The sequence below is a fragment of the Myripristis murdjan genome, chromosome 23 (assembly GCF_902150065.1).
Source record: "Myripristis murdjan chromosome 23, fMyrMur1.1, whole genome shotgun sequence".
In the NCBI taxonomy this organism is placed as follows: domain Eukaryota; kingdom Metazoa; phylum Chordata; class Actinopteri; order Holocentriformes; family Holocentridae; genus Myripristis; species Myripristis murdjan.
Genome location: NC_044002.1, coordinates 20,775,019 through 20,896,914, shown reverse-complemented (window position 1 = coordinate 20,896,914; position 121,896 = coordinate 20,775,019). Strand labels below are relative to the sequence as shown.

The 121,896-nt window shown below is 41.8% G+C and overlaps 9 protein-coding genes and 1 non-coding gene across 14 annotated transcripts; 9 read left to right on the top strand and 1 right to left on the bottom strand.

The window, feature by feature from the left end:
- Positions 1-3,427: 3,427 nt before the first annotated feature.
- Positions 3,428-27,840, bottom strand: glt8d2 (glycosyltransferase 8 domain containing 2). Of its 2 annotated transcripts, none has more exons than XM_030045667.1 (10): positions 27,824-27,840; positions 12,624-12,667; positions 9,463-9,555; positions 8,105-8,300; positions 7,781-7,898; positions 7,606-7,690; positions 7,284-7,396; positions 5,876-6,042; positions 5,638-5,750; positions 3,428-5,236 (listed from the first exon to the last, which is right to left on the bottom strand). In XM_030045667.1, the coding sequence occupies exons 2-10, from the start codon at positions 12,640-12,642 to the stop codon at positions 5,058-5,060; spliced, it is 1,083 nt and encodes a 360-aa protein (XP_029901527.1). In that variant the 5' UTR covers positions 12,643-12,667; positions 27,824-27,840; the 3' UTR covers positions 3,428-5,057. The 2 variants fall into 2 exon arrangements, with proteins under 2 accessions (XP_029901527.1, XP_029901526.1); XM_030045666.1 differs by lacking the exon at positions 27,824-27,840 and adding an exon at positions 15,370-15,420.
- Positions 16,121-18,114, top strand: LOC115355035 (E3 ubiquitin-protein ligase TRIM21-like). Of its 2 annotated transcripts, none has more exons than XM_030045663.1 (2): positions 16,121-16,224; positions 16,450-18,114. In XM_030045663.1, exon 2 carries the CDS (start codon positions 16,459-16,461, stop codon positions 18,097-18,099), a length of 1,641 nt encoding a protein of 546 aa, XP_029901523.1. In that variant the 5' UTR covers positions 16,121-16,224; positions 16,450-16,458; the 3' UTR covers positions 18,100-18,114. The 2 variants fall into 2 exon arrangements, with proteins under 2 accessions (XP_029901523.1, XP_029901522.1); XM_030045662.1 differs by having other exon boundaries at positions 16,179-16,224; positions 16,457-18,114.
- On the top strand, positions 16,169-36,003 carry LOC115355594 (E3 ubiquitin-protein ligase TRIM21-like). Its single transcript, XM_030046451.1, has 2 exons — positions 16,169-16,224; positions 34,339-36,003. The coding sequence occupies exon 2, from the start codon at positions 34,348-34,350 to the stop codon at positions 36,001-36,003; it is 1,656 nt and encodes a 551-aa protein (XP_029902311.1). The 5' UTR covers positions 16,169-16,224; positions 34,339-34,347.
- LOC115355595 (E3 ubiquitin-protein ligase TRIM21-like) lies at positions 19,831-23,939 on the top strand. Its single transcript, XM_030046452.1, has 3 exons — positions 19,831-19,909; positions 22,840-23,092; positions 23,225-23,939. Exons 1-3 carry the CDS (start codon positions 19,831-19,833, stop codon positions 23,937-23,939), a joined length of 1,047 nt encoding a protein of 348 aa, XP_029902312.1.
- On the top strand, positions 27,373-31,839 carry LOC115355034 (E3 ubiquitin-protein ligase TRIM21-like). The gene is made up of 4 exons (XM_030045661.1): positions 27,373-27,450; positions 27,861-27,927; positions 28,158-28,551; positions 29,182-31,839. Exon 4 carries the CDS (start codon positions 30,084-30,086, stop codon positions 31,725-31,727), a length of 1,644 nt encoding a protein of 547 aa, XP_029901521.1. The 5' UTR covers positions 27,373-27,450; positions 27,861-27,927; positions 28,158-28,551; positions 29,182-30,083; the 3' UTR covers positions 31,728-31,839.
- Positions 36,004-37,672: 1,669 nt separating the features above from the next.
- Positions 37,673-44,535, top strand: ankrd16 (ankyrin repeat domain 16). The gene is made up of 7 exons (XM_030045665.1): positions 37,673-38,184; positions 40,289-40,509; positions 41,463-41,505; positions 42,041-42,149; positions 42,293-42,454; positions 43,728-43,806; positions 44,144-44,535. The coding sequence occupies exons 1-7, from the start codon at positions 37,808-37,810 to the stop codon at positions 44,305-44,307; spliced, it is 1,155 nt and encodes a 384-aa protein (XP_029901525.1). The 5' UTR covers positions 37,673-37,807; the 3' UTR covers positions 44,308-44,535.
- trnay-gua (transfer RNA tyrosine (anticodon GUA)) lies at positions 38,295-38,382 on the top strand. The gene is given in 2 exon segments: positions 38,295-38,331; positions 38,347-38,382. It is a non-coding gene; the product is annotated as a tRNA-Tyr (tRNA).
- Positions 44,536-45,669: 1,134 nt separating the features above from the next.
- Positions 45,670-61,746, top strand: gdi2 (GDP dissociation inhibitor 2). Its single transcript, XM_030045664.1, has 10 exons — positions 45,670-45,843; positions 53,682-53,789; positions 54,914-55,013; positions 55,750-55,884; positions 56,053-56,251; positions 56,648-56,779; positions 57,514-57,613; positions 57,814-57,985; positions 58,818-59,017; positions 60,461-61,746. Exons 1-10 carry the CDS (start codon positions 45,799-45,801, stop codon positions 60,611-60,613), a joined length of 1,344 nt encoding a protein of 447 aa, XP_029901524.1. The 5' UTR covers positions 45,670-45,798; the 3' UTR covers positions 60,614-61,746.
- A 757-nt stretch (positions 61,747-62,503) lies between these two features.
- On the top strand, positions 62,504-65,576 carry asb13a.1 (ankyrin repeat and SOCS box containing 13a, tandem duplicate 1). The gene is made up of 6 exons (XM_030045669.1): positions 62,504-62,660; positions 63,488-63,675; positions 64,005-64,161; positions 64,286-64,420; positions 64,685-64,876; positions 65,157-65,576. Exons 1-6 carry the CDS (start codon positions 62,618-62,620, stop codon positions 65,312-65,314), a joined length of 873 nt encoding a protein of 290 aa, XP_029901529.1. The 5' UTR covers positions 62,504-62,617; the 3' UTR covers positions 65,315-65,576.
- A 620-nt stretch (positions 65,577-66,196) lies between these two features.
- LOC115355040 (ankyrin repeat and SOCS box protein 13-like) lies at positions 66,197-76,561 on the top strand. Of its 3 annotated transcripts, none has more exons than XR_003927838.1 (7): positions 66,197-66,307; positions 66,946-67,133; positions 68,230-68,386; positions 68,982-69,116; positions 69,863-70,054; positions 70,996-72,985; positions 73,171-76,561. XR_003927838.1 is itself a non-coding variant. In XM_030045670.1 (6 exons), the coding sequence occupies exons 1-6, from the start codon at positions 66,265-66,267 to the stop codon at positions 71,121-71,123; spliced, it is 843 nt and encodes a 280-aa protein (XP_029901530.1). In that variant the 5' UTR covers positions 66,197-66,264; the 3' UTR covers positions 71,124-76,561. The 3 variants fall into 3 exon arrangements, 1 of the variants encoding a protein (XP_029901530.1); XR_003927839.1 differs by having other exon boundaries at positions 70,996-74,854; positions 74,919-76,561; XM_030045670.1 differs by having other exon boundaries at positions 70,996-76,561.
- Positions 76,562-121,896: the final 45,335 nt, after the last annotated feature.

Genomic DNA, 121,896 nt, shown 5'->3' with positions numbered 1-121,896 from the left:
ACACAGAGCTCACCCCGTTTAAATAACAGTATTCCAGTATAATTCCAGTATAATAACAGTATAATTGAACTAACACAGACTATAAGCACAATCTTACTCCTCTACTCCTCTATTTCCTTCTCAAAATGTTCATATATGTTGTGTAGATCGATGCACCTGCAAGCCAAAGTGCTGCATAGACACAGAACAAATCCTTTTTTTCTTGTTTTTCTGTTTCCACCTCACAAAATTTGCACCCACGGACTGTTCTCTGCCAAACCTGGAGACCAAAACGCTGAAATAAATCCCAGGCTGAGATTTTAGAGAGTCCGTAATCTGTGACATCAGCGACGGAGAATTTCTGGAGGTGACAGAGAACGAAAGGATGCGTCTCCACACGGAGACTCCCACCCAAAAGGAACATTATTCCCCGCTAATACTAACAGAGCTCGCCCACTAAATACACCCGCGCACCAGCAAACCTGATTATGTAAACCCCCGCCAGGCCTGGAGGCGCTCCAGCGGCCCTCGTTACGTTTGTGAGCACGAATCGCCGTCACAGAAACCAAAGCGCCACCATCCCAGCCGGGGAAACCTGATGATGAATGAGAGGCTGATCTTGTGGACTGACAGATTGGTGTGTTTTATCTTCTACAACTGAAAGCACAGTCTCTTACAGGAGCACCGCCTATTTTAAACACAGAAATGCTCTCATATATACACGAAAAATCCTCAGTTTTCTCTGTCAGTCTTGGTTAAAGGAGCTACAAACAAAAGTATCAGGCAGTGAAATTACGTTTGATGATGTTTGCACGTCCAGAATGAGCTGCCAAAGTCAAAATGGGAAAATAAGTGATTTTATGTGACTTTTGGCCCTGACATTCATTTAAAGGACAGTTTTCATTGACTGGCATCTTTTCATTTAGTGTGAATGTAATGTCGCATCGTCATTCCCGTTCTGAATCCAGACAGCCTGGCATCAAAACAACTGAATGTTCTACTTAAATAAAACAGTGAAAACAGACTTAATGTTTTCTGGATTCATTTGCAGACTAGTTTTAAACTTCACATGCTTCACAGCTCTACACGCATCTACAGTTTTTTTCTAGCGCCTCCCAGTGGTTTGCCGCTGCTGGTGCACATAATCCTGTCGTGCTGCATCTCCTCATGCAGTGGTTTTCAAAGTGGGGTCCCGGGACCCACTGGGGTCTTTTAAGGTAGAGGGTGACTGACATGGGAGTTGTTATTCACTGCTGTCCCGTCCCAATCCCATGACAGACTTTAAAATAAATAAATAAATAAATAAATACTGTCCCATCCCAGTCTGGAAGAATGACTCCTGTCCCGTCCTGTTCCTGTGTTGTGTTTTCCTTTTTTCTTACTGGGGGGTAGTCTACCCATAAGGCAATGCAATGACATCATGCACCGGTCAGGTGGCTGCAACCAATCAACATCCAGCTACCAGAGCAGACAGGAGAAAACGGGGGAAAAAAAAAAACACAACAGAAAAACTAGAATTCGGTAAAAAAAAAAAAAAAAAAAAGATTATTCATATTTATGTTTGTATGTTCATATATAAAAACTGACCTGTTGCATTGCTATTATGATTTTACATCCCACCCGCTCCCATTGACTTTTTTCCCTGTCCCATCCCATGTGATGAATATTGAAACCGACTCTCATCCCACACACACACACACACACACACACTTTAGCCTCTATACTCACCCTTACTGCTGAGTGTGTTGTGCTTCTGCATCATAGATTGTGTCTGATGATTTCACCCCTGAATGTTTTTGTGTTGCTGACGCCATTTTCTTCATCAAATGGGATGTGATGAGCAGATGTCGGTGTCCTCTTCAGGTGTGTGTTGTCGGTCGGGCACCTGGCACACACACCTGTATGCCGCTTTAAGGTCCTGATCGACTGAAACGTCTCAATGACAGTTTAGTAAAGTTGGTTTGAGAGGTCAGTGGAGTGTTGGCTTTATCATCAAAGTGCATCAAAGTACAATTTGCTCAAATATGTGTACGTTAAAACATTACAACATTAACTGTAATTAACAGTAAACTAGATTTTGGCTGCACTTCCAACAGATTTTATTTTTCTCCACTAGTTGTGTGGCTTATTGAAAGTGAAGTCGGGGTTCTGGAGCTTGAAAATTTGTGAAAACTCCAAGGTGAGACACAGCAGAGCCAGTGTGTGTGTGTGTGTTATAGTCAAATACTTTTTTTTTTTTTTTTTGCCTCCAATACTCTTAAAAAAAAACAAAAAAAACACTCTTGACATGAAGGGCTGAGAGCAGATAGGAAAAGGCTCATTCAACAAAAAAGGAAAAATATTCTGATAAAATGAGTGCATGCGTGACTGAAAATATATTATGTTCTGCCTTCAGAGTATTTTTTTCCCCAGCATTAGGACTTTTTTTTTTTTTGGTAGTTATTTTGGGCGGACAAATGTTGACTGGAGAGTTTTTGGAGCCAACATGGCACTGGAGCGACTGTGGACTTATACAAATACTGGGTAAATTTAGCAGTGAGGCTCCTAATAGTTTGTGCCAATATTGAATAAATGAATAAGTTTCCAATTTTAAAGAAAAAAAATCACAATACACAAAAAAAATTTCTTTTTCTTATTCAGGGCGTAAAAGCCTCTGAAACAACAGTTAAACCATCATTGGATACTCAAACCCTCCACTGAAAGCCAGACAGACTAATGAAACACACACACACACACACACACACACACACACACACACACACACAGATGTGTTAACAGTCAGTATTTTCTGCTTGTCTACTTGGAAAATAATTTAGGGGTCGGAGTGGAAATGGGTCATGAGACTGATGGTCATTATGGCCTCTGCTAGTTGACAAACACACACATACACACACACACACACACACACACACAATTATGCACGACTGAGTTTATGTGCAATGGAAATAAACGTGCTGTATGAGCCATGTGACTTTAGTGTTATCTTGATGGTTATACTGCTTGTTGGCATCACACACACACACACACACACACACACAGAGAGAGAGGTCATTCTACTGACTTACATTCATTTGCTGAAACCTTAACCCTTACCATAACTGAGTCTTACCCTAAAAATAACGGCTCCATCAGCCTGACTGTACGGTGCTGTGTTTTTTATTTTAGTCACTCCATAACCAAGGTGAACGGAGGTGACGGCGAGGCTGAACGCCATTGGCCGGGTGGATGATGATGTCACACTGTGGCCACTGTGTCTCAACGGTAACGTCTGTCTCTGTGCTGCGCTGAAAACACTGAAAACTTTCACCGCTCCACACACAGCAGGACTTTGGAGCGATCTGTGACGTGAAAGGTGAAACACACACAGTTTAAAGGAGCCCCATTATCACAACTCAAATGTTCCTCTTTTTATAGGGTAAAGGATGATTAATAGACTGAGTGGTTTCATTTAAGGTTTTTATACTTTGTCATCATATTTTCAGGGCAGGTTCCAAACAAATGCATCTTAACTGAGCTCCTGATTGGCTACCCTCACTTGAGAAACACTAAAAGTCGTCTGCAGCCGTCCATTCAGTTAGGATACGGTCAAATAGTCAAAAAAAAAAATTACATCCTATGTCCTTTGCTAACCACTTTTCCTTGCCCTTGATGGAAAACATCATGAGCGTGGAGAATCTGACTGCACCGACATTCAATGGTTATGCAACAAAGCTCAAAGCTAAAAATGCCTCTTCTAACTTCAATAGTCTGGTAGCCTGAGTTCAGGGTTTTTATTTTTGGCTGCTTATATTGAGCTTATTTATGTTTTTCCATTTCACATGAATGTATGAATTCATTAATAATCGACTGATTGGCTACAGGGTGTTTGATTCACCGTCATCAGAGCTACTGAACATTTTGCAAAGGAGAACTTCTTTCTGGTCTTTGGCTTTCAGCTCTGAAATGATCTTAGTCTCGGTTCGGCGGCAGAGTGGTCACAGTATTATCATTCACAGAAAAGCCTTGCAAGTCATGCTGTCAAGTCAACAAAATCTTTACTTATATCAAATCTGACACGTCAGTGAACAACGCCGGGATACTGCCACCGACCTTGAGCTTATTTCCTGGGAGTGACTCAGAGCTCCAAGCATGAAGCTCCTCATCACAGTTGGGTCGACCAGTTTAAAAATTTATTTTATTACCTAAACTCAGAAATCTATCCTGATTACATTCAGTTATTTTTTTATATTTGAGGTATAAAGGTGCCAAGACAGAATAAACTTCAAGTTGGAATAAGGAAAGGTTTCTTCATTCACTTTTAAGAAGTAACCTTCTAATTTTCACAGGTATTTGTAATCAGAATACATTTTCCTTTTTTAGGTAGCGTAGCAGAATATGCTTAGGCTACTTTTTCATACTTACAATACATGACGTCATGACAGGTACTCAAATACAACTCAGCCCGGCTCCTCACGTCATATTCAAACAGCAACAAGACTTTGTATTCAAGAAAACGCCTCAAAATTACACCCAAATCACAGAGTTCCTTTTCTATTAAACTTTAGCTATCGTCCTTTGATAAGTCCTGAACTTCACGTGCCTTAAAGACCGGTCCACAGTCCTCGAGGCTGACTTGTGGTTCTTCATCAAAGTGTCGCTGTAGCTTTGCTGTAGCTGTTGCTCTGCACTCCAGATGGAAGAATCAGGTTTTTATTACTTCCATGGTAACAAAACTCATTTGCATTCTCTAAAATAGATGGTTCAGTGTCAGAGGTATTGGTTGTGTCCAAACTGATGTTTTGAAGAATTTATCAGCACAATTTTGGTGAAATCTGACAGCATTTATAATTTTTGGATGAGGTGTATGAATGAAAACCTCCTTAGCTGCTCTTTCTTACATTATTTCCATGTGGTCTTCAGTATCAGTAGAAATCAACCAGAAACACATGGGTGAAGTACAGAGTGGCCCAGCAGACTGGTCACAGTTCCTGTCTGTTGCCCCGCATGCATTTAACATTTTTAGAGAAGTGCCTGTGAGCTGTGGCAGCGCCCACGATGTAGCTATGGCAACGTTCTGATGTAGAACCACAAGCCGTTCTTCAGTCGTCGCTCTCGGGTCGCACCAGGTGGAACCTTCTGGTCGGGTCTGGGATGAACCACTTCTCCCACAGGTCCAGGTGGACGCCGGGGTACCGCCACGGCTTGAAACGACCGTTCCAGTGCAGCAGGTGCGCCTCCTGGAGGAAGTTGTCTGAATAGCGGGTATCTGGACTCCAGCCTGGAGAAAAGAAGAGTTTTTGTCTCACGTGATGCAATTGGGTCAACTGGGTCCATGTGTCCAGCTGTTGGACAGTTTTCTCAGAAGCCACTGAGCAGATTTTGACAAAACCTTGGGATATGATGTGCATCAGCAGCCTGCTTCCAGACCCGTGAATCAAACATTCACTTTATAAAGTTTCTGAGTGATTCTGCAGGTCTGGTGTTGCTAAGTTCAACTGTGAAACCAACTGAGCCACTAGCACTATTGTAGGGCCGGACTGAAGTATTTGATTCTATGTTTCAAACATCCATTTAATCATAGTTTTCATTTATGATAATCATATTGCCATATACAATGCAGCATGAATTAGGATATTATACTGACTTTCTCCAGTATATCAAGAGGCATGATGGTCTTACCCAGGTGCCTGACGTGCCACAGCGGGTCTATCGTCGTGTATTTGTCATGAAACACAATCAGCATGGGTGGGGTTGCAACGCCGCCTGCCACGGCACTGCTGTAGATGTTCTGCCTGGTGGAGAGACAGGATGTGGATATTTTTTTTTATTGATAGGGCACATGCTTCTATTGTCAAAATTTTTTTATTTTTATTTTTCTTGCATCTTGGTTCCTGCAGGAGGTGACTGCTGAGCTCACTTGAAGTTCTCCTCCATCCATTTCTCCAGCTGTTTGGTGATCTTCTGCTTCTTCCACTCGTTGATATCTGCCACAAAAACCCCGGGGTTGAAGGAGCAGTCGCTGGGGTTGATTCCCAGTTCCCTGATTTCCTGTTTCCTGTAGTCCAGGAAGCCCATGTAGGTGGTCTAGGAGACGGGCTCAGAGGGGAAGGGACTACATTTCAGTTACTGTAGCTGATTCTTTGAAAAGCTTAAAAGCTTCACCTGTCTGTCAAACTGGGAGTTTGACTATCTAGGCATATCACACTCCTTTTAAAATCAAGTTAATTTTATAAGTTTGCTAACACTGCCATCTAATGGTCTGACATGGAACACAAGGGGAACCGTGCAGCAACAAAAAGCCTGTATTCACATATATATCCTAACAAAGCAACCTTTGACCCTCTCACATTTATGGAAAAATAAACATTTTTTTCAGTCAGTGATATATAACACTTACATGAATGCACCTACAGTGTGATATGTTTGTAGTTTTGTGCTTTTTATATGAAAGGCATCCAAATCCATCATCCTTTTCAGGTCACTCTTGTTTGTTTATTGTTCGTCTTGAGCTTAGGGTGTGAATCTTCGGCCTAATGTGATTTGATTAAACTCAGTTTGTGATTCAATAGTTGGTGATTCAGTCTCATGATCTTTTTCTCTTGAACTGAGGTTTGGACCAATGATTCAAATCAATACTTTTAGCCAAAAATGTGTTGCTATTAAACAAACATGCAATAACTATCCTGTTCCTTCTGAAACGTGAGACTGCCATGGCTTGAATAATGAAACGAGATGAAAAGAAAATGAATTGTGAACAATTCATGTCCATTCAGGATGAAGTCACAGTGATTCGTTATATTGATTTCTTTTAGCTTTCTTTTAATTGAGTCAGCAGAATTTGTAATTGATGCATCGATGATATGAATGAGTTGACAGAACATGAACAGAGTAGAACGGCCGCTGAACTGTTTGCTGTGGTTGTTTGGCTACTACAAAATAAAATGGCAAATGTGGTTAGTTGCTCCAGTAGGGCAGTAAAGTCTGTCACCCTTTCTTGAGAACTGAGAGGATTTGTTGTGCAGTGGCTTGCCTGCTGAAAGTAGTAAATAAATGTTAATTATTACCACCAACTGGAATATGGAGGTTTGCCCAAAACAATAGCCAATGTTCTTTGGAATAAATTCACATAAAATGGCCGCTGCTGTGGCCATCTTACTATTTTGATTTACATTTTAAAAAGTCTGATCTGCTCCGATTCAAGTTCTCTGAATGAATTGTTTCATCTCTAACTCAAATGCAGCAGCCACCTAAGAATTCCCAGGTGTGAGACTTTCTCAACAGGACGTGAACGCACCACGAAATACAGGCAAAACATGAAAGTGCACCTGCATGCCGATGCTGCGCACCATCTCGTGTGTGGGGGGAAGGTCGCAGTCGGTGGCGAAGGCAGCAGCGTGGCCCGGCTTCAGTTTGATATCGAACAGATCTTTAATGTCACCTGGAAGGTTTGACACACATGAATAAAGAGAAGCGGTTGAGCTTGAGAAGGATTTTTATGCTATCAGACAACTGAAATGTGGATTCTGCAAACAATATCGACAGGAGGTTTTCCCTAACATTTTGTACATTTCATTATTCACCTTCTGCATGAAACAGTATGAAACATTCGGCTTTTGCATCTCTCTCCTGTCTTGCTCATGTACGTACCTTGCACAATGACATCATCGTCCAGGTATATCACCCTCTTGTGGTTGATGTCAAGCAGAGGTAAGTAAAAGCGCACAAAGTTGAGCTGAAAAACAACCACAAAGTTACATTAGCTGTTTGAAACTGTAAAACTGCGCTGGCATCATTGCACCAACAAGGCAAACCCAGAACTCACTGGATGCAGCAGGTCGGGTCGGGACGAGTCCGGCTTCACTTTTCCTTTCAGAACCATGGGGTTAAACTCCAAAATCTTATACTTGATGCGTCTCAGCTTTGTCTTCTGTATGTACTGTCTGGGAGGAGGCAAAGAAAAACCCTGTAGATTGATTATGGGGCCACAGCGCCACTACATGGTGATAGAGTGGTAGTGCTATGGCTGAAAATGGTTTGGACACTTTGGAAGCCAGGTGACTGAAAACAGTGATGAAAGGGAAACTTAAACAAATGTGAGTTGTTGTGCAAAAAAAAAAAAAAAAAAAAAAAAAAAAAGAAATCAAACCTGGTCAGTTTGACGGCATCTCGAAGAGTAACGATGTAGAAGAACACACTGGCATCTGTGTTGCTGTGGATACTATTGATTGTTGCCATGGTGGCACCCAGACGCTCCTCTGATGCACAGATGATGATGGGGATAACGTTGTCCGCCTCGGAGACCGTCTCCTTGACAACTCGCGGGGCACCACCAGGGTCAAAGCCTGTAAAGAGACAAGGACAAGTGACGAGGAGTGACAAGTGACAAGGACAAGGCAGTAACGTCTTTTGGGATTTGGAGGGCAATACTGAGCACTTATTAAAAATAATAAAATATATGTGGGTCAGTGGAACTAAACATTATGAAATTAAGTAACTGGACTAGTACTGTCATTGTTACTCAGCCCCGTGTTTATAATAAAGACATAATCATAAGCCAACATGCACTTAATGGTTATGCAATTATGATGCTTTCAAATGATTAACCACAATCTACCCATTTTCTCCAAATCCGAAAAAAATATATATCTTTGATGAGCTCATTTTCTGGAAAAGTCCTGCAGACCTCTGCTGATTTTACTCTCTTTAGCCCAGTTTTAGAGCTCGGAGTCGCCTCTTGGAGGCTGCTCCAGATAGAATATCTCCCTTATTAGACCATACATACATATATATATATATATATATATATAAACTTGAAAATTCTGGTATTATAAACTCACAAATTTATGAGAAAAAAACAAAAAAAATTCTGACATCATAAAGTCACAAATTCACAATAAAGAAACTTGGAAATATAGTTTACAATAGTTCTTATGCTATCAATTTAGTAAGAAGGAAATCTTCTTTGTGAGGCTGATCCAGCCTCACAAAGTCAAGACATTTGGCTCCTTGACCAAAAAAAAAAAAAAAAAGAAAAAAAGAAAGAAAGAGAAAGAAAGAAAGAAAGAAAGAAAAAGAAAGAAAAAAGCATTTTTCCGAGATTTTTTCCTCAGAAATTTGTGACTTTATAATATCAGCATTTTAGAGTTTTTTCATGAATTTGTGAGTTTCTTTCTTGTAAATTTCTAAATTTAATATTTTCTCTCAATATTACCCCCCTCCGCTGGCTCCATATATCTTTTTCCCTACAATGGTCCTAATATGCTGTTGCAGAGTTTGGTAAAACTGCTTTCTCCTTTCATGCATCTTGGGCATGGAGTGAGCTGCAAAATATCATCACCTTAGAAGCTCTCCCTTCTTTGAATATTTTTAAAGGTCTTTTACAAGCTGCTGTGAAGGAAACGTGTTGCTGATTTACGTCACATCCTGGACTTCAGCGCATCAGAGCATTGATCAGGACGAAGAATAATTTGTTTTATCTGTTGCAGGAAGGTTTTGTTTTTTTACCTGAGAGTTTGGGTCGAGGTGAAGCCCTGAACAGTTTGTTGTGCAGGAGGAGACACACCATCAGCACCAGCAGCATCAGGAGGATTCGGTTTACTGAAAATCAGAAAAGGCAGAAGTCACTCCATCTGCAGATTTTACATCGTCTTCTTTTAGAGCAATGCAATAATGCAGCTTTTTGTGAGAAGTGGTAAATAAAAAGGAGGGTAAAGTAAGACTTACACCAGGCAAAATGCCACCAACACATACAAAAACTGACTCCATTTGAAAAAAAAAAAAAAAAGAAGAAGCAAGAAATCATGTTTTTTTTTCCACTTTAAAATCTTATAACTGATGAGTGTTTGATTCCTCTGACTGTTTTTATTTTTCATTTTTTATTGGTGGAAAATTTGACACTATATTATACACATATGGAACGATATTGTGTCTCACACACACGCACACAGAAATATACAAATACATAGCCACATATACATTTATATTCACATATGCAAACAGCAGGAATCCAATATAGAGGAAAAGAAGCACAAAGTGGCCAGTGAACTGGATCAGACACATCAAACCAGATAAAGGAACTAGATAGACAGATTACAGAAGAAAAGTTATAAAGAAAAGATAAATAAAAATGCAATATTACCACTTACTGTTTGTGTGGTGAGATATAACCCCACTAAGATTTATGTCAGCATAAAAATACTGGTAAAGTGAGTTCAGGTGGATTTAATCTCCACTAAATCCCTCTGAGTGTCAGGTCCATGAACTGCATCCAAACCCCAGAGATAAAAATGCAACATGATCGTCAATCTGACAAGAATCTGTCTCTCTAAATTCCTGAAATGGTGATTTCTTAAAACACAAATTCTTCTCCTTCTATATATAAATACATATATTTTGGCCATCAAAGAAAAGAGATGTTTGAAGTGTGCTTGAACTGTTTCCACCTCAGCAGGACAGAGGGCAGAGCTGGCTCCCCATCTGTAAAAAGTTACAAGGCACTCTTTATCTTTTCTGGACGCTCATCCAGGTGCCGTTAATCATTTTAAAAGGTGAAAGCCCCCATATGCTCTCCTCTCTGCACATTATGCAGCCACCATTCATTTTGTAACTGACATTATTCAGCTTTTACTGACGTGGACCAAGACTTACCATATGGGCAGGATGAGGCGTCACACTTTCAGACCAAAAGCATCTAAAGAGTCATCACTGAGGTGCAAAATACTAAGTGAGGAGCTTTTTAACACTGCAATGCATACATTTTAAAATAAAAACATCCAGTTTGTTAAAGGGACAGTGAAGCCAGTTAATAACATGGATTTTCTTATTTAGTTCTGCCTTCATCCACTAGATTTAAAAGTTTGTAAAAGTGACTAACTATAATAAAATGGAGTTTTAGCAGTAGTCACAGACCAGGTGTGGTGTTTACTGGGGAAAAGCACACAGTTTTCTGACCGTCAGGTGTAGAGTGCCATAGAGCCATCAGATTGTTTGCAAGTAAATTATTATTTGACATTACATGTGTGTGAACTACCGTCTTCACCGTAGATGGACATGAAGGTGTACAGATAAATAAGAAGTATGGCTTAAGAATTATTTAATTGACATGCTATACAAAGGTGACGTGTTTCAGTTGGAAGTGTATTTCATGCCTGTGCTGTGTAGCATGAGGAAGGATAAGGAGCCACAAAGTCCACGTTAGGAGGAAGGTTGGGTGGTGACTTTGACCTAGTGATGATCATTTTCAAAACTTTCATAACTCTGCCCCCTCTGGAAGTGTTTTTAGCCACTGCCGGTAAAAGAAAATTTGTGTTCTTGGACATGAATTTAATTTGTGTCCATATGCACAAAAAAATGGGCAACTCGTGTTCATGAATAGGAATTTGTAGATTAAATTTCGTGATTAGAGCACAAACTCCCGTGACACAGGGCTGCATGTTGTCTGGACGAGGGTGAGACCGACCAGCTGCCAAGCAAAGTGAAAATATCCCACTTGTTGGAATGGAAAGAGAGCAGGTCTGACTGGGGCTACAACAACATGTTATCTCATGTTATATTATTTAACATTGCTGTATAGAGTTTATTTGCTAAAACCTTTGCTATAATCCTTGGTAAAATTTATTTATATCCAGGAACAGTACAAAATTGAAATACTGTATTTAATTAATACATTCATATTTTAGTTTACCATCCCTATACCACAGACTTTAATTTACATACTAGTGTCATTGTTGGGTTAAAACAAAGTCTGTTTTTCAGGGACTGAGAAAAGCAGCCTTGTTTTGAGCTTGATCATCATGCATTTTTTAATTTACCCAGTGGATTTTAAAGTGGTTTTATACATTTGAGCCCAAGGATGGAAACATTTTCTCAACCCATGTGATCCTTCAATTGAATTTAAAACTGCATCACTCTAATTTAGGTGATTCTCATGTTTTCACACAACAAACAGCTAAGCTGTTTTTTTAATTAACCATTGTTTTCAAAATGCTGACTTTTTTAATTAAATCATGACAGTCTCATCTTTCAGAGCAAAACTCAGTTATTTTGTGCTCTGGCCAAACTGGGAGAGGTGATTTGTTGCTGCTGCTCAGACGTGGGAAAGCAGCAACATAATTTTTGTGTGTTATTACAGTTTGAAAGTATTTTTTCTAACAGCTTCACACTTAAATGTGAGCCAAGCACTGGGAACAAACGTGAGCAGTGTTGGGCTGGGTGGACCTTGTTGATTCATAATGGCGCATCCGGAGGGGCTGCACGTTCATGCAAACACACACACACACACACACACACACACACACGGTGCACGTGCATGCTGAGTCACAACATAACCACATGTTGAGGGAGGAGCTGGATGCATTCCAGACCAGCTCTGTTCCCTGGAGAGAGATTTGGGTGTGGGGGTTTCGTCTCTTTTCAACGGCTGTGCTGAGCATTCCTGCAGACGTCACTGTCAGCTAAACTCACCGCTAACACAAAGCTATAAGTCAAAGTGAATGGGAAAACCGCGGGAAAACTAATAACTGTATGAGACCTAATTTGGTCTGCCAATGAACAGGAACAGAAAACAGCCTGACCTGAGCTTTTCTTCACTGTCTCGGGCAGATTTAAGCAACCTGGGACCATTTTATCGAAGATAGACAGTCACTTAGCAATTTGTTTTCACTTACTTTTCCTCAGAAGAGCCATATTTCATGTTGGCTTCCTGCAACATCTGCAAACACAGAGAGGGAGAGCTGTGGGTCAAGAGAGAAACAGCGAATGAAATACACTTTGGCATTAATGGTGACTGATGTGTGTTATGGGGATCTGGTTGTTCCCTCAGCAAAACAGCTAAAAAGTCTCTGTATGCTCCTCTCAAAAATCTCAGATACACAGAAAAACCACAGCAAACATCTTTTTGTAAAAATGTTGAGGGAAATGTACACTCATTGTGCGTCCTCCATCGTCTTTTTACATCGAACATGACGTTCTGCTGGCCCTGTGCCATGCACACCCATATCAAGTTTGTCTCTGTTAGATGTGAAAATGTGAGGGTTTGGGACAAAAGGGGTGGAGGTGATCTTTTGGCCGAAAATGGCTGTTATTGTTGGAAAGCTCAGGCCGAGCTCAAACTGAACAAAAACACATTTGTAATCAGAAAAAAAAAAAAAAAAAAAAAAAAAACAGAGAGGGAAATCCAAAAGATGCACATGAAAACCTTATAAATGTGGTGTAACTGAATAGCTTTTGTTGTATGTTGTATTTTCATCAGTACCTTTCAGTATCCAGTAGTGGTATGAATGGTTCCTCTGTCATGTTTCAGATAAAAAGATGTAACTGTTTAAAGTGTTGTTTCTCCATTACCACAAGATAGGAAAATGTCTCTTGTATATTTTGATATGCTCAAATCCCAGCACATGCACAAAACTTGAGTAAAGTAATTCTGAACTTTTTTTGTTGTGTTTAATATAGATACTAAAACTTGCTTGAATCCTTTGCATACTTTCCCTTCCCACAGTCTGCTTTCAGTTTGCTACCATAAAAACGGACAAAGTGACCAGAGAGCCTGCAGCGAACTCAGTGCCACCTCCTCGCCGAGCCAGCAGAGGCCTGACAGCACATGTGGTTTCAGTTTTTCAGATTCCCTCCAGCACTTCCTTCCTGTTACCATTTTTCATCAAACTTGTGTCTGACTGCAGTATTTTATTGTGTTGACTCTTTTATTTCTAATAAATCCTTCCTTTTTGTCTGTGTTTAAAGTGTCTCTTTCTCTTCCAGCCTTGTTAGCAAATACTTAGAGCCAGGCTATTTTTTTTTTTTTTTTTTTTTTTTTTTGTTTGGTCATTTCCAAATTTCACAATAAAAGCTGCATGATGAAAAAAGCAGATGGTTAACGGAAGCGAGCACCATTTACGATTTAACTGGCGAAAAAAAAAAAGTGGAATACGTTTGGAATAAAGGGAATGATATGCTTATTCCACATGTCACGTGTCCTTTTCTAACTGCATGGGAAAGATCACAGTTAACACACAACTTTTACTGCCAGGACATTTTAAATGAGACACTTTCTACTTTTACTGCAGTAGATTTTTACAGCACAGCTTCTACTTCTACTGCAGTCAAATATCAGCAGAGGAACAGTACTTCTACTTGAGTAGTAATCTATAGTACTCTTTCCACCACTGCCAGTAAGTGATCATGGCTTTTGCAGTCATGGAAAAGAGGGCAAACTACACTTTTCTTAGTTTTTTCTGCTGCCTTATGCTGAGTCTGCTTTTTATTCTGCATCATCACTTCCTAAAAAAAAAAATCATTAGACTCAAACTGAAATTACAAACGTCAGATGGAATAAAACAGGACAAGCAGCCTGTGTGATTTGTGTTTTGTTTCTGTCTTGTCTGTCGCTGTTTAAAGTTGCCCGGTCCATCTGCGACTGATTTGCTGTGGACGGACTCCTGCCAGAGGGATGATGTCACCGGCTTGATTATGTTCTCAGGACCTTTTAAGTAACGGTGTGTTTAGATTGCATTTGATGTGTTCTGCGCTATCACTGCCACAGCCGCAGTCTCAGCGCGCTTGCAGTCATGTTATCCATGCATGCACAGGTTTTTATGACTTCCCATGATGCCTGCATTCCTTATGTTTAGACAATCAAGGAAATTAAACAACACAAAAGAGTCTGGTCGGGTTTTACATTACTTGTGGCCAAAGCCTTCCTTAAAGCATCATGCATTTATATTGTTTAGTATGAAATCAAGCAGGGAAAATGCTCACATTTTTCAGTTTTTTTTCCTCTCTGGACCAAACCATATAGGGGCGTTCAGTCCACTGCAAAAAATACCCATCTTAAAAAAGCCACTCAGCTCTCATTCAGTGTTTAACTCTTTTTTTTTTCTTAGAGCAAAAGAAAAGTTCTGCAAAAAAGAATGAGATAGGATATTTGCATTTGTGTGCAATGCTGATTTCAGGAATGTTCTCGAGCCAGTTGTTTTAAAACAAGGCAGCGGGAGGCTGATCACTCCCCTGGTTCATTTTCGAGAAAAAGGACTTGCTTTTAAGAAAGCACTGAAACAAGCTGATTAGGGAATTATGTCACCCAGTTGACAGGTTTTTCCACTTGCTTTAAGAGATAGTACAGGATTTTAAGTCTCAAAACCAAATCCTATGGTTTAGTGAAATGGATATTTTTTGTAGTGCAACAGGACATAAAGTTCCTTTGCAGCTATCAAACAAAGCAACTGGGCTGTAGGGGAAGAATACAAACTATAGGGCAATATTTATGTTCATGCACTCTCTTAGAACATAATAAACATGAAAAGACACAGTTAAAAAGGAATAAAAGGAGGCGTGTCCCCTATTGTTTCACATGAGTTATTATCTGAGTGAATTAATTTCTGCTCTAAGTGCATTAAGAGTCAGAATGAGTGGCCTTACCAGAGACGAAGATGATGATTGTGTTCAGTTTCATTCCTGATGTTCATGGTCCAGCAAACCCTGTGCACTGAGACCCTCCCCCACCAACAATGCAACTTTCTCTCTCTCTCTCTCTCTCTCTCTCTCAGATCCAGATGTGACTCATCTTGTTCACCAGCTGACAGGCGAGCCGCTCAGAGCTGCCAGACACTGAATTAATTAATCACAATTCATTTTTGCACCAGCAAATTACACTGGGATTAATGTCAGCTGTTAAAAAACATTTGCTTTGCTTATTTATCTATAGCTTTATATTTAAGTCTAGACTAAATAATACAAACTCACAGTTGCCTTGCTTTACGCTTAATCGTGATCTTAAGAAAAGTGTGGTAATTAAATCCACCTAAGATATTAAGAAAAGTGTGGTAATTAAATCCACCTAAGAGAGAGATTTTAACCGCCCCGCCCCTTTTTTAACGTCGGCGTATCACAGAAACTACAACTCCTATAATGCCTTCGACGGAGCTCTTTCGTAGAGGACGACCAAAGTTTATTACTGGGATTAATAGCATATAGGTTTCGAATTCGGAATATAGTGTTGACCTAAAATGTACATAGTAGATCCAAATCCCCCCCCCTCCCCTAAAAAATACATAAATACATAAATAAATAATAATTACCGATGACTCGTAATTTCTATACGGTAGGAGCGGATCAAAAGTGGGAGGGTAACGTCTTTCCGGAATAGAAACTGAAAAAACTCTCAACAACATCGCTGCGGTTGAGCAAAGTCTCTCCGTTATTTTTTCCAAAGAAAATACAACAAATTTCATTTGGCCTTTCTCAACAACACAGCAGAGTCTCAGACATACACAGGTGAGTACAGCAGGTAATATTTACTTTGTTTACATAAGTGAGCCAAAGAGATTGTTTCCCCGATTTATTTATTTTGCACTGAAATTTGTCAAATTTGTCAGATCAGTGCCTATATATTTATAGCTATATAAAAAACATATGTTATAAAATATTCTACCACTCTAATGGTGATATTTTAATGACAATATATCAGTTAACATCACATACTTTCACTTTCTGTCTCAGTGTGTAGACATGTCTGCTGCCAGCTGTCTGCTATCTGAAGATCAGTTCCTGTGCTCCATCTGTCTGGATGTGTTCACTGATCCAGTCAGCACACCATGTGGACACAACTTCTGCAAAACCTGCATCACACAGCACTGGGATATTAGCACCCAGTGCCAGTGTCCCATGTGTAAAGAGTTTTTTAAACAAAGACCTGAGCTGCGGGTCAACACTTTCATATCTGAGATGGCTGCTCAGTTCAGGAAGTCGTCTCAAAAGAAAGCCAGCAGCTGCTCAGACCAACGATGTGCCAAACCAGGAGAAGTTCCCTGTGACGTCTGCACCGGGACCAAACTGAAGGCCCTGAAGTCCTGCCTGGTGTGTCTGGCCTCCTACTGTGAGACTCACCTGGAGCCTCATCAGAGAATCACAGGCCTGAAAACACATCAGCTGATTGATCCTGTGGAGAACCTGGAAGGCAGCATGTGTAAGAAGCATGAAAAACAACTGGAGCTTTTCTGCAAGACTGACCAGATCTGTGTATGTTTGTTCTGCACCTTTTCAGACCACAAGTCACATGACATTGTTCCTCTGAAAGAAGAATGTGAAGTAAAAAAGGCTGAGCTGGGGGAAACAGATGCTGAAATTCAGCAGATGATCCAGAAGAGACGAGTGAAGATTCAGGAAATCAAACGGTCAGTGGAGCTCAGCAGGGAAGATGCAGAGAGAGAGATAGCAGACAGTGTGCAGGTCTTCACTTCTCTGATGCAGTCTGTTGAGAGAGGCCAGGCTGAGCTCATTGGCATGATTGAAGAGACGCAGAAAACAACAGAGAAACAGGCTGAAGGCTTCATCAAAGAGCTGCAACAGGAAATCTCTGAGCTGATGAGGAGAAGCTCTGAGGTGGAGCAGCTCTCACACACTGAAGATCACCTCCACCTCCTCCAAACCTTCCCATCCCTCAGCGTTCCACCACACACCAAGAACTGGACAGAGGTCAGAGTCCATCGCTCATCATATGTGGGGAGTGTGAGGAGAGCTGTGGCTCAGCTGGAGGAGACGCTCAGTAATGAGATGAAGAAGCTGCTTGAGGCTGAGCTGAAGACGGTGCAGCAGTTTGAGGTGGACTTGACTCTGGATCCTGATACAGCACATCCCAAGCTCATCCTGTCTGATGATGGGAAACAAGTAAAGCATGGTGATGTAAAGAAGAATCTCCCAGACAACCCAGAGAGATTTTCTTCTTGTCCCTGTGTCTTCGGACAGCAGAGTTTCTCTTCAGGAAGATTTTACTATGAAGTTCTAGTTAAAGGAAAGACTAAGTGGGATTTAGGAGTGGCGAGAGAGTCGATCAACAGGAGGGGACAAATCACACTGGACCCCAATCATGGCTACTGGAATGTATGTCTCAGGAATGAAAATGAGTACAAAGCTGCTGCTTTCCGTCCTGTCCGTCTGTCTCTGAAGTCTCAGCCTCAGAAAGTGGGGGTGTTTGTGGATTATGAGGAGGGTCTGGTCTCCTTTTATGATGTAGATGCTGCAGTTCTTATGTACTCCTATAGCGGCTGCAGCTTCACTGAGAAACTCTACCCATACTTTAGTCCCTGTGTTAATGATGGTGGTAAAAACTCAGCCCCTCTGATCATCACTCCTGTCAGTCATGCAGATTAGTTTCATCGTTAGACTTTCTCACAAAGATTCACTGCGATTAAGATGGATGAATTACTGTTTAACAAATGTTTTGTAATGCAATATGCTTCCTATTTTGACAGTGTCAAAACTTTACCAAATCTAGCCACTATACCAATCTTGAAAAATGTTTTAATTCCAAAAGTATTCAGCAGAAAAGCACAAATGAACTAAAAGGTGATTAAAGTAATTTGCTGCTGCCAGCCTGTGCTGCACTGAGCTGCAGAGCTCCAACATGGCCTCCAGAGGGCAGCATACACCACCTGATGATTGCTACGAGCTCATTTAGATACTCAAGAGCACAAGAATGAAGTTTGGATGTTGATGTCAGGTGTGTATTTAATCCACTTAGTTTTAGTGTGAAAGTAAAGAGATGGCTTCTAAAATCACCTCTGATGTTGTGACTACAGGCAGTTTCTGATGTAATGTTTTTATATTGGGTATTATTTTGTATGTACTGTGATGCTGCCTGGTTAAAGGTACCATGTGTTTTCTTTGCTGTTTTTCTATCAAGGACCTCAATGGAAACAAGTCCATGACTTAATTGTGTTATCCTCAGATGTAATCTTGTTTTTATTGTCACATAAAGTAAACTGAAGTGAAGTGAAAGGCCTGGACAGAGTATGATGCACTGCTCCTCACAGAAATGTAGATCCTGTGTTCTTTCTGTCTAGATACACAAAATCCTTAATAAACTCAATAATAAAAGAAACACTTTAAAAACTGAAAACCGACTAGCACTGAATAAATGAACTGTTAACAGCATAATGTAAACACATGAATGATTTTTGTCACTTTTGACCCTGTTTTGGCTATACGACCTTGATAAGCAGTCACTTCAGAGAGTGCCAGCTGTTTCCCAGTTACATTAAGCATTCACAAAAGTGGAATAAATGTTTTATAAAGCAAGTTTTAATCCTCACCTCAAAAATGAAGTTTCTCTCTCCAATGAAACATGCCAGAGGTGTGAAAGCACATTCACACATTAAGCTTTGTCACAAGTTTTTCATCTTTTTTAATCTAATTTATCATAAACATATTAACACACACACACACACACACACACATGCACACACACGCACACACAAACACACAAATGCATGTTAACTCATTGAGAATAATATGCTTAATACATACAGAAATCATTAGCATGTAGCAGGGGAAATCCCGCTGTTGTGCCATTTACACTGCCTGGTTTAAATTAATGTTTCTTTGGCTTTTCATCTTTTTTGCCCAATTTAAAACATAAGTTATCCTTTATTGGTGGCCAAAGGGAATTTCATTCATTTAAGCCTTCCTAAGTATTAGGATGTGTGGGCAGCTTCTGTGCAGCAGCCAGAGGCCAACTCCACTTGTAAGCCAGTGGCTTGGTCAAGGGCAATTACAGTATCTGATTTAGTTTTAAGTTTTTTTTTTTTTTTTTTTTTTTTAAATTATAATATGGGGAAGTGTTTGTTAGGTGCAAGATTAAAGATTTTCAGAATAGGTATGACAATACAGGCACAACACTTTGTGAAGGCAGTTGACTCAAGGTCATGTAGACCTTGAGCATTGCACTGCTCTCTCTTGTGCTCAGTTGGCATCATCGAACAAAGACGAGTTACTACATCCACTGTTTCAACCACTATGATCTGGAGTGATTCGACCACAGTGATGGCTTCGTTGAAAAGTGACTCCTGTCATTACAATGTTTTTGGTGGGACCTGTGTTGCCATGATACAGGAGCTCACCAACATTGACTCCTGGAGATACGTGAACAGCAACTGTAACCCTGCTGACAACCTCACCAGAGGTAAAACCGTGCAGGAGCTAGCCCAGCCATAAAGATAGAGACCAGGGCCTCCCTTCCTGCTTCTCACTGACACCCTGTGGCCAACCTTGGAATTCAACACACAGTCTGGATAGCCATTCAGAGCTGAGCAAATCTGCTCACTTCTTTAACATCTTTACATCACTCTCATGCCATGTCCAAGCCCTTGACATATCAAATTGCAGCAATTGGAGGATGCCATTGCTGCAGCCACTTCTTTGATTGATGAAGAGGTAAGGTAAGGTAAAGTAAGGTAACTTTATTCGTACCCGAGGGTAGATTTGGTTGCAGTTAAAAGAGTTGGCTGCTTACACACACACAGACAACATTTACAACATCGTCAGAGACAGTGACATAACAGTGACCAAAGTGCGCCAGACATGGAAACATGGATAAAAAGCATACAAAAGAGTGCAAGTATCAAAAGACAAAAGATACAATATAGAATAAAAGCCATCATGGCAGATATAAAAAACTAGGTCAGAATAAGTAAATAAATAGATTAAGAAGGCGTATAGTCCATAAGTTAATAAGTTAATGTGTAGTCCAACAATAGCCTAATTACTATTTAATATTTTGATGGCTGAGGGAACAAAACTACCTCTGTATCTCTTTGTTTTGCAGACAGGCATTTTGTACCTGCGGCCTGATGGTAGGGGCTGAAATTCAACATATAGTGGGTGGGAGCCATCTTCTAAGATAGACCCAGCAAGCCTCTGTAGCTCCTTAGCATGTAGGAATTCTGGGTTCAGCTGTGGCTCTCCAATCAGCCTACTAGTGCACCTCACTATTTGGTTCAGGGACTTCTTATATTTTACGGATAGGTTGCTGAACCAAAACACCAGGCTAAAGGATATGACAGATTCAATGAAGCAGCGGTAGAACATGGTTAGCATTTTACTGTCAATGTGAAAGGAATACAGTTTCCTCAGACAATATAAACGCTGGTTCCCCTTCTTGTATACAGCTTCACAGTTTTCCTCGAAGTTTAGCTTATTATCAATGATGGTCCCAAGGTATTTTTAATATTCTACACACTCCACTGTCTGACCATTTATGATGGTGGGTTCCTTTGCCCTGGGGAGTTTCCTAAAATCAATATGCATATCTTTTGTTTTAGAAATGTTTATCTGTAGAAAGGACCTATCACAATTAGAAGATTCCCCCAATATTAACACTGAAACTATGCTCCTCAAGAAAGCCCAGGAAGAGAGCTTTCCAGCTGAACTAGCAGCACTGATGTCTGGTAAGAGCCTTCCCTCTGACTGTAGACTACTTTCCTTAGCCCCTGAGCTAGATCCAGTCCTTGGTCTTATCTGAGTAGGTGGAAGGCTCCGCAAACCAGCAGATCTCCCTCCTGACACAATCATCCAATAATCCTGGATTCCAGTCACACCCTGTCTCAACTGCTCATCAGGGATCATGATGAAGGATCTTTGGGGAGCTGTGCTGTCAAAATTAGATTTTGTGTGGAAGGGCAGCCATTAAACAACATCAGCATTCTTGTCAACAGTGCCAGCAATCGAGAGCTTCACAACAAAAAATCAACCCACTTATCCAGGAGAGCAGCAGTACTCTCAAAAGACAATAAATTCAGACATTATCAATAAAAATGCAACATTCAATGTGTAATCCCTTAATTTGTAATAAAATCAGCTATGATACAAACATAAACATCACTTTGTTGTTATACATTTTAGCTATGGCTTTGAAATTAGCAACAAATATGAAGACACTCAGACATGTTTCACTGTGGATTTTTAAACAACAACAGCATAAACCACTAAAAACAGCTCAACATCTAGCAAAACTGTTTTGGTGAAAATTAGGCATTTTGTGAATGATATATATCACTTAAATATATACTGGGCCTAAAGTTTCAGGGTAATATCATGGCTAAACCTGAACATGTTAAAAAACATCCACTGACCTGCAGTAAGAGGCGGAGCAAATCTGGAAAGACAGCAGTGTTTCAACATAACTTTGCGGAAGTGAAAGTGAAAGACTCAGAGCAACGACGTTGCTGTAGCTGAGGTAAGTCTCTCTTTTTTTCTTCAAAGAAAATACAATGAAACCTCATCTTGAGTCTCTCAACAACACAGAAGAGTCTTAGACCTACACAAGTGAGTACAGCGGATAATATAATTTACTGTATTTAAACAGTAAGGAGGAGTTATTTAACTGAACTGCAGCTACAATGTTACCCTGTTTTCAATTTGTACTGATTTTTGTTAACTAAAGATTTCAACAAAGTGCAATTTAACTGTATAAATAAAATGATGTTTTTGAATATTCTACCAAACTAATACTGATATTTTATGAAAATATTTAAGAATTATATCATTACAATGTTAACATTTCATACTTTCACTTTTGGCTAGAAATGTCTGCTGCCAGCTGTCTGCTATCTGAAGAGCAGTTCCTGTGCTCCATCTGTCTGGATGTGTTCACTGATCCAGTCAGCACACCATGTGGACACAACTTCTGCAAAACCTGCATCACACAGCACTGGGATATTAGCACCCAGTGCCAGTGTCCCGTGTGTAAAGAGATTTTTAAACAAAGACCTGAGCTGCGGGTCAACACTTTCATATCTGAGATGGCTGCTCAGTTCAGTTCAGCTAAAAATAAAGCCAGCAGCTGCTCAGGCCAACGATGTGCTAAACCAGGAGAAGTTCCCTGTGATGTCTGCACCGGGACCAAACTGAAGGCCCTGAAGTCCTGCCTGGTGTGTCTGGCCTCCTACTGTGAGACTCACCTGGAGCCTCATCAGAGAATCGCAGGCCTGAAAACACATCTGCTGATCGATCCTGTGGACAGCCTGGAAGGCAGAATGTGTAAGAAGCATGAAAAACAATTAGAGTTTTTCTGCAAGACTGACCAGATGTGTGTATGTCTACTCTGCACTTCAGACCACAAGTCACATGACATTGTTCCTCTGAAAGAAGAATGTGAAGGAAAGAAGGCTGAGCTGGGGGAGACAGAGTCTGAAATTCAGCAGATGATCCAGAAGAGACGAGTGAAGATTCAGGAAATCAAACGATCAGTGGAGCTCAGCAGGGAAGATGCAGAGAGAGAGATCGCAGACAGTGTGCGGGTCTTCACTGCTCTGATGCAGGCTGTTGAGAGAGGCCAGGCTGAACTCATTGACATGATTGAAGAGAAGCAGAAAACAACAGAGAAACAGGCTGAAGGCTTCATCAAAGAGCTGCAACAGGAAATCTCTGAGCTGATGAGGAGAAGCTCTGAGGTGGAGCAGCTCTCACACACTGAAGACCACCTCCACCTCCTCCAAAGCTTCCCATCCCTCAGCGCTCCTCCACACACCAAGAACTGGACAGAGGTCAGAGTCCATCGCTCATCATATGTGGGGAGTGTGAGGAGAGCTGTGGAGGACATTTTCAGTAAAGAGATAAAGAAGCTATGTGCTGATCTTGAGCTGAAGAGGGTCCAACAGTATGAAGTGGATGTGACTCTGGATCCTAATACAGCACATCCAACTCTCATCTTGTCTGATGATGGGAAACAAGTAAAGCATGGTGATATATGGGAGAATCTCCCAGACAACCCAGAGAGATTTTCTGTTCGTGTCTTTGTCACAGGAAAGCAGAGCTTCTCTTCAGGAACATTTTACTACGAGGTTCAGGTTGAAGAAAAGACTGACTGGGATTTAGGAGTGGCCAGAGAGTCGATCAACAGGAAGGGAAAAGTCACAGCGAGCCCCAGGAATGGCTACTGGACCATATGGCTGAGGAATAACAATGGTTATGAAGCTAATGCTAGCCCTCCTGTCCGTCTCTCTCTGAAGTCTCAGCCTCAGAAGGTGGGGGTGTTTGTGGATTATGAGGAGGGTCTGGTTTCCTTTTATGATGTAGATGCTGCAGCTCTTATCTACTCCTATAGTGGCTGCAGCTTCACTGAGAAACTCTACCCAGTCCTCTGTCCCTGTGTTAATGATGGTGGTAAAAACTCAGCCCCTCTGATCATCTCTCCTGTCAGTCATGCAGATTAGTCTAATTGTTAGACTTTCTCACAAAGATTCACTGCTATTTACAATGCAAATTTGATATATTCAGTACTAATGATCATATTGTTTTCTGTTTTGCTGGATAGTATAATTTATGTTTTTTCTCGTGAATAGTTTTGTTTTTTTGTGTGTCTCATGGTGACTAATGACAGCAACAAACCAATTTTCCTGTACAATTACTGTTCTCATGTAATATGATTCCTGTTTTGACAGTTTCAAAAGTGCCAAATCCAACTGCAATATCAATCTGGAAAAACATTTTCTGGTTTCAACAGAATCCAGAAATGAACCACACGGTTAGCAAATTAATTTGCTGTTGTCAGCCTGTGCTGCACTGAGCTGCAGAGCTCCAACATGGCCTCCAGAGGGCAGCATACATCACCTGATGATTGCTACAAGCTTTTTAGATACTCAGGAGGACAAGAATGAAGTTTGGATGTTGATGTCAGGTGTGTATTTAATCCACTTAGTTTTAGTGTGAAAGTAAAGAGATGGCTTCTAAAATCACCTCTGTGATGTTGTGACTACAGGCAGTTTCTGATGTAATGTTTATATTGGGTTTTATTTTGTATGTATTGTGATGCTGCCTGGTTAAAGGTACCATGTGTTTTCTTTGCTGTTTTTCTATCAAGGACCTCAATGGAAACAAGTCCATGACTTAATTGTGTTATCCTCAGATGTAATCTTGCTTTTATTGATTAAATTAAACTGAAGTGAAGTAAAAGGCGTGGACAGAGTCTGATGTCCTGATCCTCACAGAAATGTAGATCCTGTGTTCTTTCTGTCTAGATACACAAAATCCTTAATAAACTCAATAATAAAAGAAACACTTTGAAAAATGAAAACTGACTAGCACTGATCATCATTCATCATTTGTGTATCTTTTGTTGGGTTAAAGTAGCCTAACACATCACAGAGAATGATATGAAACAACGCCTTGACACTGAAATCAAATATAAATGTAGATTCATTCTTGAAATGTTTGTAATCAGTGTGAATTGACTGACTGAATAATTACTATTTTAACAGCTACTACCAGCAGCACTACCACAACAACAGCTACTGCTGCAAGTACTTCCACTGTTACTACTTCTATTGAAACTGTTAATACTAGAAGGATGTGAACTGGTTGCTGCAGTTTTACAAAGCCTGTGGTAATCCTTTGCAAACAGAATGAAAAGGGAAGGTGAAAAAAGGGACTGAAATTCTCCAAAATTCTCAAAATTCAATGAAAATCCCTGATGAAGGCTCAGCTCAAATCTGCTTCATGGTTCCTGTTTCAACAACAGGAAATTTACTTTCTCTTCTTTTTTTCAGAGGCGGGAGGCTCAACTCAATAATAAAAGAAACACTATAAAAACAGAAAACTGACTAGCACTGACTAAATGAACTGTTAACTGTATAGTGTAAACACATGAATGATTTTTGTCACTGTTTTGACCCTGTTTTGGCTATAAGACATCGTTTTTATTCATTTTTATCTTTCTTCCTCTTCTCTTGTTAAGCATATGGTATGCTTAACAATGCAGGGACTAATTATCACAAACATATTACCTAAGGCACACAGACAAATGCATGCTAACTCTACATTGTCTGGTTTCAGTTTATGTTTCTTGGACTTTTCAGCTTTATTGTCCAGTTTAAAACATAAGTTATCCTTTACTGATGCCCAAAGAGAAATTCATTCATTTAACTAAGTATTAGGATGATGTCCCGGTCTCAATAAACATCAGTACCAACACCTCCTCATGCTGGTTGTGTTGACAGATATGACCAAACTGACTAAAACTAAACATATTTTCTGTATAATTATATTTTATTTTAGTTACTTAGTTGGTTAGAAGTCTATGTTTTCTTTTCTTTTTTCTTTTTGTTAACTATAATGTTTTGGTTTATTTTCCAAATCTAGTTTTAGTTTTTAGTTTAGTGTTAGTAACTACAATAACCTTGCTTATCATACATGTTTTGTTGGCAGGGGATACTGCTGCACCCAGAGGAAACCCACACAGACACTAGGAGAACATGAAAGTCCTCACAGAAAGGCCCAGGACCTTCTTGCTCTGAGGCCAAGGTGCTATAACCACTGAGCCACTGTGCTGCCCCATTTCTGGCCATCAATGTTTTATTAAAGGGTATGTCAGCTGGCATTGTCACAAAAATGTCAGTCCTGTGAGGCCACATACCAAGCAGATGAGGTGACACAAGGTCTTTCTCATTCCTCAGTTGTACATTCTTGTCTCCTCTCCTCGCCAGCTAGTCCTGCCCATGAGCTGAGGATGTTAGGAAGAAACTCAAGGAGAGAGGAGTCAAGGCAACAGGTGTTTTAAAAAAAATGAGATATCTTTGCTCACTCGAGCCGCCATCAATTATAAGCCATATAAATCAATACAATACAATAAATCATTCAATATGACAACTGTAATTCTTTGATTTCCACTCCTCTTTGTTGTGAAGCCTGACATTAAAAAAAGTGCTGTGTAAATAAATGATGATGATGACAATAATGTAGATCTGTCTGTAAGCCTTCAGACGCAAGACCTGATATGATGCTTGTAAGAAATAGTTTATTGTGGGTAAACACTTGCACATTACTGCAATGGCATGGCCCCGGTAAATGCATCTGGCACAAGTTAGGCTCTGATTGTTTGCCCTCTGTTTCATTCTGTGCTCAAAATACACTGCAAACGTTGAAACTCATCTTTAAATGTTGTTATGCAGGAAAATGTAAACGTCTGAGACTTGAGTTTGTAAATTATCCTGCTATAATTCTAAATGCCAGATAAAGTAGGTGGAGAATGGCATCCATCATAATTCATTCATGAAAAAAATTCATGTAAATGGAAGACTTCTGCAAAGGATAAACATTTTAAAAGAAATCATTTTCAATTATTTTGTTTGGGAGAAGGAGACGGCAGTTTCATCCACCATTATCTACCACAGTGTTCCCCAACCCAGTCCTCAAGGACCGCCTGTCCTGCAGGTTTTTGTTTCAGCTCTGTTCTTTCACACCTGATCCATTTAAGGGCTTCATGCTAATTGGTTGAAGCAGATCTACCTGAACAGGGCATGCCGGAAGATGTGTGGGCCTTAATTGGCACAGGCGTGCAAGAGCAGAGCTGAAACCAAAACCTGCAGGACAGGCGGTCCTTGAGGAATGGGTTGGGGAACATTGATCTACCAAACCTGCAACCTCGAACAACCTTGAAATGTAATAGCAGAAGGACGGCACTAAATTTCTGCCACGTTGTGCCCTTACTTCAACTAGTAGAGGATATTGAGATTTCTGATTGACTAAAAACCACACAGCAGTTTGGGGGGCTGCAGTGGTGGAAGTGGATTTCACATGACTGCTGGATTGGGTAGCACAGGAGCTCGCTCCCTTAAGCATGTGCAGGTGTGTTAATTGAGAAGCTGACCCAGGTGTATTAAGTCTCCTGAGTTCATTTGCTGTTTGCACTGCAATTGAGGAGTTTCTCTTTGTTCTTGAGTGTGTTTGGTGAGTAGTTGATTCCAATTTATTTGATAATCCAAGTCATGTTTACCGTGCTCCTGCAGCCTAACTTTTAATGAGTTAATTTTGGTATTTTGATTGTTAAAGTACTGATGCATTGACTGATGTGATTCTGAGTTGTTTGTGATAGATTTGAGTTGTACGTATTATTTCTTTTGATTGTAGAAATGGCACCACTCAACTTCACCCTCTCTGATTGAAATGCAAAAGATAATAAATACTGTGAAACAGAATCAGTTTAATTTCTCTCCTGTGCTCCTGATAATTAAGTCAAGATCAGTCAAGTTCTGCAAAACAGTAACACTGCGTTCCACCAACTGAGTAGGCCTATTAAATGGTCAGTGATAATTGCCAATACCTCTTTGAACAGCGTCTACTTCTCATTTTCTCCCAAGGTTCTCCACGATCTTGTGGTCCCTGTTGCTACTTGCTGCTCCTTGAGATGAGCTTTAGTGCCTGAAGGTAGACATACCAACAGTGCTATAATCCTGTATTTGAAAAGCACAAGTAATACAAACTGTCTGTTTTGGAATAGAATAAAATTGCATCACAGCATGCATACATTTGGTTATGACAAGGTTCTACATTGAAATGCTATGAACATTATTATTTGAGCTTACTTCATGGCCTAACCAATACTGGTAAATCTCTGGAGGGCATGTTTGAAGACTGTAAGTGTCCTTCCTCTGCAGCTGCTGGTACATCGGGCCAACGTGTGAGGCATGATTTGATGAAACAGCCACAGGAAATACTGGAATACTGGACTCATCATTGTGCAGCATCCTCAGGAATCCAGATGCCTGCCTCACTGTAGCAAATGAGCTGCCTCTCCTGATGGAGTCGAAACACTCTTTGAAGTTATCTAGATTCTCATAGACAGTGTTCACAATTATCCTGTTAAAGTTCCATATTAGGGGTAAAGCTCTTGGCAGCCTATATGCAATAATCTGGTCAAGAATACTAGTGTGTTTGGGTGACTGGATAAAAAACTGGAAATGCTCCCCAAATCAGAAAAACATTCTCGCTGCTGGAAAGCGAAGTGGTTTGCTGCATAATCAAATTCAGCTGGTGTACAAAGCGATGCATGTAATGTGCATTTTTATAATGTTCACACACCTTTTGTTGCACATTGGCATTCTCTCTTATCACACTGGCCCTGTCCTATGAGTTTTCCTTTGCTATAGAATGGTCCAATTATCAGTAAAACTGCAACAATCAACTAGTAATAAATTAATTTGGAACAAAATCAGCTATAATACAAATATAAACATCACTTTGCTTTTATACATTTTAACCATGTTTTTGAAATTAGTATTTAGCAAATACACATGCATGTTTTCACCATGGGTTTTTAAACAGCAACAATATAAACTACTGAAAACAGCTCAACATGTTATGGTGGCTGCCAGACCATAGTTTTCCTTGTGTTTTTTTGTTTTCCCTTCCCTTGTGTTCTGTCAGTCTGTGTTTATGTGTGGTGTGGGTGTGTCTGTCTCTCTCCTCATTCCTTGCTTCACCAAAACACCTGCTCCTGCTTGCCATCAATGCACCTGCCTCATCTACTTATCAGCCCTGTAGAATGTTTTCACTGACTTTGCCAGATTGTTGCCTCAGCTACAGTGGTAGAAACCAACCTAGCAGACAGTGGTCCCATAGTGTTTGTTGCTATTGATTGCTCTGTTGCCTGTTGTTAATCCTTGTCTCCTTGTGCTCCAGGATCATCTCTCCATCCTGCCTGCCTGCCATCCTCTGTTACAGTGTCTCCCTGGTTCAAGCCACACAGCCGACCTAAGCCTTGTTGTGCAACAGCTGTTCATCTGCTGCCCTTGCCTTCACGTCTTCATTTGCAAGCTTTACCTTCCAGTAACCAACAAACTCCCTGAACTGAGCCACTGTCTCTGCTGTCTGCATTTGGGAACTAAACCTGACACAACATGTAGCAAAACCTAATCCATGTATGTAGAAAGACATGGTGTTTGTCCAACGGCAATGTTGGCTAAGCTTGGATTGGCTGGTATGGATTTGGGGGGTAGGACTTTGGACAGGTCAATCATACAATCTTATGACTTCATCTATAATACAGCATCTTCACAGGGGACATTTATCACTTTCTGTTTTGGTGAAAGTGAGTCATACTGTAAATGATACCTGGCCTAAAGTATGAAGGTAAAATCATGGCTGAACATGTTAAATAACATTCACAATTGACTTGCAGTAAGAGGCGGAGCAAATCTGGAAAGACAGGAATGTTCAGCTTCACTTTGCTGAAGTGCATGTAAAAGGAACTCAGCAACATCATTGTTGCATCCGGCGCAAGTCTCTTTTTCTTTCTCCAAAGAATATACAACAAACCTCATTTGGCCTTTTTTCAACAGCACAGAAGAGTCTGATATACACAAGTGAGTACAGCAGATAATATAATTCACTATGTTTGAACAGGGAGGAGTTATTTAACTGAACTGCAGCTACAATGTTACCCTGTTTTCATTTTGTACTGACATTTGTGCAATTTAGCTAAAAATGTTTTTGAATATTCTACCAAACTAATACTGATTCTATGAAAGTATTTATGAATTATATCAGTGTTAAAATGACATACTTTCACTTTCAGTCTAGAAATGTCTACTCCCAGCAGTCTGCTATCTGAAGATCAGTTCCTGTGCTCCATCTGTCTGGATGTGTTCACTGATCCAGTCAGCACACCATGTGGACATAACTTCTGCAAAACCTGCATCACACAGCACTGGGATGCTAACACCCCGTGCCAGTGTCCCATGTGTAAAGAGGTTTTTAAACAAAGACCTGAGCTGCGGGTCAACACTTTCATATCTGAGATGGCTGCTCAGTTCAGGAAGTCGTCTCAAAAGAAAGCCAGCAGCCGCTCAGACCAACAATGTGCCAAACCAGGAGAAGTTCCCTGTGACGTCTGCACCGGGACCAAACTGAAGGCCCTGAAGTCCTGCCTGGTGTGTCTGGCCTCCTACTGTGAGACTCACCTGGAGCCTCATCAGAGAATCACAGGCCTGAAAACACATCAGCTGATTGATCCTGTGGACAGCCTGGAAGGCAGAATGTGTAAGAAGCACGAAAAACAACTGGAGATTTTCTGTAAGACTGACCAGATGTGTGTATGTCTACTCTGCAGTTTTTCAGACCACAAGTCACATGACATGCTTCCTCTGAAAGAAGAATATGAAGGAAAGAAGGCTGAGCTGGGGAAGACAGAGGCTGAAATTCAGCAGATGATCCAGAAGAGACGAGTGAAGATTCAGGAGATCAAACGATCAGTGGAGCTCAGCAGGGAAGATGCAGACAGAGAGATAGCAGACAGTGTGCGGGTCTTCACTTCTCTGATGCAGTCTGTTGAGAGAGGCCAGGCTGAGCTCATTGGCATGATTGAAGAGACGCAGAAAACAACAGAGAAACAGGCTGAAGGCTTCATCAAAGAGCTGCAACAGGAAATCTCTGAGCTGATGAGGAGAAGCACTGAGGTGGAGCAGCTCTCACACACTGAAGACCACCTTCACCTCCTCCAAAGCTTCCCGTCTCTCAGTGCTCCTCCACACACCAAGAACTGGACAGAGGTCAGAGTCCATTGCTCATCATATGAAGGGAGTGTGAGGAGAGCTGTGGCTCAGCTGGAGGAGACGCTCAGTAAAGAGATGAAGAAGCTGTGTGCTGATCTTGAGCTGAGGAGGGTCCAGCACTTTGAGGTGGATGTGACTCTGGATCCTGATACAGCACATCCTGCTCTCATCCTGTCTGATGATGGGAAACAAGTAAATCATGGTGATGTAAAGAAGAATCTCCCGAACAACCCAGAGAGATTTTCTCCTTGTCCCTGTGTCTTAGGACAGCAGAGTTTCTCTTCCGGAAGATTTTACTATGAAGTTCTAGTTAAAGGAAAGACTAAGTGGGATTTAGGAGTGGCCAGAGAGTCGATCAACAGGAGGGGACAAATCACACCGAACCCCAATCATGGCTACTGGACCATATGGTTGAACAATGAAAATGAGTACGAAGCTCTTGTTGACCCTCCTGTCCGTCTCTCTCTGAAATCTCAGCCTCAGAAGGTGGGGGTGTTTGTGGATTATGAGGAGGGTCTGGTCTCCTTTTATGATGTAGATGCTGCAGCTCTTATCTACTCCTATACTGGCTGCAGCTTCACTGAGAAACTCTACCCATTCTTCAGTCCCTTTGTTAATGACGGTGGTAAAAACTCAGCCCCTCTGATCATCTGTCCTGTCAGTCATGCAGATTAGTCTAATTGTTAGACTTTCTCAGAAAGATTCATTGCAATTTATTCATTGCTAATGAACAGACTTTTTTCTTTGTGAAAGGAAAAAAAAAAAAAAAAAAAAAATCCATAGTTTTGCTCATTTTTTTTTTTTTATGTGTTTCATGGTGACCTACTGCAGCAAACCAATTTTGGTGTACAATTAGTTTGATTAAATGTTTTGTAATGTCATATGCTTCCTATTTTGACAGTGTCAAAACTTTACCAAATCCAGCTACTATACCAATCTTGAAAAATGTTTTAATTCCAAAAGTATTCAACAGAAAAGCACAAATGAACTAAATGGTAGTAATTTGCTGTTGTCAGCCTGTGCTGCACTGAGCTGCAGAGCTCCAACATGGCCTCCAGAGGGCAGCATACATCACCTGATGATTGCTACGAGCTTGTTTAGATACTCAGGAGGACAAGAATGAAGTTTGGATGTTGATGTCAGGTGTGTATTTAATCCACTTAGTTTTAGTGTGAAAGTAAAGAGATGGATTCTAAAATTACCTCTGTGATGTTGTGACTGCAGGCAGTTTCTGATGTAATGCTTTTATTTTGGGTATTATTTTGTATGTACTGTGATGGTGCCTGGTTAAAGGTACCATGTGTTTTCTTTGCTGTTTTTCTATTAAGAACGTCAGTGGAAACAAGTCCATGACTTTATTGTGTTATCCTCAGATGTAATCTTGTTTTTATTGTCATCTAAATTAAACTGCAGTGAAGTGAAAGGCCTGGACAGAGTTTGATGAGCTGATCCTCACAGAAATGTCCTCTGTCAGCAGTCTGCTGCTCACAAAGCAGTTCTCACAACTTCACACAACTTATGTAAAACCTGAATCACAGCAGTGGGAGACGATGAGTACACTCTTCAAATCAGAGACGCAGCTAACACATGCACTCGTGGACAGTCTTACACACATCATAATGATGAAGACTAAATGAAGACAGTTACTGTGTTTTTCTGTCTGGCCAGGTGTGCGCTGCTGTATGAACAGCTGCACAGGAGGACAGACAGACGTAAAACAGGGCCCTTTGTGTCACACTTGGTGACAATTTGGCTGACAAATATGTATAAAAAGCCAGACATGAACTAAATCCAAAGTATGTCTCTGCAATCACGTCCAAAGGGATTTTGCCAATAAAACGGACTAATCAAACTGCAACAAGAGGCGGTGCAACACTAGAGCGAGGGGAGCGTTAACGTCACTTTGCAGAAGTGAAACTAAATCCAAACGGCAACGCTCCTGCAGGCGGGAAAAATTTTGTTTCTCAGCAAAGGAAATAAAAGGAGAGGTGAGTACAGCGGATAATATTTTCTTAGTTTAAACAAAGAACAAGGAACAAAACTGAGCGATATGCCTGTCCAGATCAGATATTCATCTGTTTTCATTTGGCGATGAAAAGGTTGCAATGTGATGCGATGTAACGGTTTCAAAATGATTTCTGCTGTTAGAGCCAAAGTCCAAAAACAGACTCCACTGGTTTAAGAGTTGCTGGTGTTCAGCAGCTCTTAAAGTGAAAAAGAGGAGAGCGAAGGACTGTGCAGTAATTAGAAAAAACCTTATCAATACGGTTAAACCAACAGGGAATTAAAAAGTCAGCATGCCTGGATGTTTTCCTCAGGAGCTCAGGTGAATAATAAAGGTAAGGCCTCACCTGTGGAGACATTAGTCCGGTATCATTTCCCATTTGTACCTCCTTGATTCTTCTCCTCGCGCCTCAGTTCCGCCCGGGAGCCGCGAGCCGAGGAGGCGTGAAAGGAGAGGGAGCAGAGAGGAGGCAACGGGCACCCTAACCCTAACAAAATGACACGTCCTTGCTCTCTGAAGCCTCATTTAACGCGCCGTCAGTTAGGCTACTTCTGATGTAGGCCTATTTCACATCTGTGAATTATTACTGTCATTTCTTCTGCCAGATTATGTTGTCACACAAAATTTGAAGAAATACAAGTAATAATCCAATATCCCAACTGCACTTCTTTGATTTCCATCCCACTTTGTTGAACAGCAGATTTTTAAAAAGTGCTGTGTAAATAAACATTATTACTATGATGATGATAATGTAGATCTGTCTGTAAGCTTTCAGACCCTTGACCTGATATATTGCATGTAAGAAATAGTTTATTGTAGGTAAACACTTGCACATTACTGCAATGGCATGGCCCCAGTAAATGCATGTGGCACAAATTAGGCTCTGATTGTTTGCCTTCTGTTTCATTCTGTGCCCAAAATACACTGCAAATGTTGAAACTTAGTCTTAACACTTGTTATGTTGCAAAATGTAAACGTGTGAACACTAGAGTTTGTAATTCTCAACCCGAACTCTGTCAGGCTTGACACGATCACCTCAGTTCAGACTCAGATTATTTAATTATTCCAGCGGGTTTGAGAGGGTCAGGCTCTGCGCTGCCTTGGAGAAATGAACTTGAACCTGAAATTGAACTTGAATGTTTGAATGTGCACAAAACTCATTTGCACCCTTTGATGTTCCCTTTTTCCTTTTGAGAGTTTTTGGTACTGTTACGTTAAATTTTGTGAAATATTCTTTTAAGCTGACAGTGTTGACACTTACTCTTTCACTTTAGGTCTCAGTGTGTAGAAATGTCTGCTGCCAGCTGTCTGCTATCTGAAGAGCAGTTCCTGTGCTCCATCTGTCTGGATGTGTTCACTGATCCAGTCAGCACACCATGTGGACACAACTTCTGCAAAACCTGCATCACACAGCACTGGGATGTTAACACCCAGTGCCAGTGTCCCATGTGTAAAGAGTTTTTTAAACAAAGACCTGAGCTGCGGGTCAACACTTTCATATCTGAGATGGCTGCTCAGTTCAGGAAGTCGTCTCAAAAGAAAGCCAGCAGCCGCTCAGACCAACGATGTGCCAAACCAGGAGAAGTTCCCTGTGACGTCTGCACCGGAACCAAACTGAAGGCCCTGAAGTCCTGCCTGGTGTGTCTGGCCTCCTACTGTGAGACTCACCTGGAGCCTCATCAGAGAATCACAGGCCTGAAAACACATCAGCTGATTGATCCTGTGGACAACCTGGAAGGCAGAATGTGTAAGAAGCATGATGCACCGCTGCAGCTATTCTGCAAGACTGACCAGATGTGTGTATGTCTGCTTTGCACTTCAGACCACAAGTCACATGACATTGTTCCTCTGAAAGAAGAATATGAAGGAAAGAAGGCTGAGCTGGGGAAGACAGATGCTGAAATTCAGCAGATGATCCAGAAGAGACGAGTGAAGATTCAGGAGATCAAACTATCAGTGGGGTTCAGCAGGGAAGATGCAGAGAGAGAGATAGCAGACAGTGTGCGGGTCTTCACTGCTCTGATGCAGTCTGTTGAGAGAGGCCAGGCTGAGCTCATTGACATGATTGAAGAGAAGCAGAAAACAACAGAGAAACAGGCTGATGGCTTCATCAAAGAGCTGCAACAGGAAATCTCTGAGCTGATGAGGAGAAGCTCTGAGGTGGAGCAGCTCTCACACACTGAAGATCACCTCCACCTCCTCCAAACCTTCCCATCCCTCAGCGTTCCACCACACACCAAGAACTGGACAGAGGTCAGAGTCCATCGCTCATCATATGTGGGGAGTGTGAGGAGAGCTGTGGCTCAGCTGGAGGAGACGCTCAGTAAAGAGATGAAGAAGCTGCTTGAGGCTGAGCTGAAGACGGTCCAACAGTTTGAAATGAATGTGACTCTGGATCCTGATACAGCACATTCCAAGCTCATCCTGTCTGATGATGGGAAACAAGTAAAGCATGGTGATGTAAAGAAGAATCTCCCAGACAACCCAGAGAGATTTTCTACTTGTGTGTCTGTCTTAGGAAAGCAGAGCTTCTCTTCAGGAAGATTTTACTATGAGGTTCGGGTTAAAGGAAAGACTGACTGGGATTTAGGAGTGGGCAGAGAGACGATTGACAGGAAGGGTAGAGTCACAGCGAGCCCCAAGAATGGCTACTGGACCATATGGCTGAGGAATAAAAATTGTTATGAAGCTAATGCTAGCCCTCCTGTCCGTCTCTCTCTGAAGTCTCAGCCTCAGAAGGTGGGGGTGTTTGTGGATTATGAGGAGGGTCTGGTCTCCTTTTATGATGTAGATGCTGCAGCTCTTATCTACTCCTATAGCGGCTGCAGCTTCACCGAGAAACTCTACCCCTACTTTGGTCCCTGTGTCAATAATGGTGGTAAAAACTCCACCCCTTTGATCATCTCTCCAGTCAACCACACATATAAAGGTTCACAGATATTTTAAAGGATGCAAATTTGACATTCTCTATTGTACTGGTTATTGTAGTTATGTCTTATTGTAACTTACGGTTGTAATAAGCCATTTTTTTTTTCATCTGAATAGTTACAGTTTTTCCATATAATGTAATCTAATTTAACCCTGTATGTACCCTTGAACTCTGGAGGGGCTCCAGTGTATTAATACTGCTGCTTTCTGCAATGCACAAAACAGTTCCAAAATGCAGCCTGTCACTCTAATAACGTATTAAGAATACTAAAATTTCCGGTTTCGCTCACATCTCTGAGATAGATATTTGTTTTCTTTTAGAATTTGTCTTTTAGACATAATCCACATAATCCACATACTTTATATGTACTGCACATAATTTTTTTTTTTTTGGCATTCCCGCTTTATTTGAGTCACACTAGAGAGAGACAGGAAGGGCTGGGGAGAGAGAGGGGATGACATGCAACAGGGCCTGAGGTTGGATTCGAACCCTGGACGCTGCGATCAGTACTCACTCCAAATGCAGCCACCAGACAAACTTAAAGTAACAAAACCAGATCACTTCCCTCCTAGCAGTGATCCTAGCAGTTACGCATCTTCAAAATTTACTTGTGCGCTATGAGCCTAGCCACTGCCTGCGCTTCTTAGGAACTTAGGTTAGCAAAATCTGTGTCTTCTTCTCACTCACTCCTCACTCCTGTTGTCACTTAGCCATCTTTTACTAGTAATATTTTACTGTTTTTGTTGCACTACCTTTTTTTTTTAATGTTTACTGTATTCATTAAATGCTTTGTTTTATCAGCTCCTATGTTCAATGTATTTATTGCTCATATCTTGACAGTGTGTATAATTTTCATTTGCTCTGTAAAGCACTTTGTAACTGTTTTGAAAAGTGCTATACAAATAAATTTTATTATTAGGGCCCGAGCGCTGGTTATTATTTTTGTTGTTATTCATTTGTGATATTTTTGCATGTTTTGTTGTAGCTGAAACTGTTCATTATTTTGCTGATCATTAGTCACCTCTGTCTGAGGAACTACAGACAAGCAACCAGATCTTAGCAAGTGCAAACAATCCCTTTGACCATTTTGGCAAACCCTTGCTCACAAAGCATTTGCAGCCCAACCTGGTACCAAAAACAAGTGAGGAGGAACTTGGTACTGCAAGCTCAGTACTGCAAGGACTGTCCATCACCTTTGGGGTGTTAAATAAATTAAATCAAGCTTAAGGCACAAGTTACTGTGCCTTGAGAATACTCTTGCAAGCTTGACTAACAACAACTTGACAAACGCTAGGTTATTGTATTCTTTAGCAATACGCTGAACAGATGGTGGATTAAAAAAATAATTAAATAAGGATGCCAATCGCCATCTGAATTTAGCTAATGCAAAAAAACAACAAATCCCATGATTCCTTGGGCACAGCTCTTTTAGAAAGGACGACCGAGGTGTATCAATGAGATTTCAAAATCAGTATCAAGTCAGTTTAGCCTCGTCGCATTATCTATGTAATACTACTACTACTACTACTACTAACACTAACAACAACAACAACAATAAGAATAAGAATAAGAATGAAAGATCGAAGGGGGACAAATTTGGATTTTTTTTTTTTACATAACAAAAACTTGCAGGTTTAACTGTAACAATATTACAAGGTGCCAAAAGTGAAACACGTGCAACTGTGTAATGTTTCGGTTGGCCATCCAATAATTTGCATCAGCAGGCAGGCAGGCAGCAGCAGTACCCAAATATCCCGAGCATGATTTGAAACGGCGACAAGTACGCGTGTTGTTTTAGCTTAATAAAACCTCCATGTGTGCATGTGTGTGTGTCATGAGCAACCTTTATTTACATTCGACATGGACGACAAAACGTTGAAACACTTGGTGAAACTCACCCAGGAGGGGCAGCTGTGCTCGCTGGAAAAACACCTGAAGTTAGCCGAGAAGGCAGCAGTTCAGGCGGTCACCAACAAGCACTTCGGCACGTCGGGGGACACTTTGCTGCACTATGCGAGCCGACACGGACACCTGGACACCGTCAGGTTTTTAATGGAGGAGGTCGGCATGGATCTGGAGGTGCGCAACAACGACTACAAGAGGCCGCTGCACGAAGCCGCGTCCATGGGACACACCGCCTGTGTGAGCTACCTGGTCCGGGAAGGGGCCACGGTGGACTGCTTGAAAAGGGCCGATTGGTGAGCATGTGGCGTAGGTTATTACTTCGATTACATTTAGGAACGATTAGTACGTGTACCATTAGCTGTGTGTGATTAAAACTCATTTTTCCAGCTTGCTTAATCGAGTTCCTTCGATAGCTCAGTTGGTAGAGCGGAGGACTGTAGCGGCTAATTGCTGAAATCCTTAGGTCGCTGGTTCAAATCCGGCTCGAAGGACATGATTTTTGTCTTACTTGTTTCTCAACAAATTTTCATCAATCATTCAAAGCAGGCATATACACTACTCACAAAAATTTAGGGATATTCGGCTTTCGGGTGAAATTTCAGGATGAACCTAAAATGCATAAACTTTTGAATGCACATGTCCAACTGTTCAATGTTTCAGTACTTTTTGCACAAGTTGCTGTTCTCTAACAAGGAGTTTAACGGCAAAATTCACATCAGGTGTTTGATGCTCCAGCTCATCGAGGTCGTATCATTAGGGAACGGCTGCTGGAGACTGGGGTACCTCAAATGGAGTGGCCTGCACTTTCTCCAGACCTGAATCCCATAGAAAACCTATGGGATCAGCTGAGTCGCCGTGTAGAGGCTCGGAGCTCTGTACCCCAGAACCTCAATGTCCTGAGGGCCGCCCTTCAAGAAGAGTGGGATGCCATGCCTCAGCAGACAATAAGTCGACTTGTGAACAGCATGAGACGTCGCTGTCAAGCTGTAATTGATGCTCAAGGGCACATGACAAGTTATTGACACTGACATTTTTTGTTGTGGAATATCCACCACTGTTGTTGGCTTTTGTTTCAACAAATTGTTTGAGATGAGGAAATCACCAGCGTATGCTTCTACTTAAATGCCCTACTTTCATGATATAATATCACTGTAGCGTGAGCTTTTTACATTTTCCATAAATTTCACCCAAAAGCCAAATATCCCTAACTTTTTGTGAGTAGTGTAAGTAAAAGATAATTAACCTTGGTGTCCATTAAACGGTTTTATTACGAAACCTCCGCTGGTCGTCGGGTGGTTCTTGGCCTCGACTCGGTCCTTTAAAAACCGTTAAACGCACACCTACGAGTTGATTGTCCCGCTTATTGTGGTCGCACACAGAAAAGAGCAGAAAACGATACACAAAAATAACAATTGTTGTGTTTTACTCACCAGTTCGTTAGCTTAACCAGTCGATAACTCGTCTGTGCTTGTCGTATTTGATAACGAGAAAGTTTTGACAGTTGGGCTTTTTCATGTTGCTATGGTTACAAGTGAGTAGCGGATGGATTTAAAACGTTGATAGTAAATTTTAGTCGAACTACGTGCACAGTACGCGGTTTTAACGTACACCTGCCGACCAATCAGAGAAGAGTATTCAGCCAGACTGTTATTCAAATTAAATTTTTACTATTTCATAACGTGTATTCAGAAGTCAGCACCAGTGTTTAATGTTAGATATCAATGCTGTCAGTGTCATTGCTCACCGGCCTTGTGAACATTGCAGAGTTAAAGCATTAAAAACTAAGCTGCTCTACTTGTCTTTTAATGCTGTTATGTTGTTGTTCACTTGCAGCCTGCATCATGCACTCTTTCAGAAATAGTGCCTCTGAAAATGGTTTGCTCTTCTTTGTGATTTTGTGAGCCTGCATGAAACTTAATTTAATCTTCCACGGGAACAGCTATCTTTTAAGCTCAACCCAACTCATATCGGACACTGCCATCCACAGGACTGTTGGTGCATAATACAGCACCTGAGTGAAATAAACAAAATAGTTTATTTTCCTACATAAGTGTAAATTTGGCAGGAGGTTGGATTACGGCCCTCAGGAAATGATAAAAAGTAGAACCAGCAAAGTACATGCAGATTCCTCTTTTCATCTTTGCTGTCTGAGTGTTTTATTGTGAAAGCTTCCACAATCTGTCACTGGTCATTTTTTCTCTGTGATGGATGTGATTTTTAAATATATTGAACTATAATACTCGATCAAAAATGGACGTAAGTATGAGTAAAAATACTCAAAAAAAGTACAAGTACACAAAAAAGCTGCTTAATTACAGTAACATGAGTGAATGTAATTAGTTATTTCTACCTCTTGTGACAGCATTCATGTAGTCTCTATGGGCTCTTGTCCCTCAGGACCCCTCTGATGATGGCCTGTACTCGAAGAAACCTGGAGGTGATTCAGGAGCTGCTGTCCCACGGCGCTAACCCCGCTCTGAAGAACAAGGATGGCTGGAACGCGTTCCACATAGCCTGCAGGGAGGGGGATCCCCTGATTGTCCAGCATCTCCTCAACGTGGCCCCGGATGTGTGGAGGACCGAGAGCAAGATCCGGCGGACACCGCTGCACACCGCAGGCAAGGCGGCTTCACATTACTGTTCACACTGCAAAAATCAATAAGTTTAACGCCATATCCCATTTAAAATCTGGTTTTACTGTAAACAAGGTAAAAATTTTGACTCAAGTGTCCCTTTTGTGATCCTAGTGAGCTGAACTGCCTTGCTCTGCCTTGTTTCAACAGATTTATATTTGTTCACAGAAAAAAAGATTTTACATTTTAACATGAAACATGAGATTTGTGGAGGTTTTTTTTTTTTTTTTTGCAGTGTATTAGCTGCAAACAATGTATTGATTGGGAGTTAAATCAGGAGAGATTTTAGGAAGTTCTTCAGGAGGATCTCAAGAAGGATCTCATGAATGTTGAGTATTTTTCTTAATAGGTGCAAGCCATGATACTTCTGTGTACCATATGTTTTTAGTGTGTGTTGTAAGTTACTTTAAATACAGGGAAAGACTCGGATATTGTAACTGCCTTTTAGCTGGTGGCCATAAAAATGAAGACATGATTGGCTTAACAGGGGATTTTTAACCATAAATATTACATTCATCAAAACGTGTAATACCAGAAATACCTACTTTACTAAAATGTAATGTGTGCTTAGATGAATAAAATTAGAGGAATCAACTTTTCTTACGTTCTTTAAGACACAAGTTCCAAAAAACAGCAAACATTATTTGCACTGAAATCTAGTGCTGGGCAATATGGACAAAATCAAATAGCACTATATTGATATTGTGAGTCTAATAAGAGCAGAAAGTTGTTATTTCTTTACTGTAATGCAGCCTTAAAACAAGGAAAAAACAACACGTTCACCCTTTCATGATATTACAGTATCTGAAAACCCAGGTGATACGTATTTTCATATCAGCAGTATTGATAATATATCAATATATGTCATAGTGTTGTAAAACATTTCCCACTACTGCTCGGCTTCATATTCTAACTCCTGCTCTCTGTCCCTAATCCAGCGATGCATGGCTGTGAAGAGGTTGTTAGACTCTTACTACAGAGGTGAGTCGCTGCCTCGCAGTTTGATTTTAAAGGTAATTCCTGTTCAGAATTTTCTAATAGCTTTTTTTTTTTTTTTTTTTTTATTAGCCTTTGGGCCCATTCACAGACGTGTAGTGCATATTCAGTTAGCAGATTTGCAACGTGCATCTCTATTTAGTCACAATGCACACTGCACTACATTTGAGAGTGAAATATTGTGCCTTTTACTGCAGTACATTTATCTGACACCTGTAGTTACTACAGTAGTTATGTTGCAGAATAAGCTTTTCCATGCAAAATAATAAATCTGGGGCATTGTTGGAGTGTAAACTAAACAACAGTATATGGTGAAGTTAGAGCTGCAGCATCAATAATTTAACACTCTGAAAGGAACCATTATTCAAAGTAACTGCATTTACTCTCCACACATTTTACTAAGTTAGTTGAGCAACACTTTGAATGCAGGACTTTTACTTGAGCATTTTCCCATTTTGGTGTCACTACTTGTACAGTCAGTTAAGTTCTAGAGGATTTTCCCCCTCACACCTGCTTCCAGATGTGGCTACGTGCCAGACAGCCCAGACAGCTGTGGGGTGACTCCCTTCATGGACGCTGTGAGGAACGGACACGTCTCGGTGGCCAGGCTGCTCCTGCAGATGCACCAGGTTTGTCTCCATCCGACAGGTTTTCAGTGGAGTTAAAGAAAATTCACATGCTTCCATTCATTGACTGTGTGTGTGTGTGTGTGTGTGTGTGTGTGTGTGTGTGTGTGTGTGTGTGTGTGTGTGCGCACGCGCGTGTACTGCAGGCCTCTCCTACTGCAGCTGACACCATCGGGGCTCAGTCAGTGCACCAAGTTGCAGTTACTGGCCAGGAGGAGGCGCTGCGGTTCCTGGTGCAGGAGCTAGAGGTGGATGTGAACCAGAGGACGGCTGACACCCAGCTTACTGCTCTGCATTACGCTGCCAAGGTCAGTGTGTGGTTTGACTTAGAACTCTCCAAAAGCCCTCGGGGATGTCAGCTTTTGCTATTAGCTTGCTGGAAATAGTTGGAAAACATCATTAACTTAGTCAAAGTCAATCACAGACATGAAACTGTTCCATTAATGAGGAGCGCAGCATGGGTCCTCAATCAGGCAAACGAGAATCAGGTGCTCTTTGGAGAGTGTTGGATCAATGGAGAATATATTTAAATATAAGTTTCTCTCCTTTTGAAATAAAGATCCTGTGTAGATTATGACCAGCAAACTTGAAAAATATCCAAGGAACACTGTTCCATTGGAAAAAAAATTATTATTATATGGCTAAGTATGATTTGAATGCCCTGATGACAGCTCTTGGAGCTGAAACGCATTGGTCACCAGCCAGGTCATTAAATCATACTAATTTTTTCAAGGGAACATTGTGCCTTGTATATTTTTTGCAGTTTGCATGTCATATTTTTCACACAGTGTTAATTTTAAAAAGGAGACAAACTTAAAAATATATTTTCCAATGAAACTGTTTGGGCTGGAATTGGATAAGACAAAAGATGAAACACTTTTTGCATTTACAACTCATAAACTAGTCTGATCGTCCACATATCAGCTCGCTAGGAGTGTAATTTTTTCAATATCAGCAGAGTTGCATGACCACGACTGTGCTTGGTTAATTTTTTCAGTTTGTTAATAGGAAACGTGGCTGTAATTGCGCCAAAGTAAAAGCTCTTATTTGTGTTTTGAACCAAATCAAAGAAACTATAGTGGAGAATATAACCTGGGATTATAAAATAGTTGCAGTTTTTTATTGTTCTGCATTTGCTTCCTGGTTTTGCAGGTCATCTGTTCATTTGCGAAACCTTGAGTCCTGACAATTCAGTGAAAACAATCCCATTATTTCCGGTTTGTCTTGTAAATACTTATACTGTTTCAGAGTGATATCTAGGTTATCTGGTTCTGTTTTAGTTGCTGATTGAGAAAGTTGTTGATTAAGTATAATTTGACAAGCAATTTTTCAAGTACTATTTGTTCTGGGAAAAGGCCTTTCTCATGACCAGCACGAGTGTGTTTATTTTTCGGGAGGGGAAAAAGTTTGCAGCACTTTGTATGTTTTCCACGTCACTAAGCACCGTGTTGAGTGCTTAACGATGCACCAAACACAGTGTGCTCGAAAAAATCAGCTGTGACCTGGATACAAACAAGTTTCACACACCATGGTGGCAGGTTAAACTGAGCAACCTCTCTTCCATCCTCCTGCGTGTTTCAGGAAGGCCACACATCGACTATAAAAACACTCCTGACGTTGGGAGCAGATCTTCACGCTCGGGACAAAAAGGGACGAACCGGTGAGCAGCACATCACGCCTCGCTTTTCCTGCAGCAGCAAACTTGTGAAATGTTGGATTTTTCTGACAAGCATGCTGGGAATGCATGTCACAGTGGTATCCAAGAAATAATTCAAGATGTATTTGGCTTGGATGTAATGCAGTGTTTTCTCAATTAATCTTGGGAGGAACCTTGTGGGATTTTTATCAGTCCTCACTTTCTATTTCTCTTCTTGTTTTTTTTTTTTTTTTTTTTTTTTATAAAAATCATACTTAAGAATATAAGAATCATACTTCTGCTATTAGCTATTAGAAAGACCCTCTCACAGAATGTGCTTTTTACTGTGTCCATCTGCCAGCTCTTCACATGGCATGCATGGGGCAGCATGCAGATGCCGCCTGGACTCTTCTGCAGCTGGGACTCAAGGACACTGAGGATGCATCGGGCACCATGGCACAACAGCTGGCCACGAAACCACACATGCTGCGAGTGTTTGAGTGTGGCTTACCAGAGACGCCATAAAGAGCCAAAAACATCGTATACAGATCATATGCATAAATATCTATTTGAACTCTGTATTTAATGAAGCCAAAAGAAAGTCAGTAAATCCTTTCATGAGTTTGCCATATGTTTGCACATATTGGGCTGGACTGATTATTTTGCAGAAAAACAGTTTCGGCTTTTTTCTTTTGTTTTGATTGGATGGGCTGATGTTCTAAAGGAGTATAATAAATCTTTTACTCCAGAGTATTTTCTTTTTCTTCTTCTTCTTTTCTTTTGTTTTTTAAGCAGCTGATTCAGATGTAACTTAGTGAATGTTTCTGGTTTCACCAAGCAGGATAATGTGTTGAGTAAGATTAGATTTAATTAGGTATCAACATAAATAGTGAAGTAAGAATGCATTACAAAACATTTTATTTGCTTGTGAATTTGGAACTGGTGGCTGGTTATTAACCCTCCTATTATCTTGGGGTTCAGTTTGACTTCTCTCAGTGTTTAACACCTCTAAATACATGATTGACTTTGTCTTTTTTTGCCTCATATTTCATGACATCTCCTAATTTAATGGGGACAAGTGGATAAACATGAAAGTAACATGATAGTGAGTTTTCAGTGTTGCGATCTATTTGACACCAGGCTGTTTTACCTGTGTAAAAGATAGAAAATATCAACATTTTACACCCATTTGTTTTAGTTGTTTTGGATGACACTGAGGAACTATAACATGACATTTAGATAGTTAATGACATTTAAAAGGGAAAAGTTTAATGTGTCTGGGGGGTGGGTGGGGGGCGGTGAGTGGGGAAGGTTATGTTTTATTTTTTCTCAACTTTATGTTTACTAGGCAAAGTTACACAAACACACCATCTGGTTACTACAACAGTTTTCTTTTTAAATTCTACTAACGGCAAAGAAAGACAAGAAAAAACACTCAACAAAGCAAACGGGAACAGCAAAGAACGACCTCAAAACTAACCAAGTAACATACACACCCCACATCATAGGAAAACTGTAACACTATCATAAGCCACCACAGTTACCCTACAATTTGCAATCTCAGCATATATATATTTTTTTTTATTCCATTGTGTAAAGTTATTGAACTAGTGACTGCCATGTATCAAAAGTTCTTCTATGAGGCCAATTCAATGTTATTGCTTTCTGGGCTGCAACAAAAAGTGGTTATGTTTTATTTTACGAAACATACCTGACACATAAACTGGTTTTCTGGAGTTTTATATGACCGGGTTTAAATGGAGCTCATGATAAACAAAAAAAAGTTAGTGAGAGTTTATGGTGTTTGAAGGTGCAGTCCCACACAGGTCGCTGTAGCCCGGTGAGCCGCAGCGGGCCGGGCTCAGGTTGTGAATCAGACAGGTTGCTGACAGACGACAAGCTCCGCCCCTCTGAGGCGCTTGACGTTGAACCGCAGCCCCTTTCATTTCCAGCTTTGCAGATCTCCATTTTCTTCGGACCCGATATTCACAAGTAGAAGCGCAAAAACTTGGAAAAATGAATGAAGAATACGACGTTATCGTGCTGGGTACCGGACTGACGGTGAGGGCAAATCCAACCGAGCGGCGTTGGCGGTGTTTGGAAGTGATTTGCAACCTGTTCTCCACGTTAACGTCTCGGGCTTTGCGCTAACTGGGCCTAATCGGCACAACATCTAGCGCTTAGCTAGCTTTAGTAGCTAGCCAAGAGTAAGTGGCTACTTAACGGTAACTAAGAGCAAAGCAGCTAACCGCTAGCCAATTGTACATCTAAACTATTCGCACTCTAAAACATAAACGCGAGCTTAAACAAGTTAAAATTCTTGGGTTTAGTGCTGCGGTGATAGAAATGGTTTAATCAGTGCTTTTACAGCAGGGTAGGGTTAGTCATCCGGTGAGTTGTCTGAAAGTTGGGCGCCAGTAAAAGCAGCTTTTGTCCAACCAAGAAAAGCTTACTCGGATGATTAATTAGCCAGCTAGCCGTGGTAAGGCTAACTAATTAGCGTGCTAACTGTACAGCAACGACGTGTCAGTTTGACCCATTAATCTCGTCTTGCATTATGTGCACAGCGAAACTCCGGGATCGAGGTGCGTCGGATTCAATGCATTTCTTGGCTGTACTTCACAATAGGCCAAAGTTAAGTTACCAAGGGGGCTTAACTTAGCCGCTTATCTGATAAAAGTACGATGCGTGGTAACTTAATGTAACTTTGCGCTCGGCTGCTGATTCAACAGGCTGGCACAGCTAGTAGAGGTAGACCGTGTGTACGAGCTGTTGTAGATCACACGTATTAGATAACCAAAGTCCGCTAATGAAGCTGATAGTGACCAGCTAATGGAAGTTTCTCCGCTTGTCAGGGGAGCTGAATGGGAGGAAGGAGGAAACCGACTGCTACTGTTGATCATTGGATTACTGGGAAAGCATTGCTGCGGGACAGCGACTTCAACGCCAGAGAGTGTAGATTAGATAGCCACTTTTCACAGATGTGGATTTGCCTTGGGTCTCACAAATTGCTAAAGACACATCACAGTGCATACAATAATAAATAACACAACATGCATAGTGCAGACGACAAGGGTGGACATGTGAATGGTGTTAACCATACATGCACAGACCCTGAACTTTCTGCATGAAAAAGTTAATCGTAGTAGGACCGATATAAGTTTGGCTGGCTGTTAAGTTCCTCTGGTATGTACTAGTTTGTTTGTTTGCCCGGAAATGAACCTGGCAAGTTTTAACTGTGTATGCTGTGGAAAAAACAGTATTCTGTTTTCACAAGAAAGCGCACACTGGCCTCCTGACCCGCTGTAAATTTTTTCATGGTTACATTGTTGAGGCATGACAGGGAAAACTCGTGATGAATTTAGGGCTTTTCCTGGAGACTGATGGATAGTTTCCTGTAAAGTGAAATTCTCTGCAGTTTCCGGTTTGTCAACTCTTGAGAATGCTATTACACAAGTACCATCATGCTGATTTGACGAGATTTCAGTGCATCTAGCACTGTGAGATTTGTGTCTTTTTGGGTGTTTGGCCAGAGCTGATCCAGTGCTGGGGTGAGATGTGAGCCTTGACAGTGGATTTGGCAGGCAAGAGGAAAGGGGTTGGTTTTAAGGTTTGGTGGGAAGGCCAATGGTTTAGCTCACAGTTGGGTGTGGTCGTGCCACACTGAGGAACTGAAAGTGAATTGCTGCATGCATATTTTTCTCCAAGAGCTAGACAGACAGTCTGAACATCATGACAATCCCTGTACCTGCAGACTGAAGCTGAACTAATGCAACATGGTTTCTTGTGGTTGCTGTGAAATAGCTGGACATTGTTCCCTGATATAAATCAATGAAGTCACTTCTCTTATGCTTACAGCTTCCTCTTTTGGGGCTCAATGCTACACACTACCACCTACACTATTGCTGAAACTACCTCTAGTAACAGAGTTAGATCAGTTTGCGGTCCCCAACAGCCTGGGCCTTGCTCATGTACTCCTCTCCTCAGCATTTTGATAGGTTAAGTGGCTGGGGGATGGGGTTTCCCATCTGTCTCTTACTAATGACACATGGAGGAGTGGCTTAGGATGAGATATCTCAGACTTAAACCCAGTCTGGTTCACATTATGATGCTATTGGCAATTACAATTAAGCAGCTTTTTAACCTGAGGACATGAAAAGTGAATAGGGTGTAATTAGTGATAAGTCAGTATATTAATGTTGTAATCAGAGATGCACTAATAATGGAGTTTCAGGGTTGATCTGTTTGTTGTGGCTGGTGGCAGTGCAGTAACAGGTAAGATTACTGTTGCTTTTGCAAAAATGTGAAGAGAATAATTTAGTCTCAGCCTCTGTGGAGAGGAACATTGTGAGTATCAACTAATTTTGATGCCTTGCATTCAGTGGGGCTTCCTGTCCATAATTGTATATTGTATATAGGAGTGTGTGTGTGTATATATATACACTTTCTATTTTATTTCTATTTTTATCTGTTTTACTTACAGTGCTGGAGTTGTTACCATTGCATGTCACTGCTGCTGTACTTGTACATTCATGCATTGTGACAAATAAAAATCTTGAATCTTGAATCCTAAGGTGAAAACTGATGCCACCAAATGGTGGGGAAAATTTTTTTGATCAACCAACAGAGCGAGCTATAGAGGGTCTGGTTGCAGCTAAAAAACACTTCTGACTGCTATCGAGCCCTTTCTCACACCTCAGAAATGACTAAAATGTCACGGCAAAGAGCTATGGAAGAAGCCACAGCTGTTTGTAAGAAAAGATTCAGCTGAAATTCCACTATTGGCACAACAACAATTATTAAATTTTCTCTTTTTTCAGATGATAATATGATGGCCAATGATATATTGTGCATCCATAAGTTGGATATTAGACTAGGTAACATCTGGGATTTTGGATATCATTATATTGTGATGTGGCATGTGTCGTCTTTTCCAGGTTTTAAAGGTTGCAAGTTATTAAACTAGTCTTTTGCCTCTAACTGCTTAGTCATCGTATCCACATTACTTAATTTATTTTCTGTAGGCCTAAATATTCTACGAAAACACCAACGGTCATCCTTACATAGGTGTAGTTGAACAAAGCTGTTATTAATCAAGGAGTACACCAGGACTGCAATGACAGTGATTTGTACAAAACCCGTGTGGGAGATTATTTATCACTCCTCTTTAAGGAAGGGGATCATCTTTGCTGATGATTTGAGTGGTGTCTCCACTCTGGCCTGATAGCTTTTATCCTGTGCACTGAGTGGATTACTTTTGTGGCTGGAAAGAAACACTTAAAGTGTGTTGGAAAGACAGCAGATTCAGGTGTGTGTCGCTTTTTGAACTCTAAAACGCCGACCAACTCTTGTCATCTGACTTGGCTTTGCTGATTTTCACACGCTCTGTGCATGCTCCCACCTGTGTTTTATGTAGCTAAGGTGTTAAAGGTTGAACCAGGAGCTTCCCTGTGTGCCTACAGTGTTTTATTGGCTGCGTTTTCTGCCTGACTGTACGCTAGATCAGTCTCATTCCCTCTCTGTCAGCAGGACAGCTACTATCTGGCTGAGGTTGTGATGACTAGGCTGCCCCCGGCTCTGTGTCAAAGCCTATATTTATATAAGCAGCAGCAGCAGCAGGTCGGCTCGAGTCACATGTCAGCTGGGGGGACTCGCCATGACACATCACAATTTAACTACGTTTTCGTCTACAGCCATGAGTCCTCCAAGCCAAAGCTGTCAAAGTTAAAGCTTTGGCATTTAACAATACACAGAATCTGTGTCTGCCGAGTTTTGTCCGTGGCTTTGAAGCACATACAGCAATGCAGTATTTCCCATATTAGGTTCTGCGGACAAAATCTTACAAGGTGTCTGGTTCCTGACAAGAAAAAGCCTGAGAGCGGCCTGATCTAATTTAATATTTTTTTCCCTGGTGTGGTTTAGTCCTGTGTCCTGAAGGAATACATGAACCGCGGTTGCATTTTTGATTTGCATGCGTTAATCTCCATGCCTTGGGACAAAGTTGTATCTTTTATCGAAGCACACTGAAGCCAGAAAAGATTTGAGTAAACTACAGCATGTGTTTTGTATTCAGTTAAAGCAGCAGGTCAGTTAAGCCATGTCCACACTTTATCAAGCCCAGAGGTCTTCAAACTTTTTTATGTTCTGGACTTCCAGGTTGAAAAAGCTTCAGACCCCCATTTGGGTTATCATTTTGGGTGATGGGTTGTAGAAAAATCTAAGGTTAAAGAGAGGATTGCATTTGGTCCAACGATGGGTCAAACAGACAAGTTGAGCGGCTTTTTGAGAGGTTTTTTTTTCTCATAGCAGATTAGATTTCACAGTGAGGTCAAAGAGAAGTGTTACAGCTTTCTAGCCTGACTTTGTATCTCTGGATCTTATCTAGTGGAGAAGATCGACGTGTGCTTTATAAGATATACATCCTGGCATGATATCTAAAATTACACTCCGGGGCAGTATTATGCTAATTATTATTATCATACTTTGTTTGGTTCAGTGTTGAAAAATGAAGCCGATGAAATGACAGGTCTTCATTATGGCAATACTGCAGGATCTCTATTCTAATCTCTATCTCTATCTCTATTAAAAAGGGCTTATGAAAGTGATTGTAAACTAGGGCTCGGTAGTATCGACAACACACAGTATCACGATATCTTTGACCAGACACATTGATATAAGTGGCGATATCATAGATTTTTACACCAAAGTGATTTTTGTAAAACCTAAACAGACATTACTGTAGATGCAATGAACAATCAGGTAGAGGAAAATAACAGAATTTTTTAAACATATTGCATATCACAATGTCATGATCTTTAAAATCCAAGACAATATCGAGTCTCATATCACAATATTGATAGAGCAGCAGTAAATTTATTTTGATTTGCAAGAGCACTGGTTGACAGAACAACACGAGTAAGTTAATGAAAAAACGCAGATCAGATGTTGTGCTGAATGTACCAGCTGCATGTTAAACAGCTAAAGCTTAAAAGTCAAGACCGAGCCTGTATTTACCTTGATGTCAGAGCTGGGAAGCTGGTTTTGGCCCCTAGAAAGCTGTCCTAATTTATCATCATACAGAAACAAAGAGCAGTTACCGTGTCACTTCCTGTGTCATAACAGAGCACAGTCAGTGGGTCATACACACACACAGAGGGTCAGGTGACCTCACTCACTGAAAATGACGGCGAGGTGCATTGTGAGGTTTATGTTGTTGCTTGCCAATCATAGAAGTATGTTCATCCGCCTCCACCCTATTACCTCACCCACAACAAGCTCAGGCTAACAAGTATAACAAGCAAGGCTGCACTCTTATTCCTGCAGTAATAATTCTGTTTTTTATTCGTCGTGATCATGATTAGGGCTAGCTGAAAATTCAATATTATCGTTGATCATCTGTAGATAATTGCTTTGGGTTATTGTGACAGTTCTGTCCAAACTGATGATAACAGGCATATTTTTATTTAATAATTGAAAAAAATTGGCATTAGACTGCATGGAAAGTGAAATTTAACATGATGCCCAATCGTACTATTCAGCTCAATGATGAACATTAATTTGATTTCTTAATGTTATTTCTAATGAATATTAAAGTGTGGATTTAATTTCAACCATGTCATCCAGCTCTAATGATGATGACGAATCGTTATTAGCCTTCATTTGAGAGACAGATTTAAAAAAAAAAAAAAAACTATACTTTTAGCATCTAGTACAAATAGCACATTGGACAGGCTTGCTGCCAATTTTCTTATTTGTGGAAATAATTGCGATATACAGCTTATACACATCGTCTGATGCAGCTGCACCGACAAGAAAGTTTAGCTGAAGTTCAAACAGTGTCAGTGCTGCTTTATAACATGTGGTAAGTCCTCGTCCTTTTGCCTGAGAGTGAAGTGTTGTTGAGTAGGGACAGTCTTGTTTCAGAATAAAGTCCACACAATCACATGATGTAGTACATTTTGCTGCTCCTACAAACCAGCGGCTGTAATCGTATTAAGGCCTTTGGTCAGCGTGAATTCCAGACTTGGTCAAACATGCACGCTTTCGTTCGGCAGTACCAGTCTCTGAGAGTCGTGAAGGCCTGTCACAGCTCTAATCCTCCCCCCAGCTCCACACAAACATGTCAGATATGATAATGACACTGGGCGTGTCTCTCCTGGGGTCTTGCTATTAAACAGAGCTCAGTTATACTGGAGTTTCTATCAATCCACAACTTTGTTTTATAGCTGGTAATGGCCAAAGCCATTTTCCATAGTTATTCAGGGAAGGGCTGCAAAATAAGCCATAAGTCAGTGAATTTTATTCTTTTTTTTTTTTTTGGTTATTAAAACAAGTTGATGTACTGTAGAATTCTAAAAGTTCACTGAAATAATTGTAAACTTTAATCAAGATCACAGTATCTTGCACACATTATTGGCAGATTATCCTTTTAGCCCTTGTTGTGTGAGGCTAATGCACAGCAGCAACTGCTTCTCCCTTTGCAGAAAGGATGATAAAGGATCCTGTGTTCTGTCCTGGAAGTCTTCACCAGAAATATGAGCCGCGAACCAGTATCGAGGTCTAAGTGGGGCTAAATGTCCCGAGCCTCAGCTTCCCAGCTCTCTGTGAAAAGTGACCAGTGTTTTACACAACTGAGGACACCATCACAGTGACATTTAAGACATTTGGTGGATTCTTCACCCTGAGTGCGACGGTAGAATTTGTGTCAACCCCTAGACAGCCAACTTTACAGGCAACCAACAGTGACATTAATCGCTTTACTAATCCGTAACCAGTGTAGTACTATGGTGCCCTACATTGCCTTACATAAGCTCAGGGTTAACTAAGTTTAAAAAAAAATTAAAAAAACAAAAAACTATGGAGCTAGCCAATCGGCAATAAAACTAGGCAATAAATGCCTGGAAAAATCTCTAAATTTGAAAATACAATTTCCAAGTTTTGGAAATGTAATGGAAAATTATGATTTTCCTGCAAGCCATGGGAATTTGAGCAAAGCAGCCTCACCTGTTAAAGACTGGTCAAGGAGATGGTGAAACCAATGCGGCCTTTCTGTTGGGTGTGTTTATGCATCAAGTTTGTCTCAGTCTCATGGATAAAATTAAAAACAGCTTATTTTACCTCTGCAAGTAAATACTGCCCATACTTTTGGTCAGGACTGTTGCAAAGTATTGTTTCAGTTTAGAATTTTTTTTTTTTTATTTTTTTTTTTAAAAAAAGAAAGAAACAAAGGTGTCTGTGTGTTTCTCATTTGTTGTAGAGAGGCTCATACACAATATTTGGAACATACATTTTCAGTAGCAACTCTAAAAGATAGTCTTGTTTTGTTGTTAATTAATCTAAGTCTTTTTTTTTTTTAAACCACTAGAAAGAAATTGTATGAGCCCTGCCAAAGTATTATGCACATGTTGACCCGACTTTCGTCGCTCTGCATGAATGCTGCTTTGCACAGCAGCAGTCATTCCAGCACTCTCTGCCAACTGGACCAGCCCACTATGGCCAAAACATTTATCCCCACAGATCAGAGGATGAAAAGACAGAGCCATGCCAGACAGGGACCACATTCATTTATTTTCAAAACATTTGCAACAAAGATGGCGTGAAACTGGACTGTGTGAAAAAAGGGATGGGTTTACCACATTTTTAACCACAGCAGCAAAATCTAAACTGTTGGGATAATCTGAATGATGATAAATTAATCAAATATGAGCTTGGCTGAGAGTAGACTTCGATACAGGCCAAATACAGAGTAGTTTACCCATATTTGGTGCACAAATTGCCCTTATTATTGCAAAAATGTTTCTAATAAAAATATTTGAAGAAAAAAAACCCCACTCCAGCTGTTTACGTAACGGCTGCTGACCTTAAGGTTAACTCCTCTTGTGTTTTCATTTCTCCAACAGGAATGTATTCTGTCAGGCATCATGTCAGTGAAGGGGAAGAAGGTTCTGCACATGGACCGCAACCCCTACTACGGAGGCGAGAGTGCCTCCGTCACGCCTCTTGAAGATGTAAGTTGACCTCTGGCCCTCCTTGCTTGACTTTTTGACACAGGAAGAGTGTCAAATGAGGATTGTAATACAGACCCGCCCGCTTGAGAGGTATTCTGATCTTGTTAGCGATTGGATAGATGTGTAAATATTACAGGTTCACACTCAAATGGTAAAGCAGTATTTCACTTAGCTTTAAATAGATATCATTGGCACTTAACTGCTTTGTCAAACACAAGATAGCTCCCCATGATTGACTCCAAATAAACAGTCCCAAGCCTGCACTCTTTAAAGTAATGGATGGGATTGGTACTTCAATTCGGTTCCAATTTTGTACTTGGTATGGCGTTGGAAACAGTGATACTGGGACGTCTAGAACAACAGTAGTGTGATTTATGACTATGACTGTGATGGTATGATTTAGTACATCTTTCTTTAGTTTGCACTGAAAAATATATTGAAGTGAAGTCATTAGGAAACGTCCAAATAAGAAAAACATTTCTTAAAACTTTTAACAGGCTAAAATGTTTGTATTGTGTGCAAGGTAAAGGATAAAAAACAAACATTATTGGATGTTGGCATTACAACCAAAAATGTCCCAATACTCGCAGGAGGAAGAATAAACTCTGCAGATTGAGCTAAGCTGTCTTTAAAGCCCACTGTGTGCTCATCAGAGACAGCAAGGCCTTGGAGTTTTGAATTTCCCAGGACCTTGAGTCGTTGTGTGAACTTTCAATTTCAGGCATGTTTGAGCAAACAAAGAGCCAGTGATTGTGCACCATCCGATTGGAAACCTCAAAAATTTACAGAAGCCGCATGATCAGTGAATATGCAGAACACTGTTGTTGCTGTGTGGATTGTAGTAGGTGGTGACCCGCGCTTTTGACTGTACTTGTTCTGTATCTGTTATTATGCTTTTTCTTTTTGCATACTTTGTTTTCTGTAATGCACCCTGTGATGCTGCTGTCTCAAAAAAGCGTTCCATAACCATCACTGACTTTCCTTGGCCAGCCACCTACTCTTTGAACTGAGGAATGTAGAAATTGTGCTAACTTCCCCTCCAAAAACAGCCGGGAAATTTACCAACATTTTGCTGATAGCTTGTGTTCACTGTCTTTTCTGAACGTCCTGTGTCTTCCCTGCAGGTCTACAAGCACTTCAAGATCCCCGGCGCCGTTCCTGAGTCGATGGGGAAAGGCCGAGAGTGGAACGTGGACCTCGTCCCCAAATTCCTCATGGCCAACGGTATGCACGATCGCATATCTCCTTACTTTGCATCATTAACTCATGAGGTGAACTGCAGGGCTTAGCAAACCAGAAATGAGTTTGAAGCCCATTGTTCGTATCTATTTTGTTATAGTTCTATGTCTGTATCTTATTGTCTGTATCTATTGTAATGCAGTTCTAATTATATGGCCTGAAATTCATCTCTATTGTAATTTAGTTCTAGTTCTATTGTATTCTAGTTATATAGCCTGTTCATATCTATTGTAAATTAGTTCAAGTTGTATGGCCTATTGTTCATATCTATTGTAATATAATTCTAGTTTGAGAGCCTGCTGTTCACATCAAGTGTAATATAGTTCTAGCTCTTTAGCCAAGTGTTCATATCTATTGTAATGTAGTTCTAGTTACGCAGACATAAAGGTCCCTTATTATTATGGGCAAAAGGGAGGGTGCTAATAAGACCCATCCACCTTCCTCTCATTGGTATCTGAACTTGTCCACCTGCATGTGAACAGGGAAGTGTAACTTGTTGATGTTCCCTGTTGAAAGAAGCGCGTAGTCATGTCATTTTTTAACCTGATACCAGCTAAGTTGGTGAATTGAGTGTGTTGGCGGTGCCAGCAGCACTTATTGGGAAATCAAGATCACAAAGAATTTGATCAATTAATAGCCTACTTGTTAATGACATTCAACAGTGGCCCCTTAATGTGTTTTTTGTTGAGAGGTTAATGTTGATGTTTCTTTCTCTGCTCAGGCCAGCTGGTCCGCATGCTGCTGATCACAGAGGTGACTCGCTACCTGGATTTCAAAGTGATTGAAGGCAGTTTTGTGTACAAGAAGGGTGCAATCCACAAAGTCCCCTCCACTGAGGCCGAGGCCCTTAAATCTGGTAAGACACACTTGTACAAGCAGTTTTCCCCAGAGCTTTTTGTGTATCTGTAAGCAAAACATCTTGTGTTTTATTTGCACATGGACAACTGTGTGTGTGTCTTGCTACATGCGCATGTATATAGATAATTTTTTTTCTAATTTTAACAAACCAACTGTCCCCGAAAAGGTCTGATGGGCATATTTGAGAAACGGCGCTTCAGAAAGTTCCTGTTGTTCATCGCCAACTTCGACGAGAATGACCCCAAAACCATGGAGGATGTCGATCCCCAAAAGACAATGATGAAAGACGTCTTCAAAAAGTTTGACCTGGGCCAAGATGTCATAGACTTTACTGGCCACTCCCTCGCTCTCTACCGCACAGACGAGTGAGTGATCTTTCTACCTGTATCAAAAACTTAAAGGACCATACCAGTGATTTTGAATGTTTGGCCTGTTAAATACAATTTAGTCACAAACCAAATCTTTACTACCCCTGCAAATCATGCAGGGGTTCATTTTTTTTTTTTTTTTTTTCAGTTCACTTTCATATTGTAGTGGAATGAATGGAAACCAGTGCCTGATAAAAGGGAGGATAATGCAATCAGAGATCTAAAATACCACTGCTCACTTTCAGCAAAGATGAGCGTTTAAACATTTTATATATATTAGGCCAAACATGCAGAATCACTGGTATTGTGCAATACCCCTTGGTTTCAAATATTGTGTTGCCATCTGTCTCGACTGTGAGGATTTATAAAAACTCTCCATCGCCCTCCGCTCAGCTACCTGAATCAACCCTGCATCGACGCAATAAACAGGATAAAGCTGTACAGCGAATCTCTGGCAAGATATGGCAAGAGTCCGTACCTCTACCCACTGTACGGCCTGGGAGAGATGCCCCAAGGTTTCGCCAGGTATGGTACACACACACACACACACACTGCACACACTGCACATACTGCACACACTGCACACAGCAATGCATGACAAGTTTGGATATAAGTGGATAGATACAGTCACTCAGTGGTGGGGTTGGGTGGGGAAAAAAATGGGCGATGCGTTGCAGTCTATTTTTTACTGATTCACAATCATTTCTTTAAATTGATGTTATTGATACTTCTAACCCCCGAAAAGATTCCCTGCCCGACCAAAATATTTATGTTGAAAATAATTGTGCGTGCCATTAAGGAATCATGGTAGGTTGTCGGCAAGGAGACTAAATAATACCCCAAAGTTAGGCTAAATGTTGGCGAGGGAAAATTTGGCATGGCTATTTTCAAAGGGGTCCCTAGACCTCTGACCTCCAGATGTCTGAATGAAAATGGGTTCTCTGGGCAGCCACGGGTCTCCCTGTTGTAGACACACCCACCTTATGCTAATCCCATGCAGTTTGGGATACAAACCATGCAGGTGTTTGCATGCAATCCAAATGTGTTATTTTGGCCTATTGTGAAATGGTGAATTTCAGCAGAAGTCTATTATTTACGGTTTAATTGCCTAATAAAGAGGAATGGAAATGTTAAAATTAGTGTTGCCATGCCAGTAATGTGCATAATCACGTATCGCAAGATGAATTCAATGCAAATGTGAATAGCAGGGCCTGATTGATTCTTATGTGTGTAGACTTCATACTGTGGTTACATTTCAGGCTGAGTGCCATCTATGGAGGGACCTACATGTTGAACAAGCCCATTGAAGAGATCATCTTCGAGAATGGGAAGGTGGTGGGCGTCAAGTCTGAGGGAGAGGTGAGCATTTTGTATTCAGCACAGTCGATTCTGATAAATAGCTTTTTATCGCTCTATACTGAGCTATTGACTCATTAGAGCCTGTGTTTGTTATTATGGTATATATTTTTATTTTACATCATTTGAAACTGTGCAGCATTGAATTACATTGAATGGATCTGATCCATCCAGGCGCTGACCTTTAACCTCTCCCTCTCTAGATCGCCCGGTGCAAGCAGCTCATCTGCGACCCCAGCTACGTCATGGACCGCGCCAACAAGGTGGGCAAGGTGATCCGGGCCATCTGCATCCTGAGTCACCCCATCAAGAACACCAACGACGCCAACTCGTGCCAGATCATCATTCCCCAGAATCAGGTCAACAGGAAGCACGGTGAGCGCACACAGGAAATGACAACAGAATACTGGCTCTTTCATTTCATTGTTATAAAATAAAAGCAAATGTCGGTGAACAAAATGACAAAACTAGAAAAATGTTTTTAGTTTGGCAGGAAACTGTTCATGAGAGGGAAGCATAGAGTTAAGTGAAAGGGTTATTCCCAAATGATAAAACTTGCCGTTTAATGTTCATTGCTTAAAGGAATACTCCAACATTTACAGGAAAACACCCTTTTTCCGACTTACCCAGACTGTGAATAAGATGTTCGATACAATTGTACATCCAGTGGTTCAGTTGCTATTAGTAGCATTTATGTTAGTTTAGCATAAAGACTTGAGGTCTATGTGAGGTGTCAGCCTGGCTTTGTCAAAGTGAAAGAATAAACCTTACAGCAACAACGAAGCCGTCTCATATATTTAAAAAATTTCTTCTGTCTTGTCTCAACTCATAGACTGATCTCGCTTGAGACTGAACTCTTGACTACACTGCCCCTATGGTTTCCAGTGGTACTGCTCTGTTTTATCCATATCTGTAGAAATACAGAAAACAAATGAAATGAACGCAGAATATGGACAGAGGGCTCCATCCGTATCCATATACATATATAATGTTGAGCATGAATGAGCTTAAAGTCGGAAAAAGGGTATTTTGCCCTAAACATTGGAGTGTTCCCTTAATATATACACAAAATGTCACATCATCTAAAATAAAAAAATCCCTTAGATGAAAGGGCAGTGAGCAGTAAGAGTGAACCAAGGGCTGTTGTAAGTCTTGCTTTACACCCTTTAAACCCAACTCATTTTAAATGTTGTGTTGCTGCCTCCAGACATCTACGTGTGCATGATCTCTTACGCTCACCACGTGGCGGCCGGGGGTAAATACATCGCCATCGCCAGCACTACAGTGGAGACGAACGACCCGGAGAGCGAGATCAAGCCGGCCCTGGACCTGCTGCAGCCCATCGAGCAGAAGTTCATCAGCATTAGTGACCTGTATGCACCCACCGATCTGGGCACTGACAGCCAGGTACGACTGAGTCAGTGAATTTGACAGTGTAAAAAAAAAAAAAAATGCATAAAGCTGCTTTTAGCGCAGACAGTAATCCATCTAATAATTACTATACTGTAACATACTATTACTGTATGAAATTACATGAAACATGATCAGGGCAGAGGCAAAGAGCAGGACATTTATAAGAATGCAGTAAATACAGAAAAGCGGGTGTTTCTAGTGTATGATGTTGGACATAGATAATAGGGTTTATCCCTTATGTGACATTTTCATGTGGCATTTTTTTAAGAAATCTAATATTTTGGTGAGAAGAGTTCACTTTTGCGTTGTAGCCATAACCCCTCACAACAAAATCATAGAAGAGTGTGTGTTACGAACAACGTATCAGCAGAAGGAAAAGAGACTACACACACCGCACTGCATCTCTCTCTGGCTCTCTCTCTCTTTCACACACACACACACACACACACACACAGTGAGAGGTTTCCTGAGTGTGCGCTGGTTGACTTGTGCCTCTGCTGATACCACTGTGCTGTTTTGCAGCCAGTGTTTGGGCACGGGAAAGTTGTGTGTCAGCAAAATAGGCTGCACAGGAAACCCTTCTGTAGTTTTTTCCCCTTCTTCAAAAGAAAAATCAGTGTCTGTTAAATATAGGGGAGGGGACAATTAAATGTTTTCATGATTTTAAAATTTGAGGTTATCTTTTTGTGCCGTTTTTGCCCATGGTATTATTTTACATTTTAGAGCCTTGACACCTGTATTAGCACCAATGTCACTTTTATCAACACAGTGACACTAGATCAGCCATGTAAAATATATTTAAGTTAACCTCCTTTTTAAATAAATATCCTGTTTAGAATATGACTGGCAAACTTAAAAACGTCCAGAGTACACTATTCTGTTGAAAAAATATTAAAAAGTCTTTATTATTACATGGCTGAGTATGAGAACCCAATTTGTCTTTCCTTTTTTTCTTCTTTTGTATTTGTATTGACATGGGATGTTTTGTTCTATGTGCTCCTTAGAGTACAGTCTTTGCTGAGGGACATTATTAATTATTGATTTGGGTTTCTATATGATGGTGTGTACTTCCTGTCATTTCCTCTGCACCCTGATGAAGGCTCTTGGAGCTGGAACCCTCTGATCAGCTGCCAGGTTTTTAAATCATACTCAGCCATGTAATGATAAAGGCTTTTAAGTATTTTTTCAACACAACACCATGCCTTGGATGTTCTTTAAGTTTGCCGGTCATATTCTACACAGCATGTATATTTAAAAAGGAGATGAACTTGAATATATTTAACATTGTTCTAACTCTCCAAAGAGCACCTGATTCTCGTTTGCTTGATTTGAGGACCCACGCGGTGCCCTCCTACCTCCCAAAAAAACACTATTGCCCAAAATAAGTATTGAAGTAAAATGTTTTCTCTGACAGTTTGACCTCTTCCTTGCTTACAGATTTTCATCTCCCGCTCCTACGACGCCACGACTCACTTTGAGACGACCTGCGACGACATCAAGGACATCTACAAAAGGATGATGGGCACAGACTTTGACTTTGCTGAGATGGAGCGCAAGAAGAAGGACACCTTCGGCGACGCCGCAGAGTAAAGGGCGCGAGGCATCCGCTGCACTCCGGAATGTCCGACAACGCTGCCGACAACAGCAATCGTATTAAATAATTAAAAAAAAAAAAAATTTAAATGGAAAATTTATACAAAAAATGTACACAGCAATGGGCTGGCTGATGATCCAAGTATATTTGGTTTGCCCATTTCAGGAAGTTGATATAGAGTTACGATATAGTACTTGCTGGATAGGGGACAGGGTGGGAGCTGTGCTTTTTCTAATCACATTCAGACAGATTTTGCACTGAATACTGGTTATGCCTAAATACCATCCATTCTTCTACTTCATATTACGATGAAGAATGCGTAGTCCAAAGATGCCAAATCAAAATTATCAATCAAATCGGTTGTATCGTTCAGTGTGGGAGGGTCAGTCCAATTTTGTTCATAGGACCGAACTGTGCAAAAAGCAGAAGTGTTTGGGAGATATTAAATATCTGCAGATCAATGATAATAATAATAATGTATCATTCATGTGAGGGCGAGGCGACAAGTGGCTTGGTGTCGTCCATTTGTATTCGAGCGTGAACTTTGCTGAGTATTCGTCACAGGGCTTGGCGGCCAGGGTGCGCTCAGGCCCTGCAAAACCTTTTCCTGAATACAACTGACAGCCGTGTGAGGCCGTACCTCAACCACCACCAGCTTAGATAGTCATGTGTGAGGACAAGTGGTTTAGAGGGGGCTTGACGTTTTTTGTTGTTCGTACCCCGCGTAGCACGTCATCTCCAGCGCTTGGCCAGACCTAGGCAAAGCACCGTACTGTACTACAGCCAAGCCACTAGGGCAAGTATAGTCCATCATAAAGGAAACCTACCTGAACCTGTTCACAACAGCTTGAGCATTTATAATGTAACAGAAGAGACATGCCAGTTTCTGTATTATGCAAAACGATGGAACATCCAGGCATTAACGGCAGGTTGAGGGGTGGGGGAATTTGGTTACGCCGACTGTAATTGCTTTAGAAGGACCAAATGTCTACTGCAGCAGTATTGATTTGACTGGGGCCCTGTGATATCTCATCTGTTTTAAACTGTTCTAAAACAATGTCGGGGCTCAGATGATTTCTGTACTGCAAAGTGAAAAAAACAAAACAAAAACAACTTGTCAACAACCAAACCTGTGTATGTTTCATTACTTGGTCTCACTTCTGATTTTCAGAGTTGCCCTTTGACGTCACCTGCAAATACATTACCGCACTGTGCGGAGAATGTAACACCAGTATGGGGAACTAATGCACACTTCTGGATTTCTGTTGATTAAAGCAACTTGTTTGTCTGGTGAAACTGGTGAACTGAAGCATCCCTGGACTCCGGCCTGAACAAAGCAATATTACTGGTTACTCATTGACATATAAAGTGTGGCTAAATAAGCTGTGGCATTGCAGAAACAGAAGATGACACTGCTAAAGCTACTGGGTCAGCAATGGTACTGTCTGGGGGTACTGGAATTATGTTGTGGGGGGTTTTCACAGCAATTTAGGGATTTTTTTTTTTTTTTTTAAGAGTCCTGTGGTAGTTGTGCAGTGTATAATAATGATGATAAAATTGTTATTTATACAGCACATTTTAAAATAGTTTACTTCATGCCTTGATAGACAGCAAAGAGGAATATTAAGAGAAAAACAAAAGCCAAACAAGCAATACAAAATCAAGGTACTTATGTGAAAATATACAGTAAATTTTTATTTTATTTTTTAAATATTTGCAAGCACACAGTAAAGTTATAATATAGTAATGACCCATTACAGTAAAGCCTCACCAATCATTGTCGCACACCATTTTTAAGAACCACAAAAGGCTTATGGAGCGGATTAGACTCGCCTTCCTTCTGCAACTACAACTCCCATGATTCCGTGCTGCTTCTCAGCCAATGACGTGTGGCGTAGACTTGACTTGCGCCGTTCTTGAAAACACGGAGGATCCTTCACTCTCAGCGGTTTGTCGCCGTGTTCAGCTTACTCCACCATGACTTAGACTACCGCTAAAAGATGGAGGTGACAGCTGCACGCCGTTCGTTTCTTTGCGATATCGGTGAGCACTGTTGTTAACTTTAATTACACGGTTTTTGTTGAATAATGAAAGTCCGTCATTATGGATAGAGACGGTTCGAGTCCTATCTCTGTTTACTACACAGCCTAACGCTCCCCACACTGGTATCACTCCGCTGAAAAATGTTGCGCTTTGATTACATACGGAGCTGACGTCCCGCTGCACTACTTTTTGTGGCGGACGTTTTGCATGGCTCTTGCAGTAGAAGAACAATAACCCAATATTTAATGAGTTATTTTTTTGTTTATTGTAAATGGGCGTGTATTAAGCGAGGTAATGGTGAGTATAAGTTTCACCGTGTGTCTGCCATGGTTATAATTATAGTCAACTAAAACTAAATTTAAAAACTAAAACTAGGTGTGGAGGGGGAAAAAATACTTAACTGAAATAGGAATTAAAAACTAGACTAGTAAAATCTAGTTGAAACGATATTGTGTACTTACAAAAGTAGCTAAAATGAAAAAATTCCGAAAATGTCTTAAGATTTAGCCTTTGCCAGTTTGGTCAAATTTATTATTAATGGCTGGGAGTCACTTGTCTCGCCCAAAATAGTGTTTGTATTGTAATACCTATTCTAAACAAACACCCCCATATTATAATACAAAAAAACTACAACTAATGCTGAAACTAATTAAAACCAAACTAAAACTAAATACTTTTAAGCAATTAAAGCTAAACTGAAATAAGCAAACCCATTCTGGAAACTAATTGAAACTAAACTGAATTGCAAACAGAAATTGAAATAAGAATAAATGCACATTAAAAATACAGCCCCATTCTGACTGTGGTGCCTGTGCTGTACTTGTCAGGTTTCTGGGCGGACCGGACCGCCCTGCATGAGGCGGCGTCCCACGGCCGGGCTCTGCAGCTGAAGCAGCTGATCGAGAGCGGAGCCTCGGTTAACATGGTGACCGTGGACAACATCACTCCCCTCCATGAGGCCTGCATACAGGCTCACCCCAACTGCGCCCGGCTGCTGCTGGAGGCTGGCGCTCAGGTGGGATGTCCTGTCCCCGGGGATAAAGCCCCAAAACTGAAACAGCGGCTTGCTTTGGTTATTAGGTGCCATGTTCCAGCATCAGCTCGTCATGTAGTCATGGAGGAGCCATCCATTGAACTTGAATTGTTCTGTGGGGTCATCAGTCAGTCTGATTTAATTTATTCTCCCATTTAACCCTGCTATCATCTTTAGGGCCAGTTTGACCTCATTTAATGTTCAACATCTCAATTTGCTTCATATTTTGTGACTTATATGACATTTGGGGAAAACATAATTCCCAAACATAATTCTATATCTAGAGTTTACATTCATGCGTCTGCCCTCAGGTGGATGTGAGGACCATCCACGGCAGCACTCCCCTCTGTAACGCCTGTGCCTCTGGTAGTCTGGAGTGTGCCAAGCTGCTGCTGGAGTACGGGGCCAAAGTTAACCCCTCCCTCACCGCGCTCACCGCCTCGCCGCTGCACGAGGCCTGCATACGAGGTACAACCACAGCGGAGTCGGAGTCGGGGCAGCGTTCAACCCGTCATGCCAAAAGCTTTGACCGCTGATGACTGATGACTTTTTGACTGATGACTTTTTTTGTTTGTTTTTGTGTCCCTGCCAGGTAACGTCGACATAGTGAGGCTGTTGATAGCCAGCGGCGCCCAGCTGGAGGCGTACGACGTTCACTTCGGCCCCCCGCTCCACATTGCATGTGCCAAGGAACACGTGGACTGTGCCAGGGAGCTGCTCCATGCAGGTCAGACAGAAAACAGAAAAAAACTGGGAGTGAATCTGTGTTCCCAGGGTTCTATGTTCTCCTGTTCAGTGTTCTCATAACACGCATTAAACTTACACATTAACCTTAACTCTCCCGAACACAGAGCTGGGGAACATAGGACCTTGGGAACAACGTATTTTCAAATTTAACAAAGTAATCTGGATTATTATTTCCACCATAATTATGAGGCCCTGTTCAAGACTCTCACAGAACCCACATGAACAGACCTTTAACTTCACGCAGGTGCCAATGTGAATTCGGCAAAGTTCCACGAGACGGCTTTGCACCACGCAGCGCGAGTCGACACGGTGGACCTGACCGAGCTACTGGTGGAGTTCGGGGGCAACGTCCACGCCAGCGACAACCTGGGACGAAAACCCAGAGACTATAGCACGCCCGGGTCCGCCTCCGAAACCTGCCTCAGGTTTTATGAAAGTAAGACCACATCATCACGTTTACATAGCAGGCACAGCAACAACGTGGTGTGACACGAGCTGTTAGGAGGTTGGACAGTTTTGATTCAAAATGAGTGAAAAAACAAACTTAAGTCCTACAAGATAAGTAGCAAAAATAAATCAAAGCACTGAAATGGTACCTAATAGATAATAGAGGGTAACTTCATTTACACCAGACTGATCTTCTCGCAGTTTTTAGCAGCTGTTATCTGTATTTTATCAGTTTTTATCTTCTTTAAATACCATGCTCCTCTCCACAGGTATACCCCTGAGCCTGCAGCAGCTGTGCAGGATCAGAGTGAGGAGGATGCTGGGTACCCGAGCTCAGGAGGTCATAGGTCAGCTGGACATATCGCATCGCATCCGCAGCTTCCTCCAGTACTCTGAGCGTCCCGCACCGCTGCAGACTGACACGTGAACAGATCTCCAAATGAACTCTAACACACTGTGAAGAGGGGCTGGGCAGCTGGTTTGACATGTAACCACACTAAAGAAGAGCGTCTCCCGTTAGAGCTCCTCTAACAACAATACAACCAGCTTGTTTGTCTCTTTAATCCACAGCGGCGTATCAGGGCCTTTATGAGGGGAAAAAATTAAAAATACAGAGTTTGGGGAGGTGGGGGGTAATAGTCTGAGAAAAACAATCAGAATTTCAGAGATTAAAGTTTAAATTTACAAGATTAAATTTACAAGAAAAAAAATCACAAATTTTTAAGACAAAAACTCAAAAATTCTGAGATTATAAAGCCACAAATTTAAGAGAAAAAAACACGCCTATGTTGTATTTCTTCTGACAAGACCCAAGTCGCTGTAATTTCTTATCAAAGTCCGAATTCTTATGGTAATAATGTGATTCTGGGCAAACTGAAGAAAGTAAAAGAAAAACTAGTGTTTTTTCTCATATAATCTTGGAATTTTTGAGGGTTCTTTTTCTCATTTTTGAACTTGTGATTTCTTTTTCTTGTTAAACTTACTTAGAATATCCGACAATGGCCCTGATACGCCGTGGTATTAATCCTGTTGGCATGAGACTCAGGAATAACTTTCTATCTTTGCTGCTGCATCATGAAATATCATTTTCTTGGTTTCAAGTTACAGTCCTGCTGCTGTTTAATAATGTAACGTGATGTTATTTATCTTCCAAGCCGAATAAACAGTGATAGTTGTCTTCACAGAGTGGGCAAACGTGCATTGGTGTAAAAGACTACAACTCCCGGCGTTCCATTCGAGCTCCAGCGGCGACGTCAGTGACGCCACGTGACTTTTGCCGCATGTAAACATTACGTCGAGGCGTCTGTTTACAAACGTCTCGTGTTTTGCCGGTTCGGCGGTAACGATTTGGATCCCGCGAGTGAAGGAAAACAAACCATGGAGGTTGAAACCGCTCGGCCGTATTTCTTTGGAGACATCGGTGAGAAAAATAACATTAAATAATGATAGTGAGGGCAATATGGCTGGCAAGGCTGTCGCTTTTTCAGATAGGCTGCTGACCCAATTTTTCGTCGGCAGGTAATGTAATGGCTGCTGGTCCGTCAGCGGCAAGCTAATGATTGATATATGCCAAATTACCAACCTGTTTAACGTGACTGCGCCATTATTAAACGATACTGGAGATCTGTCCCCTCAGTACACAGTGTTGGCAGTATATATCCTGCAGTAGAGCCAATACAGGCTTTGGCTAGTCAGTATAATCGAAATGAATGTTATCTACCTGTGCAGGAGCATTTTTTAGCTAGCTGTGTGTATTTGTAAGCATTGCAAAATTCTTACAAGAAATGCACAATCAGAAGTATTCATTACAGGACTGCATTTACAAGTGTTATAGCTACATATTGTACTTTCAAATAACATTAAATCTCATTTTGTGGGAGCCTTAAATCATAATTTGCATTAATTATTTAATTTAGGCTATGAAATTATGTGTCATGATAATTCAGTATCATGATGATGATGTAACAATATTTTTTTATTTCCCAGTCCAATTTTCTGCATTTTTCAAATTTTGACTGTCTGATGCCTTTACCTCACGGCTGACCCGTCTCCCTGCAGGCTGCTGGTCGGAGAGGACGGAGGTGCACAAGGCCGCCTCTCTTGGCCAGGCCTCCCAGTTACAGCAGCTCATCCAGAGCGGAGCGTCGGTCAACATCGTGGCTGTGGACTCCATCACGCCCCTCCACGAGGCCTGCATCCGCGGCCAGGCCCAGTGTGTCAGGCTGCTGCTGGACGCCGGCGCCCAGGTGAGACAGGGACTGAGAGAGAGAGATGGAGAGAGGGAGAGGTGGAATGTGTGGAAGAGTGTAGAATGCATTTGTCAATTTCCCAGTCAGGAAGTGTGGAAAAGAATGAAGCAAAGGGCATTTTCTGTGGTCACAGATTCACTGGCATTTGTTGTATTGAAATATTTCTTGTGACAGAGCAATATGACCCCGCTGACTTTCATTATCAAGCTCTTATCAGGATTAGATCTTCACGATATACATATATCATACTTCGATATTTATGCCAGATACCTCGATAACTATACGATGGATGATAATGACTATGGGTTCACACTTATTTCAGTTTTTAAGTGTAGCAACAGTGAACATTGAGCATTCTTCTAAAAACAGCATAATAATACCTAAAGGACAAAGAAACTGCAGTTACTTCACAAAGGTTTTATTGATCAGAACAGACCAGTCACTGTCTTAGGCTAACCCTAACCCTCTGAGATATTAATATTGCCCAAGTTCATATCTAGAAAACGATATGATAACAATATGTCGTTCAGCCCTAATTAGGATGCTTCACTTTACATACTGACCAAAATCTTCAAATCAAGTTTTGGAAAAAATCTGGAATCTGGAAAAATCTGAAAAAAAAGGCACAGGCTGATATTTTGTCAGGCTATTGGTAGTAGCTAATATTATCAGCTCTAAAAAGCAATAGTGGTATTTGTAAGTATTTTTATTGTTGTTATTTGACCAAAAATTCATGTCAGTATTGGCAGCTAAGGGTGGAGACATGTTGGTTATCAGCCTAAAAAACCCTGTCATTCCATCTCTTTTTTAAAAGTATATTTTTAGCATCTAAATGACACAGTGACTTATTTAAACACCCAGCTAATAGTAAAGAGGGCAGATGCCAGAGCCACATTGCAAATCATAGGAAATTAAAAGAAATGAAAGAGGAGCTGAGGAAGGAGATGGAAGGAGTTCCTTGTAAAGTTATTTGGGGGGGGGGGTGTTATGTGACGAACTTAACAGATGGGCAGAGTGTCATTCCATGAAAGTCCTCACCTGTTGAAAGAGGTGAGACATCTTTGTGGATTTCCTGTGTAATAATGCTTTTCAGGTGGATGCGAGGAACGTGGATGGGAGCACCCCGCTGTGTGACGCCTGTTCGGCCGGGAGCTTCGAGTGCGTCAGGCTGCTGCTGGACCGCGGCGCCAAGGCCAACCCGGCCCTCACGTCCCGCACTGCCTCGCCCCTCCACGAGGCCTGCATGGGAGGTCGGCATCTCAACACCGCTCACCCCCATTTTTATAGTTTTCCTGCCGTTGTCAGGCTGACAGTCTGAATGTGGTTAGTTCACAGTTTACAGAATAGTGAGTCAAACTGATGAAGACAGGGCCATGTAAGGAGAAAAATAGTATTTTTTTGTTAAGTGTAATTGCTAAGATATTGTTTATACTGATGAATTTATAATGATTTCCTGTTAGTTTACTTATTACAGATAGATACATAGATAGATGTGCTTTATTGATTCCAAATTAGGAAATTCTTGTGTTCAGGCAGCAGGTTGTCCAGACACATAAAGAAGCACAAAGTATATAAGAAAACCTTTGCATACTCAATAAGATTATTTTTTTTTAAAAAAAAGAAAGAAATGATTTTCTTAGTTTGACTAAAATTTTGCAGACATTCAGATTGGTTTGTTTACCAGGTTTTCTGCACAGCCCCTGTGTAAAATATTCTCTTTAGATATAATTGCAGCCTTTTGCATTTGAAACTTGCAGCAGTTGACTGGACTTTGTGCAGCTGTACCACAATTTTTGTGAATTATACGAGTAACAAGAGGAACAATGTGCTGTCGCTTACTTTCAGGAAACGCAGACTGTGTGAGGCTCCTGATTGCCATGGGTGCTTGTCTGGAAGCGTATGACCTTTACTATGGGACCCCGCTGCATGTGGCGTGTGCCAACGAATACGCCGACTGTGTTAAAGTGCTGCTAAATGCAGGTGAGCATCCATGTAAAGCACAGCAGGAAATCACCACCAAACACCTGCTAAATGATGCTAAATTTTGGTTTTGGCTTATGAGTTTGTCCGCTGTGAGCCACACTGGCAGGTAAGAAGATCTTTTGGAAGTCATACTCTGTTTTAAAAATTTAGCTGACTGGTAGGGCTAGACGATATATCGATATCTTAATGATATCATGAAATGAAAATACCGTCTGGTATTTCAGATATTGTAATATCGTGATATGGCATATATGATGTTTTTTCCTGTTTTAAAAAGATTGAATTACAGTAAAGATGTAATTCTATGAACTTATTAGACTGTTGTAGCTGTTTTATTATTTGTCTCTACCTGCTTGGTCATTATATCTACATTACTGATGATTGTTTAGCAAAAACCTCCTATATGTAAATATCTTTTGAAACCACCAGTAGTCACCTCTACAATATCATCACAATATCGACATAGAGGTATTTTGTAAAAGATATTGTAATGATGTCACCCAGCCTTACTGACTAGTAAAATCGTGAAAGTGGTGGGTGAATCCTGGGATCCACCAGCTGCTGAGCCCAGTGGGCAAAAAAACAGTGATGATTCCCCTCCTGGTGTAATGTGAGGACAAATAAATTGAGCTGTAATATTACCTGCTGCGACCTCAGCTGCCCCTGTGGTTTGGGCGTAGGCATCAATTAAACATGTGGGCTAAACGTTAGGAGCCAACTTGGATTTGATTTTTTTCTTTCAGGCGCTAAAGTGAACGCTGCCAGGCTCCATGAGACTCCGCTGCACCACGCCGCGAAAAACATGCGAGTGGATTTGATCGAGATGCTGGTAGAGTTCGGGGCCAATGTTTACGCCAGAGACCAACGTGATAAAAAGCCTCTCGACTACACAGCGCCGGGCTCTCCAGCGGCAGCCTGCCTACAGTTTTATGAGAGTACGTGTTTGGATGAGTTACAGCTGCATTAGGCAAGATCAGGATGAAAAAAAAAGTGTCTTCTCAGCCTAAATCACAAAGTGGAGCTTCAACAAATTTGTGCAAATTAAATTCTGGTGTCAAGAATGTACACTTCTCTGTCAACAGGAAGTTAGTAGTAGTGAGCAGCTCCATCCAGAAGAAGCTTCACTGACCGTTAGATCTTTCACTTCTCTCCTCTCTTTGGTTTCCTTTGTATATAAAACACCACAGTTGCCCTTTTTTAACGTCTTGTGTACCAAAGCTGCCAGCAGATGGCGCGCAAGGATTGTTTTTCAGCTCTACTGTGAGTCACAAGACAGATGAAGCCTCTTATTTCCCATCCTGCTCATATCTAGGTCATGTATTTATAGGTCATATATAGGTTAGTTGTAACTGATGTGCATATGAGGGGGTGATTATTTTCCAAGCGGCAATGCCAGTTGCACGTGAAATGTGGAGCATCGTGTCAAAGAAGACATTCACAAACAGTATCCAGCCTCTCATGGTGTCAAGACGAAGGCGGAAAACACTTCAAGTCAGCCCCAAAATGTCATATAGGAATTTTGGGGGGGTGATAATTAGTTTATATTTAGCAGTGAGTGTCCATAAATTATACAGGATCTTGTCTGTTGAAGTTTTTGCGGTTCTCAACCCCTAATTAAGTTGCGTATTATACTATAATAGTATTGAGTGTCATAATTTTTTTGAATAAGTGTCTCATGTCTGGTATCTTATTTTGGAGCTCCAGTGGGCTAAATGAGTTAAATTTGTCATTTAGACTAATATGTACCGATCACTCAATCCAGATGAAGCTATGAGTTGACCCATTTCTTTTTTTTTTTTTTTTTACTGGTAATGTACAACAAATTAGGATATCTAACTTGTTCCTTTTTAACTGTGAGTTGTTGCTCTGTCCTCAGGCACTCCCCTGAGCCTGCAGCAGCTCAGCAGAGTGGCTGTGAGGAACATCCTGGGCACCAGAGCTCTGAAGGTCATAGGTCAGCTGGACATACCGAACCTCATCATCAACTACCTCTGCTACCAATGACGTCGCCCCTCGGAGGAGAAGAGGGACACGAGGCGAGAGACTGGAAACTCACAGACTTACTGCACAGTTACCAGAAAAGCACAGTGCAGTCGCAATCGCATGAGACCTGATAGTAGTAGACGCACATCACGGTAACACACGCGCATCTTCAGCTGCCACGGATAGCATGTCTTTCTTTTAAGCTGCACCAGGCAAGATTTTTTTTTTTCTTTTTTAGTGAAAATGCTCCCTTTTCCAGTGCAACCGATCCCACTTTATTGCACTTTATGGCAATAAAAAACAGGAACTTTGGACTTCCCATTTGCAAAAGGTCCAGTTCCAGTTGTTGTTTTGGTCCCTGGTCGATACATGGGATCACAGGAACTGACGGGACCCTGTGGCAGGGCTTAATAGTTGATTGGTTGCACATTTTTGCATCATTAGAGTGACTGAGGGTGAGTCTGTAACCAACATGTTAAAATTCGCGCTGAAGTAGAAGCCTTTTGCTGTTAGCTGCTGAGCATTTGAAGAAGCCAAATGGAGAAAACACATGCAAACCACTTCAAAAAATATTCTAACATACAATTATGATTTTTTTTTTTTTTTTTGCTTTGTTAAAGCTGCTGTGACAGTTGCCATCATGGTTTCTCCTGAAGAAGCAGAGCTAGAACCAGATCTAACTCCAGTTTCTGTTGCATTTGGTCTAGTTTATTGTTGTGCGGCGGGAAAGGGCCCTCAGTAGCAGCTGAATTTAGATGCCATATTCTGTCACTGATGAAATTCTGCTGTCTGGTATCTGCACTTCAACCACAGGAAGTGATGGATCAAAACTCGAGAAAAATCCAAACTGTCTCCTGAACAGCAGTGAGTCATCAGCGTTAGATCTTCCTCCTCTCTCGTCTATTTTGTTTCCTTTGGTGTAAAATGTCAGAGGGCGGCCGGGTTGGTGAAAATGAGTGAGCTGTCTGTAGTTTACTGACAGTTGCATAATTTCTAGGTATTGAAGTTAACTCCAGCGCCGCCAGAGTGTGAAATTGCCTAGTGCAGCTTTGAGCCTTTAATAAGATTAAATCATGTTTGCCATTTAGAAAAATGTAAACATAACATAGCACAAGAGGACAGATGCTTCTGATTTAAGGGATAATTTTAGCTGCGTGTTTATTTCAACTGTTTCATTGTCTCGTAAGCAGGCCTGGCTAGGGGACGAGTGATGGAGCTCAGTGAGAAGAATAAGATCTGTATTATGGCATTCGTTTTCTTGTGAAAGGTGAGTATGTGACCTGAAGGTTGTCGGTTTAAATCCTGGACTGGCTGGAAAAAGTGATTGGTAAATGCTCCTCCCTTGAGCTGCCATTCGTTCCTGTGGTCAACAGCAGGAAACTGGTTGTTCTGGGCAGCTTCCAGGTGTGTGAGTGTGTGTGTGTGTAACAGGGACTGTGTTTACATGGACCAAACAATCCGACTATTGGCCCTGTTGTAAACCAGCTGTTTGCTCGGGTTTCTTATAGAACTACTCCTATTCCCATTTACATGCTCGAAACTGCAGGGGTGTCAAACTCAATGACTAAAGGGGCCGTGTTAAAAAAAATCACAACCAGTTTGACAGCCAAACAGAGCCTATATCATGCTATATACACTTTTGTCTAAAAGCAGTCATTCTCATGATCAGAATATTTCCTGTGTAAAAATAATGAGTCATACACAAATGTGAACTTTACATGAAACATTCCTCCCCAAATTGGCTATTAAAAAACTGATTGGAGTGGAAAATGACATGAAAAGAATCCACTGCATCTAAAAATAAAACTAATATTCATGTTAAACCAGTAATTTGGTCAAATATACCAAAGTATCTCAAAAGTCAAACATCAGTATATAGAGATGTAAGTAGGATGACTTGTGATTACAACAAACAACCTCCCACTTGTGTTGTAAATTTCCACTTTTCATTTTGACGTTGCTTTTGGGCTGGCTTGCTAACAAACTAGCCAGCTAATAACTGTGTTGATGGATCGATCTGAGCTGCTGATGAGCTCGTCGGGAGGAAGAGGGGCGAAGGCGCGCAGAGGATTAGTGAGGTTGATGGTGCAGGACGTTGCAGTGCATTTCGGGGTTTGCAGTATCCGTGTTGTAGGCAATGTGGAATCAAAAGTCATCTTGTGGGTTGGATTTAACAGTTTCCTTCCGGTATACAAACTTCTGCCTGGTTTACTCTTGTGGCTGTTTTCTTGCAGATCTTCTTGCACATTTTTAAGGCTGCACATGAAGATTTGTGCTGGAAAGTGATGCAAAAACTCCAAGAACGCCCCACAACAGCCCAACTGAAGTGAGAATACTCCATGTCTTAATCTGAGCATCATTTACTCAGCCTTATCTCTGGGTAAGGTGATCAGAAAATGCTGTTTAATTGACATCTCTTACTCTGAGACGTGTCTTAATTGAGTTGATACCGGAATGCTGCAGTCCATGTAAATGTAGTCCGTGTTACATGCGTGCTCACTCGGCCTTCCCCGGAAAAATCAAAGGCTAAATAAAGCATCCCCAACATGTTGTAGCAGCAGCTGTCTCCAGATGAGCGACACTCTCCAGATGTCATGTCACTGCGGCTCGTCCCAGCTTCCCCTCATTCGAACCTCAAAGTTTCAAGGAGGCAAAGATCCTGGCTGTCTATTTTTAGCCGGTGTCTGTTGCTCCGATCTGCCAACGGAGACGACCCAGAGCTCGGTTTGGTCTCAGTATTTTTAGGAGGTGCAGGAAGATGTTTATGAATTCCACAAAGTGCTTATGATTGCTGCGTTGGCTCGGCTCTCGTCTGACACAACCTGACCCTGAGGAGCAAAGTGTGTTGATTGTGTAACCGTGTCAACAGCTTGGTGCATCTGTGTGTGTGTGTGTGTTCGTTCTGAAAAATCTGAATTCACCCATGGAGGTTGACTGGTTGCTAATTTTTTCCAGCACCGCCTCTCTATACATCCATCCATTTCTACACATTCCCACCTGGAAGCTGAAAAGTACAACCAAAGTCTTGTGCGAGTCGCTCTGCAGCATCACCGGAGCAGGTTGGGGTTCGATGCTTTGCTCAGAGGCACCTAGGCAGTAGTTATCGAGGGAACGGGGAGCATTCCCTTTCTGTTGCGTATGTTTTCCTGGCCGTTCTGGGTTTCAAACTGCTGATCTTTGTGTGGATTGGATGTCTCTGTACAGCAACGCACATTCCATCAAACAGTAAACTTTATTCCAGGGAGATCATACAAGAAATTCAGGACACTTTAACCTGAGCTCACTTTGCAGCTGCACTTTAAAAGACTATTATGTAAAAATACTTTGAGTCTTAATCAACCTAAATTCACAATACAAGGCTGCAGCATAGTAAAGCGTCGCATCTCCACTAACTTAGACACCGTAGATTCACCCAAATGACATTTTGCTGATGGGCGTCTACACTCACCTGACCAATCCACAGTTTACTGACACCTTACAGGATTTCTGGATACTGAAACTCAGCTACGACTTATTCACATTTAGGCCCGCCAATGTGAAAAGATGGCTTGTGCAGCTTTAAAGCCAGCTCTCCAGTGACCTGATAACCTCGTGTTTTCATACCTCACTCTGCATTCAGGCAATTAAAGTTGGAAAAATGTCACATGACCAACTGGTATTTACCAGGTTTTACTGAAAGATGTAAACACTGACACCAGGAGTAAATCATTGCTTATTTATATGTCACTGTTGCTTGTTTACTGATAAAACCGGTCATTATTTAAATTATTTACACATTATGATAAAAACATGGATATTATTTACCATAAACTTGAGTATCATGGAGCATGGCTGAGTTACCGTTTGTATTTACGACTTTATTGGCTTTTTGAGTGCAAATTTTCTGTGGTTTTGATGAAATTCCCGACTTTATTCGAGGACTGTGTGACTCAGCATCTCAGTTCATCTGGAGGGTCAACGGCCAAATCCTTACTGATCTGGAAAAAAAAAATTGAAAATGCTGTTTTTGTTTCAAATTGTTTTCTGTCGGCACAGCATTCTCACAAAGTTTTCGAAACGTTTGCCATCCACACCGAAACACAAAAGAATTTCTTAATACGCATGTGCAGACTAACCTTGGCTACTTTCCCCGCCATGTTGACTGTTGCGGTTCCCACCAGGGGTCACATGAGGATTAAGTCAAAGGGGGTGTCTTCCTGTTTGTTGTAAAATTAGTTAAGCCCTTTTACACTGTAAACTGTGATACTGGGCTTTAAATAAACTTGAACTTGAATTTGTTTCAGTGTGGACGGAACGGCAAAATGGAGAAATAAAGATGCATTTTCAGGTTTCTCCAGATTAGTGGGGCCTACATCTTTGGATTACTTGGTAAAACAGGAGTAACAGATAATCACTGATGGCTGGCACAAGCTGTCTGGGCTCTGGATTAAAAAGCTGCACATGTGAGAGTCACTGTGATTGGTGATGGAGATAATAAAAATCAAAATCAGTCACTCTGTGCTGTTGTGTTACGGGAAGAGTTTGAAATTGACTGAGGTTACGAGGTCATTGGAGGAAGGGTTTTGAGGAGCGAGTGGCCATCTGTCTGCTGTCATGGAGGTCTGCACCTGTCTTTTACTGTTTGCCTGACAGGTTTTTACAGAGCTTTCAAAAGCAATGTGCACCCTCATGCAAATCTCTGTTTACTCCGTCTCTTTGTGTTTTCCTCTGCTCTTGTGCAACGTGCCCGGTCTGCACGAAGCTGGCCCGAGCACAGAGCTTTTCTCCTCCACTCCGTAAATATGCCAACCCCGCTGCAAATCATTAAATCAAACTATAAATTCCTCGCAAACAATATTCCATCATTGCTAGTCTACTTGGACTTGGTGGAAGATGCAGTCTAATCCATTTTAATGTTAACCACTGCGATGGGTTTATAAATAAACCTTGAAGCACAGATCTCTGGACTCGGGCCACCCGCGTTCGCATGCGGAGGGAGGACGGACTTTCCTTTAAAAGGCTTGTTAAAATATCTGACCCATGTTCTGAGGAGGTTGCTTCTTAAAGCTTAAAATAACCGCCACAAATGAGAGCGTTTTAGTTAAGAGTGGAAAAAGCAGAGGAGAGGAGGGCCGGCATGCAGGGAATGTCCACTTATCAGGGCAAAAATTATACTTGATCCAAAATAGGAGCTCGCCGGTTTCTCTGTCAGATAAAACGGCACCAAAAGACAAAGGCAGGTCCTTCACTTAAAGCACCGTCTGCTTAAAGTGGACAAAGTCAGGTTTAATACACTCAGATGGTCGTCACACATATTCAGTTATCTCTGTAAGGTGGTGGTGCTACTGAAAAACTGATGAATTGATCCCGCAAAAGTATTTATCATTGTGAATATTTATATTATGTACAAACTGTGAGATAATGTTGCTCTGATTATGACTAAGATATTGATTGATCAAATAAATTGCATTGTTGATTCATTAGTTGCCTCTTTTTTTTTCCCTCATGAAACTGTATTTGATTGTAGTGGAAAGGCCTGCACAGCTTTATAAAGGGCACGTCTGCAAATTAAAGGAACACTTCGCCCAAAACACAAAAACATTACTTTCTCACTTAACCTCTAATGCAGACTATCTGTCCATGAAGCTTCTGTGTGATTTGGTGAAGTTTCCACTCTTGTAGTTTCCAGTTTCTCCTTACCTCAATACAATGGTTTTGTGTTTTGTGGAGCTCAAACCATCCAAACATTTACATGCAAAGAAAAAGTGGACAATAACAGCTCTTTCCAAAAACAGTGACATGGATACCCAACATAATCCACAGCCTCGGGGGTGGAGAAATTTGTTAAGAACTACTTCCTGCTGAAGAACACCAACAAAATGTATCAATCCACCACCACGACTACAAGTTTGCTGTTCTTCCTCGGCAGGAAATAGTCCCCACTGAAACTTTGTTGAATTACTGCACCACTGATGATCAGTGGGATAATCTTTTTTCTTTAATCTGGCCTTTGTAAATACACAGGATATGATGTTACTGTAACGTGTGTCCTAATCCATGGTCGTGAGCCCCCATGTAGTTTAACTCAATGTTGTATTCAGAAGAAATAGAAAAATATTTCTAATGTACATATTTTTATGCCTTATTCTCCTTTTTTATTTATCATTTCACTCACGCTTATATTCTTTTTCTCTTGAGAATTTGAGCAACTGCAGCTGACCCAGTTTCCCCTCAGGGATCAATAAAGTGATTCTGATTCTAAAGATATGGAGATCATATTAATATCACCCATGTGTTCGGTGAGAGCAAACAGAAACATCCATTTGCATGCATTCGTTTGATTATCTTACCAGCATAACTGGTTATGTTTAAAATACTGTGGTGATTATAGTGGGACATCTGGCAGCTCACGTGCAGTTTGTTAAACACGAGGCATCTAGTTTCTGTGCTCACCTTGAGGAAATCTGGCGGGAAGTTTTGGCAAGATTTTAAGCGGGTTTATTAGATCATAGTTGGTGCGATTTGCCAGAATGCTCAGAGTCCATATTCCGTCATTGAAATTGCATTTTGCAAATCAGGTTTCCAGGCCAAACTGTGCCAAATGTGCCAACTAACGTGAGCTCTTGTCTTCGCTGCGAGGGGCCTGAGGAGAGGGCTGTGCTGCAGCGAGCTCAGTTACACTCGCTGTCCACTAGGCTGTGTCATAGATAAAGAAATAATTGGACAACCAAGCGCTTGCAGTGTTTGGCAAGCCAGCAGCACAAATGTGTTTCTCTATCAACATGCGGTCAGGCTGGACCATGAAGCCCAGAGGGAGAAAGAGAACTTCAGCTTCTGTAACCGCTGATTTTTTGAGCTGGTGGCTAATTAGCCGGGCACCGTGAGTTAATTCACATCTGTGAGGAAACACAACTCCTCTCTCTCTCTCTCATGAGAAATTATCTTCTTCACTGCACCGTAAACAAAAGCGGGATCATTACTTGGCAGCGAATGGGGACACAGAGGAAATGCGGAAAGTGGGGAGCAGATTGTGAGCGTAGATTGTGGATTTGCAGCGCTAAGCGGGCAGGAACTGGGAGGCTTTTGTTTGAGAGCGGAGATAAACACGGAGCTGGATGCTGTGATGGTCTGCTTCTCTGCTTCCCTCCCAGACTCCAGCCGTCTGAAAATCACCACGCTGAAATGAGCTGCAGATGTGAGACGCTGCTGTCGCCAGGCAAAGTCTGAACCCACCAGAACAACTGGGATAGCACACAGACAGAGAGATACAGATAGGTCTAGAAAGCCTGAAACGGTATTTTCAGATATTGATAAATCTGGAAATCACTGATTCATTCATGCATGAAGTTATGACTATTGTTGCACTGTGCTGTATCTTTTTTTTTATTATTATTTTTTGTTTCCCTGTCCCTTCCTTTGCCCGTGCAACCTTGTTTTTCCTCTTGAATTCGTCTCGACGGTGAAGCGCTTCATAAACTTCTCATCTTTTGTGCCTCCCGACTGAGCGAGGCGGGCCCCAGCCATGACCGGCGGGATTAGATTATTCCGCCACTTTGGCGCATAAACCTCCGTATGAATGGGAGCGAGCGCTTTGAAGAAGTGCTGGTCTCCGTGAGCGGAAGTGTCTGACAGGGCAGCTGCTGCAGGCCTGTCAAAAACCCTGCCAGGAGACTCAAACCACGTGCAAAAGAAAAAGCTTCACTTGCTCAGTGATTCATGATTTGAAAGGGGGGGGGGATGTTGGCAGCCTCTGAGCTTCTTGCACAGCTGAATGAAATACAGAAATCTCCAAAAGGGAAAATAATACTCATTTACTTGCCATTTCGGGTGGTAATACCTGAATAGGTTGAGAAGCACTGCTCAAAAAAAGACTTTCCAACTGTTTTATGAAGTTTAGACTTAGCAGTTCTTGTGATTTTTAGCTGCCATACTAACATTTACAAAAAATAACCTGCAATATATACCTATTTTGCTATTCTCTGTCATCATTTGACGTAACACAATATTGATTCAGCTCATATCCAACTCATGAAAGCCTCGGTGTCTGGTCGCTCTTTCCTGCTGCACAGGAAGTGATGTGTTTTATGTTTCTGGTTTGTTCTGAATAAACAGAAGAAGAAGAAGACGCGCTTCGTCAGCGTGAGCAGCGATAACCACCGTGGGACAGACAAAGAAAGAAAAGAGCGCCACACTGATTTGATTGACAGGTGACCAGAGAACCGAGCCACAAAGATGGAGATGGAGACAAAATGTTGTAGATTTCCACCTTATCTACTCATTATTTATCGGTTAATTTGCCGATTCAAGAGAAAAGATGTTCTTTAGTTTATTCTTTTCCGTTATTCCTTAACGGTCCTCAGAGGTCAGGAAGCTCCCAGGCAGACTAAATACCCGGCAGGCCTCCGCCCAGACTTACAGTAACACAGACGGCCCGGGTCTGGTCTGAGAAAATAATATCCACGTGTGTCTGGATGACACCGCCCTGGGTTACACACACACACACACACACACACACACACACACATGCACACACATTTCATAAGCAGATGACCAAGCCATCTGGTTCTATTTTCTAAAGGGAGTCCCCAGTCCCAGAGTTTCCTAATCTTGAACATGGCGCGGCAGTGTGAATGAAGTCAGCAGAATTTCCTTCCCAGACGCCTTCCCTCTCTCTCTCTCTCTCTCTCCCTCTCTCACTGTCTCTCTCTCTCTTTCACACATGCCTGCTCAGCAGTAGCCGACTGACCCAGACCGGCCAGACGTCTGTCCTTGCAGCCCGGGGCGGATCCAAGGCGTCCCCGAGCAGCACTGAGGAGGCCCTTTTTTTGCCACCACACCAAGGCTTTCTCCAGGTCAAATCACAGTATCAGAGGGTTTTCCTGTCTCTAACTTCTTCCTGCATGATTTCTCGGACAGGTTTTGGGTTGTTGTGTTATTAGAGATAATGGCGTGTGAGCAGACCCTGGAACAGCTGAGAGAAAAAAAAAAAAAAGCAGACGGGGAAAGTGGTGGATGAGTAACCGTCTTGGTGTCCCGGAGAAAAGCGTGTAAATAATAATAGCGGGGCGTTTGAAGTTCATGCCAGTCGTCTAGGTCGCCCCTTTCCTGCCCGTGTTTGTACAGTCAGTCCAGTTGTCGGGATTGTTTTCCTCCGTTTGCTGCCATCCGTTCTGCAGCACCAAAAAAAAAAAAAAAAAAAAAAAAAAAAAACAGCTTCCACAGAGCGAGGTAATCCATCACAGGAAACATAAAGCCTTCATTTAGCTAGGTCAAAGTCTTATTTCACTGAGGTTTTTTTTTTTTTTTTTCTTTTCTTTTTCCCAGATCAGTTCTGCATTACGTTCCGCTTTGCAAAAACAAAAACATAAATAAAAGATATGTTTATGGGCTTCATTCATCCAGTTCCCCTCCTATGAAACATCATCACGGAGGATTTATAGGAACATTAAAGCGATAAATGCTGAATCTTTTTGTTTTGCACATGACTTCATTACCATGCAAAGTTGATTACATTAATTATTTAAATTTATCTTTTTTTTTTTTTTTTTACTGCAATTCGGAGAAAATCTGGTTTTGTTTACACAGGCATTTATAACACAAAAATAAGATAAATTCAGTACATGCAGCAATCAGATTGCATCACAATATCAGCAATGGAAACCCAACCCAATTACAAAGCAGTAACACACTCTGCAGTTTGGACTTAATGAATTTCTGGTGGGAGGGTACACATTTTTTTCACGTGTTTTAATGACATGAAAGCCTGTTCCTCCTCGCTGGGTGAGCCGCCACCACCACCGTTGTTCCCCTTCCGGAAAAACAAAAAGTAAAGAACAGAATGTGCTTCGGGTGGTTTTTCTGCTCCGTGTTTGGGAGTGTTGTTCTCCCCGGCAGCCATTAATTACACTTTTATGGCGACCTTATTTAGACAAACATGTTGTCACGCCGCTCTCCGTGCAGGTGAGAGGAGCGTGGCAGCAGAGAAAAAGCTACCGAGGACGTAAGAGACCTCGGGATCTTGGCATTCAGCGGCGGGGCTGTAAATGCTTTGGCCGACACGGAGTCTGTACGTTAACTTACATAACACCTTGTTTACTGCATGGTCATAAATGTAGGTGGTGAAATAATTTTTTACTGGAAAATGTCTCGCTCCAGCAGCCTGACCTGACAGCGGTCGCTCTGCTGTGCTGCGGTCTGCATCGCGCTGGAGGAAAAAGCGTGTCATGGTCGTCGGAAAACAATAAGGAGTGTGAATGGAGTGCACACGTAATAATGCACTCCATAAATTTGATGAGGCTATTGTTTTAGACAAATAGAGGATGAACTCCTGTTGCCAGGTGACAAGTTTTTTCCTGCTGTTATTCATGTGCATGTTAATCAGTTTCTACACTCAGATGGCTTGTAGCTTCCATGTCTTGTCATCTATTCAAATTTCAGCTTTATGATCTTGTACAAGTTAATAAGCAGCTGTAACAACTTAATATCATCTTACTAATCAGCCCCAAAGTTAAAGGAAAATTTCGCCACTCTTTATGTGGATGTCAAAGCAGTGTTGATGGTAAATGTTGTCAAGTGTCGTAATAAATTCCTCACTGTGTGCTATATTAAGCAAGAAATCTGCCCGTGGAGTCAGGCCGGCAGTGCTGACATGTACCAGGATGCATTGCGCGTGAGCTTCAGACGTCCATTGGCCAGATCCTTTCCAAACCCACCCGGCTCTGTGGACAAAAAGTTAGAGTGTCGTCTGAAAAAACGTCATTCTTCGATCAGAAAATCGAACATAAGAGTCATTTTAGGAGACGTTAGATGGTGGAACTGTATTAACTCCTCCTAAAACCACACTTTTTTCCCCCCAATTCATGTATTTTAAATAAACATTATATAAATGAATGAGAACAAATAAGATAAGTCGTCCTTATTCATTTTTTCAATGAATAAGTCAGCTTCGGAGTCGCTGTAAGGTTTATTTTTTCACTTTGACGGGGCAAGGCTAACGACTCCCATAGACTTCAAGTCTTTATGCTAAGCTAACATGAAATGCTACACATAGGAACCAAACCAGTGGACGTCCAGAGGTGGAAACGGTGTCAAACATCTTGTCTCAGGGGAAGTCGGAAAAAGGGAATTTTGCCCAAGTATTCCTTTAAATGATAAATGTGGATAGATGGATGATGATGAAGCTGCATGTGTGAGGAATAAGAGGTGGGAGTCACATGATGATACTATCATGATATTTTATCCACCACAACAATATCACAGAGCAGTTCTGCGATGTATTGTAAAATAATCTCTGACACAGGTCTAATTCATCATGATGTCTGTAATAGAAGAAGGAAAAATGCCCTGGAAAAGTCCAAACAAAAGTTCAATAAGCAGGAATGACTCATGTTTTCCAGTGTTTTAATATGCACAGTGGCTGCAACATGAACATGAACAGTCCCAGCTCAAATACCCAAATGGCACAAGTGTGTGGATGATCTATCACAAGAGGAAGTATCGTGATATACAGCATAAACGATTTATTATTCTACCCCTGGTGAAGAATATAGGTTAAAAAAAAAAAAAAAAAAAACAACCAACGAAAGCAAAAACACTGAGGTAGGCAGAAAATATCCAGAGCAAAGGGAGACGAAAGGTGTGAGCCAGAGCCAGAGGAAGAGAGAATGACAGATTGAGAGCATGTGTGTGTTTACGTCTACAGAGAAACAGCGCTGAGGGGCAGGATTTGCAGATCGGTACAGTAGCTGCATTTCACCGAGCCGTTTGATCGTGTGCGTGTGAACGCGCCAATGTGTGTGTTTGTGTGTTTTGGTCCATTGAGCGGCGACAGGAGCAAAAAGACAGAAGCCGGCCTGCTTCAACAAAGCATTTTTCTGTGGCGATAAATCACTCGTGCTCTTTTCGCCGTAATAACAGTTTATACGGAGATAAGATTAGCCTGAACACATGAGCCTGGCGCCTGCGAGGTGCTGAGGAGAACAATTTACACCTGTGGCAGCCCTTCTGTCTCGTTTCAGCCTCGCACGGCTCTTTTATTTTGGTCTGGCGGGGGAGCCTGACCTCTGCCGCCGCCTCTCATTTCGCCGCCTCGCCTGTTCGCTTGGAGGCCATCGGCTCTCGGAGAAACTCGGTGATATGACATTCCTGGAGTAACTGAGGCACGCGGCTCACCTTCAGCTGGCTGCTTCGGTGGTATGTGGCTCCCAACAAGACCTGATAGCATTGTTTGTGTGTGTGTGTGCATGTGTGTGGTGTGTTCGGAGACCTCTAAGTTAGAGTGGTGCACAGCTCCCAAGGGCACTGCCACCACTTCCACGCTTCCCATTCATTGTCTATGTAAGCAGCTGTGCCATGCATTCTGGTGGCGCTGTGTTGTGTTTGTGAGAGACGGGGCGTCCTGTTTTTGCGTCTCCTCATTTGCATAAAGTTGACATTCAGGCTACTTTATGCAAATTACGGGCGTCCAACACGACTTGCTGCTTGTGGAAACTCCAGAGAAACTTTTAAACTGTTAACCATCATCGATGTGAAATCAAGACAGATTCAGCAGCTGCAGGATTTATTTCTCGCATCAAATGTTTTCACCCAATCAGGTGCAGCTAGGAGGTGTTTGTGCGGTTGTAGGAAGGTGTGGAATAGGTGAGTGTTGGCTAGAAGTCTGAAGAGATGGAGAAAATAATAATAGCATTTCTTGTTTGAAATAAAGCCGATGAACTACCCTTTACAAAAAAACACTTTGCTGTTGTACGAACTCTGCCACAGATTACCAACATGTCCTGAAGCGACTTAATTATAAGGGTAACACTGAAGAATTTATAATATATAATTTGTCTTTCAGTGAATTTTTGATTGCCCGAGGCTGTACCAGAGCCAGATCATAACAGGGAAAATGACAGTGGCTTTGGAAAACTGTTGGGTGTAGAGGTTGTCTTAAACAGTAACTAAACCCCAAACCCCTGTGAGGCCTGACCTCTGACGGGGAAAAGCAGGGTGCCTCGTCATTGGTGGAAAGTGATGTCACCATCTGTTGCACTACATGGGTGGTGACATCACCTGCCAACCAAAGGCCAGGCGCCGCACTTCAAAGTATCAAATACCAGAAAAGAAATGATGAATTCTGATGGAGGTAAGGTCGAACCATGGCGGCTTATTCCTCAAAAATGAAATTTGACTTGAGCCAAACTTATTGTGGAAATACAGAAGAAGAAGAAGAAATACAACTCAAATCATCTGCCCGGTCACCGTTAGAGGTTAAGGAGAGAACCTTAAATTCCTCAAGGAGTTTAACAACCATCTGTCAAAGCACAGAAACTGCAGATAAGGTCACAGCTTTTTTTTTTTTTTTTGGCTTATCACGTCCGCGCTACATCTCGGTTTGTATACACACACGTGTCCTAACTAAGTGTGTCTATTTGTTGTGGAGTAATGCCTCTCTCAGGCTAATGGGCCCATAAATATCTCTTTTATAGCTTGGGCCTTGTGCTGCGTCCTCACTCAGAGCGTCGACCTTTGACCCTGAACTGGACAGAGCCCTCTGACCTGCCACCCACACACACACACACACACACACATCCACTTTCTATGCAGTTCAAGGCAGATCTCTCAGCCTCACAGTTATATTTGGTTCCTCTCCACGTCCAAACTGTGCTACTGTCCCGCTGTGTCTCATCTGTCTGTTAACAGTAGTGCGGCTGCTGAGGCCAAAAAAAAAAAAAAAAAAAAATTACTATGTTGAAAATACTGATTTTCCATAGGAAAGGCTTACTCATGCTTTCCAGACTGTAAAAACTGGAAAATCAGTGAAGGATAAGAGGGAAGAGAGAGGGGAGGGGAGGGAGGGGTGTGATTCCTGGAAAATGTCCATGCCACCGCCAAACGCAGCTTTAACCCAGATCTGGCTCCCTAGAGGATATATACATGTTTGTGTGAGTGTGTGAGTGTGTGAGTGTGTGTGTGTGTGTGTGTGTGTGTGCAGAGGTGAAAGGTCACCAGGTTAGCAGTGTGAGGTGGAAGGAGTGAGAGGGTCAGGCAGCTGCTCAGGACATCAGATGCTCCTATGGGACATCTGCTGCACGTCTTACATTCCTACACACACACACACACACACACACACACAGTCTCTCGTGCACACGTGCATTCAAGTACACACACATGAGAACATGCACGTGCAAAAGCAGTGCAAACTTCGGCCATTGTAGGAATGCATGACTGCACACACTCACACACAACCTGACACACACACACACACATCACCATGAAAAGTGTGAGCAACGCTGCACCTTTCAAACTCCTTTTTCCTCTCCCGGGAGTCGATTTATCGAATCAACATCCCGTGTAGCAAAACCTTCAACCTCCAGTTTGATTAACTGTGGCCGTCACCTCATATTTCACGGAGGTTTTGAAGGAAAAATCCACCATGAGCGCTTTAACACGACGACAAGGCAGCTTTTGGCGATGTACGTTGCATTTCACGATCTATTTCAGTGGTTTATTGTATGATGTCAGATTGAAATATTTACGGCAGCTGCAGTGGCTTTTAAAGAAGAAAGAATCAGGCTTGTAATTTGACAGTGGGTCACCAATGTCACGTTTTTGCGTCAGTTTAATTTCAGTTTTGATCATTGATTATCAAATATCACTCGAGCTGTGACGTTTTACAGTCATGCAGGGAGAAATCCATCACAGAGGCACCGAGGCCAGCTTCACCACAGACTGCAGGATGTCTTTTTTTTTTTCTCAACTGGAAAACTATCTTGTGGTTTCAATGCTATCATTATCTTTTTTTTTTCTTTTTTTTCTTGCGGGTCATAATGTGTGGTAAGAAAAAAAAAAATCAACCAACACATATTTTGTAATTTACTCTCATGAGTTGTCAGGACTTCTCTGCAAGCAGCAGCTTATAAAACAAAGACAGAGCTAGTCTGAGCCAAGTGCTATGTGTGTTTTTGTGTTCGTGTGTGTGTGTGTATACATACATATGTGTGTATGGATATACACATGCATACTGTATGTTTTTTTTGTTTTGTTTTGTTTCTTTTCTCTGTTACTCTAGGTGTGTGTGCTCAGGTGGGTTGGGTGGGGGTTTGCTGTGTGTAAAAATTGGAAATATTACAATATCATCACTGTATTTCGAGCTTGTAAATATTTCTAAATGTAGAAAAAATGAATAAAAAACATATTTTCACAAAAGAAATGATTCATTTGAAACATTTGAAGCTTAATATTTTTTCCATATTTATTTTGTCACCAGTATACTATGTAGCAAGCTCATCCATACCAAAAAGCTGTAAAAGCTGTAAATCATCTTTCCAGCACCAATTATAAAACAATCATTAGATCTACCACAATATTTGGGTCTATCATATAAAATTGGTATAACATGGATTGGCAGTCACAGAAGGATAAGGCAGTACAACAGGGGGCTTTGCCTAGAAAAGCTGAAAATGTTCAAAACCATGGTGAAGTGAAGAAAGGTGAAACTAGTCCCTGATGAAAACAGCTTTGCTGCTGAAACGTCGGTTGCTTAATAATTAAAATAAAAATGACATTCACAGGTGCAGAGTGTGGCAGTCTATTTTAGCCTTGCAAGTAATATTTTGCACCTCGGTAATCCAGGAATGCATGCAAGTATAACTCACTTTCTAAACTACCATTTGTCTGTAAAATTGAAATCGTCCCAGATACGCCATTTCAACTGGGACTGTAAGATTTCAGCAGTCTTATAAGTTTTCTGCAAGTCACACTGTGCGACGTGGATCTAATGAATGGTGGTACGATGTAAAGTTTGATGATGATCATGCTGACTGAATCTCGCAGGCTATGATGAAAGTCAATATACAAGAAAGCGTCATCAGCGTACGTGATCCATCTGCACCACCGTCGTGATAAACAATGTCGTTCAGCAAGAATTAAGCCTTTGCAATAGTGTTATTAACGTGTTTTCGTCTTTGTTAGAATGCCAAACATTTTGTTTTGTACCTTTTACCTTTATCATCGGGTTTTGCGCCAGTGTCATGTTGATCAGTGTGTCATTTTATTGTGTTCCTATTGATTGGTTAGTAGATGTAGGACATAGCAACGGTCACATGGTGAGATGGTTATCCTAAATTTCTGACACTGTGAGAATTTTGTCCCAGGCTACAACAGAGATCTTTGAACCTCTCACAGTGAGACCTTTTGGAACCACGACCAAAGATTTCGCCACGTTTCTTCCATGTTGGTCCTAAAAGCCCAAAATCACACAGATCATACCCACCCGTTTTTACTGAGCTAGAAGAAGACAAGCAGGTTGAGGGGAAATGACAAGATGACTAAATCACAGCTCTTCATTGCAAAACAACCCCTGGACGGCGCTGAGCATCACAGACTGATGATATATAACAGTGTAAACAGTTGAGGTTGGATTTTTTTCCCTTTAAATCCTTCCCGCAGTGCAAATGCTGACTTGTTTTCGGATGTGTCACTCGTGTTCCCGCTTCCCGTCCCCAGACCTGTTCACCAGTCACACACAGTATTGGCAGCCTGTCTGTACATTAGCAGCACGTATTCCCCTGGACTCTGTCAGGATATTGGGTAATGTCTGGATTCCTTGCATTGTGGCTGGCCAGTTTGAAAAAAAAAAAAAATGTACACACACACACACACACACACACACACACAGACACACACTAAAACAAATGTGGCCGTGCAGCTCAGTCCTGGCTGTCTGGTAAGGCAATTGTCGCAGCGGTGAAAGATACTGGAATCACCGCGGCCAAAATATGTAATAACGATGTGAAGCGAGCAGTTTTCCATCGGAGGCAACATGCCGATGTCTGCAGCGAGAGTCTGAGCGCTCCGAAACCAGACAAGTGTAATGAGAGACGGAGTGTGTGTGTGTGTGTGTGTGTGTGTGTGTGTGTGGTGTGTGTGCAGGCAAGAAGAAGAAAATGAGAGAGCAAAAGAAGGGGTATGATTTTGTGTTTGTACTGCAAAAGAAAGAGAGAAAGAAAGAGGAAGAGACGAGGGGGAAGAGACAGACAGGGACTTGGTTTTGCCAGCTGGCAGCACTGAATGTTACTGAGCGTTTACTGGCAAGTGTTTTGAAGGAAAACCCTCTACAAATATTTTACAAGACAATTAAAATTCTTCAGGATCCTTCGAGCAGATCGGTCGTGGAGAACCGAGACTCATGCTCCAGTCAGCGCACGTTAAGAAACCGTTGAGATATTTTTGGCGACTGTGTGTGTCCTAAATGCAGGAGTGTGTTCAGGGTTGGGTGGCTGGTGTGTGGCAGGTGTGGGGTCGTCAGGCTTTGGGACCTTGCACCAAAAAGGTCAGAGGTCACGTTTCTTAAAAAGCAGCTCAGTGTTGGGGGTTTGACAGCTCATCAGAGAGAGCGGCAAACTTAGCGCCTCCGACATCCCCTGGCCACCGAAATAGACTGAAAAAGTTGCACGAATGTCAAAAGTAAAAATCCAACAAAAAACACTTAAACCCTTCGAAACCTGTGAGTGAAATGCACTTAATTACTTTCAAAAATATTGAAAAAATTCACTTTTTTAGCAAAAAAGATACTTTTTGTCAGAAAGCTCACAATTTACATATTTTAAATAATTCTATATTTTATATTTATTTATATTTTTATGTATATTATTATTTAGATTTTGTTTACATATATTTGATCATTTTTTATCTTTAAAAAATGTTTTATATTATTTTATTTTATTTTCTAAATATTTTTAAAACTTTTTTGTAATTGTTTTTTATTTGATTGATTGTTTTTTTTGTTAAAGCTGCAGTAACCAGTTTCTGACCACTAGAGGGTGTTGAGAGCACAAACCCTGCTTCCGGGTTCATGGCAGTTTGGCTGTAACAAAACCAAAAGTTAAGGTGAAAAAAAAAATCATTTTTGGATGGAAATGAGGGACACCTTTCACTCTCCCAAGATTGCTGTTGGACCAAAATACCAAAATGCTATCAGTGACAAGGAAAACAAGCTATTTGACTGAATTTTATGTGTGGCTGCAGTGCTGTTTGCAGCGACAGAGGCACTCGTGTGCCTGATCTGAAATTTGGATATGTTTATCTGCAGGATGTGACGTTTTGGAGAAGCTTTGAATGACGTTGAAGTGGCGGGGCAGTGAAGTGGGCGGTGCTACATTCCCAGATGGAATTGACAACAGAGAGTGAAAGGTGGTGACAAACCAGCATGATGGTATTGGTTTGGTACTGGTATTGGTATTATATACAAAAATCTTCATAAAGCACAGGTTAGTTTCAGGATTGTTAATGGATTCTGAATTCGCTCAGTGCAGGTTTCATTTTTATTTTAGCTGTCAGGTTTGGGATTTTTTACAGGCCAAAAGTAGACAAGATATGAAAAAAACGGAGAAAGAAGACGACATGCCAGGCTGAGGGTAAACTGGGTACGCCAAAAAATCACAACACGAAACCACAAAAATCGCTCCTAGATTACCGTGCCCATCAGACTGATGATGTGTAATCAATCTAAGAGAATCCGAGGAGGGTTTTTCACGCTTCAAATGAATTTCCACCACAGTTCAACACGACCAGGAGGTGATGTTGATATGACTGCCACATTTTTGTCACAGTTTTACCTGTCCTCCTCCTGCAGGACATCATTTTTTCCACATGAGGTTTATCTTATATAACAAAACCACTGCAGATCTGATGTGTCATGGCTGCAGCGCGACGTCCCACTGTTCATAATTTGTGTGGGTTTGTTTTCTAAAGCAGCTACGCCTGGATCACGCCAGTCCTGGAATGATACACGCCGCTTTTTGCTTCCAGCCTCGTCCATCTTCTGTTACTTTGGTTATATAATCCTTCGGCAGAAAGTCCCACAGGGCAGATCTCAGGCAGCTCCAGCGAGACTGCGGTGTTTGTGAGTGTTTACATGCATTATGTACACATCTGTATTATTCAGAGGGATTAGCGGCTTTGTTTAATTTCACTGATTCCTCCCTGTTTCCCAGACAACACATTTAGACGGTGGATGGATGTTGTTATGGCTGTGAAAACGGTGCGAGCACCGCGCCAAAATATGACTCAAGATGTCATCCATGGCTGCCTCCTGCTTTGTTTTGGGGGATCAAGGCTTTAATATTCCTCTCACATCCGTTTGCACATCTGCTCACAGGTAAAAATGTTATTCCGTCATGAGCACAAAGTGACCATACGGCGTCTACACGGTGCCGACACGCTTCCTGATTAACACCAATGACTCGACACTTCTCCAGGTGCTGAGATTTCTGGCTTTCGAAGCTCACTTTCCAGCCTGTAGTTCTTCGATTCGGAACAAAAACCTGCCATCTGTTGGAATTCGTTTCGGAAAGCTGGACTGGCGGCCGGCGGTGGAAAGCAGGGAAAGTGACTTCATGTGCAAAATGCAAGTGCAGGCTGCTGTTTAGAACAAAATGCACAATTGAAAGATTCAAACCTCAACCTCACCCCACACTTTTTCATCAGCCAAAGTTAACTAGCGTAACCAAACGGCTGTGATTAAAATGATTCCAAGCTTAGAAATTTCAGCGTTGTGATTTGAAGGTTTTATCTCAAGACCACAAGAATTCTGTCCTGCTTGTAAATGAGGGCTTATCGCTTTAATGGTTTGTGTTATTGGAAGTGTAAAGTTTTCCTTTTTGTTCATAACTGGCTACCACAAAAGATCTTCGGTTTGCAGACTTAAGACATATCACACATCAGATAGCAATGTCTACATCAGACAAATTCACTCAATTTTGTGCAGAAACATTGGAAAAAGGCAAAAAATTACAGGAGCATTAGCAAAAAATTGAAGGAAAAAAATACCAAAAGATCTCCCCCCCCAAAAGAGCAGCCACTCCCATCCTCACCTTGAAAACTGAATTTTTTTTTTTTTATTACATGAAAACTATATAAATTGATGTACAATTTCAGCCAGCAATTGCCAGCAAACAACAAATGTCCCACATATTTGCATTCAGAAATCTGGTGACCTGAATATACTGTAGCTTTCATTAAAAAATACCAGATTCCTAGCAGTAATTATGGGCTGGATGTTGGCTTGAATGTTGTTTATGTTGGTACCATGTGGTGTGAACGCGGCTTCAGGACACAGCTCGTTTGTTGGAGACCTTTTTCCTCTCGGTTCCTGGTTGCCGGCAGAGGTTTTTACCGTGCCATGATGTCGCGCTGTGACTCTGTTTAACATGGCCGTCCATGCAGCACGTGCAGGGCTACCTCCACCTCGTCCCCTCCCCGCCTCACACCTCTCGGTCTGCCCGATCCATTAATTCCACAGCGCTCCCTCTTTCCGCTCTGTCCGTACGTTCGGATGGAAAACAGCTGCCCGGCGCGAGGTTTCCCAGCGCCCCGTTGCCTTTGGAAGACTCCCCGATCCGAGCGGCCTCACCTGCAGCTTTAACACACTCCGCCGTCCGCATGGAAACACTGACAAAACACAGACGGATCCGCTGTTCTCCGAGCCTTTGATCCACAGTTTAGCACCTAATGCCTCACACGTGCATGTGGTGTGTTCGCCGTGCACACACACACACACACACACACACACACACACACACACACACACATGTGTAGACACATGAACAGACACACACATCCTTTTACTTTCATCTTTATGAGGAACTTTATAAACACTAGGTTCATCTTAACCCTTACTGTAACCTAATTTCTGTTCATTTCTGCCTTTAATTTTAAATCCTGCAAAGCCCCAGTTTGTGATTTAGACCTCGGGCTTGTTTCAATGTAAAACCTTGAGTCTGTCTCACTTGCTTCAGCTAAGTTTTAAGTTAAGTGGACTTTTAGGGATCTGCACACTGATCCGAAGGCCCATTACTCTGAGGGCCAGTTATCCTAAAAACAACCACCAATTATTGCAAAACCCTAATAGTCTGAAAAATGTCTGCACTGTTGAGGCCGTGGTTTCCTCAGGTTAGGTTTAGGATAAACAGGGGTGGGTGCATTTCTCCACAGGGATGCAAAACATGGCATAACACCGGCAGTCGCTGACCTCCAGCAGCTCCACAGTGTGTATTTTCAAAGCAATGGGTTTTTGTTTTCATGATAACGGGCCGTTGGACTTTTAGGGACAAATTTCAGACTATTTGGGTTTCGTAATAATGGGATGTTGGCCCAGCGGCACAGGACTGCAGTTTAATGAACCATAAATGGATTGTCTCATTACAGAAGGAAGCATAGGACACATCCTAGTTAGGATCCTTGATTTGGCAAAAATTCAAGGAAACACTTCCTTTGCTGAATGGGATGCCTCATAAGACCAAGTGACAAGCTTATTTGCTTGTCTGCTTATATTAATAGTGGATTGATCTGTTTTGGTTTAAATTTATGAAATAGAGGAGTGGGCTATGTTATAGTTAAGCCTAGGTATGTGTTCCTTGAGATTTTTTGTCCCTCAGCCATACCGTAGCTTGCTTATCTGGCTTTTGGCATTCATGTAATCATTTGGACAAAATATGCTGCTAATAGGAATATTCCCAAGTCGGTGCAGAGGTGAAAGGAGGATTCTTTGCAAATGAGACAGAGGCGTCCTTTAGAGGAGGTTTAATCCTAAACACATGTCCAAAAGCCTGAACTAGACAAATGATCCCCATTGAAAAAGTGTCAAACTCTGCCTGGAAGAGCCGACGCAAACACGCAGCGAGACGAGGCCATCTGCACGCACACAGCGCCCCACATTCAATTTTCTGTCCTTTTTCCCGTTTGAACCTCGCTTCTACTTCCAGGCAGCAGTAACACGCCCACCCCAACACACACACACACACACACACACACACACACACACACACTTCCCTCCAGCCAGCCTCTGTCTAACATCTGCTTTGGCGAGACGTTTAATTTCACCTGTTACGTCAGCCACACTCTTACTTCCAGGCGAGGCCATTAGAGGCATTAGGCTCGACAAGGTCTGCAGCTACCAGACAAAGGAGGCCTTTCAACGCGACATCAGGCTCTCGAGGCCCGACCGCATCACCTGCATTGACCCGGGCCGAGGGGAAGCCTCGACGCCAAACCTGAAGAGACGCACAACAGCAGCTGATCGCGATGCATTTGAAACATGTAGACTGAACAAAAGTGGAAGCTCGGAGGACTTTGAAATGTTTTGTTTTTTAGGCCTGAGGAAACGGAAGATTAGATGTTGCTGGTTTACAAGGACTTTTTAAATTGCAGGATTTTTAGTTTGCCAGCCAACTGTGACTGACTGTGCTCTTTTATTCTCTCGATACTCTGTTTACTGAATGTGTACATGAGGCAGATAAGATTTCATTGTTTTCTTTGCAAGCTTTTACTTCAACTTGAGTTATTTCCAGGACATGCACCGTTACACTTCCACTTGAATAAATTGTACTTACGTAACAGAGCCTCAACTTGAGTAATATTCAAGGACCTACCCTTTATACCCCCATGCTTTATGTGTGGGAGTGTGTATGTTTATATTTCATAACTTATGAGGACCAAAAGTCCCCACAAGGATAGAAAGATGGTTCTTGCCTCTTTAAAGCACCATTTTAGGATTAGGACTTCACTGCAAAAATGCAAAATCTTACCAAGATTATTTGTCTTATTTCAAGTCAAAAATGTCTTATTACTAGTCAAAATATCTCATTACACTTAAAATAAGACATGATCACCTCAGAAGTAACTTGTTTTTAGACAATTGTCTCTTGTTTCAAGTGAAAATTTGCTTGAAACAAGAGAAAATTTGCTTGTTTCATTGGCAAAATTTGTTTCTTGTTTCTAGCTAATTTTCACTTATTTCAAGTGAATTTTCACTTGTTCCACTGGCAAATTTTGCCAATGAAACAAGTGAAAATTGTCTAAAAACAATTTACTTCTGAGGTGATCATGTCTTATTTTAAGTGTAATGAGATATTTTGACTAGAAATAAGACATTTTTGACTTGAAATAAGACAAATAATCTTGGTAAGATTTTGTGTTTTTGCAGTGTTTAGTGTAGGCCTAAGATTAGAATTAAGATCATATTTAGGGTTAATGGCTTGAAAATTAATGTAATCTATGAAAGTCCTCACAAATATGGCAATGTGTGTGTAGGATCAGTGTCAGCAAGAGTGTTTTGTGTGACTTCAGATGAAGAAAGGAGGGTTAGTGTGACTCGTCGAGTGTGTTTTTAGGCTTCAAACTTTCTTCTTCTTTCCCTGTTTTTCAAGCACCGTCCAACCACAAGAATTTCCCCCGAGCTGGGATAATAAAACACGACTTGACCTTCACCTCGACTCTCTCCGCAGCTCGATCGGCTGCCCAAAACCTCAGACTGGCCTTGAAACTGGAGCTCACACCTGCCTGCTGGAGGAAAGCAAAACCGGCCCAGGATGTCGGTCGACACCGATCCGCAGGAAGTCACGGGAGAAACGAGAGCGTCCCGGCTCGTGTTCTGCCGTGGACTCTCAAAATATCAACAAAGGCTGAATAAACCAAAAAAATTAGGCCACCTACTTTTCCATGAAGTGCACTGATGAGCTGAATCCAGGTAGAAATCATTATCCCTCATTGATTTCTCATTAGTTCTATATTGATCGCCAAGGAAGAGATCAGTTGTCAATTCAAAACATCCAAACGGAGAGCGTGCAACAGATGGAGATTAAAGCAGAGGTGGCTAACAAAGCAAAAGGCCTAAAAGATACAAAAGAAAAACATAAAAAAGACATAAAACAAAACATTAAAATGAATGTACTGACATTAAAAACTGCCGACTAGTCATAATACCAGCTGGGATCAATTTAAAACATCGCTGGCCACAAAATGTAACTTAAAAAACGTCAGACATCTCAAAGTGCAGCTCACTGAGAGGAGTTTTATTCCAAAACGAGATATAGACAATTGTTTCACACTATGCAAAAAATTAAATTCACAAAGCTGGAGGTTTGTGATGACTACAACTCCATGTATGTATGTAATTTTTTTTTAAAAATGCATTGGGCTTCGATGAGAAATAAACTCGTTGCGCTATTCCCATGAAGTGGCTGAATTCATCAGCGGCGTAAATAAAAGTGCGTAAAAATCCCCTTCATCTTGCGTTTGTTTGACACTGTTTTCATTGCGGGCTGCTGGTACCAAGTGGCAGAGGGAAGCTCAGCGGAGTCTGTCTGGTTTTATTTGGAGTGGATGAAGCCGGCGGTGGGGCACGTGACACCCCGGGGTGCTGGAACATCTGCGGGACTGACAGGACCCCCCTCCCCCCGACCCGTCAACCACCCTCAACCCCCCTTCCAAGAGCCAAATGTTTCTGGGAAGGAGAGGAGTGGGAGGAGAGAGCAGAGGAGGAAAATCCAAGTCCAAACCAAGTCCCTTCTTTACTTGAACACTTCCATTTAGTGCGGCTTTCTGCTTTTCCTGCAGCACATTTCAGAGGGAAATCTTAACGTTGTTACGGGTCACTTTGCAGAGGAAGCTTCTCCATGCAAAACATCAAATGAGTGCAAACCAGCCAACAGGACATGGAGCAGTTAGAGTGCCACATTAAAACGCTCATTCTTCCATCATGGTGTTGTTGCATTTACTCGAACGACCAGACCGGCGATTTGGGCCCATTTACTACAATTGACCCACATTTTACACCGCGACAAAAAACATTTCGCACCGAAAATCAAAGATCAAATTTTGAATTTTGTGGTCGAAACAGCCACTTTTATAACGTTCTGCTTCTGCGGCTGACAAAGTTGTCGCCGTTCAAAAAACCGCAGAACTGACGAGTGGCTGTGTGGAGCAAAACGTGTCCCCGGGGGACTATTTTCCCTGGCCACTCAGTTTCAAGTCATCAAAACACAACAGTGCTGCTGCTTTTTGGAAAAAAATGAATGTGGAGGACTTTATGACAGAGATGGGATACTGATGTGAAGACAGTCTGAAGTCTCTGAAAGTTTATTTTCAGATCGTCGTGGAACAAATGGAAACCAACGGCTGCAGGAAAGGGAGTGAAAAATGCTTGCTTCGGGAAAAGATTAGCAGAAATACGAAGCATCTATAGATTATACACACATTAATAGATGGTATGGTCCTTTAAGTATTTGTGTACTTTTTCCCCTCACTGGGACAGACCGCATGTACCACCAGAGCGAACTGCGAGTGGAGAGTCGGGGGTGCAAACAGATGAAAACTATAATCACCGTACAAGGCAAAGGCAGGAATAATGGGGGAGGTGTGTGTGTGTGTGTGTGTGTGGAGCCGGGGGGCTGGTTGGCCGGTGTGTTTGATGTGCCAGATCTGTGGGTCCATTAGCGGCTCTCCTGCAGCCCTCAGAGGAGAGAGAAACCAAATCTTTTCATGGCTGCTGTAACTCCTTCACCATGTGGAACCGCCAGGGCCATTTAAATCCGTCTGCTGCACGCATTAGAAACTGGGCCAAATAAATAACCCCCGAGCCACAGCTCTGTGGTGTGTGTGTGTGTAAGTGTGTGTGTGTAAGTGTGTGCACGGTCAGTAGGAAATGAAGACCAATTAAAGCGGGCTGTGTCAGGCTTATTAGTGAAAACCGTGTTTGCGCAGGGCGTGCTGGAGAGAAAGAATAACAGACAAGGGTGTGAAAGGGAGCTTGGATCAGCAGTAGAGACCCAGTTTTTAAAATGCATGCACACACACACACACACACACACACACACACACACACACACATAACCGACACCATTCTTTCAGAGAGGCCTGCACCTTTGGGATGAGCAGGCCTCAAAGGTCACAAGTTTGTGTGAGATCGTCCCGCTTGTCAATTTAACCTGATATATGATGAGAAAATAAACACGAAAATCATCCATGTGTACCCGGTTGATCCTCGACTTTGGAGCTCCATGCTTTGGTGTACTAATAGCATATCACAAATAAAGAAAATGAAAACTTGTAGTATTTCCACGTCTAAATCGTACATGTGTCCAAGTCTGGCAGCTGGTTTTGGGAAACTGGTCCAAATTTATGCATAATAGGAAGCAAAAAAACAGCATAATGTTTTGATTTAAGAGGGACTACTTTCTTTGTCCAAGGTCAAGGTCACTGAAATCCATGTGTTATCATAGTGCATGGACAGAGACACACCAAAATAAAAGCATTAAAGGGTTAAAAACTATAAATTACATAAATAATGAGTAAATCATAGCCGACAAAACATGAAACATTAACATAAATGAGTAAGATCACATTAAGCATTGCAAAGAGCCGTGATACCAGGAACAGAAACTGGGAAAAAGAGAAGTTTACGTTACATTCATGAAATACGGCAGTGAAATTGTTCCAGAAATAAACCTGACCTTGTCACTGATATTGAATTTCTGCTCAAATCATTTTTATGTTAAAGTGACAGATCTGGCAAGACATTCTGGGAAGCTGTGGATGTGTGTGTGTATATATAAAAAAAGGAGATATATAGTGAACATGAGTATCACCTATAGACACATAAACAACACCGAAGCACGCCTGGTATGGCCACTGAGTTCCAAGGAGGAGGCTTTTCTTCCTCAAAGGCGTCAAAACAGACGGAGTGTCATACGATTCAGGGAATTCAGGCGCGGCCAAGACCAACTTTTCCACCATTTCTCTCTCGCTCTCCATGTCCTCGGCTGACTTCTCGCCTCGTGTCTCTCGGCCCTTCAGAAAATTCATCATGGAGCCAAGCGCAGTCCTTCAACTGGACTGAACTCGGGGAGAGACGGCGCTTTGTTTCGTGGCAGCGTGAATGAAAGCCCCTCATCCTCTTGACCTCTGATTTTCCGTTAAAAATTTCCCCTTAAGTAGCGTCAAAGTTAGAATATCGTGTGACGTCCATATCGTTTATCTGTCGGTTGCACGACTTCACTGAATCCCCATCACACTTATACTGAGTGAAGTATGCCATTGTTTTTATGGCTGCAGAATTACATCACATAGAAAATATCTACATGTCTTGTGCATCATTTTATACGCATTTCCCTGTAACTCAGCAGGATGTGTTTGGTGTCTTTGGAAACCTCTGGATCTCCACTAGAATTTAAAACAAAGTCCTGTGGATTTGAACAAAACTCGGCCACATGGCGGGGATTGGCATGGGACTGGCAGAGTTGAAAAACTTTTAGCGTTTTAGCAAAGGGAGCGACTTGAGGAGCAGATAAGTACACTGCAAAAATGCAAAATCTTACCAAGATTATTTGTCTTATTTCAAGTCAAAAATGTCTTATTTCTAGTCAAAATATCTCATTACACTTAAAATAAGACATGATCACCTCAGAAGTTAATTGTTTTTAGACAATTTTCACTTGTTTCAAGTGAAAATTCACTTGAAACAAGTGAAAATTTGCTTGTTTCATTGGCAAAATTTGCCAGTGGAAAAAGTGAAAATTCACTTGAAATAAGTGAAAATTAGCTAGAAACAAGAAACAAATTTTGCCAGTGAAACAAGCAAATTTTCACTTGTTTCAAGCAAATTTTCACTTGAAACAAGAGACAATTGTCTAAAAACAAGTTATTTCTGAGGTGATCATGTCTTATTTTAAGGGTAATGAGATATTTTGACTAGGAATAAGACATTTTTGACTTGAAATAAGACAAATAATCTTGGTAAGAGTTTGCGTTTTTGCAGTGTGGGGAGGAACGACGAAAACGTGGGAGCTGACAGAGTGACAGAAACAAAGCGATGGAGAGGGAACGAGGCACAGAAAAATAAACCTGCGGGTAGTCGAATGAAAATCTAACTAGCGCTGGCGTTGTGTTTGAAAGAATCCAGCGCGCACTTTCGCTCACGTCCGGAGCGAGCGCTGGCGGCCTGCCCACCGCTGCGGCCGGCGGGGAGCACTTAAAGCAAACAGCCAGTTGGAGCTGCTCCTCCGCTGTCCTCCGCCCGGCCCGCGGATCGGAGAAACCGTAAATTCCAGGCGGGAGCGGTCATCGGTGCGGTCGCGTTGGATCGGCGATCCGCGCTGACCTCAGGCTGTCGAGGCAACAGCAGCTAGGAAGGACCTTAGGGGACGGGAGTAAGACTCACACACACACATGCTTGTACACGAGTATGCATACAGTAGCTTGGAAACATGTGCCGGCGCTCTCACACAAAACACACACACTCATATAAAACCCCCTCTCTCGGGATCACTCCGTCCCGTGATTACAGCCCGGCGGCGTGAGGCTGCCAGAGCGGGTCGGACGCCAGCCATTGTTCTGTGCTGCATGCGGTCCGTCTGTCAGAGCGCCAGGCCTCGCTAACGGAGGACCTGAGGGAGGCCAAGGGAAGGCCGAGGAAAGGGGGCAGAGGTTTCGCTCCGTTAGGGAGGACAGGACGCGGTGCGAGCGGCGGCTTTCACAGTCATTTTGGGCTTTGAGAGGATTCCTAAACACGTGTTGAAATGAACAATAGCAGAGCGGCAGGGGCTTCAAAGGCCCGGGGTCGGAGTTCAGGCTGCAGACTAAATACAATTCACTGACTGCTGCAGTTTCTAAAAAGCAACAGGCTCTTATTTTTTCCTAGAGGAAAAGTTTTTTTTTTTTTCAGTCTCTGAAAGACAAATGTATTCTGCCTCTAAAATACGTGGCGTGTGTTTCATTTGATTCAAACGAAGCCAAACCCGGAGATATTAATGTCTCATTTTCTGTCACATATGACTCGGGGCCTCGTTGGCTTCGTTTTTAATAGTTCATAAAAATGGGAGAGACAGTTGGATGATGACAAACAACCTCAGGCCAGATCCGAATCCAGGACACAACTTTTTTTTTTTTTTTTCCACACACAAAGAAAATTCAATATGTTGTTTTTGTCAGCCTTAGGTTACAGCGTCAGAATTGTTGACTATGTAGATTAAGATGAGATTATTCCGACGTTCGAGTGGCTCATGTGTGGAGAAATGGGTCTGAGGGTAAAAAAAAAAACTAGATCCATTTCTCTTGAATCTAAAGCTCCTCCAAGTTGCATGAAGAATGAAATAATGCTCACAGTAAGGTTAAAAACCGCTGTATTTCAGCTGTAATAGCCTTTATAAAAGGTTATTAAAGGCCTATTACAGCCAAAAGGTGCAGGCTTTCGACATTAAAGCTCCGTCTGAGAGAATGGATCAGCTCCATGTGATGTAAACTGCATCTCTCCACTCCGATGCCATCCTCCCCTCTCCAGCCTCCCCGTGAAGGAGGCTATTGTTGCTGAGGTATTTTGGCAGGTCACTATCTGTGCAACAGCTGACAAATGGTACCTCTGGCTAACCTGCCTCTGCTGCGCACAAAGGGAGGGCTTCATGCGCGGGGTTCAGCGCCCTGCTTGGTTTACAGCCTCCGATGGGAAGGAGGCGAATTCAGCGGCGGCGGGAGGGAACAGGAGATGGTATATGGAGCAACGCAGCTTGCCCTTATCTGATGAAGCTGTACTCTGAGCTTGCCAAGCCGTTGCACAACTGGCACAGGAACATGCGCACACACACTCACGCACACCCAACACACAAACACTGTGCAGAAAGAAAACCCACTGCAAAAACTCAAAATCTTACCAGGAATATTTGTCTTATTTCAAGTCAAAATGTCTTATTTCTAGTCAAAATATCTCATTACACTTAAAGTAAGACATGATCACCTCAGAAGTAACTTGTTTTTAGACAATTTTCACTGGTTTCAAGTGAATTTTCATTTTTTTCCACTGGCAAATTTTGCCAATGAAACAAGCAAATTTTCACTTGTTTCAGGTGGATTTTCACTTGAAAAAAGTGAAAATTGTCTAAAAACAATTAACTTCTGAGGTGATCATGTCTTATTTTAAGTGTAATGAGATATTTTGACTAGAAATAAGACATTTTGACTTGAAATAAGACAAATAATCTTGGTAAGACTTTGAGTTTTTGCAGTGCAGCTCAACAGAAGCATCTGGAGGGATCTTAAAGGACAGTTTAAGAGTCTGAACTCTGATGCATCAGGCAGGCGGCCTTCTCTGAGCTACCGGTTTTATTTTGTTTTCTTATTTTTTTCCCCCCATCTCTTCCTTAATTTATTGGCAACTATTACAAAACAAGTTTCCCCACTGCACGCATGCTAAAACAAAAACAAAGACATGCCTTCTGGCCCTGCTTCCAATTTGACTACAATGTGCGATTTCTTATTCTTAGAGCGTAGCTAATGGTTTCAAAAACTGTTTTCCCTCTAGTTATAAAAGATACGCCAAGCCAAGACTTCTACCCAGGTAGAAAGCGAAGCAAGAAGAAAACAACAACACTGAGGCCGTCTTCAGAGCTGATACGTGTAAGAGAGACCTTCCTGGTTGGCTGCTCAGCAGGAACAAGTCAGGACACAAGAAGAAAAGGGGAAATCCAGTTGTGTTCATATTGTCCTGACTACTTACTGAGAGCTAGTTGTAGTAAACAAACCCTCCATAAGCGAAAGAGCTGCAGGCCGACAATCCCAGGGCAGCTGCACCTTCACATCCGACAGGGTGTCAGTTTAACCAGATTGAGAGTGGCATGAAAATGAGGGGCGATGCAAAGTGATGCGACTCTTGACCTCGGTTGGAGCTTTGAGGTCGGCTCGGTCTGGACTTAGATGTGCATTCAAGACTCTAAATGACCGGTTTATTCTTAGTGAGCCCGGATAAAACAAAACAACAGGGGCCGATTCTGAGTGTCCTGTTTTTCTGGTGGCATGATTTCCCACAGAGAATCTGCGACCCCAGTGGGAGCTGTGGGTTATGACACATATGCACAGTAGGACTGGAGCTGCGATGTTGTACAGCAGACAGCACTTAGAATAAAGATATCATGTCCTCTCAGGTGTGCTTTGGGTGCATCCTAAACAGCTGATGCAGCGATGAACCACCATCTGATGGATTTCTGTACCGAAAGCAAACCTAAAACTGGCCCACTGTAACTGTAAGGATGAAAATAGTTTTGTTGCATATTAACCTTTAAGATGAACACGTGCATGAAGAGCAAGTGGCAAGTCTCCTCTCTCACACCAAGTCTCCTTAAAACATGCAGATTAATTTAATGACACGATCAGCTTTCCTCACATTTTTATTTTTTGTATAAAATATATTTTGAACCAAGTCTGACTGCAGACGCCTCAGCGATTGCACACCATCTGCTGAGCCTTTCTGTGAGTGTAGAGCAGATTTTGCTGTGTAAATGCTGGACCCCAATGATATAATGTAATATGACACTGTGATGTCTCGATTTTACCCTTTTGGGTCAAATATCAAGGAGTACACCATTTAAACAACACCCTACACTGCAAAAATGCAAAATCTTACCAAGATTATTTGTCTTATTTCAAGTCAAAAATGTCTTATTTCTAGTCAAAATATCTCATTACACTTAAAATAAGACATGATCACCTCAGAAGTAAATTGTTTTTAGACAATTTTCACTTGTTTCAAGTGAAAATTTGCTTGAAACAAGTGAAAATTTGCTTGTTTCATTGGCACAATTTGCCAGTGGAAAAAGTGAAAATTCACTTGAAATAAGTGAAAATTAGCTAGAAACAAGAGACAAATTTTGCCAATGAAACAAGCAAATTTTCACTGGAAACAAGAGACAATTGTCTAAAAACAAGTTACTTCTGAGGTGATCATGTCTTATTTTAAGTGTAATGAGATATTTTGACTAGGAATAAGACAAATAATCTTGGTAAGATTTTGAGTTTTTGCAGTGTAGACTCCAGCACACAGACGCTCTGAGAAAACATGGATGTGTCAATAAAGTTTGTAAGCACGCAGAGTGTAACAAGATGGATGAAAAAAACTCAACATGGCACAAAGTCATGGGGATAAATCAGAAAGTAGCTACAAAGCCGGATGGATTACCACAGTAAACACTGGCACACTGGCACAAACAGCGAAAATACCATTAGTGTCTGCATTGTCTTTAAAAAAAAAAATTCCCAAATTCCTCATCTCGTTTTGATCTTTGGCTCGATTAACACGGCCTCAGGCTCTGACTTCTCTTTTCTTTTCTTTTTTTTTTTTCATCTCTGAACATCTTGCGTACTTGTACTCGAATGACACAGATTGAGACGGAGAAACATTCCTGCCCTACATGACAATATCTCGTGACAGGTAATTACCCTCTCACAGGTACAATAAAGGCCGTTAAGCCGTGCCTCTGCCGCGCGCCGCTATTATCTCCGGCTCTGTTTGGCAGATACCGCCGTTTCGTGTTAAGGCTAAATCAAAGGTAATTGCCCTTCATTACATGTGAGTGAATCACGGAGTCAGCGCGAGGTGAGGCCGAGTGTGTGTGTGTGTGGGGGCGAAAAACATGAAACTGGGCCGACAACCTGTAATACACCCGTGCGGGCTAAACGGAGGGCGCAGAGCCTAAAATAATACGCACACGGCAGCACAAAAGAGAGGTCGTGACCCCTGATGAGTGAACAAAGGGCACGTGTGAGCGGTGGTTGGCAGGTTGGCAGGTCGGAGGTCAAACGAGCCAACAAAGGCGCAGGAGACCGCTGATCTACTTATAGCAAGGACACACACTTTCACATACACACACACGCGCTTCCTGCAGCTGAGGAAAACGTCTTTCTGCTGCAAAGTGGGCACGTGAGGCGGGGTGGCAAAGCACGCAAAGCACACATTACCGCGGCGAGGTCGGCCAGATTACAGCTGCCAAACACACGGAGAAGAAGAAGAAGGAGAAGGAGAAGAAAAAAACGAGTGACAAAGAGGGAGAGAGAGCAAAACAACACGGAGGGCGAGGATCTGGCAAAGCTCAGAGCAGACAGCGGGGCTTTTCCCCCCGAGCGGCGAGGAGCCGTCCTGGCAAGGATTTCAGGCGGGCACGGGGGTGTAAACATGCCCCGTGCTTCTGTGTAAATCCACATATACACACACACACAGCCTGAGCTCAGCACCCGCCGCCGAGCTCGTGGCAGCCAAATCTGTCTTTGGTGGTCGAATGACAAACAGGTATCCGTCACGCCGGCCGGGAGCAAGGCTGGATGGGCCGGCTCGGGGGGGTTCAGCGTGCATTTTGCACGGGACACCACAAAAAAAAAATCTCCGTCTTTAATCATTCTCTGTCACCATCCGTGTTAAAATCTTGTTTTTCTTCAAATAAGGTAGAAACTGCCAGCGAGATGAGATCCACCCGCTTGTTTACCGAGTTTTCTTGAATTAAGTGTGATTTTCTCGATCCCCGTGGGCCGTTCTGTCTTATTCTGCCTTGTTTCAACAGGTTTCTCTGTGTTTCCAGAGAAAATGGTTAGAAATGGTGATGTGTGTTTCCCCACCTCAGTCAAAGTGAAAAAACAAACCTTACAGCAACTCCGAAGCTGCATATTGTGTCGTGTGTGTTTGAAATACACAGAGCTAGGCTAATGACTCCCATAGACTTCAAGTCTTTATGCTAAGCTAACACTAAATTGCCACCCATAGGATCTGAACCACTGGACATACAGAGGTGAAAATGGTGTCGAACATCTTGTCTCAGTCTGGGGAAGTCGGAAAAAGGGTGTTTTGCCCAAAATGTTGGAGAATTCCTTTGACATTAAAACCCTAAATCTGCTCTTGTCTCTTTTGACTCTTTCACAACTGATTTTATGCACAGAACAGCACCAAAAACAGGCATATTTCAATAAAAAATGTGCATTGATAATAACGATGACCATTTTTTTTTTGGACGCTGCATATTGCACGTGTCAGAAACTGAACCCCAGTCATTTTATGTTACAAAGAGTTACTATGAGACTGCTCAACTTCTGCAGCACGGCACTGAGAAGTCCCGGGTTCAATCCCCATGTGTCTGCAGTCATGGTCCTGCACTGTAAGGGGTTTTGGATGAAGCAATCCACCAAAGTGCAGATGCTACAGATGGGAGAGAGAGGCGAGAGACAGTCAGCAAAGTTACAGCCGTACGCTGTAGTTTAAGGATCTTGGACGTGCAAGCGGAGATTTAACACCAGATTTTTGGCAGGAGAGAGAGAGAGCCAGAGACCCGAGACATCAGTCAGCCAAATGTAGGCCATTTTCAGGACAGCGTGGAGTAAATTAAAGGGGGGGGAACAGAGGGGAAAGAGTGTAGAATTAAGAGGGAGACGGGGGGAAAAGAGAGTTAAGATGGAAGAAAAGCAGTCGGGCCAAAAGAAGGCTGCAGTCTGACGCTGTGAAACCCAAGAAGAAGACAAAGACGAGGAGGAGGAGGACGGCTCTGGCCTCTGCTGGAAAGATGTGGGTCGACTGCTGGCCGGCAGAGGAGAGGCCGTGATCGGCGCCGCGCACCATCAGCCCTCTCACTTCAGCGCTTCCTCAGGAAACACAGGAAGGGAGCGAGCAGCGCGGCGACCCCTGCACGCCCGCCCGCAGACGAAGAGCGAACCGAGTCCCGTGCTGGAGCTCGTTCACATATAGACTTCCCATCTCGTTTCAAAAAGCCCCTTCAAAGGCTTCACAGGAGTCTGTGTGTGTACAGTGTGTGTGTGTGTGTGTGTGGTCGAAGTTTAAAGGTTACACAACAGCTCGAGGTTCAAGAGCCAGCGAGGTTTTTGCAGAGGCTCAGAGAAAAACGCTGAGGGAGCTTTTCCTAAATCTCGGCGCTGGACCCGTTTCAATTTTGGCACTCTTCTGTTGTGTAAGCTAAGCTATCTCACCGCAGGCAGGATCCCAGCGCTACGAGCAATAAAACCAAGATGATTCATGCCTGAGAGCCTTTCGAGCCGCAGTGCAGATGCTCGACAGAGAGGAGACAAACAACGACGCAAAATAACCGCTGCGTGTTTTAAAAGGAGACTTCAGCACCGTGCACTGCAAAGATAATCTGAACACGGAATTTAATGTCATAATAAGTCAATCAATCTAAAAATCTTATAAAAAAATCACGTATTTGCAATAGAGTTGCACTTGTTCCAGGGCTTTTCTATGAGCAAGTTATTGTGAAATAAAGCAGATCACGTCCACTTGTATCAAGAAAATGACCGATTCAAGAAAATAATTGTTGATTTGCACAGGAAATAAGTTATCGCAGCTTTATCTCAACTTTGTAGAGTCACAGCTGAAAAAGTGCCTTGCCTTTTCTGCCTTGTTTCAACATATTTATGCTTGTTCCCAGGAAAAAAAAATGAATCAAAACTGCAGTGGAAACAAGTGAGATTATCTCATCCCACTGGCTGTTTTTTTTCACTTTCTGGAAGAAAAAGAAGACATTTAACTCTGAATTTTGCGGCGTGCACATGACTCAAAAGCAAGAATCAGTTGACAAGTCGCTCGTAGTTTTTTTTTTTTTTTTTTTTTTTTCCTGTTTAAGGCCAAAAGTTCAGCGAACCGTGATTCAGACTTCAGTCAGCGCGTCGGCCTAATGGCTGTGACACAGGATCCCTGCTTTTATCTGCTTTTGCTCATTCTTTCCATTGCAGCCCGGCCTAAAAGTGATACTCCTCCCGCCTGCCGATGTTGACACAGCAAGGCCTGCCTTTGATTCTCCGTCAAAGTGGGCCAAAAGACAACATGGAGGCAGAGGAAGAGGTGAAAAACAAGGGGAAGGAGGGACGGCGGAGGGTGTTTGGTGCTAACGGAGGGTCTGGAGGAGAGGGTGAAGACCGAGGAAAGAGGAAAAATGAAATCTGATCCGTCCCCACCAGCAGCGCCTGGCTTCCTGCAGTCAAACGTGAAGCCACCCAGGCAGCCATGATGCTTTTTAAACCTGCCGGCGGCGGAGTCCGACCTGATCCATCTGCAAACAGACAGCACGGCTGTAAACAAAGAGCAAAAGAGGGATGAGCCCTTTCAAATCTTTCAGAGCCTTTAATACACGGAGCTCACGTGAAAAGGCACTGCAAACACGGCTCGCTCCCCCGCCGCACACGGGAACTCCAACACATGTCCCGATGTCGGCAAACAGAAAAAGACAGAGAGATGTTTGGCAGCGTGGACAGACAGAAGGAAACACAGACGGACGTACGCCACAAACACATGCCTCTTAGCATTTACAGATTAGTCATTTATTCAAGTTCTGTGTCTCCAAATCATATTAATCTTAAAACGAGAGGATAAATCTTACATTCTCTATCATTGTCTTGAAGCTTCACTGCAAAAAAAAAAAAAACTTCATCCCAACAGCTCATTTCGTCTCATCTTCAGTGTTAAAATCTTGTTTTTCTTATAACAAGTGAAAAAAAATCTGCCCGTGGGATGAGATAATCCCTCGTTTCTATGCAGTTTCTTTTGTTTCAGGGATTTTTTTTCGGGGAGCAAGTTTAAACACACTGAAGTGAGGCAGAATAAGGCAGATCAGCCCAGGAGGATCAAGAAAATGAGACTTAGCGCTGGAAACAAGTGCGGTTATCTCATCCCTCTGGCAGATTTTTTTTACCTTGTTTGACGAAAAACAAGATTTTAACGCTTGAATATGAGACCGAATGACTTTTTTGCAGTGTCATGGAGTGACTTCCTTGACAACTTACAAATCACAAGTGAGGTTTTACCAGATGCACTGGATCGCTTGTTGGAAGCTGTGGTTGATGAGCGAGATGAGAGCAGCATGTGATGGATAAAGGAGATTCAAGAAAGCCATGATTTGAAACGAGTACGGGAGCGTACACTCTACATGACTGATAGTACAGAATAACATAAAATAATGTGTTTTTTAAGGAATAAAAGGTAACTTTAAGGACAATTCCAGCTTAAAACACATTAACACATATATTGTTTTTGTCAGGTAAAGGTCTTGATGCTGCAATTTGGATGATTATCATGTCTGAATTTGAATTTGAATTTTGTGCTTCACTACATTTTAAATCAGATTCATCACAGAGAACAAATGATCAATGACAGATTGTGGAACCTTTCACAATAAAAGCTCAGTTATCACAGAGGAGAAACCTGCTCAAAGAAACACGATCACATCACCCTGGTTTTATCCTCACTTCATTGGTTTCCAATCCGTTACCGTATTGACTTCAAGGTACTGCTCACGGCCTACAAATGCATTCATGGACTAGCACCCTCTTATCTGTCTGAGCTCCTCCATCTCCACACCCCCTCCAGAGCCCTGCGGTCAGCTGACCAACTGCTCCTGGCGGTAGGGGAGACTGGGGACAGTTGCAACACTTTTTACATTACCCTCAGTTACTCAGCGACTATTTGGACTAGGCACACCAAATTTTTACATATTAAACCTACATCTGTCTGCTGTATACCCATACCATTTAAAGATGGCTACATATAACATATCAATCACAATATTTATTTGAATAAAGGAATTCAAACGTTGCAACTGACCCCAAACCTGGGGACAGTTGCAACACGGATCAGGGACGGTTGCAACATATTAAAAAATCATTAAATTTCACCAATTATCTTCTGATTTTTGTCTGAATAAGCACAGTATACAGTATTAAAGTATTTACTAAGTTTTGTTTTGTGTAAAACATAGGCCTACCCTGAGTTAATGTGTAGATGTTACTGAAGCTATAGAAACTCAATATTTCAGTTTGGGACAAAAAGAATGGAATAGTTTGGAGTACAAAAAACATTTATTAAACATGTTAACAAACAGTTAACGGTTTTAGTTAACAAAATTAACATTGTTTTAAAACTCCAGTGAATACAAACTTTGATGTTTAAAAAATAAGAGAGCAACACTCTGTTAGTGATTCTCTTCCTCACTCTTGGCATACTGAAAACAAACAGAATACAATTTAAATGATTTATTCACTATATGACAAGTTTATATGACTGTTTTCACAGGAAAATTTATTTAGTTTGTCCCATAGCACAGCACATACAACAATATACAACAATAACTAATTGCTCATTTTTGCTCAACAAGTTATTTGGGGAATTATTTTGTTTATCATTAGCATTAGTTTCTCATTATGATTGCCCGTTCTGTTCATCATGAGCAATGAAATATATTAATTGTGCCTATTTTGAGCTAAAAATCTTCAAAAATACTGTTGTGTGGTCTGTTTTGATATTAGCATAGGGACAGTTGCAACTGTTGCAACCGTCCCTGTGGTATCAGTCATGACAAAACACCATGTGCTAACTAGCCACAGTGACATTGACACATGTAAACGGTGTCACTGAATAGTCAACAAAACAGTGATTCAATCTAGGTAGGTTTGGATTAATTCATACAAAAGACCAGGACAGTATGACAAAAATACAGCTCATGAAAAAATCTACTTTCATACCTCCAAAACAGTTTTGCCTTGATAAAAGCTGGACCAGATGATCAATATGGCCACTCTCTTGTTTGTGGGTAGAGGGTCTAACTGAGCATGTGCAGTGTGAGTGTCATCACTCTAGCATGTTTCTGATTGGAGAAATAAGGCTTGTTGCAACCGTCCCTTGTTGCAACTGTCCCCAGTCTCCCCTACCTAGGTCCCGACAAAAGACCCGAGGAGATAGGGCGTTCTCGGTTGCAGCCCCCAGGCTCTGGAACTGCCTTCCCATCCACATCAGAGCAGCCCAGAGCCTGGAAATGTTCAAATCCCTGCTAAAAACCCACCTTTTCTCACTGGCATTTCCTTCCGCATAGATCTGCCCCAAGTTTATTCCCTTGACTTTTTCTGTATTTTATTCTGGTTCTTTCAATGCACTTTTGTTGTTGTTGTTGTTGTTGTTGTTTTACCTATGCCTGTGCTTTGTTTTTACTGTGAAGCACTTATCCGTGCCTGTACACCTGTTTTTAAATGTGCACTTATTTTTACTGTGAAGCACTTTGGTTCAGCTAAGCTGTTGTAAATGTGCTATAGAAATAAACATGACTTGACTTGACTTGACTACTTCTACTTTGTTGGGTCTACTTTTTGTCCAAAGTTCACAATAAAAGCTGCACGATGAAAAACTGCAGTGAGGAGCATTTAGACTCTACTGGCAAAAAAAAAAAGTGGAATAAGTGTGGAAAAAAGGAGGAAAATATGAATGATGATGAGAACCATGCAGACTCAACCATCATATCAGGTTGCTTATTCCACACGTGTCAGCTGAGTCTACAGGGTCCTCACCTCAGTTTAGCGTAATGCCCCTTTAACAGCATGTAGTTCACAGCGAACACAGTTACTGTTTGGAAAAAGGAGCTCAGTCACTTTTACTGCCAGGACATTTGAAATGAGACACTTTGGACTTTTTACTGCAGGAGATTTTTACTGCACTACTTCTACTTCTACTGCAGTCACATACCAGCAGAGGAACAGTACTTCTACTTCTACTGCAGTCAGATACCAGCAGAGGAACAGTACTTCTACTTCTACTGCAGTCAGATACCAGCAGAGTGACAGTACTTCTACTTCTACTGCAGTCAGATACCAGCAGAGGAACAGTACTTCTACCTCTACTGCAGTCAGATACCAGCAGAGGAACAGTACTTCTACTTCTACTGCAGTCACATACCAGCAGAGGAACAGTACTTCTACTTCTACTGCAGTCAGATACCAGCAGAGGAACAGTACTTCTACTGCAGTCAGATACCAGCAGAGGAACAGTACTTCTACTGCAGTCAGATACCAGCAGAGGAACAGTACTTCTACTTTAGTACCAGTACTCTTCACATCACTGCTCTTTGGGTTGAGAAAGCTCTGCGCCCTTTGTACTCATGAAAACCTTTTGAACCTCACAGGATAAAGTGGGAAACACACGATCACCAGGCTGTTTTCCTTCGCTCCTGAAGACCCGGAGACATGAGGTTTCCACCCGACCTGTGCTGTGAATAAACACGGGGCTGGCGGATGACTCTGTACCTCGGCTTCTCCCCCCCTCGCGCTCTGCGGCGGGGCAGATCAGGGGGCCTCGCGGCGCAGATCTCCTCTGGATTAGGCAGGAATGCAGCTTCATAAGGGGGCTTCAAATGTTCTTTTCATTTCTAAAGCGCTGGGCCTCTATCAATAGCAGCCCTGGCCGCGGAGCCCATGCCTTAAAACAAACTGGACGCTGAAACTGGGCTTATCGCAGCAGTGGCCGGCTCCTGTATGGAGAGCCCCCCGCTGAAATCATTTCTATGCTAAACAGTCCAAACATACACACATACACTCTGCATGCACAAACACGTGAAAGGAAGTCTGCAGTCTGTTTTACCGTTTAGTGCTGTTAGGATGAATTCACTAAAGCAGAGGTAAAAGTTCACACTGTGGCAGCGTTTGTGTGAATCTGCACCCATCAGAGTTAATTCAACACTTTTATATTGAGTTTAACAGAGAATCAGGTCATGTAGACCAGCAATTCTCCAATCATCACTTTACAACTCAGTGAAAACTTGTTAAATCTACAATAATCAAAACTGACTACCAGGAAAACAGACTATGACACCACTTTAGCTCCAAAAAAAGCAGGTTTTACTTGTTCATTTACTTATTTTTTTCTTCCAGGTTAACTGGTTGTCCAAATACAAAATATGGTGACTTTTTGGTCACTTATCATATTAAATAGGGCTGGGACGATCTGCTTACCTCCCTACTCAATATTATCGCAATACTTCGGTACCGATTCTATATGTACTGCGATTCTACAAGTATTGCAGTTCAATATTATGATTTATTGTGATCTTAGTTTTTTGATTATCCTCTAGTTTGTGTCTGTAAAGTTTCATGAGGCTGTGATTATCCTAGAGGTCACTATAGGTCATTTTATACAGTGATGTCAAGTTTGAAATGGCTGCTATGGGGGCCAACATCATCACACATGAATCAAATGTGGCTCATTGAATCCACAAGAGTCTCAGCTTTCCAACTCCAAGACTGTTTAGGCCCCAGTCTGCACAAACACACCACAAGAACACATTTGGACATTTGGACTGCAGGCTTTGGGGCCCAAACTGCATGGGATTAGCAGAAGGTGGGCATGTCTGCAAAGGGGAGAGCCGTGGCTGCCCAGAGAGCCCATTTTCATTGACACATCTGGAGGTCAGAGGTCAAGGGACTCCACTGGAAATAGTCATAGCCAGTTTTTTCTGCAAACTTTGGAGCGATATTTGCTGTATACTGCTGTATACTGATACTTAAGAGAATTAATTTTTTTCCTATCCCTAATATTAAACAGATTAAAGTTGCGGTGAGGTGAGGATTCCTAAAACACAGAGCACATCCTGTCTCAGTGCAGCTGTGCAGGCCACAGATCAGCAGGTGACCCGGTGGAGCTGAAATGCCGGTTCGAGTGAGTCTCAGATGGTTTTAGGTTTTAGGTCAGCGCAGCTCGACGGGGTTAACTTTGATTAGTAATAAACTGCCACGTAAACCAGGTCGTCCAGGCTCTCCAACCTCCCGCTGACCCTGCAGCCCTCATAACTGGCCTGTTTAGGCCCAAAGCTGCCTGTCCCGTGTGACAGCAGCATGGGAACAAAGCGTTTCCATTAGTCTCGCTCATATCAGTCGACCGAACGTTTCACCACAGCGTTCCCAACAGTGGAGGTCAACACGACCCGTTCAGCAGCGTTTCCTATCTCCAGTGTTTACTGCACTATCTGAGGTGGGATGGTTACATCACCAGGAGCAGGTAGCACACTGCAAAAAATATCCCTGTGAACAAGTGAAACATTTTCTTTTTTGTATTTTAAATGAGTGAAAAGATTGCTCAGTAGGATGAGATCATTTCACTTATGGTATTGGTGGTGTGACATTATTTTTCATGGCTTTTATAGCTCATAAAGATCTTTCTTTAAGGAAACCTCTTCCAAAACGAGTAAAATCAATCTCGATCTGTTGGTAGATTTTCTTGCTCTTGTTTTAAATTGTAAATTTGCAGGATCCTTTTTTCTTTTTCTCCCCCTTTTTTTCTTCTGTTTATTCCAAATAAAACAAACACTATAAAGGCATCACTTCCTATGGAGCAAGAAAGAGCTACCAGACACCAAGTGATTAGAACCATAAAAAGAAGATTGTGTGTCGTCAGTAAACAATATTTCGACGACATTCATTTATCAACAAGTCCTCCAATCCATAAGACCACGTAGGTCATTTGTCCCAACCCTCCAACACCACCTAAAGGACTGTTTTTTTTTAGCGAGCTAGCACTAAAAATACTCGGTTGCGGTTAGGAAAAGGTCATTGATAAAGTTCAGGAAAGGTTTGCGTACTGGTTAAAATTAGGAAAAGGTCAGGGTTGAGGTTATGAATCATTAGCTAACATTAGCTAGGTAATATTAGCAAATATTTTCTAATAATAGCCAGCTAACATTACCTACCCGAAAGCAAAAGAGGCTCTACTTTGGATTTGAACTTCATATGACACCACTATTTTACAGGTCGCTTAAGTTTAAAACGTAACTGTAGGCCATAATAAGCTGCTGTACAAACAACGTATACACACTGCAAAATATTTCCATGTAAAAAATCTGCCAGTGGGATGAGATAATCCCTCTTGTTTCCAATGTTCATCATTTTGTTTCCAGCATTTTCTTGAATCAAGTCTCTTTTTCTTGATCCTAGTGGCTGATCTGCCTTATTCTGCCTTGTTGGGTCATTTTTTTGCAGGACACTTATTTATATAACAGTGTTGCAGGTCATTGTGTTCAGGAAAACACAACTTTAAGAGTGACTACAGAGTAAAAGGGTCCTGGTCGTGGTCAATAGCAGACTGAATCAATAGCAGACTGAGCGACGTGGACATTTTTTGCAGCGTAAAGTCTGCAGCACTCCGAGTTTCGTCAGTCGTCTGGTGTCTCCTTCAGGGCCGCGGCTGTGAAACCTGTCGGCCTTTGGCCCACAGAGATAAGAGCAGCTCCGCGAGCCTGAAGGACGCAGGGCCAGTTTCTCCCCCGAGAGCCAAACCTTTCTCAAGGAGGGAAAAAAAAAATGTTTGGGCTCTTTCATCGGAGTGTGAGAAGCCGCTGCAACCTCGGACTTCACATTCTCAAGTATTGCCCATTTACTGTTTAAACACAGCTCAGACAAACAAAAACGTCACCGCCAAACCTCTCAGTTTCACCGAGAAACTCAAGTGCTCTGCAAAGAGGAGACACAGGAGCTGTCTCTCTTTTCCCAGGAACTTCAACTCTGGTATTCAAATTATGGCATTTTGGATTCCAGCAGCTGTACAGAAATGACAAAAATTCATAAAATTTCCTCAACACTGCAGAAGCCCCCGAGAAAAGCATTTTTATTGGTTGGTAAAGATAATTATGCAATAAATAGCAAATAAAAGACAGTCATCCAATACGTATCAGTGTAGGGTTATGGTATTTTTATGATTGGCCTGACAATTGTTACTTTTGGATGTTTCATTTCCATCATGGCTATATGGCTGTTGAAATATTAAAATGCATTAAAATAAAGGTGAAATGAAAGCATGAATTTAAAACATTAGCTGAGAGAAAAAAAAAAATCCCTCAAAATTAACAATTATTAAAACACTTTTTATTTTTATTTGCCATTCAGTTTATTCAGTTCATTGACTTTAACCACACTGATGGAAAATTACAGAACTCCTTTTGTTGCCACATGTTGTGTAAAGTTTGCATTTTATTTGACGATCATGCAAACACACCTACTCTGATCATAAGTGAGCTTATAATCGTCTGAAACTGACTGAGGCTTCGAAACAGCGTCGGCCTCCATTCAGCAGCGAAAGCGCTTAAAGGAGAAGAAATCGGAGTGATTGAAGGCAGTGCCGTGACAGCGAGCAGGCATCATCCAGCAGTAAATTGGGTCTGTTTAACTGCCCTGCGACAGAAAAAGGAGCTCTTTGGTCCAAACATGACTCCACTAACCATTAACCCCCCTCCCTCCTGTGATTCATGGAGCAGCTTTGTGACTGAAGGCAGATTCTCACATGAGAGGGTGGTCCTTCCATATCAGTGTTTGGATTAGCTCACCATTACTCTGCAGCTGAGGCTAATATACCGAGTGTGATGGAGCTACGGTTTACATGAGCTCATACCTTTCAAATGATCTCAACCTCTGCTCTGTGGCTCACATGTGAGGAGAAATGAACGGAGAGGAGCTTTTCTTTTTAGGTCAAGACGTCTCCGCTGATCCCCAGCCTCCCTGCTCCCAGCTTCCCGCGGCCCCGACGTCAAGATGAAAAAAAAACAAAAAAACAAGATGCTCACTGAGTCTGCACATTTCTTACAGCTGGTGTCGTATACGAGGTGCTGTGTTTGCCAAATGAAAATTAAAAAAAGCTGAGGTCACAGCTTATACCCTTTTTCATTTTTTACAGATTTTTTTTTTTTAGTTTTAGGCTGAGATCTTTTACCCCAGCTCCTCCATATTTTACAACTTTTGTAAAAAAAAAAAAAATTAAAAAAAATAAAAAAATTCCACTGCAGGACCTGTCCCAGGAACACAGGAACCATTTGAGCGACCAGGAACCTTTAACCCTGTTTTCATCAAAGTCCCCCAAGGCGGGGTTGAGTTCCTGACCCCTGAAATGGTCCCCTCCTCCTCTCTCATCTCTGTGGTTTCTCCTTCTTATAAAACACCACAAACCCCAAAACGAGCGTTTGCCTTTTATCTTTTATTGTGAAAGAGCAGCTCGTGGACTTCCCAGGCAGTGAAGGCATGTCGGTGCGAGTGTGTTAATGTGCTGTACGTGCAGGCAAACACTGCCACTGCACATAATAACAGGACAACATGAGCCATATCTATGTATGACTTATCATTTACAGTGATATTTCACCTTGGCACGGCATACTTTGCTTTTTTACAACACCTTCATCAGAGTTCAGGAGCAGCCAACATGCCAACATCAGCTGCCAGGAGGGACTTTCTCCCTCCTCGCCCTGCTCCTCATAACAGCCACTGGAGGCTTGGAAAACAGTGATTTTACCAGGGTCTACTTTGTGGTGGGTTGCTCAGAATTATAATTTTCAGGCCACATTTATACATGAAAAAAGCTGACATAAGTCCCTACAGAGGCCAGTGTTGGTGATGCTGGCCTCTGCAGGGAAGCAATATGTAAGTTGTTTCAGGGAACAATTAGGAATCTGTTGAAACAAGGCAGAATAATGCAGACGCAGCCGACTAGGATCAAGAAAATGACAGACTTTTTTCCTTTTTTTGGAAGAAAAACAGGATTTTAACAGCGTATGAGACTAAGTGGCTTGTTAAAACTGATTTTTTGCAGTGAGGAAAGTGAATAATTTACTGAAGCCCATCCTTTATTATCTGTAAAATAAAAAGGATCTCATCTTCAGCGGTGTGTCAAAGACAAGTCAAATAAAACACTTAAATTTGTGATGTCTCATTATACAACTGGAAAATTGGAAAACTGTATGCAAAAATATCTTAATTTTTCCAGTTTTCCAATCGTCCGCCAATCGTGCAATTTTAGAAATGCTGAATGATTCTTTTTTTTTTTTTTTTTTTTTTGCCATATGTTTAAAAGGTCTTGTCAATGAAACCCTTCCTCATGATGTGAGTTCACTACAGTCAAGTGAAAAGCTCCTGTGTTTGTCTGAATTTTTGGGTTGTCAAACATTTTGCGAGGGTGCTGTTCAAGCTGCAGATGTCAAATTTAGGGAATCAGACTCCTGCAGCAGTCCACTCGGCTCGTCCTGGCCCACCCCGGCTTGCCCCTCTGCAGAGCGGGAGTCGACTCTCCACACGGCCCTGATGAATGAGACGGCTGCTGAATGATAAACGCCCCAGTTCCCCCCTGCAAAGAGAAACCACATGTGCATCCAATCTGCTCACGTGAGCCACAGCCAGGGGGAAGAGTGTGTGACTGTGTGTGTGTGTGTGTGTGTGTGTGTGTGTGTGTGTGTGTGTGTGTGTGTGAGTGTGTGTGTGTGTGTGTGTGTGTGTGTGTGTGTGTGTGTGTGAGTGAGTGAGTGTATGTTTGCACAAGCACAAAGGAGCCTTTGTCACTGTATAGCCAACACAGGTGAATGACATCACTGGTCCCTCTGTGGGACTGCAAAGGACTGGGATTAAATGTGTGTGTGTGTGTGTGTGTGTGCGTTTGAGTGTGTGTGTAAGGATGTGTGTGTCACAATATATCATTTTTCCCATGAGATAAAGTCACCTGGGTCAGATAAGTTACTTCAACATGCTCCCTGGAAACAATCATATCATAAACTAACACATTAACACACACACACACACACACACACACACACACACACACCATTTCCTGCGTGTCCACAGCAGCAGGTTGGGTTGGCCGGCTCAGTGCGATCACAAAGTCAGCAGCAGCATTTCACAGTGGCTGATTCTGCTTTTGCAATTTTAAATTAAAGCTAAAAGTGAAAAAAGTGAAAAAATTAAAATTGAAAAAAGTGAATGTTTGTTACAAAAAATACACAAACTCTTCCAAAACCTCATGGCTTCAGATTTCTAAACTAAATTAGCTATTATAATGTATTATTATTATTATTATTATTATTATTATATGTTTCTTACTTATTAACATTAGTAATACTATAGATTATCATTGTGAATACTACACAAACTTTAAAAATGATACTGATGTTGTTGATTTTTTATATGTTCATTCATACCTGATGTTTGAAGTACGTGCAGAATGATTATGTCATGTTCATAGTAAAAAAAAGATGAAAATAATTTGTTAAAAAAGACTTGTTTCTTTTTTTTATTTATTTATTCATATTTTATTATTTATAAGGTTAATTTGTTGATTTAAGCTGCACGGTGGAAATACTGGGTCTTCACTGAAGTCCAGCTTGTTTATTTTTAATAAATAAATGAATTAATGTGTTATAAAATAGTAATATTTTCTCATTTGTGACCATGTATGAAAATATTATTTAATACTCAACACCTAATGCCCACCATACCAGCAACGAGAGCCCGTCTGTCATGATGATGAAAATAAATGAATGATGAAATGATGAAAAGTCAGCTTTTATTTGTATTTGTATTATTTATTTGCCTAATTATAAAGCTGTTGGACAATGGAAAAACTAAGTCCAGATCTTTCAAAATTTTATTTATTTATTTTTATTATTTTTTTAATAAGTAAATGACAGTTGTGATGATATAGTATAGTGGTATTTTTATTTTTTGATTGTATTTTATTGTATGCTTTAGTATAATGGTATTATGGTCATGTATGAAAAGGGAACAAGCATTTGTAATAAAAACATATGCAAAACAGAGATGTCCTACAATTATCGGATTACACACAGTCACACACTCTCTCACTTACACTCACACACACACACACACACGCTGACAGATCTGTGTGAGAATGTGTCAGGTTCCCCGTGTTAAGCTGCTGCCTCGGGCTCCTCTCTGCACTGCATGTGACACTGCGACACACGTGAGTTCACCTCCAAACACACACACACACACACACACACACACACACACACACACACACGCACACGCACACACACTTATTATACTGTGGACCAGCCCATGCAAACAAACAAAAACCAATATTCCTGCGGGCTCTTTGCTTTTTGTCAGAACGAGGTCAAGGCTCTGCACATTTACATGATGCAAATTTCTGTTTTGCACGTTTACCCCGGTGTGTGTTTTGTCGTTGCAAGGTGTGTGTCCGTCCTGACTGGACACGAGTGACAGCAAAGCAAGAGGAGATACCAGCGTTGAGAGCCATCCGCAAAAGTCACGGTGACATTTATTTGTTTTTTTGGGGGGGAAAAAATGGGAACTTAAAGGGGAATGCCACCCATTTTTTTTAAGAGTTCTCATTGTGTTCTCCGCTTCTCTTCAGGACAGTCCGATCAACAGGAGTAAACATGAACCGCCCCTTCCTAAAGCTAGAAACCGGAGAGCAAACCCCTTGAACTGGTGGTAAAATGTGGCAGACGGTAAATGGAGCATCAGCTGAAGGTTTTTGTGCGAGTTGATGCGTCCAAACTGTGTCAGCGGTGCGGGAATATGAGCTTCACTTTGATGTGATCGGTCAAATTAAGGGTCTCGTGGCTCCTTGGTGCAGTTAATGCCAGTCAGGGTCAACATTTACATCTCAAATGAACACCAGGAGAATCAGAAAATATCATGCAAAAATGTAAAATATGTCAGTTTTTTGCTTGTATATGAAGAAAAATTTTGGCTCGCCTTCTGGTCTCATAGTGGGTTTTTTCTACTTATTGTAAATTGTTGAAAAATCAGAAAAACTGAAATATTTTTCCTGTTCAATTTTTCTGATTTTCCAAAGGTTCATTCATGAGGAGAATATTGAACTGGTGAGTGTTGTATTTATGGAGCTGCTGTTGATTTTACAGCCCAGTCACTGTTTTAGCTGCCCTGTCTTTGACTGAGAAACTAACACACTTCTGAACACCAGATCCTTTATTTTTTAGAGATATTAAAGGACTTGAGGAAATTATTCACTGTCTTCAGTCTCCATTTTAACAAGTTATTTAGTCTCATACTCAATATTAAAGTCTTTTTCTTAAAAAAACAACCATTCCAACCTCAACAACCATTTTTCTACACACAAAATGGGGAAATGTGGATTTTATTTCAGTGGAAGAAGCCCACATTTTGCCTGAATTGGCTCACAAGACCATCTATGTGACATCATCAAATGTTAGTTTTTCATCAGTCCAGATGCCGAGGTATTTTTATTCTGTGACTCTCAATCACAAGTCCTGGAAATATTACGATTAGAGTAGTCTATATCTCTGGCTGCACAGAATAATCTAGAGAAAAGTTAATCAGTTAATCCCAGAAAAAACCCTGAAGCAAGTGAAGCTACACTGGAAACAAGTGGGATTATTTCATCCCACTGGCAGATTTCTCTTTTATATTGCTTGAGGAAAAGTGACATATTAACATCCGGTGAGACTAAATGACCTGTTATGATATTCTGAATAAATCAAGTAATGTGTCAGTGTTTTCTGAAATGATGTTACCTTGAGTCAGTGGCTGTACCTCACGCTTTACTCATGGGTGTCACCTCAGAGAACACGTTTTTGTGACTCAGTGGAGCTGCTGATGACAGAAACAGCTGGCTCCGCGCTCCCCAGCTCCCACACAGCGGGAGTCACACCGGCCCCACATCAAAGAGCTCGCCTGACAAACGCTTTAATGTACAGTGGGATTCCCCGGCCTGACCTCTGCCGGGAAGGCTTTTTCAAATGTGTTGTATACATCAGGCGGCCTCCCTGCTTTTGTTCTGGCTCTAATCGTTGTTTAAAACCAGCAACAACCGTGAAGGCAGAGGCCTGGATCTGCTAAGTGGGGCACATCCCATCAGCGAGGGCAGACTCAAAGCGAGAAAGCGCTCCTCGCTCCTCACCCCCGCGTCTTCCCACGTTTTTAGGCGACTTAAATGCTCGCGCACCTGGTTGGGAGATAAAATCGCCCGTTTTGAAGAACATAAAAGCATTAGCGCCCTGTGAAGTGTTTAGTCAGTCTTAAGCCGACATTTAGAAATCCTCACGACGGATCACTCAGCTTGACAAATTAGTGAAAGACAAGATAACAGCTGAAGGTGATGGAGGCGGCGTGGGGGAGAGGCGCGCCGGTTAAAGAGCCAGTTCCAGCTTCAAAGGAGCCAGATTGATAGGAGGAAACCCGCTCACCTCTGGCCTGCGCCGGCTCAACCGGCTCCTGTGACGGGCTCCAGACAAATTCTCTCTCTGACAGGCCGGCACATTCTGTTCCCGCGGGTGCAGACGGCCCCGGGACCCCAGGTAGCGCAGACATGCTTTCAGTGTAAATACATGCGCGGCAGTATGTGCGCTATGTGTGCTGCCGTGCACATCCGTCTTGACAATCACTCAGCCTAACCTTTGCACAATCGAACGTCTTTTTTAATCCCGGTTGAGTGATCTGCCCTCGTTCAAGATGTTGACACTCGCTTCCAGAAACTTCCTGAGAACGATGAAGCTGCATCTGGATCAAAGCGGTTCTCTTTCACCACACTGGCAGATATTTTGGCTCTGATTTTTTTTTTACAGTGCATCTTGACATCTAGTTAACTTTTTACTTTTACCTTTACCAAACTTTTACTTGAACTTTTACTTAGATTTGTTGAGTGTTTTTGACAAACAGGTCACAGTCAGAGTTTGGCCGAAAACTCTGGCACAAATTTAGTGATAAAGGCAAGAAAAATGAGATATAGAGTGTATGTGTATCGCAAACTCAACAATCTGTTCCCAGTGTGTGTACAGTGTGTGTGTGTTCAGGGTGACCAGATGAGCAGCAGCTGTCCTGAATCCTGTTTGTCCTGAAAATTCGAATTAAAACTTAAATTTGATTAGTTATATCCCAATAAAACATCAACGACTGATCGCTGTGAAAAATTGACACTGTTGAGTCCACAGCCTACATGAATTATAGCTGACATGTGCAATGAGCAGACAAATTAATAAAATAAAATACATTTAACATAACGGATAATGAGTCACACACGGTTACATAATGAGTCACACACGGTGTTTCAGTTCAAGAACAAGAACAATACATTTTAGTGTTGAGTTTTGGCTTCCACGTGTTACTGTTTGCTGACAATGATGATAATGTACAGGAGGCCACGCCCACCATGGTGCTGTGACCACACCCACTCCCAACTCCCCTCCCTGATTTTCACCCATTCAGTCGGAATAGTAAACACGTGACAAGAGGATGTTTAAAGATCTGTGAAAGTTTTTGTTGGTTGAAAGTTTAATTCACACCTACTCATGCACAATGACGTCACTATTTAAGATCCGCTGTTTTACAGGAAGTGGAGGTCATTTTATGGGGACTTCATTGGTTTCTGAGGTGGGACCTCAAAGAAAACTCAAATCTTCACTGCAAAAGCGCAAAATCTTACCAAGATTATTTGTCTTATTTCAAGTCAAAAATGTCTTATTTCTAGTCATAATATCTCATTACACTTAAAATAAGACATGATCACCTCAGAAGTAAATTGTTTTTGGACAGTTTTCACTTATTTCAAATGAATTTTCACTTTTTCCACTGGCAAATTTTACCAATGAAACAATTTGTTTCAGGTGGATTTTCACTTGAAACAAGTGAAAATTGTCTAAAAACAAGTTACTTC

Bases quoted from the DNA above. Each gene is read 5' to 3' on its own strand.
- asb13a.1 (XM_030045669.1), top strand. From the start codon at position 62,618: ATGGAGGTGACAGCTGCACGCCGTTCGTTTCTTTGCGATATCG. The intron at 64,162-64,285 runs GTACAACCACAG...TGTCCCTGCCAG, and splicing joins GCACGAGGCCTGCATACGAG to GTAACGTCGACATAGTGAGG. The intron at 64,421-64,684 runs GTCAGACAGAAA...AACTTCACGCAG, and splicing joins CAGGGAGCTGCTCCATGCAG to GTGCCAATGTGAATTCGGCA.
- LOC115355595 (XM_030046452.1), top strand. From the start codon at position 19,831: ATGATACAGGAGCTCACCAACATTGACTCCTGGAGATACGTGAACAGC. The intron at 19,910-22,839 runs GTAAAACCGTGC...TCTGCACTTCAG, and splicing joins TGCTGACAACCTCACCAGAG to ACCACAAGTCACATGACATT. The intron at 23,093-23,224 runs GCAGAAAACAAC...CCTCCTCCAAAG, and splicing joins ATTGACATGATTGAAGAGAA to CTTCCCATCCCTCAGCGCTC.
- glt8d2 (XM_030045667.1), bottom strand. The intron at 5,751-5,875 runs GTGAGCTCAGCA...TCTCTCCACCAG, and splicing joins TGGATGGAGGAGAACTTCAA to GCAGAACATCTACAGCAGTG. The intron at 5,237-5,637 runs GTAAGACCATCA...TCTTTTCTCCAG, and splicing joins GTGGCACGTCAGGCACCTGG to GCTGGAGTCCAGATACCCGC.
- ankrd16 (XM_030045665.1), top strand. From the start codon at position 37,808: ATGTGTGTGTGTCATGAGCAACCTTTATTTACATTCGACATGGACGAC. The intron at 38,185-40,288 runs GTGAGCATGTGG...CTTGTCCCTCAG, and splicing joins TGCTTGAAAAGGGCCGATTG to GACCCCTCTGATGATGGCCT. The intron at 41,506-42,040 runs GTGAGTCGCTGC...ACCTGCTTCCAG, and splicing joins GTTAGACTCTTACTACAGAG to ATGTGGCTACGTGCCAGACA.
- gdi2 (XM_030045664.1), top strand. From the start codon at position 45,799: ATGAATGAAGAATACGACGTTATCGTGCTGGGTACCGGACTGACG. The intron at 55,014-55,749 runs GTATGCACGATC...TTCTCTGCTCAG, and splicing joins CAAATTCCTCATGGCCAACG to GCCAGCTGGTCCGCATGCTG. The intron at 56,252-56,647 runs GTGAGTGATCTT...CCCTCCGCTCAG, and splicing joins GCTCTCTACCGCACAGACGA to CTACCTGAATCAACCCTGCA.
- LOC115355035 (XM_030045663.1), top strand. From the start codon at position 16,459: ATGTCTGCTGCCAGCTGTCTGCTATCTGAAGATCAGTTCCTGTGCTCC.
- LOC115355594 (XM_030046451.1), top strand. From the start codon at position 34,348: ATGTCTGCTGCCAGCTGTCTGCTATCTGAAGAGCAGTTCCTGTGCTCC.
- LOC115355034 (XM_030045661.1), top strand. From the start codon at position 30,084: ATGTCTACTCCCAGCAGTCTGCTATCTGAAGATCAGTTCCTGTGCTCC.
- LOC115355040 (XM_030045670.1), top strand. From the start codon at position 66,265: ATGGAGGTTGAAACCGCTCGGCCGTATTTCTTTGGAGACATCG. The intron at 66,308-66,945 runs GTGAGAAAAATA...GTCTCCCTGCAG, and splicing joins GTATTTCTTTGGAGACATCG to GCTGCTGGTCGGAGAGGACG. The intron at 67,134-68,229 runs GTGAGACAGGGA...AATGCTTTTCAG, and splicing joins TGCTGGACGCCGGCGCCCAG to GTGGATGCGAGGAACGTGGA.